Source organism: Sturnira hondurensis, unplaced genomic scaffold, assembly GCF_014824575.4.
Source record: "Sturnira hondurensis isolate 20B ecotype Veracruz unplaced genomic scaffold, ASM1482457v3 Scaffold0010600, whole genome shotgun sequence".
Taxonomy (NCBI): domain Eukaryota; kingdom Metazoa; phylum Chordata; class Mammalia; order Chiroptera; family Phyllostomidae; genus Sturnira; species Sturnira hondurensis.
In genome coordinates, this window is record NW_028083231.1 from 774889 (window position 1) to 914110 (window position 139222).

The window sequence follows — 139222 nt, forward strand, 5'->3', positions numbered from 1 at the left end:
TTTTCTTTCTTTGTTGTGTCTCTATCTGGCTTTGGAATTAGGGTGATGCTGGCTTCATAAAAAGAGTTGGGGAGTTTTCCCTCCTTTTGGATTTTTTGGAATAGTCTGTGAAGAATAGGGGTTAGCTCTTCCTTAAAAGCTTTGTAGAATTCTCCTGTGAAACCATCTGGTCCAGGGCTTTTGTGTGATGGGAGTTTTTTGATTACTGCTTCAATTTCATCTGCTGTTATTGGCCTGTTCAGGTTTTCTGCTTCTTTTTCATTGAGTTTTGGAAGATTATATTTTTCTAGAAATTTGTCCATTTCACCCAGGTTTTCAAATTTCTTGGCATACAGTTCTGCATAGTAATTTCTTACAATCCTTTCTATTTCTGTGGTATCAGTTGTAATCTCTCCTCTTTCATTTCTGATTGTGTTTATTTGGGTCCTCTCTCTTCTTTTCTTGATGAGCCTACTTAAAGGTTTGTCTATTTTGTTTATCTTTTCAAAAAACCAACTCCTGGATTCATTGATCTTTAGAATTGTGCTTTTAGTCTCTATGTCATTTAATTCTGCTCTGATCTTGGTTATTTCCTTCCTTCTACTTGCTCTGGGCTGTGAAGACTTCAGCTTTTAATCTCAAAGAAGCTCAATGTTTTGCCAGAGGAGTGAGTTATTAAACATCTGTTTGGTATTTTGCAATGCTGTGAAAACTACACAGGACAGGCTGAAGAGGGCAAGTAGCTCTCAAAGTGTTATCACTGGACCAGCAGCATCAGCATTACCTAGAAAGTTATTAAAATGCCAATTCTCAGGCCCCATCCCACACCTATAGTATCAGGTAATCTGGGGGATGGGACTCAGCACTCTGGTTTTATGAGCACTCTAGGGGATTGTGGTGTCCATTCAAGTTTAAGAACCACATTTTTAGAGCATAGGTTGATACAGTAGACATGTGAAGGAATGGCCTCTGTTGTATATGAACCTGTTAATCTATCACAAGCACCAGATTTATGGCATTATGGCCACACTGCATAATAGCTAGTGAACTTGCCCTTTATCCCAAACCAGTCAGTGTCCTCATATAACTGTATCCTCCCACTCACTGGGTTTGGATGATTGATGCAAAGTCATGATTTAATTCATTTAATTTTCAAAATTGCTTTGGTGCAATTTAGCCAAATGGTGCCATTCACTTGGCAAATACATAAATAAAATTTTTTTGAGACCAGACCAACAGGAACTCTGAACCTCCACAATTCTATATCATGATCACTGTTGAGGGGCAGAAGCAGCAGAAGCTCCACTGACCCTCAAGCCAGTTATTGTTGGTATAGTGGCCAGGCCTAGTTCCAGGCTATCACTTATAGTTTTCATCCAGTCTCATTCCTAAGTTTTGGTATTGCATCTTAAGGTAAATATATATTTTGCTTGCAAATTAAGAATGTCAGGTCTCTAGATGGAATATTTATTTATTTATTGTTTGTTTGTTTGTGTGATTGTTGATTTTAGTAAGCAAAGTAGTAAATTGCATTAAAGCTCAATCACTCTACTTTAAGACTCCTCATGGTCAAAGGACTCCATGAGGTGATAAATTTCTGAACTAGATTCTCCTTTAACACAAGGTTGGCCATAGTCAGCCACAGGCTATGAGTCCATCATGCAGGGTGGAGCAGAAGGCATTACCCCCACTGACTGCAACTGGGAAGCTGCCAATGTCCATTTGGACAATCCAGAGAATAATCAGGTGATTGTGCTATTGTTGTATCTTATCTCCCTGGAATCAAACCAAACCTAAGCTCTCTGCTGAGCCCCAAAGCAGGAGTGAGAGGACCATGGCATGCCTAGCTGAGGGAGGTTAAGCCTTTGACAGCAACAACCTTGATATTTAATAACATGCCTGTCATATCTTATTACTGATTTAATCATGCAAGATCTATAAATTATACAAAATAAGGATTACCTTAAAGTATTCCATCAGTGATCTGGAGTACTTCATAGCATGGTCCTTTTTCAGTTTAAACATCCTCAAGTAGAGAAGAGATAAACATCGGTAGCTGTGGTGATGAAGAAAGAGTTATGTTAATTCCAGTGCTTAAGGAAACCAGTATACTGTAAAATAAATGTTGACTCATATTTTGCAGTTACTTCCCTATAGTTATTGAGAAACAAAAGCAGTAAGAACATTAAAAGAGAAGGGGTAAGCATTACAATCCCATCTTGATAAGGATATACATTAGGAGAGTAAATGTTTAGTCAGCGACTGGAGAAATCCATTAGTTATCCTTCAATAGTTTAATGGAACACAAGAACAATAATCTGAGTCAAGCAGTTTAAGTTGATCCGGAGTTTTCTAATTGTTCTGCAACATTTCAACCACTTCCTCTTGGCCTCCATGAGACTTACCATAATACTGCCAGCTTTTTGTCCCCATCCGAAGCCAAGGGGCTTGCAAAGTTCTCGAGTCTCATTGCATACCTTTGAAGAGAAAGAACAAGATCAAGTGGAATCTATATTACCCTTCAAAAAGTTCCAAAGTTATTGGTATCCTCATAATCTGAATGTCTTAGCCCCACATTTGTTCTGGGTGGGAAGCCTGACTAGGGCAAATGGGCAAAAGCATGCTTCCTTGAAAACATAAACAAATGATAATTGTGTGTGCCACTTGGCTTACATAAGTTGGCTCTGGAGAAATCCAGTGAAATCTGGAGCTCATGTTCTAGGACAGTGCTGTGGAATTGCTATTGGTTATCAGTGTGTATAAATGCTGTTTCTAGGAACACCCTAGCTAAACATTATTGGTTTTTCAATGGGAGGTTTACCCAAATGTCAATCTCACTTGTGTTTATGACAGATGAGTTAAATACACAACTATGTCTGATATGAGCATAGGGAGACCATAATCACACAGTTGATAAGGTCTTTTCTAGTGACTCAGGTTTGGAATATATTCCTATGGAAAGTGATTTTGTTTTTTCAAAGGAATATGATTTCACAACATTTGATGGTCTAAGCACCCTTAATTTATGGGCCTATATTTTGTTCATTCTCTCTTTTTTTAAATAATTTTTTTATTTAATTCAAGTTCAAGTACAGCTTTCTTTCTTATATTCCCAACCCTGCCCACCCCCCACCCCATGCTCCCCACCTCCCTCCCATTTCCGCCCCCCACCCTTAGTTAATGTCCATGTGTCCTTTATACTTGTTCATGTGAGTCCATCCCCTTTTCCCCTATGATTCTCTCCCCTCTCCCCTCTGGACCCTGTCAGTCTGTTCTGTATTTGAGAGTCATTGGTCATATTTTGCTTGCTTGTTTGTTTTGTTGTTTAGATTCCTGTTAAAGGTGAGATCATATGGTATTTATCTTTCACCGCCTGGCTTGTTTTGCTCAGCATAATGCTTTCCAGTTCCATCCATGATGTTGCAAAGGGTAGTAGTTCCTTCTTGCTTTCTGCAGCATAGAATTCCATTGTGTAAATGTACCATAGTTTTTTGATCCAGTCATTTACCAATGGGCATCTAGGTTGCTTCCAACTCTTGGCTATCGTAAATTGTGCTGCTATGAACATCAGGGTGCATAGATTCTTTTGGATTGGTGATTCAGGGTTCTTAGGATATACTCCTAAGAGTGGAATTGCTGGGTCAAAAGGCACGTTCATTTTTAGTTTTCTTAGAAAATTCCATACTATTTTCCATAGTGGTTGCACCAGTCTGCAATCCCACCAACAGTGAACTAGAGTCCCCTTTTCCCCACAACCTCTCCAGCACTTGTTGTTTGTTTCTTTGTTTATGATAGCCATTCTGACTGGTGTTAAGTGGTATCTCATTGTTTTAATTTGCATCTCTCTGATAGCTAGTGATATCAAGCATCTTTTCATGTGTCTCTGGATCCTTTGTATGTCCTCCTTGGAGAAATGTCTGTTCAAGTCCTCCGCCCATTTTTTAATCGGGTTGCTTGTCTTCTTTGAGTGGAGTCAAGTGAGTTCTTCGTATATTTTGGAGATTAAACCTTTGTCTGAGGTATCATTGGCAAATATGTTTTCCCAAGCTGTTGCTTCTGTTTTTATCTTGATACTGTTTTCCTTAGCCATGCAGAAGCTTTTAATTTTGATGAGATCCCATTTGTTTATTCTTTCCTTTATATCCCTTACTCTAGGGGACGTATCAGCAAAAATATTGCTGCGTGGAATATCCGAGATTTTCTTCCATTCTCTTTAATTGTTACTTTCCACACTGGGGTGATCAAAAGCTGAGTAATTGTTATTTTTTCCTTTTAGTTGAACACATTTCATTCGAGGCATTTAGATTCTTGAAAATCAATTCATTGCATAAAATCATTGTCTGAGCTTCAATGAAAATTCAAAGGTACTTGTCGTGGAAAAAGTAAGAGAGTTCAGTGTTGCAGAAGAAAGTTGAAAGTCCTCAGGCAGCCTGTACTAGTTCTCATTTATGATAAGCCAATGGAGAACCAGCAGGGACTCTGTGCTTATACCGTTAACTCCCCATTTTCATCAGCCTCCCCAGAATAGCAGCACCCCTGAGCTTGCCCCTCAAGACTCTGCACACCCCCAGCATACTCTATGCCCCTGTTCTCCCACTTACTGTCCCAATTTTGTTCAGTGAACATTTTTCAATAAGAGGACCCATGCACTTGAGGTGAGCCCCTCCTGTTGCTGTGATACTAACCAAAATGATTTTTATTATGTAGTAAATCTGGTGAAATGTCAAGTTATTGTGATGCTCCATTTGTTTTTACAAATACATTTCCACTGCAGATTTCCCAAGGTTCAGGGCAACTATAATTAATTGAATGAAGAAAATGGGGCTCTCTCTGTTGTCAGCATACTGTTTGGGATAGAGTAATAAACATATCTTCAATATAATATTACACTAGTGACCCTAGCTAGCACAGCTCAGTGGATTGAGCGTGGGCCTGTGAACCACACAATTGCGGTTCGATTCCCAGTCAGGGCACATGCCTGGGTTGCAGGACAGTTCCCAGCAGGAGACTCACAAGAGGCAACCATATATTGATATTTCTCTCCCTCTCTCCTTCCCTTCCCCTCTAAAGATAAATAAATAACATCTTTAATATATATATATATATATATATATATATATATAATATTACACTAGTAAAACTATGTTCATATTACAGTCACCCTCTAATAGCAACCACTTTTGAAGTGAATTGATGGTGGAGCCTTAATTGCTTAAGTGAATCAGACCACCTAGTCACTTTAGCCCATTTTATTCCCAACTGGAATATAAAACAGAAAACTGTACTTGAATGAGAATTAAATAAAAAAATAAATAAAAATAAAAAAGGGAAAAAATAATTATACACACACTATAGTAAATGCAAAAAATGTACATATACACAGAGAGGACACAAAAGGAGTGCATGTATAAATGGTGTAATCTGGAAAAAGGTGGTCAAATCTTAAAAAGTCCATGGATTATCAAAGTCTATGTTCTAGTTAGGATTCTGTACTATAGTTTTGCAAGCTATTACTCTGAGGGTGGATCTGGGTGAGGGTGCACAGGAGCTTTCTGTATCATTTTTTACAACTGTATGTGAATCTATTATTAACTCAACACTAAAAATAAAGTTAAAATATTGACTTTAAAGTGAATGTTCATAAATACTTCACTGACTTTGATCAGGTTCCACTGAAATATATTTCTGTTGGCAGTAAACTATTATATAATAAAAACTGTGATTAGAAAAAAGATAGCATTTTGGAAAAAAATTGAGGGAAGGAAAATAAATTGAAAAGATTCAAATTTCATTTTTACAAAAAACCTGATGTTTTGTTTTTATGTATTTTAAGAGAGCATAAAGTTCCTAAAATAAAATTAATAAGAAATAAAATATATATAGAAAGGGAAAACACCCATAATTTCACCTTATTACAGATATGAACTCATTTATCTTCCAGGTTGATACACATTCAGAAAAACATTTTTCATGGATAGAAATGTAATGTATATAGCTTGCTTTTACTTTAACATCATGGTGTAAACATTTTTATGCAGGTACATAGTTTCCATCATTGTTGCACTTTAGTGGCTGCAAAGTATTTTGTTGAGTGTACTGTGATGTAATTAATTACTCTTCTATTATCGATTTTTTGTTTGCTCCAAATTGTGTGCTATAATTTATGACAAATAGAACACTTTACAGAATTTTCAAATTTCTAGAATTTGACTTACTGGCTCAAAAAATATAAATGCTGCCTTGGCTGGTGTAGCTCAGTGGATTGGGCAAGGGCCTGTGAACCACACGCAGGGCACATGCCTGGGTTGCAGGCCAGTTCCCAGTTCCTGGAAGGGGAACCTTGCCCTTTATCTAAAGATAAATAAATAAAATCTTTAAAAAATATATAAATGCTAATTTTTTGTAGGTTTTCCTAGAGAATGCCAAATTATCCTCAATTTACAATGATCATTTTCTACTGCCATCATCAGCATAGGACAGGCCTAGTTCACCAATATTTTTTGTGTGTGCTAATACCAGGTATTAGCATTTTTACAATTTATTTTATTTTATTATTTTTTAATATAGTCTCTTGATTATACCATTACAGTTGTTCTATTCCCCCCTTCATTCCCCTCCACCCGCACACTCCCTCCCCCACCCTTCTCCCCCCTTAGTTTATAACCATGTGTCTCAAATTCTTTAGATTCTATATTTCCCCCACTATTCTCACCCTCCCCCTATCTATTTCCTACCTACCATCTATGCTATTTTCTGTGCCTTCTCCCCCCTTCTCTTCCTCCCACCCCCCTGTTTCTAACCCTCCATGTGTTCTTCATTTCTATGGTTCCACTCCTGATCTAGCTGTCCTCTTGGTTTGCTTTTGTTTTAGGTGTGGTTGTTAATAACTGTGTGTTTGCTGTCCTTTCACTGTTGATATTTTTCATCATCTCTTTCTTATATAAGTCCCTTTAGCATTTCATATAATAAGGGCTTGGTGATGATGAACTCCTTGAACTTGACCTTGTCTGAGAAGCACTTTATCTGTCCTTCCATTCTAAATGAAAGTTTTGCTGGATAAAGCAATCTTGGCTGTAGGTCTTTGGATTTCATGACTTGGAATACTTCTTTCCAGCCCCTTCTTGCCTGGAAGGTCTCTTTTGAGAAATCCGCTGACAGTCTGATGGGTACTCCTTTGTAGGTGACTGTCCCCTTATCCCTTGCTGCTTCTAGGATTCTCTCCTTCATTTTAGTCTTGGCTAATGTAATTATGATGTGCCTTGGTGTGTTCCTTCTTGGGTCCAACTTCTTTGGCACTCTCTGAGCTTCCTGGATTTCCTGGAAGTCTATTTCCTTTGCCAGACTGGGGAAGTTCTCCTTTATTATTTGTTCAAATACATTTTCCACTCGTGGCTGTTTCTTTCCCCCTTCTGGTACCCCTATAATCCGGATGTTGGAACGTTTAAAGATGTCCTGGAGGTTCCTAAGCCTCTCCTCATTTTTTTGAATTCTTGTTTCTTTACTATTTTCTGGTTGGATGTTTCGTTCTTCCTTCTGGTCCACTCCCTTGATTTGAGTCCCATTTTCCTTTCCATCGCTATTGGTTTCCTGGACATCTCCCTTCATTTCAATTAGTTTAGCCTTCATATGTTCCTCTAATTTGTGACTAAGTTCCTCTAATTTGTGACTGTACTCTACCAATTCTGTGAGCATCCTGATAAATAGTGTTTTAAATTGGGCTTCTGAGAGGCTGGCAATCTGTTGGTCGCTTAGAGTTATTGGCTCTGGGACTTTGAGTTCTTGCACCATCTTTTGGGCTGTTTCCGGGCTGCCTGTGCTCCTAGGTCTGTCCTTCCCGACCCTGCTCTGCTGCTGGCTCTGCCTCTCTTACCGTCCCCGTTGAATGGTTCGTAGCTGTCGGACTTCCGTATAATTCGGTTTTCTGGTCTCTGGGTGTGTCTTAGTTCTCCAAAACTTTTGTTGTATCCAAACTTGGTTGTGGGAGAAGGCACAGTGTTTCCACCTATGCCTCCATCTTGGTGGAAGTCTACAATTTATTATTAATTTAAAAAGTGCCATTTGTAAAATTCTTGGATAAATAGAAGACATGAATTCTCTCCATGTTTGTTCACTGTTTTCCTTCAATTTTTATTGTTTGCAATTTTTTGCCAGAATTTCATTTTGCTCAATTTTGAAAATCACAGGCGGCCTTGAATAGATATTGAAAAAAACACACAATTTTGTCTTAAAAGCTACAGAATGGCAATGGCAGCCTTCACTGTGTATGATATTGGAGAGGTATTTTACATGTTTCTCAACAGAGAAAAACCAAAGATGGCTGGCTACCTATGATTTTCCTTATGATCTCTTTACTTTTGTTGCTTTAACTAAATCTTCTTATTCTATGTAAGCATATTTTTCTTTATAATAGTTCACATTCTTTAGATATTTTAGAATGCTTTCTTATAAAATATGCATGCTAAATTTGTCTAATGTTTCTAAAAGTTTAGGTACCAGTGTTCTTAGATTTGTAAACATTTTGTTTACAAGTAACATAGTAAAAAATCTAAAAACCAGGCCTGGAATTATTGATTAATCAAGCCAGAGGTGACCACGATATAAGGGCTTATCAAGTGAAGTACAGTTCACTCAATCAAAAGCAAATATTTAATCAATCCAGGAAATGATAGTGCTTACCCATTATTCAGAGGTGGGTTAAATTATTTTACAAATATCTGCAGGGTACTGGAGGACCCTGGAATGGATATCATTTCTTCTCTTTCCCCATCTCTCAGGAATATTTTGATTCCCCACAAATTTTACTCTGCCAAAACCAACAGGCCAAAAAGTTTCATTTAAAATACAAATGAAACCAATAATCTGTGCAGTTAATATACCCTCTCCTATTTTCATTCTTTCATCTCTACCCTGCCCCTGCTACCACCTTGTCTGTTTCCCTTAAATTCCAGATGCATACAAAGTCTAATTCACACTTGTGGCCTTAATGCTGACTTAATGTTAGAACAGTGCTCCCTCCCTTTTTAATAACTAAGGCAGAAAAATTCTTAGAAAACATGGTTTATAACAAAAATCCCAACAATACCACTTTTTTGAATTATAAAATTGCACTTTGAATAGATAAGTGTCAATGCCAAACAGTGAAACTATTACATTTCTACCCGCTATATTTCCACTTTACTTTTATGAATACTGCAAATTATAAATCATTGTAACCTCTTAAGGAATAATATATAAAAGCAGTGTCCATAAATTATAAATGTCCATACTATTAATAAAATGGCAAGACCTAATTGTCATGATTTCTAAGAAAAAGATGCTTTGGACAAATCATCACTATGCGGGAATGATATTTTAAAAAGTAGCAGCTTCCAGTTATGACTGAAATGGGTTTAGGAAGATGGTTGCAGAATGGCCATTTACCTCAGGAGCTCCACAGTCTCAGAGTACATGGTATAGGGAGACTTTGCTTCTAGAGGTTTGCGCTCCATAGCATTGCCACATTCAGTGAAAGACAGGGCTGCGTCAGCATAATTCACAGCTTTGCCAAATTTCTCAAACTGAAACAGGAATAAAAGTCATCAATATAACATTCCCCTTTCTCATTTATATTAAGGAGGAGTTCGCAAAATGGGGCAAATTTGCAACCCTACCTCAGGGAACATTTCACAATATCTGGAGACATTTTTGTTTGTTGCCACTAGGGACAGAGGGCATCTAGTGGGCAGAGGCCAGAGATATGACTAACCATTTAGCAATGCACAGGGCAGCCTTCACAATAAAGAATTATCCGGCCTAACAATGTCAAGAGTGAGAAACCCTGATGTAGAGGTGGGACAATGTATGAATGTATGTTGACAATAATGCAACTGATTTAAGGTTCTATTCCAATTACACTGAGGCTGGTTAAGAAAACTTCAGCTTAGGTATCATGTGTGGTGGTATTATCATGTATTTGTGGTATTATTATTATATTGTTGTTGTTGTTATCTTTTTGGTACACCAGAATCCAAATCACTGCCTTGACTAGATTCTATTCACTAAATTTATTAGACTGATCATTGTAGTGTCCTATAGACAAGCTTGCAATGGAACTCTTCTTTTTTAAGACTTGTGGACAACTAACGCATACAGGCTTTACTTAGAACTCTGTAAGCATGTCAACCTTACTTCCAGGAGAGGAGTAAAAAAGTAGATGTGATTGTCATGAAAAATGTAAAGCTATAGTGTGACTGTTGACAATAATCACATTGATTTCACTGTAAATAATTGTCTGAAATAGTGTGTCAAAAGCCAAAAAATATAGCAATACTAAATATTTTAGTTTAGTAAAATTTTATTGCAAAAGATTTTAGCATCAATAATGGTCACAATTAAGGTGACTTAGACAAATTGATTTCTTTTTTATGTGTAACAAATATTATATATATGATACTTTATACTGAGTATTTTATAACAGTATTTAACATTTTCAATGTCTGATAGCTAGATATCAGAATTCCACTAATGCACAATTCTATGTAAAAGAACAATACAATGAAGATTTAGCTATTTAATTTCCTTATATACCTTTCAACAAAATATTTTCTATACAACTGTGCAGGCTTCAATTCTCAAAATGGCAGAGTAGCTGTCTCTAGTAAAGAATTAAGTACAAGTATAAAATGACTTACTGGTCCTACAAAATCTCTTGTTGTAAATGACTTTTTGCAATAAATGTTTTTCAGCTTTTATGTACTGCAAGAATTCTGTGATTTCATTTCTGTGAGATGCTGTGGAAAATATTTTCAACCAAATTCAAAGGGTTTTTTGAAAATCTATGTATATATGCAAACCACCATCCTCTCTCACTTTAGAAGATAATCTCCTTAGGTTATCTGGCTCCAAATAGCTCTCCCATTTGAAAATTAATCTTTATATTCTGATTTTTAAAAATGTGATTTCATTCACAAATCCATAGCTGTGAGAATCTTTAAAGATCTCCTAGCCCCAACACCCACTTTTCAAAAAGAAGAACCTGTAGTCCAGAGAAATTTCACGATCATAGTGCTAATTAGTGTTCAGGTCACATCCCCTTCCTGGGCTTCAATGTCTCCATCTATAATATAAGGAACTTGAACTACAAGGGGGCTGGCTTCCAACTCTAGAATAGACATAAGCCTAGCAAAGATATCTTACCCTGAAATAAAGAAATGTTCTTCAACAATATTTAAATTGTTACTAGCTCCTGATGGAGCTTTTTAAGATTTTTCACATACTCCCTTTGAAATTATAATGCCAACGATATCCTGATGATCTCTCTCTCCCCCTCCTCTCTCTCAAGTAGCATCCAACTGACAGTTTTATGTGAACAGCATAGTATTTTTTAAGCCCAACCCAAGGACATGTTTCCATTATTAAGGGAGAGAAAAGAAAGGGAGAGAGAGAAAAATAAAACATACATATGGAACTGGCAAACTTTAGTGCACAGAGAGATGCTCCAACCAACTGAGCCACATGGCTAGGACTCCTCATGATCTCTTATGTACTGTGGCTCTTTGAAGGGTCACACACCATTGAAATATCTAAGGCTGTTTCACCCCACTTTCAAGAACCATTTTTTCCCTCATGAGGGCAGAATTTCCTCAATTGAAAAGAACTCACATGACTTCACTCTAAGAAGACAACTAACCCAATTAAAAAATGGGGAAAGGACTTGAACAGACACTTCTCCAAGGAGGACATACAGAGGATCAAGAGACACATGAAGAGATGCTCTATATCGCTTGCTATCAGAGAGATGCAAATTAAAACCACAATGAGATACCACTTTACACTGGTGAGAATGGCTATCATAAACAAAGCAATAAACAACAAATGTTGAAGAGGGTGTGGGGAAAAGGGGACTCTGGTCCACTGTTGGTGGGATTGCAGACTGGTACAACCATTATGGAAAACAGTATGGAATTTTCTCAGAAAACTAAAATTGGACTTGCCTTTTTACCCAGCAATTCCGCTGCTAGGATTGTATCCTAAGAACCCTAAAACACCAATCCCAAAGAACCTATGTACCCCAATATTCATAGCAGCACAATTTACAATAGACAAGAGTTGGAAGCAACCTAGGTGCCCGTCAGGAAATGAATGGATCAAAAAAGTATGGTACATATACACAATGGAATTTTATGCTGCAGAAAGAAAGAAAGAGCTCCTACCTTTTGCAACAACATGGATGAAACTGGAAAGCATTATGCTGAGTGAAATAAGCCAGGTGTTGAAGGACAAATACCATATGATCTCACCTTTAACAGGAAGCTAAACAACAAAACAAACAAGCAAGCAAAATATAACCAAAGACACTGAAATAGAGAACAGGCTGACAGCAACCAGAGGGAAGAGGGGAGGGAATTTCAGGGGAAATAGGGGAGGGATTTAGAGGAACATATATAAAGGATACATGGACAACAACTGAGAAGGATGGAAATGGGAGGGAGGGGGGGAGCAAGGGGGTGGGATGGAATGGGAGTAATAGACAGAAAACTGTACTTGAATAATAATTAAATACATTTTTAAAAAATTAAAAAAAAAGAAAATGCATTGTCTGAATGGATTAGACCAACAGTGGTTTGGGGAGGCTGGAGCATTTAAACAGACCCTGGACAGCAGAGAGTGTTGCTTATTCTTAATTACATGTACATGTTTTTCTGTATCATTAATTTTGTCAGTTCTTTCATAATTTTTAAAATGTGTTTTATTAATTATTACAGTTGTCCCCTTTCCCTGCTTCATTCCCGAACACCCTACACATCCCATCCCACCCACATACCCCCCTTTAGTTCATGTCCATGTGTCAGAAGTTCTTTAGAGTCTATATTTCCCATACTATGCTTTCCCTCCCCGCTGTCTATTTTCTCCCTACCAACTATGCTACTTATTCTTTGTACCTTCTCCCCTCTTCTCCTCCTCCCACTCCAGTGTTGCTAACCCTCCATGTGATCTCCACTTCTGTGGTTCTGATCCTGATCTAGCTGTCCTTTTAGTTTGCTTTTGTTTTAGGTGTGGTTGTTAGTAACTGTGAGTTTGCTGTCCTTACACTGTTCATATTTTTATCTTCTTTTCCTCAGATAAGAACCTTTAACATTTCACATAGTAAGGGCTTGGTGATGATGAACTTCTTGAATTTGACCTTATCTGAGAAGCACTTTATCTGCCCTTCCATTCTAAATGAAAGCTTTGCTGGATAGAGCAATCTTGGATGTAGGTTTTTGGAGTTCATGACTTGGAATACTTCTTTCCAGCCCCTTCTTGCCTGTAAGGTCTCTTTTGAGAAATCAGCTGACAGTCTGATGGGAACTTCTTTGTAGGTGACTGTCCCCTTATCTCTTGCTGCTTCTAGGATTCTCTCCTTCATTTTAATCTCGGCTAATGTAATCATGATGTGCCTTGGTGTGTTCCTTCTTGGGTCCAACTTCTTTGGCACTCTCTGAGCTTCCTGGATTTCCTGGAAGTCTATTTCCTTGGCCAGGCTGGGGAAGTTCTCCTTTATTATTTGTTCAAATAAGTTTTCAACTTGTTGCTGTTCCTTTTCCCCTTCTGGCACCCCTATAATCCGGATGTTGGAACGTTTAAAGATGTCCTGGAGGTTCCTAAGCCTCTCCTCATTTTCTTGAATTCTTGTTTCTTCATTCTTTTCTGTTTGGTCATTTTTTTCTTCCTTCTGGTTCACTCTCTTGTTTTGAGTCCCAGTTTCCTTTCCATCACTATTGGTTTCCTGTGCATTTCCCTTCATTTCAATTAGTTTAGCCTTCATTTACTCCTCTAACTTGTGACTAAAATCAACCAGTTCTGTGAGCATCCTGATCACCAGTGTTTTGAACTGTGCATCTGATAGGTTGGCTATTTCTTGGTCGCTTAGAGTTATTGGCTCTGGGGCTTTCAGTTCTTCTTGAGCCATAATGTTTTGGTCTGTTTGCACCTGTTATGTATGAGGGGCAGAGCACTATGTGTTCACCAGGGTGGGGCAACCCATGTTGGTGGGTTGTGACACTGTATGTGGGGGCGGGGTCAAAGAGGGGCAATGGTGGTCCTCTCTGCTGCTTCCTGCCACTAGGGCCTGTGCAGTCTGTCTCACTGCTCGCTCCTTCACCTGGTTTATCTGCCCATGAATGTGTGACCGTGGTCAGCCTGCCGCCTTGCATAGATGTGTCAACTATCTATTCACATTCTCTGATTCTTCCTGATTTAATTTTGGAAGTTTATATGTTTCTAGGAATGTATTCATTTTGTGCAGGTTGTTCAGTTTGTTAGAATATAATTGTTCTTAATATTTTCTTTAAATTCTTTGTATTTCTTTGGTATCAGTTATTTCTCCTCTTTCAATTCTGCTTTTATTTTTGGTTCCTTTCTCTTTCTTTCTTGATGAGTCTGGTGAAAGGTTTATTAATCTTGTTTATCTTTTTAAAGAACCAGCTCTTGGATTTGTTGATGTTCTGTAACCTTTTTCAGGTTCTATTTAGTTTATTTCTGCTCTGATTTTGGTTATTTCCTTCCTTCTACTCACTTTAGGCTTTGTTTATTGTTCTATTTAAGTTCCTTTAGGTGTGAAGTTAGATCATTTATTTGAGATTTTTCTTTTTCATTTTTATATGGGCCTGTAATGCTATGAATTTCACTCTTAAGAATGGTTTCCCAGTGTCCCATATACTTTGGATTATTGTGTCCTCATTTTCATTTGTTTCAAGGTATCTTTTGATTTCTTCCTTGATCTCATTGTTGACCCATTTATTGTTCAATAATTTATTACTCAGTTTCCATGTCTGCATGTTTTTTCAGTGTTCTTGTGCTTGATTTCTAGTTTTATAGCATTTTGTTCAGAGAACATGCTTGATATGATTTTAATCTTCTTAAATGTTGAGATTATTTTTGTATTCTGACATTTTTTTTGTACTCTAGAAAATGTTACATGTGCATTTGAAAAGTGTGTATATTCTTCTGCTTTGGTGTGAAATGCTCTGAACATATCAATTAAATCCATTTGATCTAGTTTGTCATTTAAGACTTGTCTCTGTTGATTTTCTGCCTGGAACATCTATCCATTGAAGTCAATGGGGTGTTACGATCCCCAAATACACCTGCATGTCTGTCAGTTTCACCCTTTATGTCCATCAAGATTTGCTTCATATATTTAGCCGCTTCTATGTTGGATGTGTAAAGGTTTACTAGGGTTATATCCTCTTGTTGGGTTGTTCCCTTCATTATTATGTAGTGTCCTTTTTTGTCTATTACGATAACCTCAGTTTTAAAATCTATATTGTTGGATATAAGTAGTGCTACTCCAGCTTTTTTTCTTTCCATTTGCATAAAATATCTTTTTCCATCCCTTACTTTTAGTCTGTGTGTATCCTTTGATCTGAGATGGGCTTCTTGGAGGCAGCATATGCATGGGACTTGTTTTCTTATCCATTCATCTACCTTATATCTCTTGGTTGGAGCACTTAGGCCATTTACATTTAAGGTGATTATAGATAGATATGCGTGCAGTCCATTTTATTCTTCTGTTTTTCCATTTTTAGTTTTTTAAATTTGTATTTTTTTATTTTTAATGGCATATTTTATTGTTGTTCAAGTACATTTGTCTCCATTTACCCTCCAACACCCCCCCCCCCACCATCCTCACCTCTCACCCTTGAACCTACTCCCCATTTGGCTTTGTCCATGTGTTTTTTATACATGTTCATTGATGACCTTTCATTTTGTTTTTTGAATATAATTTATTGATTATGATATCACAGTTATCTTATTATTTTTCTCCACTTTATTCACTTCTACCCCACATCCCCTTCCCACCAGCATTTCCCCTTGCCCTTAGTTCATGTCCTTGGGTTGTACATATAAATTCTTTGGCTTCTCCATTTCATGTACTATTCTTAACCTCCCCTGTCTATTTTGTACCTACAATGTATGCTTCTTATTCCCTGTAATTTTTACACCATTCTCCCCCTCCGCCTCACCAGTGATAACTCTCCACGTGATCTCCATTTCTGTGGTTCTATTCATGTTCTAGTTGTTTGCTTTGTTTTCATTTTACATTCAGTTGTTGATAGTTGTGAGTTTGTTGTCATTTTACTGTTCATATTTTTTATTATCCTCTTTTTCTTAGATAAATCCCTTTAACAGTTCATATAATGAGGTCTTGGTGAAGATGAACTCCTTTAACTTTACCTTATCTGGGGAGCATTTTATCTGCCCTTCCATTATAAATGTTGGCTTTGCAGGATAGAGTAATCTTGGCTATAGGTATTTGCCTTTCATGAATTCCAATACTTCAGTCCAGTCCCTTCATGCTTGCAAGATTTCTCTTGTGAAACCAGCAGATAGTCTTATGGGAACACCTTTGTAGGTAACTGCCTCCTTTTCTCTTGCTGCTTTTAAGATTCTCTTCTTATCTTTAATCTTGCAGAATGTAATTATGATGTGCCTTAATGTGTGCTTCCTTGGGTTGAACTTCTTTAGGACTGTCTGAGCTTCCTGAAATTCATGGAAGTCTATTTTCTTTGTCAGATGGGGAAATTCTTCTTCATTATGTTTACAAATAAATTTTCAATTTCTTACACTTCCTCTTCTCCTTCTGGCACCCCTATGATTCAGATGTGGGAATGTTTAAAGTTGTCCCGGAGGTTCCTAAGCCTCACCTCATTTTTTCTGAATTCTTGTTTCTTCATTCTGTTCTGGCTGAATATTTATTTATTCCTTCTGCTCCAAATCATTGATATTGATTTGGAGTCTCATTGAGTCTCATTTTCCCTCCTGTCACAGTTGGTTTACTGCACATTTTTCTTTATTTCACTTTTAATAGCCTTAACTTTCCCCTGTATTTTGTGACTATATGCAACCATTTCTGTTAGCAGTCTGATTACCAGTGTTTTGAACTCTGCATGTGATAGGTTGGCTATCTCTTCAGCCCTTAGTTATATTTTTGGAGTTTTATCTGTTCTTTCACTTGGTGTATATATATATATATATATATATATATATATATATATATATATATACACACCAGTTGAGACTATATATATATATATAGTCTCAACATGCCTGTTATATTCTAAGGAGCAAGACTTTAGGTATTTTCCAGGATGTGGCAATGCACTTGCTATGTTGTGGCACTGTCAGTATGAATAAATGTTTCTTCCTTAACTCCTTGGTTGTCAGACTTCTATACAGTTTAATTTTCTTGAAGTTCTGGGTATGTTTTGTTTTTAAATTTGTCGTCCTTCTTTTGGTTGTGTAATGAGGCAAAGTGTATCTACTTATGTCTCTATCTTGGCCAGAAGTCCATTTTTCTTTCTTTCTCGACATCTTCTTAAATCAAGCCCTTAACATTTGTTTCAGTACTGGTTTGGTGGTAACAAGCTCTTTTAGCTTTACCTTGTCTAGGAAGCTCTTTATTTATCCTTCTATTTTAAATGATAGCCTTGCTGGGTAAAGTAGCCTTGGTTGTAGGTCTTTGATTTTTCATCACCTTGAATATTTCACATCACTCCCTTCTGGCCTGGTATGTTTCCATTGAGGAATAAGTTAACAGTGTAATTGGTGCTCCCTTGTATGAAGCTACCTGCTTTTGTCTTGTGGCTTTTATGATTCTCTCCTTGTCTTTAAGCCTTTTCATTTTAGTTATGATGTGTTTCATGTAGTCCTATTTGAGTCCAAATTTTTTGAGATTCTCTGAGCTTCCTGACTGCATATCTTTTTCCTTCACCAGATTAAGGAAGTTTTCAGTTGATACTTCTTCAAATGGTTCTCAATTCCTTGCTTACTTCTGTTCTCCTTCTGGAATTCCTAGGGTGCAGAAATGTTATTATGCTTCATGTTGTCCAAACTGTTTTTTAACCTTCCCTCATTAAAAAAACAAAACAAAACATCTTTTTGCTGCTCTTCCTGGGTGGTTTTTTTCTAATTTGTCTTCCAAATCATCGATTCTATCTTCTGCATCACCGAACCTGTTTATTCCTTCCAGTGTGTTATTTTATATATTGCATTCTTTATTTCTGACTGATCCTTTTTATTATTTTTATGTATTTTTCAATGCTGTCGAGTATCCTTATAATCATTACTCTAAACTATCTATCTGATAAATTGCTTGCTTCCATTTCATGTAGTTCATCTTCTGGAGAATTCTCTTGTTCTTTCATTTGGGGTCTGTATCTTTGTCTTCCCATTTTGGCTGCTTCTTTGTATTTTCTGCCTTAATTGTTAAATTAATCTGCTGTTTTATTTATGTGTATATATATTTATTTAATTATTTTTTATTGTTGTTCTGTCAAAGATGTCCCTACTTCCCCCCACCCCCATAGCTCTCTCTTACACCGAAACCCACTGCTTCCACAGTCAATCCTCACCCTGTTATCTATGTCCATGGATACCTTATACATATTTCTTGACTAGAAACCCCCTTCTTTTCCCCATTAACTTATTTCCCCTTCACATCTGGACACTGTCAGTCTTTTTCTTATTTCCACATCTCTGGTTCTATTTTGTTCCTTTGTTTGTTGTGTTCATTAGGTTCCACTTATAGGTGACATGATATGGTATTTGTTTTCCTCTCCTGGCTTATTTCACTTAGCATAATCCTCTCTAGTTCCGTCCATGGTGTCACAACAGGTAGGAGTTCCTTTTTCCTTTCTGCTACACAGTATTCCACTGTGTACATGTATCACTTTTTTTAGTGCAGTTTTTTGATCCCCTTGTTACTGATGGGCACTTTGGCTGCTTCTAGTACTTGCCTACTATAAATAATGCTGCTATTAACATTGTGGCACATGGGTTGTTTTGAATTGGTGTTTTAGGATTCTTAGGGTATAATCCTAGCAGTGGAGTCACTGGATCAATAGGCAGTTCCATCTTTAAGGGTTTTTTTTATTTAGAAAACTTTATACTGTTTTCCACAGTTGCTGTAGCAGACTGTTAGTCTGCACTAGCAGTGTAGTAGGGTTCCCTTTTCTCCAGAACCTTGCCAGAACTTGTTTTTGTTGATTTGTTAATGATGGCCATTCTGACTGGTGTGAGGTGGTATCTCATTGTGGTTTTAATTTGCATCTCTGTCATGGCTAATGATATTGAGCATTCTTTCATATATCTTTGGGCCCTCTTTATGTCTACCTTGGAGAAGTGTCTGATCAGGTCCTTTTCCCATTTTTTAATTTGGTTGTTTATCTTCCTGATATTGAGTCAAATTATTTCCTTATATATTTTGGAGGTTAAACCCTTGTCCAAGTTATCATTGATAAATATGTTTTCCTATATGGTTGGTTCCCTTTTCATTTTGCTAATACTTGCTTTAGCCATGCAGAAGCTTTTTAGTTTCATAATACTTAAGGGAAAATTATTGAAGAAGTTATAACCACTGTAAACATACATATCCCCAACATAGGAACCCCAAATATAGAAGGGAAACCTTGGAGAACTTCAAGAAAGTAGTAAACCATAACACACTCATAGTAGAGGATTTTAAAAGGCCACTGTCAACAATGGATCAACAAGGATATTGTGGCACTGACCAACAGTCTAGACAAATGGATTTAATTGATATATACAGAACCTTTCACCCCAAAGAAGCAAAATATACATTTTTCAAATGCATATGGAACATTTTCAAAGATAGCCCACATAGTAGGAGACAAAACAAACCTCAAAAAATTCCAGAAAATTGAAATCCTATCAAGCATCTTCTCAGATTACTATGTCCTGAGACTAGAAACCAACCTCAAGAAACTCAAAAACACACAAATTCATGGAGACTTAATAACAGGCTATTAAAAAATAAATGGGTTAACACAAAACTAATCAGTTATGAGATCGATCAGTTATTAAATTAATGAAGTTGTGATCAGCCACCTAGCTTAAGCTCCACAGGTTAGGGCAGAAGCACTCTTGTGGGTGGAGCTGTTGCTTCTCTCAGGCAGAAGGCACTTGGAGAGGAGTGCTCTGGCTGAGAAAGATGGCTTCAGCTGTGTGGGGAATGACTTAGCACTGGAATCCTGGAGACTGTTCCTTCAGTTCTCTCCCCAGTGCCGCCAATCCCAGATTCTAGTCCACTCTGCCTTCTGTCTGCCAGAGCCCTGGGTAATCGGCTGCAAAAGACATTTTGTGCATTGGCCTTTTAAGAGGTTCTCTGCATCTGCAGCTGTCTCTCCCTGGCAGATAGAAACCCTGCTGCTCTTTATAGCCGAATGTTACATAGGTTCCTTTCTGGCTCTGGTGCTGTAGGCTGGGGAGCCCAACTTGGAGTTTAGACCCCACACTTCTCAGGAGGAACCCCCTGGCCACTGAAATATCCCTCCACTACTTTAGCTTCCACCCATGGGAGCCCAGCCAGCCCTCTTGCATTTCCTCCACACTCTCTTATCAATCTTGTTGTGGGTTAAGTGGTTTCTTCTGTGTGTCCCTAATTGTAAGGCTTCCACTAGTGTTCAGTTGGTTACTCAGGATGATTTCTCTATAATTTAGCTATAATTCCAGATTGGTCCTGGGAAGTGGTTAGTGTAGCTTCCAATTACTCCTCTGACATCTTAGATCTCTGTATCAGGGTTATTTTAAAGTTCCTCAAATGATTGTAACAACACATGTTTGAGACCCCCTGTTAGGAGGATCAATCAAGTCAAACAATTCAACATGCTGAGCTCATCACTGTTCCAGGTGGCCAAAACCTTTAGAGTCAGCAAGGCCAAATGTCCTGGGATATCCAGATGACCAAACTTCCTCTCTGTCTGCAAGGCGCTAGACTAGCTATGGGTCTCACTCTGGAAACATAGTCAAATGCAGCAAGGAGCTGAATTTTTCTACATATCCAAATTTTGCAGAACCAACTTTTGAGGCCACTTTATCAGCTCTCAATAAACTTCTTCTTTCCCACACCATTTTCTGGTTTACCAGACCCAAAAAATGCCCCCACCTTCTCCAGACTAGTATCAACAGTCATTTCAAATCCATTTGAAAGATAGTGATAATAGTACATGCCAGTTAGCTTCTGAAATTGGGGCAAGAAGAAAAGGAATGGAAAAGCCAATACACGAATGGCAGGGTAACACAGTGCAAAAAAATTGGGAATTAGTGTTAAGCAATTAAGCAGTCCCAATCTTCCCATATCACAGCAGCAATGAGAAAGTTTGAATTGTTTGTAAAGTTCCTTCTTTGTTTACCTTCACAGCATAATACCTTAATGGGAACAAAGGAATGAGTGAAGAAAACCTACCAGTGCATCAGCTTTGTGTTTCAGCTTCTTAGCCTCTTGCATGTAATAATCAGCATTGCAAACCCTAAGCATACAAAATGACCTCTATTAGAAACAAATGGTTCATCTTTTCATTAAAACCTGAATAGTCAAAAAATGTTTTTTTATAAATCCATTCCCATGTAATAAGAAGGGCAAAAGAATGCTATTATTCATATAACAACTAACCTCAAAATAATTCTGTAAATAAAATCTGAAGTGCCTAGTGGCCCATTAGAATAAACACCTGCATTTTCCAAACCCAATCATCCCAGTTATCCAAATAATCCAACAGAATCAAGCTGTAAAACCTCTTTATTGGCCCAGAGTTTTATCTGAGGACATTGATAAAAAATGCAGACTAATAACTAGAATTAAACACCTGCTATTGAAAATGGTAACAGAGATTGACAATTAAAATGGGTCAAAGATATTTCTTGATAGAGATAGGAGAGTATGGGGAGGACGGACATGCTTTTAGTGCTACAGGAACTGCTGCCCAGGTCTTATTTTGGATAACACATTGCATGGTACTAGAAAAATTATACTGACTCCCCCTCCATTCACCACTCCCAAACTGAGTCAGTGATAATCTGGGGACAACATACGAGTCATCAAAAGTGAGCTTGGGTCTTCGGACACAGGTGATGCTGGTAGACAGAAGTGGCAGGGCTGCCCAGGATGTCATCTCCAGATGACTGCTACTCATTAGGCCAGTAGTGATGGTAGAGGTGGTGGTGGAAATGGTAGTGGTAGTGCTTCTGGTAGTGGCTGTAACAGTGGCAGTAGCCATGACAGGGGCAGTGACAATGGCAGTTGCAGTGGCAGTGGCAATAGCAGTATTGGTGACAGTAACAGTGGCAGAGGCTGCCTTTTTTGGAGTGTCTCCATCCTGGGAGAAAGGAGGACAAATAACTTCCATTAGGTCTAGCTTTTTAGAACACCTTTTTCATAAATGCTATGAATGGCAAGCACACTAACAAACAAGGCAAGAGAAAATAAAACAATGGACACAGATTGAGGATAAATATTTACCCTGGTATATTTTATTAAGTCTATGGATTAACAGATTTTATTCTATGATGACACCAAATACTAAGTTAGTCAGGTGCTTGGGATACATAGCCCAATCACTCCATGAATACAGGCACTGACAGATGTCTAAATCTGGTAAGGGGTGTGAGGGGAGAGGGAAAAAAAGGAAAGGGAGGAAGAAAGAGGGAGTGGGTGAGGTAGAAGTGTATAATTTTGATAAGTGAACCAGCACAGAAACTTTCACTAGAATAAATACTCAGGTTACTCTGCAAGATACAAGATACAGTGCTGTCAAATATCATCAAACCAGACACTGTACTTCAATAATCATTATGCTAGGACCAAGGCCAATTGGGTCCTTTCATTCATGTGAAGAGCTTGACTCATTTCCGACTAAGTGAGTGCCACATGAATGTCTCCTCATTTTGCTGTCTTCAGATGGTGAAAGCTCATTTTGACAAGGTCAAAAATCAAATGGGTAACAGACTTCTGAGATTCACTCTGAGTTGTCATTGCTTTAAACATAATGGGATCCAAATGAAGAAAGTAAGTGGTAAGATTTTAATTATGTGAGAGCATATGCCCCAACACCACCTGATTGTTTCTTCACATAGCAGACTCTTTTCTCCCAACCTGGAAACTGTGGGACTTTCCTGGCTATTCTACACCTGAATATAGTTGCCATGATGCCTCTTCCTTTTCCTGCATGCATTGCCACAGATTTGATAACAAGTAGTATATCCTAAATCGAAACCTCAATCTCATCATCTACTCAAGGTTCCAGACCTGCAGTGACCGCCTCTGGATAGTTCCATCACAATGGCCCATTAGTGAAAATATTGCCGCATGGGATATCTGAGATTTCACTGCCTATGTTTTCCTGTAGGACTTTTATGGTGTCATGACTTATTTACCTTTAATTTGTTTTTGTGTATGGTGTAAGTTGCTGATTAAGTTTATTTTTTTCACATATAGTTGTCCAAGTCTCCGAACACTATTTTTCGAAGAGGGTATTTTTAATCCATTTTATGCTTCTGCCCCCTTTGTCAAATATTAATTGACCATAGAGACCTGAGTTTATTTCTGGACCCTCTATTCTATTCTATTGGTCTATGTGTCTGTTCTTATGCCATGCAACAATATTTTGAATGATATGTTCCCTAGGGCAAGAGACATAAAGGAAAGAATAAACAAATGGGATCTCATCAAAATAAAAAGCTTCTGCATGGCTAAATAAAACAGCATTAAAATGAAAAGAGAACCAACCATATGGGAAAACATATTTCAATGATACTTCAGACAAGGGTTTGACCTCTTTTCTAGATAAAGACCACATATGACTCTACTCCGGGAAGAAAGATAACCCAATTAAAAAATAGGTAAAATACCTGAATAAACACTTCTCCAAGGAGGACATATAGAGTGCCCAGAGACATATGAGAAGATGCTCAGCATCACTAGCCAACAGAGATATGCAAATTAAAACCACAAGGAGATACCACTTCACACCAGTAAGAATGGCCATCACAAACAAAGCAACAAACAACAAGTGTTGGAGAGGATGTAGACAAAAGAGAACCCTAGTGCACTGTTGGTGGAAATGCAGACTGGTGCAGCCACTGTGGAAAACAGCATGGAATTTCCTCAGAAAACTAAAAATGTAAGTGCCTTTTGACCTAACAATTCTGCTGCTGAGATTCCTAAGAATCCTGTAACACCTAACCATAAGAACCTATGCACCCCAAAGTTTATAGCAGTACCACTTACAATAGCCAGGAGCTGGAAGCAACCTACATGCCCATCAGTAAATGAATGGATCAAAAAGCCACGGGACATTTACCTGATGAAATACTATGCAGCAGAAAGAAATTAGGAGCTCCTACACTTTGTGACAGGATGGATGGAATTGGAGAGCATTGTGCTAAGTGAAATAAGCCAGGCAGTGAAAGACAAATACCATATGATCTCACCTTTAAGTGGAACCCAATCAACAAAACAAACAAGCAAGCAAAATATAACCAGAGACATTAAGAACAATCTGACAGTAACCAGAAGGGAGGTGGGAGGGGATAATGGGAGGAAAGGGGGGAAGGGTTTTCAGGAACAGCTATAAAGGACACACGGACAAAACCAAAGGGGTTGGAATCAGGCGGTGGAAATGGAGATGGCTGGGGTGGGTAGTAAATACAGACAACTGCACTTGAACAACAATAAAATAATTTTAAAAAAGGAAAAAATATAGCCCATCAGGACCTCAAATGTCTCTGAAATCAAACTGATTAACCAAAACAGCTCCCTCTTTATGTTGATTATAGGGTGGTTTTCCGTGTCACCAAGGCTGGATTTGTCCATGTCAGTAAGGGTATTGTGGTCATCCCTGGGCCAGGAGCATTGGATCTAGTACACTCCCCACCTTGCTTTCCATTTGAGCTGCTCTGCTTTAATTGGCTTTATATAATCAAATTCTGTAAATTATTTTATTTCAAAAATTATAATGCTCTTAAAACTTTTTGAAAACCACTGTTCTATTGCACTAACATTTTTCTCTTCATTACATTATCCAATCAATTATAAATTATTATTCTGTGTACCTACCCAATGTTTTCAAAATCTGTTTTTTCTATTCTGAAGCCTCAAAGTGCAGGCCCTTGTGCCTCTTGACCAAGACTATCAAAAAGCCTCTTGGCCAACACTCAAAATCCAAGCTAGCTTTTAAAATCCACCCCCAATCAGCTGCCTGCCAGTGTGACCTCCTTAAGCAAAGCTCCACATATTTCACTACCTTGTGCACAAATGGGAACTAAATCTCAGCTCCTTTGCTGGTATGTCTGATGATCCCTCCCTGATTATCTCCCACAAATCCCTCTCATGAACCTTCCACCAAACCGAACATGTCCTGCTTTCTTCACTTTCCTGCTTTGCTTCACATAGGCTCAGGGTTGAGAAAAACCTTCCTTTCATATATTTTTTCTTTCACCTCCTGATAATGAACTGCATTTTAATTTTTTAAATTATGGTAAAATACATATAACATCACATTTACCATCTTAACCACTTTTAGGTGTACAATTCAGTAGTGTTAGGTCCATTCACATTGTTGTCTCACCAATCTCCAGAACTTTTTCATCAGCAAAAACAAAACTTTCTCCATTAAAAAAATGTCCAATTCCACCCTCTCCTAGCTCCTGGCAACTACCTTGTACTTTCTGGCTTTGCAAATTTGACTACTGTAGTTACCACATATAAGTGGAATTATACAATATTTGTCTTTTGGGGGCTGGCTTATTTCACTTAGTAAAGTGTCCTCAAGGTTTACCCGTGTTGTAGCATGTGTCATATTTTCCTTCTTTGTTTAGGCTGAATAATACTCCATTGTATTGATATACCACATTTTGCTTAACTCCTTCCTCCATTTCTAAACTTTACTTGTCTATTAAGACCCAGCTTAAGAAAAAACTCCTCCAGGTAACTGCCTATGTCTATGGCCAGAAGTGCCTCAGTCCTGTTTGGTCCTTTTAGAGATCTGACATGGCTGTCTCAATCCCTTCTGTGTGATACCAATCACCAGATATTTTATGTTCTGGTTCTTTGAGTGCATGCCTCATGGCTCATTTTAGGTTGAAAGCTTTGTGAGCACTGGAACCACCTCTGATTTATGACACTGCTGCCCCCACCCCCTCTACCTTACCCCACAACCTAGTGCTGCTAATTATTTGTCAAATGCATGCATGTGTGCCTAGTCAAAATGGTCACTTTAAATATAAAAACCAAATGTGAACATTTCTTATATCCTTGAAAGTCTATCTTTTCCACTTAATTATGGAACTTCTCTGATTGTAAAAAATTCTTATCACCAAGAGTTATTGACATAAATGTGCTGAGAGCCTACGCATCTAAAAATTGTAATGATGGATATAGAGAAAATAGTTTAAAGAAGATCATGGATTTTGTCCAAACACATAAAAAATCATTTTTCTAAAACCCCTAAGCTAGCTCCATGTTTCTAGTGCCAGAGTCAGATGGCCAAGACCAAACAGTGGAGTGAGCCAAAGGCAGTGCCACAGTCTTTATGGTCAAAATATGGGATAAGAACCCTAAATGTTCACCATGCACATGACATCAATGTCAGTCCTGACACATCTGATTGGAAATGGCAGAATTCAGCCATGGTCATGTAAGTTATATAACCATGTCCTCTGACCATACTCACCCATCCTTTCAGTTAATGAAAAGACTTTATGCATAAATGGAAGAGAGAAGTTTCTGAGAGTACAAAATTGAAGACATTTTTAGAGTTGGAAGAAGTCTTATAGATAATCTAGTCAAACCCACTCATCTTATGGAGATTTCATAAATTTTCTAAGATCTCAGACCAAAGTTGTTGAATTGCTAGCCCTATGCATCAAGTCTCTTAGTTCTAAGGCTTGGGAAAAATATATTACAAACTCTCCCAAGATTTCAAGCCATTAATAGAAAGAAGGAATAGACAAATAAGAGGCAATGGGTGCTTCTTTATGTCATAGGGTACACAAGTGAGTTCCTTAAAAAGAATGACCAATTTATAAGTGCAAATGTAATAATAATATTTATCAGGTTTATCAGTAGTTTCTTAGTTCTTCTGGAAATGATTTTGTAGATGCTTACAAGCATTATCACGGTCATAAAAACATTTGTATAAGCACTTATTTGTGACAATATACTAGGCACTATACAAAGAGAATTGCCTGGATATGGTATATACCCTCCACAAATTTGCAATAGAAAAGAGCATGAGTTGGAGTTTAAAATATCAATTATGTTCAGTATGAAAAATAGAATTAATAGTGTAATTACTGTTTACAATTTATGGTACAATTCCTAACACTATAGTCAACATCTTTAAATGTGAATGCAGATATTATGTGTGCATACATACAGATGCACATACATTTCATATGGAACATTACAATTATATTATACAGTAATTTTCTTATATCAGTGATAAAATTCATATATGTGTGTGAATATGTATATATGTATATGTATATATATATATATATATATATATATATATATATATATAATTATTTCAGTCATCTCAGATGATGGAGGGCCTATAAATTGTCTTTCTTACAGCTCAGAGGACTTATTGATTTATATGGAAGGTTAAATGGATACTTTTGGTTCAGGGTTCACCCAGTTAGTACCAGATACTTAAAAACTCATTGAGTTCACTCATTTGCTTTTTTTAAAAACAACATTTAAAGGAGAATAAATACATACAGATACTACATCTGCATATACATATATTTACAAGGCAGATTAATTTATCAATAATATTTACTAGTAATACCATGGCTCATGATTCCCACAGTTTATTTACTTATAAAAATAAGTAAATAAGTAATTTTATTTACTTATGAAAATATATTCTGTGTGGATGTGAAAATTGATACAAATTTGCAATTATCTATGCTAATCGAGCAGCAGTGCAGAAAATCTGAAGGACTAGTCAATCATTTATTTGAGCTAAATGATTTAGAATAATTGTATTGCTTTAGCAACAAATTTACATTTAAAATTCCAGCATTATAGCCACTCTTTTTATTTATTTATTCTTATTTTAAAATTTTACTGGGCCCAGTTTACTGGGCTCTGGCTGGTATAGCTCAGTGGATTGAGTGCCAGCCTATGAACCAAAAGGTCACCAGCTCGATTCTCTGTCAGGGCACATGCCTGGGTTGTGGGCCAGGATCCTATTGGGAGGTGCCTGACAAGTGATCGATGTTTCACTTGCACATCAATGTTTCTTTCCCTCTCTTTTTCCATCCCGTCCCCTGTCTCTAAAATTAAATAAATAACACCTACTAAAATTAAATTTAATGGGGTGATATTTGTTAATAAGATTATATAAGTTTCAAGTGTTCGTTCTAATCTTACTGCTCCAAATAGATAATTATGAAGAGACTTGGAGATTTGGATACCCTTTGGTCCAAATCTTTATATTTGGGGGTGAGAGGCACTTCCAAAATACTGACCATAGTATCTGGTACATTCATACCTGTTAATCTGGGTGGTGGAAAGATGTAACTTGGAGTTCCAGCACCAGTTCAGTGACCTTGGGCAATCCCATATCATCCATTTGTTCTTTCATTCAGTAAGTAATCAGTGTCTATCATGTGCCAGATGTTGTGGTCAGTATTTTGGAAGTGTACTCACCCCCAGGATATGAAGGCTGGGACCAAAGAATGTCCAAAGCCCCAGGTCTCTGCATAATATTTTGTTTGGAGCAATAAGGCTGGAATGGAAAATTTATTCTAAATTAGAAAAATTTAGGTCTGGCTGGTGTGGATCAGGGGATTGAATGCTTGCCTGTGAACCAAATACTCACTGGTTCGATTCCCAGTTTTGGCACATGCCTAGGTTGTGGGCCAGACCCCCAGTAGTGGATGCGCAAGAGGCAACCACACATTGTTTCTCTCCTTCTTTCTCCCTCCCTACCCCTCTTTCTAAAAATAAAATTTAAAAACCTTGAAAAAAAGAATAATCGAGCCCTGGCTGGTGTGGCTCAGTGGATTGAGTGCCAACCTGCAAAACCAAGGGTCATAGGTCCAATTCCCAGTTAGGGCACATGCCTGGGTTTTGGGTCAGGTCGCCAGTAGGGGGTGCATGAGAGGCAACCACAGGTTGGTGTTTCTCTCCCTCTCTTTTTCCCTCCCTTCCTCTCTCTAAAAATAAATAAATAAAATCTTTAAAAAAAAGAATAACCCAAACTTGAAATAATGGACAGTTTCTATATTTGAATGTACACATATATATTTTCTTTCTGCCTCCCATTACCCTGCTGCACCACCATGTGGCCAAGTCTAGTTAGATAAGCTGTTTCAACTTGTTTCTACCTAACAGTAATTTCTCTTAGGATGCTTACATTTACAGATATCCCTTTGAAAGTAGCATAATATTTGCTTTCACTTCGCTTAGGTTTGGCAGAAGTGATCTGTCCAATAACAAGGATGTTTTTGTCTTGACTAAAGGGACCATTGTTGCCACTGATGTTTCTGCGATGTAGAGGATCTGGCAGTGGGGAAAGTGAAATAGGGAACAGCTTTTCTTCTTTTCTTCTATTTGCTCTCCTGGATGAATTATTTCTGTGTAAACAAAGGATTTAGAGTATCATTAATTTTTGTCAGTATTCCAAATTTTCCCATTATGCCAGCATATTCAGCTGAAGTAGCATTTTAGTTAGTGTTCCTTTACCTGTGATGAAGAGCATATATAAAAACACATATAGAGATGTCCCTCTCTATAGATATAGCTGTAGACAAGTGCAAACATATGTATCCAAGAGCAAACATGTCTTTGAAGTACAACTCTAGGATAAATATGTCTCTAATGCAGTGTGCTCCAATATGATATTTGTAACCTTTCAAGATGACTATTAATTGGATTTTTATGGCAAATACAATGTACAGTTGAATCTTCATTTTTTAGGATGTTTCTACTTATTTGGCTTTAGGACTTAACAGTATAATCACACAATAAATGGTACAGTAAAAATTATTAGTGGGAGGATATTTTCTTAAGAAATACTATACTTATATATAACTTAGAAATAAATAATGTGCTAAATACATTAGTGGTACATTACAAATTGCATGTTCAAAATGTTCTGCCAAAATGCCACGGCATAATAAGCTCTTGAACTTAAGTTGTTATATTGAGGTATATTGGAGTATGTACTCCACTTTACCAAAATCCATGTAAAATTATTTTTTTTCAGAGCACCACAAGACATCAGCTGCTCTGTGCTTTCAAATTGATCTAGCTACTAGTTAAATGGGCACCATCAAATAGAAAGGCTGCAAATGAAACAGAACAACTAAAACCTTATGCTACCTGCTTCACATGGTAATTGAATCATGGATTTTTGTTTCAGATACTGTCTTAGAGTAATTAATGCAGATCATTTAAATTTTAATATTTTCTTAGACAAATCATATTATACTGTACAGCCATTCATTTTTCATGATTATTGACTACAATTTTTAATAGCATATTAAGTCAACAAGAATTTATGTTTCCCTCTTGGTCAACTTTAGTTAGTGTTTAGAAATACAGATTTATAATAACTCAAAGCAACAAATCAAAAGTGGACAAGCATTCAAGTGGTTTGATTTACTGAAATGGCAGAAGTCAATGGAATGTCTCCTTATTCCACTTCCTCTGTTTTGCCCAAATATTCCCATTGTAACAATATTTGTTGATCCACCTCTTGTTTCATAATATGGCTCTATCTGAATTCATATCTGGTAATTAAAAAAATTAACTGTGTTTACTATTGCCTTAATTGGTTAAAATCAATTAAAATATTTTCCAGTGGATTTTTAACATTTATTTGATGTATAGAACCATTTCAAGAAAGTTATAATGCCTTATTAAAATAATAGTGACTATAAGGATTAAGATTCATGTCCAAAAGGAAGCTACACAAACATCGGCCTCCACTAAGTATAATAATTACAGAGACATCAGACTTTTGGGAATTTATGTATAAAGATGTTAAGCATTGGCATCTGTTAAGATGTTAAGCTAGGTAACTATCAGAGGTGAATTGTTCATTACCTATAACCATTCCATTACTTGATCTGCCTGAGCATTGGGGGCTACAAGGTGATAAGCTGATTATTAAAGGCAGTTGATTTGTTGTTGGCTACTCCAGTCATGTTAGGCCTTCTAATCTGCCATTGCACGCAGTACATTGCACACAGTACCGTATAATCTATGCAGTAGGAACAGGTCACCTGGCTCCCTTTTCATCTGTTTGGTCATGGGGTCTTTAACTTTACTGGTAAAAAATACCCAGGGAGCATTTTGTGGAGACAACTCTGTCACCATTATAGCTTCTTACTACAAGAACATTTTTTGTTACTTTCTGAACCTCTTATAGGAGGCCAGAGGAAGACAGCAGACAAGAGAAGTATATCACCACTACTTCTCAATACCTCAGAGGCCTTATTGATGGTTCCTGATAGTTCAAGCTTCTAAGAAATGGGGAGGAACTCAGCAGGGCCTTTCTGCTGGTGTGACATTCTTTGCTAGGTTTAGAATGCTCATTTAGAAAAGTGAATGTTGACTCATAGAAATTTCCAAGGATTTAGTTTGCAGGATCAACAAATCACAAAGTTTGAGGAGAGGTTCCCAGGAGAAGACCTCTGAGAGGCCAGTCCATGCTTCATTCTCCCTTATCTGCAGAGATTTTTTTTCACAGACTTGAATTTTTTAGGTGACCATGAAATCCCGACTCAGGTCTTTCTGAATAAAAAAAAAAATGCTACTAGGCAACCACTGTTTTCCTACCTACAATGAAAGCATAAAGACCATAATTACCCTGAGTTAAAAACAGCATTTTGTGAGAACATATTCAAATTAGTAGACATTTTCTTTTTGTTGTTGTTTTCTTTTTTAATCTTGAAATACTATTATTTAATTATTTTTCAAGTAGTTTTCTGTCTATTACTCCCACTCCATAAATTAGTAGACATTTTCTTAATATTTGATCATCTCTCTTCCATGAAATGGAAATAGTGACAGGTCACTGAGTTGCTTGATGAGAGGTACCTTAGTGACAGGTCACTGGGTAGCAAGGAGGACTGGCTGGTGGCGTGGTGATTCTCCACTGTCCTCTTCCTTTTTCCTTTTGCCTTTAGGTGGCCTGAAATGGTCATAGCCTGGAAACTGTCACTGCAGTTGTTTCTCCTTGGAAGATGACCATGTTTAGCCACTGGGGAAGAAGCATGTTTCCCCACATGACTGGCTCACTCTGGGGTGAAGAGCATTAGCTTGCTCTGTTGTAAGGGTTTCTAGTTCTAAGAACTACAAGTATGTGAAGAGATGCTTCAGATCAAAGTTATACTAGGGAATACAGACACAGTTCACAAAGAACTGTGGATCTTTCAGGAGAGAGGAAGCTCAGGGCCCACATTACTTTGTTATATTGAATGGATCTAATTGTAGCTGTGCTTTTTCTACCTTTCATCTCAAAACAACAAGGATCCAAACAAATGTAAGCCACGAATTTCTTTCTGACATCTTCTCTGTGGCAGACTTATGCTATATCACTGACTTTAAACAATAATCTGTAAAATCAATTGTTAGCAGCAATTGATTTGCTAATGATTAGCTAGATTGTCTCCTCTGCCCTGGGCTGCTAATAAGCTCCAAAACTGGTATTTGATGGAACTAATCTCTAATGTTGAATAAATTTATGGCAATAATTATCCAGGCAGAATGGTTCTAGTAACTGACATGATCGTTAAGTGATATTTGTAAGACACAAGAATGCAGTCACAATCCTTGGTAGAAAAAGAGAGGGAAGAAATTCTCTAGGGAAGGCTGAGGCTTAACAGTGAGGAGGAAACAAAGAGACCTCCTACCTGACTCTGAAACCTTCCACAAAGAGGGAGACAGTTGAAGAAGTGACAACTGGTTAGAATCAACCTATTGATTCCTAGCTAGCTTTCCCCAACACAGAACTGCCAAGGGAGGGGCACTTCCAGATAGCTCATCTCCCTGATCCTCCTGGACTTGTCATTCCCCTGGCCTCTGAGGAGTTCAGGATGTAGCAACTGATCTTCAAGCTTTATATTAAAGTTAAACAATGACACCACACAGGAAGCAGCAGCTGGGTCATCCTGTCAAGGCCAAGGGGTTGCTTTCCAGGGAAATTGTTTAACCACCATCATAACTGGAAATTGTCCTGAATCAAGTGATCTGGTTCAAGTCATAGGTGTCTCTTGATGCTGCCCACTTACTTCCTTTTAACTTTCATTTAATGATAGAAGTTCATGTTGACCAAACAGAATGGTTGTCACTCTGAGTTAGGGCAAGGAAATGTTGCTAAACAGCTCATGGTGCCACCCCAAATCTGGTAACTTCTATTTCACCCCTTAGCCTCCTCTTGTTAGACCAGGAGGAGCAACCAGGACTGGACTGAACAACTTTGGTTTTCTACCTAATATTCCTCTGAGACAAGAACTCCTAAAAGGTGATTGTTTAAATGCCCAAACAATAGAAGTATCACACAAAGACAGGGAAAGCTCACTCTTTAGTGCAGGGGGACGTGTGGGATGGAGCTGGAGAGATGCAATGGGGAAGCAGGCAGATAGTGGTGGCCTCCTCCAGGTGTTGCTTCTTCTCAGGGATTTTCTCTGCAACTTCTGTTGGCTTTAATGGGGGGGAAATACAAAGTTTAAAATACATAGCACATGCAGATTTTTAAAACAGTAAGCACCTTTGATTAAGTGGAAAAAACAATTAGCCCTGCCTAATCTATTCCTGCCAAAAAGTTGGAATTTGAGATAATTGAGCTGTGATGTAAACCTCTAATTAAAGATTAGGTGTGTAAGGTAGCCCTGGCTGGCATAGCTCAGTAGATTGAGCGTGGGCCTGTGAGCCACACGATCATGGTTTGATTCCCAGTCAGGGCACATGCCTGGGTTGCAGGCCAGTTCCTAGCAGGGGACTCACGAGAGGCAACCATACATTGATACTTCTCTCCTTCTCTCCGTCCCTTCCCCTCTAAAGATAAATAAATAAAATCTTTAAAGATTAGGTGTGTAAGCTAAGTGGAGGCAGTCTGGCTTCCTCATCCAGGTGTCTGGGTAGTTAAAGGAAGCAGTGTTCCCATAGCCTAAGAGGGGCCTGATAACTAGTGTTCTCCAGTTGTAGCCTTGAGAATGGGTCTGATAAACTGTTCCTATAACACAAAGTGGACTTGCATGTGCAGAACTATGTTATGTTATATAATGTCCTGGCAGTTTTCTGGCTTTGTTACCCTCTAGTATTTAGACAAATAGGGACTCCCTGCTAGGGGGATGATGAGAGACATCAGGGGACACATAAGGGGACAGATGCCATGATGGGTGCTATGATAGGGAGCAAGGACCATGGACGTAGAAACATGCAGGAAGCTATGAAGCTTGCGGCGTGCATGGATCACCCACTAGTGAATAAAGGCATGGCAAATATCCCAATGGTTGCATGAATATTATTACATCTGCGTGAATACCATGGATCTGCTTGGCCTTGAAGGATCACAACATAGGGTGGCACAAGAATCTCATAGCAAAAGTAAAGATAATATATACTTTTCAGATACTTCTCCCATCAACAAATGAGTAATTTAGAAACTAACATTTCAACTCTAACACGGCATAAATCATGTCCAAGTAGCATGGGGATTTGGGGTAATGTATAAACATCACTTATACAATCAACCACATGCAAGGGAATTAATCATCTGCAAGGCACACATTTGGACATTTGCGTATGCTTGTTATGAAAGTACACTCTTTACCCCTAGTTGTACTGTTGTCTTCACTAAGAATGAAGAAAAAGTGAAAATACATGAATCCCAGACTTTGGTCCCTACTTTGGCATACTCTCATTGCATAAGCTGGTGCACAGCACAGAGCCTCTGCTTTGAATTGCTAGTGCTGAGTGAAGACTTAAATTATCCATGTAGTATACAATTCAGCAGTAAGGCTTGACCACAAGTAAGGGTATCCCTTAGTAAAGAATCTAAGCCATTTCTGATACTTTAAAAGTCTCTTTTGGGAAGGGACAGAAAAAATGGGAAAGTGTTAGAAACCTCCTTTCCAGACACTGTGGCAGCCATAAAAAATACTCTTCAAATCACCACAAGATGATGTTACTCTAAAAAAGTATCACAATGCCTGGAGTTACAACAGAATGAGTCTATTAGATACAAACTCACTTCCCTGTGTTTGGAATTGAAGAGGCCATTCTGCATTTCAACTTCTAATTATAATTTGTAGCCCTGGAATTCATCCCTAATCTCATGCAGGGAAGATTTTCACAAGTCAAGCTGGGCCACACAGGTCAGGGGACCCAACAAGCTGGGCAGAACATGTGTCTAGCAGGAGGAGGATAATCAAAGTGTAACTGGATTGTGGGGATGCTGATGTTTGTTCAGATAATCTAACAAGGCCCAGAGGATACATTTTAACTTTAGGAACACTTGGGTTCCTTGCTGCTATTGGGGCAGGGACTGTGGAGTAGTGGCCTATGAGTCCATGAAAGCAGGAGCTGCTTAAGGAGCTGACCCCAGGGACTGGCAGCCTGAGGAAGGAGACCTCTTTCATATTCTTCTTTCCTACACATCATAATCCCTCCTGGAACATATTGGATATTCTTGGTATTAGATACCAAGCCCTGATCATTACTAACATTTCCTCCTTAATCATGTAAAATACAGCATTTATCATGGAAAGCACCATTGCCTTCACCAAAAACTGCAATTCACTACATTTGAGTCGTTAAAAAGGAGACTCAAGATCAAATTAGCCACTACTATGATCAATTCGCAGCCAACATTAAAAAGCTTACCTTCTGCTTACGCTTGCCTTTAGGGGTAGCTTTTTCAACATTTGCCCCAGCAATCTGGCACTTGGGTTTTGAGGCAGTCTCCTTGTTTTCTGGCTTGGCTGGAGCTTCTTGGAGTGAGTTGTGGCCAGGCACTTGAGATAGTAAGTTGAGATCAATCTTCACCCAGAGATTTTTCAGATTCCCTTGCTCTTGTAGAGGGGATAGAAGCTCAGTTTGCCTGACAGGGATGGATGAAAAAGCTGGCTCCTCATTATTGATGAATAAATTGTTATTGCTGCTGTTACTGATTAAGGTGCTGAGAGTCAGGCTAGCACCACAGGCTTTCTTGGATTTGGCTAAACTGCCCCCAGGAGCAGTACAAAGAGGCAGAGCTTTGGTCTTCAGGGTTTCTTCCTGATCTGTGTTAGAATCAGATGTAGATGAATCTGTTTCAATGAATTCCCAGGACTTTGGGACAATTTTTCCAAACCCTGTATATTTCTTCTTCTCAGTGGCCAATGGTATATTAGACCTTGGTTCACTCCTAGGAACTGGTTTGTGGGCAGTAGCTCTGTTGTGGCTTCTTGGTACATCAGGAAGCTCCATACTTCCTTTTTCTTTGGGAGTGTTACTGCTAATATTTGGTTTGGGCCAAGTAAACCCATCAATTCTGGTATTCTTCTGGAACTTTTGGGGCCGTTTTTTCCCAATTGTCCTTTGAGAAGCTGTCTCAATAATTTCTGACAACTTATGCTTCAGAACTTTTGCTTCTGGAGTTTTCTGGGTGTGCTGTGGATGGGGTTTATCCCTGATGAGACTGAGGAGAGGCCTCTCTTTGGGTTCAGCCAGCACCTGGCTGGGGGTTGTCTTCACTTTGACCTGGACTTCCATTGGTTGGATGATTGCAGGAGGCACAGAAATTGTCTCCATGGTTGTCTCATTTTGGCCACAAATAAATGATTTGTTCTGGGGTGTCACTTTGTTAAGCCACTTATCCAACTGCCACTTATTGGTTGTGGGTGGCTCAGGCTACAGATTGAAAAACAGCAGCAAGAATGAATTTCACATCTGGGAAAGATTCAGGAGGACCCTCAGTATACTGGCTATTTGCTGGTAAAAACTTTGGATGTTAAGTGATTATTCACACATTTACAAATGCGCACACAAAATCCACATTAATCAAATTACCTAGAAAGCCAAATATGTGACAAACAAACCCCAATATACTTATTTAAACCAGTTTCCACTCTTCTTATACACTCTGGCAAGGAAGACAAAATTTATTCACAAAGAGGGTTTTTTTTTTTTTTTTGAGAGTGGATAGGGAGGTTTGGGAGGAAAACATGTTCCCGAAATCCTTTGGTGAGACTCATACTAAACCTTTCACCAGGAAACAGGTTTAATGACCTCTGGTCCTGAAATGAATGCAAGCAAGCCTCAAGTGCAATTCAAAAGAAAAGGCGTTCTTACTTTCCAGAGTGCCAGTGCCTCCTATATGATGCTATAATTCGCTGCAAAAAATAGGTCTTTTCTATTTTTACTGAAGGATGAGAAGATTTAACTTCTGAAAAACCACTGGACTTCCCTTGGTGTATGGGGACATATATGCTGGCATTAGCATCTGCTGTTAAGCCATGGAAATGATGCATACAATTCAGATGCTTGATTCCTAACTCTGAATTCTGCTGTTGAACTATATGAGCCATTATTTTTATTAGAATTGCTATGCATTTGAAAGTCATCATCTGAGGCTTATGGCACAAGCTAATAGAAGGTGACAGAATTAAAAATACTAATTAAATAAATTTTAAAAATACTTGAGTAGCTGTGATTCCAACCTGTACAAGGTAATGGGTTCAGGAAATTGTATTGGCTGCCATGTTGGCAGGATAGCTCTGCCTTTAAGGGCACCAGCTCTGGTAACAGAGCCTGGTTTTAGTCTTGGCTCTGTCATCACCTATCTATGAGATCTTGTGAAAGTTCTTTCTTAATTGCCCAGAATCTTATTCTCTCATCTGTAAAATGGGGATAGTAATAGCAAGGATCTCAAAAGTTATTTTTATGAGGATGAAATGAGTGAATGCAAGTCAAGAGCTTCTCAAACTACTGACACATCATACAAGTTCAAAAAGCACTAGCTATTATTAATAGTAGTAATATTGCTGCTGCATCTTCTATTAATTTTTTCTGATTTTTGAAAAAACATGTGTAAAGAGCTTGCTCCACAGGGTTTAGGATTGGGGGAACTGAGGATCTCTCCTGGACTCAAAGAGGATGGGAAGGAAAAGGCATATTCTTTCACTTCAAAATTATCATTTTAGCATTTTATGGACCTGTGTTGAGTGTTTTTATGAATTATTATCAAACACACTCATAGGATGCAACTGATTTTTTTAAATTGACCTTTCAACCATCACACTTCTTGTGTCTTAATTTCCAAGTGGCAATTCATTGCTTCATCCTAGAGTAAGGAGGCATGGTGTTCCCAGGGTTAGAAGTGGGTCTTCACCAGTTCTCTAGAAAGACAAGTTGCTAGACCAGTTATTACCATTTCAGTTTACACGTGAGGATGCTTGAAGCCTCAAACTAGGTGAATCATACAGCAAGTCAGTCACATAGCAAGAAGTTTGCCTGTTAGAGACTGTGTGAATATGTTTTTGTTTTTAAAAATATTTTGTTTTTGTTCTATTACAGTTGTCCTAATTTTTCTGCCTTTGCTCTCCTCCACCTAGCCCACCGCCTTCTCCCACAGTCAATCCCCACATTGTTTTAGAGGGAAAAATACTATCAAATACAGTGGCAACAGAATAAGTACAGTGGTACTTCTGTACTTATCGTTAATTCAGTCCGGAAATCATGACAAGTGCTAAAACCAACAAGTACTGAAAGATGAAGCATCTTCTATTCTGGGGTGCTGTCATTACTCATACAAGTTCTAGCAAGTGTGATGAGTTCTGAGCAACTGCTAAGCGCTGAAACATTTTTTTCATCAAAATACAACGAATAAAACGTTTGGCAAGTTCTGAAGCTGATAAGTACCCAGGTATGCCTGTTCCTGAACACTACTGTGAAGCATTTATTGTGCTAAAATAATTATTGTGTTGAAAGCGTGTGCATGTCTGTGTCTTTGGGGTGCTGCCTTGATGACAGGCAGATCATGCTTGCAGCACTAGCTACTTCGCCTACCTCTGGAGTGGTCGCACAAGGCAATGCATTGGATTCACTGTCCGTGGTGCTGTCTTCAGTGTCTGAGTCTGACTCTGAGCTGCTCTCTGAATCACTGGAGCTGACAAATCCCCCATTAGCTTGCACTTCAGGTGGGAGTTGAGGTGTCGCCAAGAGTGGGCTGAAAGAAAAATAACATTCATTTTCTTTTTTAGTCTCAAGCCATATGGAAGAGCCCAGTTCAGCATAAGGACCTATGATTTGGGGGACACAGGTAGAGTGGAGCATTCCATCTCAATTTACAAGTGGGAAAATGAGGCTTAGTGAGGGGCCCATGGTCAAAAGTTTCATTAAAGCTATGTCTATTTGTGTCCAAGTTCCTTGGGTTTGATTACACTGCCTTCTCATTCCACATAAAAACTGTAAGCCAAGGTTGCATGCACATACAGATGAACAGTACTGAATTCTTAATAGTCCTTTTTTTCCAGTTAATCTAATTTTTATTTTCTGTTGCCATGTATTTTATTTTTATTTTAAGTGTTATTCAAGTACAGTTTTCTGCATTTTACCCCCATCCCAGGCCACCCCCAGCCCTCCCCACCTCCCTTCCATTTTCACCCCATCATCTTATTGTCCATATGACCTTTATACTAGTTCCTGCAAACAGTTTGCTCTTTTCCTCAGAAATTCCCTCCCCTCTCCCCTCTGCTCACTGTCAGCCTGTTCTCAATTTCAGTGTCTTTGGTCATATTTTGCTTGTATGTTTGTTTTGTTGATTAGGTTTGTGTTAAAGGTGAGATTATATGGCATTTGTCTTTCACTGCCTGGCTTATTTCACTTAACATAATGATTTCCAGTTACATCCATGTTGTTGCAAAGGGTAGAAGCTCCTTCTTTCTTTCTGCTGCATAGAATTCCACTGTGTAAATGTACCACAGTTTTTGATCAATTCATTTACTGATGGGCACCTAGGTTGCTTTCAGCACTTGGCTATTGTGAATTGTGCTTCTATGAACATTGGGGTGCATAGTTTCTTTTGCGTTGGTGTTTCAGGGTTCTTAGGGTATAATCCTAGCAGTGGAATTGGTGGGTCAAAAGGTAGTTCCATTTTTAGTTTTCTGAGGAAATTCCATACTGTTTTCCATAGTGGTTGTACCAGTCTGCAATCCCACCAAGAGTGCACTAGGGTTCCCTTTTCTCCACAATATCTCCCACATTTGCTTATTGCTTTGTTTATGATGGCCATTATGACCAGTGTGAAGGGGTATCTCATTGTAGTTTTAATTTACATTTCTCTGATAGCTAGCAATATTGAGCATCTTTTCGTGTGTCTCTGGACACTCTGTATGTCCTCCTTAGAGAAGTGTCTGTTCCACTCCTTTGCCTATTTTTTTTAACTTGGTTGCTTGTCTTCTTAGAGTGGAGTTGTGTGAGTTCTTTATATATTTTGGAGATCAAACCATTGTCTGAGGTATCATTGGAAAATATGTTATCCCATGTGGTTGGTTCTCTTTTTGTTTTAAAACTATTTTCTTTAGTTGTGCAGATGCTTTTTTAACTTGATGAGATCCCATTTGTTTATTCTTACCTTTATGTTCCTTGCTCTAGGGGACATATCAGTGAAAATATTGCTATGTGAAATATCTGAGATTTCCCTGCCTATGTTCTCCTCTAGGACTTTAATGGTGTCACAGCTTATATGTAAGTCTTTTATCCACCTTGAATTTATTTTTGTGTATGGTGTAAGTTGGTGCTCTAGTTTCATTTTTTTGCATGTAGCTGTCCAGGTCTCCCAATACCATTTGTCGAAGAGGCTATTTTTAGTTCATTTCATGTTGCTGTCCCCTTTGCCAAAAATTAATTGGCCACAGAGACTTGGGATAGTTCAGGGCTTTCTGTTGTGTTTCTTTCATCTATTTGTCTATTTTTATTCCAGTAGCAGGCCGTTTGATTACAGTGGTCTTGTAGTAGAGTTTGGTATCAGATATTGTGATCTCTGCTACTTTGCTTTTCTTTCTCAAAATTGCAGCAGCTACTTGGGGTAATTTATGATTCCATATAAATTTTTGTAGTGTTTGTTCTGTATCTGTGGAGTATGCCATTGGTACATTAATAGGTATTCCATTGAATCTGTGAATTGCTTTGAGTAGTATGGACATTTTAATGATGTTAATTCTTCTGATCTATGAACATGGTATATGTTTCCATTTGTTTGTGTCTTCCTTGATTTCTTTCTTCAGTGTTGTTCAGTTTTCTGAGTATAGGTCTTTTACACCCTTGGTAAGGTTTATTCCTTGGTACTTTATTTTTCTGTTGCTATAGCACATGAGATTTTTTTCTTGATTTCTGCTTCTGCTGTTTCATTGTTGGTATACAAAAATGCCTTATATTTCTGGATATTGGCTTTGTATCCTGCTGTGCTGCAGCCCGCTGCAGCAGGCGTCGTCACGAGGTGAGGCGAGGGACTAAAAAAAAATGGAGAGGACCATAGCTCTGCTGGCATATGGCGAATTTATTCAAGGAACAGCTGTCTTAAATACAAACTGTTAATGCCTAAAGCAAGACTGCAGGGAACTAGAAACAATGTTGTTTTTCAAAGTTCGAGCACTCCCTTAAGCTATCAAAAGGGCAAGAAGTTCTCATAACCATCTGGGAACATGACACCTGCGCCAGGGTCTTGTTGTGTCTTTCAAGGCTGGGAACTAGAAGGTTAGGAAAGTGTCAAGGTACCCGCCGGCTCCAGGGACCAGAAACCAAGTTCATCCACCATTCTCACAGTGGAGAACTCTGTCCTTGGTCCCATTATGGCCTGGCGGGCCCCCACACTGCTGTGTTGCCAAATTCATTTATTAGGTTGAGCAGGTTTTTGGCAGAGTCTACAGGATTTTCTAAGTACACTATCATGTCATCTGAAAACATTGACAGTTTTGTTTCCTCCTTTCCAATTTGGGTGCATTTTATTTCCTTTTCTTGTCTGATTGCTGTGGCTACAACTTCCAATACTATGTTGAATACAAGTGGTGAAAGTGGACAAGCTTGTCTTCTTCCTGACCTTAGTGGAAAAATTTTAGGTTTTGCCCACTGAGTATGATATTGGCTGTAGGTTTCTAATATATGGCCTTTATTATATTGAGGAATGCTCCTTCTATCCCCACTTTGCTGAGTGTTTTTATCAGAAATGGTTGATGTACCTTATCAAATGCTTTTACCACATCTATTCATATAATCGAGTGATTTTTGTCTTTGCTTTTGTTTATGTGATGTATTACATTTACTGAGTGGCAAATAATGTACCATCCTTGTATCCCTGAGATGAATCCCATTTGGTCATGGTGTATGATCTTTTTAATGTAATGTTGGATGCGGTTTGTCAATACTTTGTTGAGGATTTTAGGATCTATATTCATCAGTGATATTGGCCTGAAGCTTTTTTTTCTTTGTTGAGTCTTCATCTGGCTTAGGGATTAGGGAGATGCTTACTTCATAGAAAGAGTTTGGGACTCTTCTATCATTTTGGATTTTTTGGACTAGTCTGTGAAGGATAGCGGTTAGCTCTTCCTTAAATGCTTTGTAGAATCTTCTATGAAACTGTCTTGTCCAGGGCTTTTGTGTATTGGGAGTTCATTTATTACTGTTTTAATTTTGTCTGTGGTTATTGGTCTGTTCAGGCTTTCTGCCTCTTCTTCAATGAGTTTTGAAAGATTATATTTTCCTAGAATTTGTCCATTTCACCTAGGTTTTCAATTTTTTTGGCATACAGTTCTTCATAATAATTTCTTACAATCCTTTGTATTTCTGTGGTGTCAGTTGTAATCTCTCCTCTTTCATTTCTGATTGTGTTTATTTCTGTCCTCTCTCTTTTCTTGATGAGCCTGCTTAGAGGTGTGTTGATTTTGTTTATTTTTTTCAAAGAACCAGTTTCTGAATTCATTGATCCTTAGAATTGTGCTTTTAGTCTCTATGTAATTTAATACTTCTCTGATCTTGGTTATTTCCTTCCCTCTACTTGCTCTGGGTTGTCTTTGTTGCTATTCCTCGAGGTCTTGTATGTGTAGGGTTAGGTTGTTTGTTTGAAATGTTTCTATTTTTTGAGGTAGGCCTGCATCACTATAAAATTCCCTCTCAGGACTGCTTTTGCTGTGTCCCATAAATTTTGTGTTTTCAGTTCATTTTTGTTTGTTTTCAGGAACTTTTAAATTTCTTTTCCAATGTCATTCTTTACCTATTCATTGTTTAATAGCATGCTACTCAATCTCCATGATTCTGAGTGTTTTGATTTTTTTTCACTTGGGATTGGTTTCTAGTTTCAGTCCCTTGTGGTTGAGAAAATGCTTGATATGCTTTCAAAATTTTTTTGAGCTTTGTTTTGTGTCCTATTATGTGATCTATCTTTGAAGATGTTCCATGTCTATTTGAAGAGAATGTGCATTTAGCTTCTTTGGGATGAAAGGCTCTCTCTCTATATATATGTGTCAGTTAAGTCCATTTCCTCTAGAGTGTTGTTCAATGCCAGAATATCTTTATTGATATTTTATTTGCAAGATCTGTCCATTTTTGACAACGGGGTGTTAAAATCCCCTACTATAATTTTGTTGCTGTCAATATCTTTCTTAAAGTCCTTCAAGATTTTCTTTATGTATTTGGGTCTTCCTATGTTGGGTGCATATATATTTATAATTTTCAGGTGTTCTTGGTGGATTATTTCCTTGTATATTATGAAGTGACCTTCTGGGTCTCTTTTTATGGCTCTTTCTTTGAAGTCTATTTTTGTCTAATATGAATATTGGTAACTCAGCTTTTTTTCCCTATCTGTTTGCTTGGAAAATTTGTTTCCAGCCCTTCACTTTCAAACTCTGTAGGTCTTTTGTCCTGAGGTAGGTCTCTTGTGGGCAGCATATGTGTGGGCCATGCTTTCTTATCCATTCAGCTATTCTATGTCTTTTGATTGGAGCACTTAATCCATTTATGTTTAAGGTTATTATTGATAAGTACTGATTCATTGCTATTTTTTGTACCTGTGTTTCTCTCTTTCTCTTCCTTTCTTTCCTTAAAGCAGTCCCTTTAGCATCTCTTGTAGAGCTGGTTTGGTGGAGGTGTATTTTTCAGACTTCTTTTTTCTCTGGGAAGCTCCTTGTTTTGGTCCTCTATCTTGATTGGGAGGCTTGCTGAGTAATGTAGCCATGGTTGCAGGTCTCTGGTTTTTATTATTTGGAATATTTTTTCCATTCTCTCCTGTCTTGGAGTATTTCCACCGAGAAATCAGCTGCTAACCTTACTGGGTCTCTCCTGTATGTTACGTCTTGTTTCTACCTTGCTGCTTTTAACATTTTCTTTTTGTCTTGGAATTTCGCTATTTTAATTATGATGTGTCTTGGAGTGGACCTCTTTGTGTTCTTCTTGATTGGGACTCTATGTTTCCTGAATTTGTGTGACATTTTTTCTCATCACATTAGGGAAATTTTCCATCATTACTTTTTCAAACAAGTTTTCTATCCCTTGCTCTTCTCTTTCTGGTATCCCTATTATGTAGATATTGTTAGGTTTCATGTTGCCTTGCATTTCCCTTAATCCCTCTTCATTCTTCCTGAGCCTCTTTTCCCTTTCTTGCTCTTTCTGGGTGTTTTTTTTTCCTACCTTGTCCTCTGGCTCACTCATCCTATCCTCTGCTTCATGGAGCCTGCTTTTGATTCCCTCTACTGTGTTCTTCAGTTCAGAAATTGTATTCTTCATTTCCTCTTGGCCCTTGTTGATAGATTCTATTTCTTTTTCATGTTGATATAGTGTGTAGTTAGTTCATTGTTGTTTGCCTGTAGTTTCTGGTAGCTTGTTGTGAGCTCATTGAGCTTCCTGATAACCATTCTTTGAACTCAATATCTGATAGTTGAGTTGCCTCTATTTTATTTAGCATTCTTTCTGAGGCTTCCACCTTTCCTTTAATTTGGGGATTTTTTCTTTGTCTTCCCATTGTTTGTGAGACTTCTTTTTAGCCTCTGCTTCTTAAAATGATCTAGTCTGACTCCCTGGGTTTATGGTGTAAACTGCTATGGTAGAAGACCTGTGAGATTCAGCAGCACAGTCTCCTTAATCTCCTGAGCTTGCTGGTCTTGGGTTGTCATTTATATTGGGTCTCCATATGTCTTTGGGTTTTTATTGTTGGGTCATTCTTGGCTTGTTCCTTCCCTACAGCTGGTTAACTGAGGATCACTGCACCCACCATGTCTTGTATTCTGCTGTGCAGGTGTTTACAGGTTTTGTTGAAACTGATTCTTCTTCTGTGTCTACAGGGTTTTGAGGCTTCTCTCTTGTTCTTATTTAGTTGTGGGTAATTTCTCCACCTTTTTGTTGTATTTCCAGATCTGTCCTGGATTTAGGTTAGTGTGGCTTTCCCTCCCTCCTTCGCCTTCTTTCATTGTTATCTGTTGGTAGTTCCTTTGTTGGTGGGTTTCCTCTTACAGCAGGTGTGTAGCACTTACTGGTGTTTAGCACTCCCATCTTGCAAGTTCTCTGGAGTAGCAAATTGACATTTGTTTCACTGTCTCTATTGTTGGGATGACCCCTGCTGGGTCTAACTCTTGTCTTTTCTCTGCTCCAAGTATTATTGTCTTACTGTCTGATTTTTTAATGTACTCTATAATTTTTGGCCTCCAATTTTTATATATTCTGGAACACTGTTGGCTGTTCACTCTGTTCCTCAGAAGATCAGCTCGGTGTTTCGCCCATGCACTGGGGGAAGTGGATGTTGCTTCCACCTATCCCACCGCTATCTTCTATCTTTTGTTGCCATGTTTTTCAGAAGCCCATAAGTTTGTCGAGGAATTTTGATCTTAGTATATACACAATACAGTCCAGGAACTAAGAAGGGGTGAGTTCAGTCCTCATTTAATCAGAGGAAACTAAGATCCAGAGAGGGGTGCTGCTTACCTCTGTCTCATAGCTAGTTAGAAAAGTGACTACAACTATACCCTCCCAGTTCCCTCAACAGCAGAGGCTGTGTAAGGCATATACACTTCAGGTTCCCAGTTCCAAGCACCCAGAATCTAGCATCAGGGTTACCAGAGTCGACTGTATGGATAAGCAAATGAGAAGATGTACTTCTCTGCCTCCGCCACCATAATGTTTTGTAAACTATTTTTAAACACTTTCCAGGAGGTATGATCATATAGGACTAAACACCATTAACTACTGATTTTAAATTTGTAAAGCTGACCAAGCACAACTTTTGAAAGTTGATACAATTTGCCACTCTGCCTTTATTGACAATCAATACTCTTGCTGCCCTGTATTCCTATGTATTACAACCCAATAAAAGCCCCTGGAGGAAGGGGTTCAAGGCCTTTTCCCCCTGAGAAACTGGCTACTGCTAATGGCCTTTTTCCTCTGGGAAACTGGCCACTTCTCCCCAAGCCGATCATATCATGTCTCAGTCATGTTTAGTCTTATCTGTGGTACATGGGGGGACTTGCAATGAAAGTCGCTCCTACATATATGGAACCATGAACAACCCTGAATAGCTGCTGCAATTGTGGCAAAGAAGAACAAAGTAAGAGGGATCACAATACCTGATACCAAACTGTATTACAAGGCCACTGTAATCAAAACAGCCTGGTACTGGCATAAAAACAGGCACATAGACCAATGGAACAGAACAGAGAGCCCAGAAATAAACCCAGGTCTCTATGGTCAATTAATATTCGACAATGGGGGCAGCAACATAAAATGAAGTAAAATTAGCCTCTTCAACAAATGGTGTTGGGAGAACTGGACAGCTACATACAAAAAAATGAAACTCGAGCACCAACTTATACCATACACCAAAGTAAATTCAAGGTGGATAAAAGAGTTAAATATAAGCTGTGACACCATTAAAGTCCCAGAGGAGAACATAGGCAGAAAAATCTCAGATATTCTACATAGCAACATTTTTACTGATATGTCCCCTAGAGCAAGGGACATAAAGGAAATAATAAACAAATGGGATCTCATCAAAATTAAAAAAACAAAACAAACTTCTGTGTGGCAAAAGAAAACAGTATTAAACAAAAAAAGAGAACCAACTGTATGGGAAAACATATTTGCCAATGATACCTTAGATAAGGGTTTAATCTTCAAAATATACAAAAACTAAAACTTTTTCATTAAGATCAGGAACAAGAGGAAGGCGTCTGCTTTCACCACTCTTATTCAATATAGTACTGGGAGTTTTAACCACAGTGATTAGTCAAAAAAAGAAAAGAAAAGAAAGAGAAAGAAAGAAAGAAGAAACAAAAGACATTCAAATTGGAAATGGAGATGTAAAAATGTCATTACTTCCAGATGACATTGACAGACCTAGGTGGGCCTAGGAGGAATGGAAAAATACCAGGTAAGAAAATGGTACCATGGGAAACTGTACTGTGGGAAACTGCCTGCTGACCCTACTCAGGACAAACAGATGCCTTGCTAAGATTAGGGTCTGGAGTCAGCTTATCTGGCATAACAGGATGCAGCTTTAATTTGAGTCTGACAAGATGTATCAGGAATGGTCAGCAGAAATGATACCCAGCAACCAGCTCTAGCCAATCAGACTCTGACCCCCAACCAGTTACCATTTACGGGTTTTTGTGCTTAAAAACCCTGACCTAAGAACAACAGAGGGAGTCTCAACCTCCCTTGGTTGGCTGCACTTTCCCTCTTATTCCCCGCTAGTAAACCCTGCTCCTTAGCTCACTGTGTCCATTGGTTTCTTTTTTTCCTTTTTTTAAAAAAAATATTTATTTATTTATCTTTAGAGGGAAGGGAAGGAGAGAGGAAGAGAAACATCAATGTATGGTTGCTTCTCGTGCATCCCTTGCTGGGAACTGGGCCCTGCTGGGAACTGGCCTGCAATCCAGGCATGTGCCCTGACTGGGAATCGAACCATGATCTGGTTCGCAGGCCGGTGCTCAATCCACTGAGCTACACCAGCCAGGGCTCCATCCAGTTTCTTGAGTGAATTTGACCTAACAAACAAGATAATGTACATAGAAATTCCATAGTCTCCACCAAAAAAAAATAAGTCATTTTGGCAAAGTACCTGTATACAAAGTCAATATTCAGAAATCTATGGCATTCTTGTACAACAATGAATTAGCAGAAAGAGAAACTAAGAAAAATATCCCATTTACTAGCAAAGAGAAAAGCAAAGTACTTAGTAATAAATTTAACCAAGTATGTAAAATACCTGTATTTGGAAAACTATAAAACACTGAAGAAAAAAATGAGGAAGATATAAATGGAAGCATATACTGTGTTCATAGATTGAAAGAATTAACACTATTAAAATGTCCATACTACCCAAAGCAATCTATAGCTTCAATGCAATTCTTATTAAAATATCAATGACATATTTCACAGATAGAGAACAAATATTCCAAAAATTTATATGGAACTATAAAGGACCTTGAATAGCCTGTGCAATCTTGGGAAAAAGAATAAAGTTGCAGGGATCACAATACATGATATTAAACTTCAGTTGTCCCTTGCTATATCATGGTTCACTTATTGCAGCTTCACTGTATTGCGGGTTTAAACAATATATATGTCTAATTCTGTATCATGGAGTTTTCACTACATCATGGGATTTTGCAGTATTTAGGTATTTATATAATATTTATGACTAATTATTTTTGCCCAAAATTTAAAACAATATAAAAATATAAAAATGTTAATCCGAACATATTAAAAGAATATTAAATCAAAATAAAAATACAGTATGTATTTCATCAGCAGATGAATACCGTACTGTACACAGTGGAAATGCAGTATGCCACTATTGCAAGTGTAAGTTGGCCAACATGAGATTGTACATGGTACACTATTGGCTGATGGAATGGAAGGCGACCAACCACAGCACTGTGTTCTGTATCCTGGGTGCTGATTTTTTCAGTGACTGTAGCATCAGCCTGTTTACTCTCCTGCACTGTGCCCATATGTTCAGCATCTCTCCTTGTCCACTTCACATCAACGTCTGATCGCTGCATGTAGTGTTGCTCTGAGGCGTTGTATTTTTGTGAAATTTTCATAAAAGTTTGAATTTATTTCAAGCCCTATGATGCCACCCAAATGTTCTGCACCTTCTAAGGCTTCTGACAGTGAACCCAAGTGCCAGAGGAATATGCTTACCATAAAAGAAAAGGTGGAACTTCTCAACATGTTAAAGGAAGGCAAAAGCTACATGGCTGTAGGCTGCCATTACGGGATCAACAAATCTACTGTTCAATACATAAAGAAAGATGAGAAGAATATTAGGTCTACAGCAATAATAACTTTTAACAAGACTGCAAAGAGGGTTGTCACTTCCTGCAATAAGGTAATTGTGAGGATAGAGTCTGCATTGGCCCTGTGAATAAATAACTGTAGGAAGAAGAATATCTTGCTGGATACTAACACCATCCAGTTGAAGGCCAAGAAACTTTATGATAGTTTTGTGGAAAGCATGGACGTTCATGATAGTGACCAGTGTGAAGACGAGGAGGACGACACAGAAGCAGGACCATAGAGTCTTTCCCCCACAAGACCAACTCCATTCAATGACAGCAAGGTCTGGTTTGACAAATTTCAGAGATTCTTTGGAATCAAGAGTATTTCTCTGCATGGAGAAGCTGCCTCTGTGAATAAAAAGCAGCACCAGCAACTCCCCACAACTGTGTTCATCACTGGGATAAAGAGATCAGTTACACCTATGCCTTTAATGAAAATAGAAGTTAAGGCCCAGGGCAAAAATACTGCACAACCCGATGAAGCCCCTGATGAAGTGGTGCCTTCAGAAGAGCTGTAATGCTCTTCTTGGCTGTGCACTACATTCCTCTCATTGTCATCACCTTAATCGCCATCAGTACTGCACAGCTACATAATTCATGATATTCATCATTGAAGTTGTAGCATAATTCACTGGTGAGTACCTATATAGAATTTTATATATTGTTAAAATTACATAGGTTTAAGAGTGTAGAAAGTTTTTAAGAGCATATGAAGTGTCTATAAGAGCATAGGGAAGGTTAATAAGTGAGTGGAAAAGGTTTATAGGAGTGTGGGAAGGGCTTATAAAGCCTTAAAATATATATAAATAATAAAATAAATATGATGCTGCTACTCGACAGATTTTCACCTATTGTGGGGGTCTATGGAACATAACTCCCATAATAGGTGAAGGATCACTGTATACTACTGGAGGAGGAGGATGGTGATGATGTAGGTGGCAGCTGAGCCCCCTTGCTTGTGTACCCAACTGGGACACCTAGGTGATCTCCTGAAGAACAGAGTGAACAGCCCCCCCAAATCTCAGGTGATATGAAGTTAGGAAGCCTAAGTGTGCAGAGGACACTTAAAAATGGATAGTTAGGGAGTTTTGTAGGCCAATGGGAAGGTCCCTGGGCTTTGCCCTGGAGATGATGGCTGTGGCAGGAGCATTAAAGGAAAGCCCAGTCAGTGATAGCAGCCTAGCAGCTCCCTTCCCTCAAAGAATGAAGTCTCAGACCTATGCCAGGAGACACCTGGTCATGTAAAGTAGCTGAGGGGATAAAATGGCAGCAAGTGACATATAGCCAGCAATATACCCCAGCTGGGGTGGTGGTCAACAGCTGGGTCAGCACCAGAGAATTTGGGGAGCCAGTGACTCCTGGCTCTGGGAGAAGAGATGGGTAGTGACTGGCTGTGACACAGATAGACTCTGGACTGGTCAGAGTTGGACTGTGTGGAAAACCAGGTGATGGCTAGGTGCAGCAGCAGCACCCAAGGGGACTTTTTTCAAAACAGGAACTAAGCTGTCACGCAGGGATCTTGAGTGCACAGTGGCTGAGCCTGTAAAGAGTTTGGAGTGTGGGCATGATTTGCTCCCATTCAGGATTCCTCACAAGAGCTGTGATTCCTGCAGGGACCTCACAAGAGCTGTGGCCAGGCCAACAATGCAGGAGGACTATGGGCATGATTTGCTCCCACTCGGTGCAAATCACAGACTAGTCAAAGGGGTGAAAAAGAAGGTGGATTATCTGTGCCAGCCTAGCACAAATGCTGAGAGTACACAGTGCAGGCTGTACAGTGCCCTGAGGGTACTGTGGGCACCGCCTATGGTTAGTGTAGCTCAGACTGAGTCCCCATCCTTGGGGAACCACAGGAAAAGAAGAAAAAAACAACTCAGCCTCCTCTGCCTGCAGGATCCTGAAAGAACTGCAAAAGTGGCTTGACAGCTTTAAAATCAGCAGGAGCCTTTTTTTTCAAGGGCAAGACAACAAGACCTGGAACTGTGAGAAAACCAGAGAAGAATCCAAAAATGAGTCAGAAGCCTAACATCAACATCTAAGACAAATCATAGTTTGCTCTCCTTCAGAACTAGCATATTTTTGTCTTCTTTTCATCTAGTTTTTTGTTATGTTTGTTCATTTTTACTGTTTTTATTACTCTGCCTTTCATATTGAATTTTAATTTTTCTTCTTTCATAGTCCAAATAACTTGCTAATCTTGGTCTTCTACTTTTTAAAATTCAGATTATATATTTATTATCATACTATTGTTATTCCAATCCCACACAGAACTTTTCCCTGGTCTTAATTCATTTTGCCATCTTCCTAAAGTTTATTACTGTTGTAAACTTTATTTTCTTTCACACTACACCAAGTTTCTATCCCTTACTCTCATTATTTCTCCTCCATCTAACCTCTCATAAGCACTCTTCTTTCTTGAGTCAGCTCACATTCTTTTTCCCCTCTGATAAGAGTGTTATTTATTTTCTGTCTATTTAACAGTGGCTACTTTGGTGAAATACCATGATTACTGCTGTACTTCTCTGAAGAAGCACCTATTTGTCACTACTTGTTTGTACTTTAAATCCCACAGAATACTTTCCCTCTGGGTTACTCCATTTCACTTTCACTCTGCTCCTGGTTAATTGAGTGAAAAATTTTATTTCATTGTTTTCACTCTCCTTTTTTTTCTCCCTACCTCAACCTGGGCTCTACTCTTTTCCCTTATTAGTTTCTTTCTCCCATGCTCTCACAATCATTTCTCTTTACTATAAACATCCCATATTCATTTTTCAGTTTGCTACAATATTCTTATTGCTGTTCAACCTTTACGAAACTTCATCCAGCTGTTGTTTCTGTCAACTCTGCTGTATTTTTTAAATATTTTATTTATTTATTTTTAGATAGAGGGGAAGGGAGGGAGGGAAAGGGAGGTCTCCTACTGGGGACCTGGCCCACAACTCAGGCATGTGCCCTGACTAGGAATCAAACTGGCGACTCCTTGGTTCACGGCTTGTGCTCAATCCACTGAGCTACACCAGCCAGGGTTCATTGTGCTTTTAATTTGCACTTCTTTGATGGCTTGTGATGCTGAGCATTCTTTGATACATCTCTGGGCCCTCTGTATGTGCTCCCTGGAGAAGTGTCTGTTCAAGTTGTTTGTTCATTTTTTAATCTTTTTTTTTGTCTTCCTGGAGTGGAGTCATGTGAGTTCTTTATATATTTTGGAGATCAAACACTTGTCCAAGGTATCATTGGCAAATATGTTTCCCATACAGTTGGTTCTCTTTTCATTTTAATGCTGTTTTCTTTAGCCATGCAGGAGCTTTTTATTTTGACCAGATCCTATTTGTTTATTCTTTCCTTTATGTTCCTTGCTCTAGGGGACATATAAGTGAAAACATTTCTTCATGGAATATCTGAGATTTTCCTGCCTAAGTTCTGCTCTAGGACTTTTATGGTGTCATGACTTATTTTTAAGTCTTTCATCCACCTGGACTTTATTTTTGTATGGTGTAAGTTGGTGGCCATTTCATTTTCTTTCCTGTTGCTGTAAAGATCTCCCAATGTCATTTTTTGAAGAGGCTATTTTTATTCCATTTTATTCTCTTGCCCCCTTTGTCAAATATTAATTGACCATAAAGTTTTGGATTTATTTCCAGGCTCTTTAGTATGTTCCACTCTTCTGTGTGCCTGTTCTTACACCAGTACTTGGCTGTTTTGATTACAGTGGCCTTGTAATACAGTTTGATACCAGGTGTTATGATCCCTCCTTCTTTGTTCTTTTTTCTCAAACTGGCCGAGGCTATTTGGTGTCATTTATGATTCCATATACATTTTTGAAATGTTTGTTATATATCTGTGAAATATGTCATTGGTATTTTAATAGGGATTGCACTGAATCTATAAATTGCTTTGAGTAGTAAGTACATTTTGAAAATGTTAATTCTTCCAATCCAAGAACACAGTATGTGTTTCCACTTGCTTGTGTCTTCCTTAATTTCCTTTGTTAGCATTGGGTAGTTTTCTGAGTATAGGTCTTTTATATCTTCAGTAGGTTTATTCTTAGGTACTTTGTTTTTCTTGTTGTTATAGCAAATGGAATTTTTTTCCTGATTTCTATTTCTTATACTTCATTGTTGGCACACACACAAAAATGCCTTTGATTTCTGAATATTGAGTTTGTATTCTGCTGGTTTGCCAAGTTTGGTTATTAGGTCAAGCAGTTTTATGGTGGAGTCTATAGTATACTATCATGTGAAAAAGTATACTTTGGAAATGTACTTAGTAATACATAGAAAGTATACTTTCTATGTCATGTCATCTTCATACAGTGACAGTTTTACTTCCTACTTTCAAATTTTGTTTTATTTTATTATTTATTCATTTTTAGACAGAGGAAAAGGGAAGGAGAAAGAGAGGAAGAGAAATATCAATGTGTGGTTGCCTCTCTTGCACCTTCTACTGGGGGCCTGGCCTGAAACCCAGGTATGTGCCCTAATTGGGCATCCAACTGGTAACCCTTTGGTTCACAGACCACACTCAATCCACTGAACTACACCAGGCAGGACCTAATTTCCAATTTGATACCCTTTAATTTTTATTCTATTAATTTTCTTTCTAAAAGATTGTATTTATCTATTTTTAGAGAGCAGAAGGGAGCTAAAAGGAGAGGGAGAGAAATATCAATGTGGGGTTGTCTTTTGCATGCACCCTACTGCAACCTGGGCATTAATTCTAATCTAGGAACCAAACAGGTGACCCTTTAGTTTGCAGGCTGGCATTGAATCCACCCAGCCACACTCACCAGAGCTGCATGCCTTTTATTTCTTTTTATTGCCTAATTGCTGTGGGTAAAACTCCCAATACTATGCTGAATAGAAGTGGTGAAAGTGGACATCCTTTTCTTGTTCCTGATGATAGCAAAAAATATTTTAGTTTTTTCTGTGGAATATGATGTTGGATATATGTTTCTCAAAAATGGCCTTTATTGTACTGAGGTATACTCCCTCTACACCCACTTTGCTGAGGGTGCTGTACCTTCACAAATGCTTTTTCTTCGTGTATGGATATGATCATATGATTTTCATCTGTCCCTTATGTCATGTGTTACCTTTATAGATTTGTGAATATTGTACCATCCTTGCATCCCTTGGATTAATTCCACTTGATCATGGTGTGTGAACTTTTGAATGTATTGCTGGATGTGGTTTCCCAATATTTTATTGAGGATTTTAGCATCTATGTTCATCAGCGATGTTGGTCTGTAGTTTTTTTCTTAGTTGTGTCTTTATCTGGTTTTGGGATTACAATGATGCTGGCTTCTTAAGAACAGGTTAGGCATATTCCTTCTCTTGTATTTTTGGAATAGTTTTAGGAGAATAGGGGTTAACCATTTCTTAAATGTTTTGTAAACGTCCCCTGGGAAACTGTTTGGTCCAGGGATATTTTGTGATGGGAGTTTTTGATTACTGCTTCACTTCACTAGCTGTTATTTGTCTATTCAGACTTTCTGCTTCTTCTTAATTCAGTTTTGGAAGATTCCATGTTTCTAGAAGTTTCTCCATTTCAGCCAGGTTTTCAAATTTCTTGGCATATAGTTGTTTGTAGTAATTTCTTCTAATCTTGTATTTCTGTGGTATCAGTTATAATTTCTCCTTTTTCACTTTTTAAATTTATTGGGGTACTCTCTCTCTTTTATTCAAGAGTCTAGTTAAAGGCTTGTCAATTTTATTTGTCTTTTCAGAGAACTAGCTCTGGGATTCATTGATCCTCAGAATTGTTCTTTTAGTCTACATGTCATTTAATTCTGATCTGATCTTGGTTATCTCCTTCCTTGTACTCCCTCTGGGCTTTCTTTGTTATTGATCCTCCAGTTCTTGTAGGTGTAGGGTTAGGTTGTTTATTTGAAATTTTTCTATCTCTTTTAGGTAGGCCTGTATCACTATGAACTTCCCTCTCAGGACTGTCTTCGCTCTGTCCCATAAGTTTTGGGCTGTTATGAGTTCATTTTTATTTGTTTTCAGAAGCTCTTTGATTTACTCTTTCATCTGATTCTTAACCCGTTCAGTGTTTAATAGCTCGCTATTCAGTCTCCATCAATTTGAATGTTTCTGCATTTTTTCCTTGGGCTTGGTTTCTACTTTCAGGCACTTGTGGTCCAATAAAATTCTTGATATGGTTTCAATTTTCTTAAATTTTTGGAGGCTTGTTTTGTGTGTTATAATGTGGTCTACCTTTGAAAATATTCCATGTGCATTTGAAAAGAATTGGTATTTTGCTTTTTGGGGGATGAAAGGTTCTATATATATACCTGTTAAGTCATTTGATCTAGGGCATTGTTTGATGCTTTAATATCTTTGTTGATATCTTGTTTGGAAGTCTATCTATTTTTGACAGTGGGATGTTAAAATCCCCTACTATAATTGTGTTGCTGTCAACATCTTTCTTGAAGTCTTCCAAAATTTTCCTTTATATGTTGGTGCTCCTATGTTGGGTGCATATATGTTTATAATATTTATGTCTTGTTGATGGATTCTTCCCTTAAGTATTATAAAATGTCCTTCTGAGTCTCTTTTTATGACCTTTGTTTTGAAGTTTATTTGGTCTGATATAAGTATTGTTACTATGGCTTTTTTCCTGTGCGTTTGCTTTGAATATTTTCTTCCAGCACTTTACTTTCAGTGTATGTAGGTATTTTGCTCTGATGTGTGTCTCCTGTACACCGCAGATGTGTAGGTCATATTTTCTTATCCATTCAGCTACTCTATTTTTTTTATATAGGAGCCTTTAATCCATTTACATTTAAGGTTATTATTGACAGGTACATATTCATTGCCATTTTTCCCTTTGTACCAATGTTCCTCTCTCTCACACCATTTTTTCCTTTATTTAAAGCAGTCCCCTTAGCATATCTTGCAGTGCCTGTTTGGCAGAGGTGTATTCTTCAACCTTCTTTTGTCTGGGGAACTGCTTATTTTTCCTTCCATTTTAATTGAGATCCTTGCTGGATAGAGTAGTTTTGGTTCCAGGCCTTAGCTTTTTGTTATTTAGAATATTTCTTTTTAATATATTTTATTGATTATGCTATTACAGTTGTCCCATTCTGTCTCCCTTCGTTCCTCTCCACCCTGCACACAGGGTGGAATATTTCTTTCCATTCCTTTCTGGCTTGGAGTGTTTCCACTGAGTAGTCAGCTGCTAGCTCCCATGCATGTTATGTCTTGTTTCTGCCTTGCTGCCTTTAAGATTCTCTCTTTGTCTTGTAATTTTGCCATTTTAATTATGATGTGTCTTAAAGTGGGCCCCTTTGGGTTCCTCTTGATTGGGACTGTCTGTGCATCCGAACTTGTATGACTTTTTCTCTCATCAAACTATGGAAATTTTCCATCATTACCTTTTCAAAAAAGTTTTCTATCCCATGCTCTTTTCATCTTCTGGTACCCCTATTATACAGATATTATTACATTTCCTGTTTTTTTGAAGTTCCCTTAATTCCTCTTCATTCTTCTTGAGTATTTTTTTCTTTTCTTTTTCTTTGTGGGAGTTTTTTCTACCTTGTCCTCTAGCTCACCAATTAGGCCCTCTGCTTCATTGAGCCTGCTCTTGGTTCCTTCTCTTGTGTTCTTCAATTCAGAAATTTTATTCTTCATTTCCTCTTGGCTCCTACTGGTAATTTCTATTTCCTTTTCACTTTGATATAGTTTGCAGTAAGTTCCTCATAGTTTCTCTGTAGTTTATGATAATTCTCAGTGAGTTCATTGAGCTTCCTTATAATCATTGCTTTGAACTCAGTATCTTATTGTTGGCTTGCCTATATTTCATTTAACATTCTTTCTGAGGATTCCTCCTTTTCTCATTTGGGGCTTGTTTCTGTGTCTTCCCATTGTTTATGGGACTCTTCTTGTTTGCCTCTGCTTCTTAAATTGATCTGTTTTGACCTCCTGAGTTTGTGGTTTGAACTTCTATTGCAGGGACCTGTGAGATTCAGTGGTGTAGTCTCCTCAATTTTCTGAACCTGCCGCTCTTGGGATGTTGTTTATGTTGGCTCTGGATATAACTGTGTTTTCATTGTTGTTGGTTTGTTCTTTGGTGGGTCCTTCCCTCCAGCTGGTTGACTGAGCACACCACATCGTGTATGCTGTTGCATGGGTGCAGTCAATTAGTTCTAAAGCTGATTCTTCTCTTTGTCTGAGGTTATAAGGCTTCTCTCTTACTATTGTTCAGTTGTTTGTTCTAGGTGGTTTTTCTACAACTTGGGCGTCAAACTCATTTTCACCAGGGGCCACATCAGCCTTGCAGTTGCCTTCAAGAGGCTGAATGTAATTTCAACTCCTTAACAGTTTAGGAATAGTTACATTTACACACTCCTAAAATTACATTTGGCCCTTTGAAGGCAACTGCAAGGCTGATGTGGGCTCTGGTGAAAATGAATTTGACACCCCTGCTCTATAATTTAGTTGTAATTCCAGAATTGTCCTGAGAGAAGGTTAGTATGGCTTTCATTCACTCCCTCACCATCTTGCCCTCCAAATTAATAATTCTGCTCTGGCTGTTGTGGCTCAGTGTATTGAGCATTAGTATGTGAACTAAAGGGTTGCTGGTTCAATTCCCAGTCAGGGAACATGCCAGGCTTGTGGGTCAGGTGCCCAGCAGGGTGTGTGAGAGGCAACCAGACACTGATGTTTCTCTTCCTTTCTTTCCCTCTCTTCCCCTTGCTCTAAAAACATATAAAATATTCAAAGAAACAAATTAATAATTCTACCATTGTCTTTCTTAGTTACATTAATACATTCGTATGAACATCATTCATTATAGATTATGAAAGTGATGGAAGTCATGCAAATTAGAAGACAATATCTTTATGTGTTTTATGTTTCTATAATGACTAAGGTTACCAATTAATTGTATAAGTACAATTTATAACTGTGCCACTCTGATGAATGCATTATAATGGTTATTACAATCTTCACATTTTTTCTTTTACTCTAAGCAGAGATACTATTTAAAAATCAATGTACTGCAATAAGCAGATATAGTGAAATAGCTCAGTGTTGTGCATGCAAACCATAAATAAGGCTTGTGTATTAATTCTTAAATGCTCATATTGGCACAACCAACTTAAAAATGTGTGCAATCTTTGGTTAAGTGAAGTTGCAAAACTATTGCTCTTCCCAAATCCCTTTCTGAAGTCTGCAGGTGATGAAATAACACTCCCTTAGTAACCAGGGAGCAGGATGACTGTGTTGCTTAAAACCACAACAGCTGTAGTTTAGTAATTAACAAGATGATAGCCATTTCTTCAGTTCCACTATCAAGGGGCTTCAGAGAGTCCTTGCTCTATTTGTGATGTATGTACATCGTTGGGACCAATGCAAATGAAATTCAAAGGTTAGAATGTAGGTGGTGCATGGGGATGGAGAGCAGAGCACTTGGAGACTTGGAGATTTGGTGACTTGTGGGAAAGGCACTACTGCTAATTGGCCCTAGCTACATGATGGAGGTCAGTTTCCAGGCTGGAGAAAGAATTGCTGTAATAGTAGAGTCCACACAGGCCACAGTGGTCCAGGGTGGCTCAAAGACACAGAGTTCTCTTGCTAGCCCCTGTGTAGTTTTTTTTTTTCCAGCATAGAAATCACAAGGTTCTCATGTGACTCCAACTTCCACTAAGGTCTCCACCTTTACTTTTGTTCCCCTTTTGCTTAGAGTTGCTGATGTGGCTCAAGGTGAAAACTTTCCCAGACAATTCACAGAACACTCTGTGTAATGTAGGCCAAGACATGGAGATGTCTGATAATTTTAATCAGCCCTTTGGCCAATGTATGGTGAGAATAATCTCAGTTTATAGCTTCTTATAATTTACACATCATTTGGACAAATAACATTCTCTTTTCTCCTTGAAGTAACTTTATGAGGGAGCTAGTGAAGAGATTATTATCTCCACAAACCAATGAAGAAACTGATGACCCTGATGGAAGCTATACTAGTTCAAGTCCAGAGAATTAGTATATGGCACTGTCAGGATGGCCCAAGTCTGTCTGACACCTGGCTTATCATGTAATAGCTCTGTCTGAGGCTATGATCCTGCATCACATAATCAGGCAAGGTGTGCATACTTTGTACCTTTACATGTTCCAGCTAGTAGATGCACACTTTCTTCATGCAGTTGAGCTGAACTCATTTTATAGGGTCTGTCAGAAGCTAACTGTGATCCATAGATGGGGAAATCTAGAACTCTTCTGAACTACCTATGAGTCTCAGTTGCTTTCCATCTTTAGTTTTATGGGTGAGGAAAAGGGAGAACACTCACTGGGCCCCAGGTATGGGGCTGGCCTATATCTAAGTGAAAGCTAGTAAGCCATATACAGAGAGTACCCTTCGGGAATGAACGTTTACAATGACTAGGAATTCTGCAAGAACAAGAAACAATTTCTGTGTGGTTTAATGAAGGCTACTCAGACAGAGACAGATGACAATGGTGCAAGGTAGAATCTGTTTTGCCATTTGAAGAATGCACTTCAGTAAATCACAAAGTGGCACAAAATTACTAGGGCTCTTGCCTTAGTTATACTGAAATCTAAAGATAATTATGAGATGCCACACATTCCAAAGATATTAAAAAGGCAACAGTATTGCTTTTAATTTGTTTGAAGAAATCAGATTGATTATAGCAGAGGTGAAATTTTATTTCATATATTTTCATTAATATAGTACTGTTAGAAATGTTAACTGAAGGGAAGCCAGAAACTACTTTATTGCTCAGATGGAGATACAGACCTGGGCAGACTGGCAGTGCATTAGCCTGTAATCAACAGTGAATCATGAAAATTCATGCTAAAAGACTTGTAATCATAATCTAATTAGCTTTCTTAATGTTTGGAGGGATTAATTTAGAGCTAGGATAAGAAATGCAGAAAGGAAGAAGGAACTACTACCCTTTGCAACATCATGGATGGAACTGGAAAGCATTATGCTGAGCGAAATAAGCCAGGTGGTGAAAGACAAATATCATATGATCTCACCGTTAACAGGAATCTAAACAAACCAAACAAGCAAGCAAAATATGACCAATGACACTCAAATATGGAACAGGCTGACAGGGCCCAGAGGGGAGAGGGGAGAGAATCATAGGGGAAAAGGGAATGGACTCACATGAACGAGTATAAAGGACACATGGACAATAACTAAGGGTGGGGGGTGGAAAGGGGAGGGAGGCGGGGAGCATGGGGCGGGGGGCGGGCAGGGTTGGGAATATAAGACAGAAACCTGTACTTGAACAAGAATTAAATAAAAATTATATTTAAAAAAAATAAAAAAAAAGAAATGCAGAAAAGTACATATCCAAGAGATATGTCAGTTCCTGTCTTCGGTGTGAGAAATCTTGGAGATTAAACCTCAATTTGTAATTCCAAGAATGACTGAAGTATAAAAATGCATAAGGTGTGTGGTTCTGACCATAATCTTACTCATAAAATGGAGGAGGAGCCTGGTGTCCTGGCAAGATCCCAGATAGGAGACCCAAGTAATTCCAGGTTGGATTCTCAACTACTGCTAAATAATCTTTGTAAGCCTCAGTTTCTTCATTTGTAGAAAAAGAACAAGGCCTTGCAGAGTTGTTGAACTTATTAGGTAAGATGACACATATAGAATTTGTCGGGGCCAGTGGGCACTAAGTACAGACAGTAACTTTTGCTGTGATTGTTTTCAGAAGACAGGTTGGTTTTGCAGAGCCTGAAACAATGGACAAGATAGATCACTTGATATAGCAAAATATTAAGCACAGCCTGCCTCTGCACAATATCTTGCTATCTTGGAATATATATGGGCTCTCAAAAGCAGGCCCACTCTTTAATCTGCTTTATTTCACAATTGTTCATCTATCATTTGCAAAACTATTTTTGAAAGATGTAAATGACACATCCTGGGATGACTCCTAAATATGTTACAAATGATGTTGGGTGACAACTTGCCATTCTGAGGCTAAATAAACCAAAGAAGCACTAATTGCTTTGAAGATAATAAAGACTTTATTGGCTTCAAATAATTGGTGTTTGTTTGGCTATGATTATAGTCATCGTTTTCTCTCTATATAGTGCAAGCTTGCAGAAGTTTCTACCTTTTGCAAGTTTTAAATCCAATTGAATTGACAGAAAAAGCTATAACCACAAATAGGTTAGAAATTTTCCTCCTTTTGCCCAGTGAGTCCTGTAAGATTATATTATGAACCTTCCTTCACACAAACTGCTTGTGACTTTTATGGTCCTTCTATGATCTATATTTCTGTTTCATAAGATACTCCATGGCAGCTTTTAAAAAATGCTCTTATGGAGAGCTCTGGGAAATATTTCACACTCTTTTTTAAACATTTTTATTTATTTATTTATTTATTTATTTATTTATTTATTTATTATTTAACTTTTGTTCAAGTACAGTTTTCTTTCTTGTATTCCCAGCCCTGCCACACTCTTAAGGTATTGATTTGCTAATCCTGATGATAGGTTTACATTTAAAATATAGTACTTTATATGAACAGAGTGAAAATTTTGTAAAAACAGAGTCAAATCTTCCACTGAAGAGATGTTAGATACCATTTGTACATTCTAGAATATAAGGAGAAATGCTAATTATCTTTGCATTAATCTCAGATGAAGCACATGGAAATGCCACTTGAAAAATGACAATTTGGCATACTTAGTAATTTTTTCCCTAACATTGTTTCATTAAAATGAAGTAAGATTTAATAGTATATACATAAAAGCATTACAATATTTTTTTTCAATCTACTAAAGTAAGATGTTTGGCAGTGCTTTTTTAAAAGAAGTTTTTAAAGGTTTTATTTATTTATCTTTAGAGGGGAAGGAAAGGAGACAGGGAGAGAAATATCAACATACAGTTTCCTCTTGTGCGTCCCCCACTGGGAACTGGCCTGCAACCCAGGCATGTGCCCTGACTGGGAATCGAACCACGGTTGTTTGGTTCACAGGCCTGCACTCAACCCACTGAGCTATACCAGCCAGGGCCTCGAGGTACTTTTGTTATAAACACTGTTCATGACCTTCCACAAAAGAAGCCAACATATGGCTAGAATGTGGAATGCAAAGTATCTCTTTCCCTGTGACTAAATTTCTGTTTAGTGTTCAAATTAATAACCAAATATGAAAGACTAATTGTAGGCTCCTTTTTTAAGAGATTTTATTTATTTATCTTTAGAGGGGAAGGGAAGGAGAGAGGGAGAGAACTACCAATGTATGGTTGCCTCTTGTGTATCCCCTGCTGGGAAGTGGCCTGCATCCCAGGCATGTGCCCTGACTGGGAATTGAACCGCAGTTGTTTGGTTCGCAGGCCCATGCTGAATCCACTGAGCTACACCAGCCAGGGCAGGCTCCTTTACTCTAGATCAGTTTTCAGTTATTATTCTTTTGTTGTCATTGTTGTTGTTTTATTTTCCATTATCATCTATCCTCCTTATACCCTCTTCTACATCCACTCACCCTTTCATTTTATAGATTACTGTGTAATAAGAACAAGATTAAATCTGAGTTATGGTAAAAAAAAGTGAAAGAATGTAAGACAGAGAAAAGGGAAAAAGAGAAGATGGGACTATGAGGAACTAGATTAGAGAGAGGGAGGAAGGCATAGAGTAAAAATGAAAGATAAAATATAATAAAAAAGAAATGGGGGAGAGAAGAATAGAAAGGAAAGAAAGACTTTTTTTTTGTAATATGGTTATTTATTTAAATAGAAAGATTGGAAAGCATAACAGTCTGGTTGCTGTAAGGTCTCTGCCAAGACATATTTCCTGCCTTGAGCCATGCCTCAGACATATTCCCTTTCTCCCTACTAGTCAGAATAGCTATCATAAACAAATCAACAAACAGCAAGTGCTGGTTAGGCTATGGAGAATAGGGGACCCTAGTACACTATTGGTGGGAGTGCAGACTGGTGCAGTCACTGTGGAAAACAGCATGGAATTTCCTCAAAAACTAAAGATGTAATTGCCTTTTGATCCAGCAATCCCACTGCTAGGATTATACCCTAACAATCCTGAAACATCAATCTAAAAGAACTTATGCACCTCAATGTTCATAGCAGTGTTATTACAATAGGCAAGTGCTGGAAACAGCCTAAATGCCCATTTATAAATGAGTGGATCAAAAAACTGTAGTACGCCCTGACTGGTATAGCTCAGTGGATTGAGCTATAGTTTGAGAACCAAAGGGTCAACAGTTCAATGTCCAGTCAGGGCACATGCCTGGGTTGTAGGCCAGGTCCCCAAAGAGGGGTGCATGTGAGGCAATCATACATTGATGTTTCTCTCCCTCTCTTTCTCCCTCCCTTCCCTTCTCTAAAACAAATAAATAAAATCTTGTCATACATTTACACAATTGAATACTAAGCAGCAAAAAGAAAGAAGGAACTCCTACCCTTCCCCACAGCATAGATGGAACTAGAGAGTATTATGTTAAGTGAAATAAGCCAGACAATGAAAGACAAACACCATATGATCTCATTTATAAGTGGAACTGATCAAGAAAAAATGAGCAAAATAGAGCCAGAGACTTGGAAATGAAGAACAAACTGAAAGTGACCACAGGGCAGCAGGATGGAGGATAACAAGGGAAAGAAGAGGAAGGTGCAATCCAAGGAACACAAATAGAAGATTCATGGACACAGACAATGGTAGAGGATTGATTGTGGGAGTGGAGGTTACAGGGCAGTGGAGAGCAATGGGGAAAAAGGTGGTGATACAGGGTGCAGCCAAGATGGGGGCACCAAACAGAGGTTTGGAATGGGGTTCAGAATTCAGGGTGTCCAGGAAATATTAGGAAGATATAAAGGATGTCCTTACCACTTTCTCCCACAGGTGTGAGTTGAGGGAAGGAAAATATGGAGCAGGAACATGCAGGGCTATTTTGTACAGCAACAACTTTGCAGCTAACCTCTGCCATAGTCATTTAACATATCTATAACCTTTAACTAGTTGCATAAATATATTACATAGCTGTGCCCATGCTCTGATGAAGGGGCATGGAAGTGACTTCCATCCAAGATGAAACTTGGGGCGGGGCAGGCCCCCCTGGTTACAGTGCCTGTGTGAGAGCTTGGAGAAGATTGGGTCCATGACATGGGGACACACCTGCCCAGACTCATGATGGCAGCCCAGTAAACTTGGAATAATACAGCAATGCTGGCAGGTGTAACTGATCGTAGGAGGAGTCGGGAATGGGGCTACAGAGGAAAATTGGTGTGGGGATTTAAACCCAGACACAGCAGCCATTGTGGGGAGAACCACGCAGCTTTGCCAGAGTGGTGATCTCTGCAGCTTTGGTGGAGAGAAAAAACACAGTTTTGGTAAGAGCGGGGACCCCCACAGCTTTGGTAGAAAAGAACCACGTGGCTTTGGGGTGCTCCCTTTGGCCACGTGGCTTAGGAAGCAGGAGAGACTTTGCCTGGAAGAAGGGTATGAAGACTCTTGTTGATGGGCCATGAGAAGGTGCCACATGGCTTTGGATCCTGAACAGCAACACAGCTGATGGTGCCAGCAGCCTGAATCATGGATGTCTACTTTTTTTCCCTGAGATACATTACCCCAGTTTAGGGCAGAGGGAGAAGGAACCACTGTGTGCATATGTGGGTATCCTAAAGGACTTTGATATTTTGATGAAGACATTAGGTCACTACTTTAGGTCTGTATAGCTTTAAATAAACATTTCCTTTCTTTTTCACAAATCTCTGGCATTGAGAGACATCTTTCCTCTGGTGGCGGACAAGTGAACTTAGTGGGGGGTCCTGTTGGTAATAGTACATTGCACCCCTCCTTAGCACTGTTCTGTAACAGTTTTTTTTTTTATTTAAAGCTATACAGACCTAAAGTAGTGACCTAATGTCTTCATCAAAATATCAAAGTCCTTTAGGATACCCACATATGCACACAGTGGTTCCTTCTCCCTCTGCCCTAAACTGGGGTAATGTATCTCAGGAAAAAAACTAGACATCCGTGATTCAGGCTGCTGGCACCATCAGCTGTGTCGCTGTTCAGGATCCAAAGCCATGTGGCACTTTCTCATGGCCCATCAACAAGAGTCTCTGTACCCTTTCTTTCAGGCAAAGTCTCTCCTGCTTCCTAAGCCACATGGTCAAAGGGAGCACTCCAAAGCCACATGGTCTTCTACCAAAGCTGCAGGGATCCCCACTCTTGCAAAGCTGTGTGGTTCTTCCCACAATGGCTGCAATGTCTGGGTTTAAATACCCACACCAATCTTCCTCTGTACTCCCATTTCCAACTTCTCCTGCAATCAGTTACACCTGCCAGCATTGCTGTATTATTCCAAGTTTACTGGGCTGCCATCGTGAGTCTGAGCAGGTGTGTCCCCATGTCATGGACCCAATCTTCTCCAAGCTCTCACCCAGGTACTGTAACCAGGGGGGCCTGCCCTGCCCCAAGTTTCATTTTGGGTGGAAGTCACTTCCATGCCCCTTCATCAGAATATGGGCACAGCTATTTAACATACTTATGCAACCAGTTAAAAGTTATAGATGTGTTAAATCACCATTCCAGAGGTTAGCTGCAAAGCTGATGCTGTACAAAATAGCCCTGCATGTTCTTGCTCCATGTGTCTTTTCCCTGAACTCATACCTGTGGGAGGAAGCAGTGGGGACATCCTTTATATCTTTCTAATATTTTCTGGACACCCTCAGTTCTGGACTCCATTCCAAACCCCTCTTTGGGGCTCCACTCTTGGCTGTACCCTGTATCAGTGGGACAACTGTAACTGGACAGCAATAAAAATAAAAACTAAAGAAAAGTTAAAATGAGAAGATTTCTGTATCCATAGCATTCATAGTTATTAATAAATATCTATGTACAAGACCCCAATTCATCTTCCTTCCAGAATTTATTATTTCTCTGAATAAACTAAAGAGTGTTAAGTCTCAAGCATCCATAAATAAATCCTAACATTACTCAAAATGGCACAGAAAGGTAAACCAGTGATTGGAATTTATTTATTTTTAAACCTTAAATGCAATCACTAAAGAAAACATGCAGCCTTTGGTTTCAGGGTTGAGGAATCTTAAATTAACTAGGAAGAAACAGAGATCTGAGGAGAGCACCAAATGAATGCTCTGCATATGTTTCAATTAGAGCTTGAGGGAAGAATTTATAAGCTACATATGCCTTGTGACATCAAGGCTTTTATTCTAAGAGGACAACAAAATAAGACCAACAATAATCTTTAATTTGAGCAACAAAAATCAATGAATATGGATTGATGTCATGTGCAAGGTTCAGTTGCTGGTATAATGGCAAGGAGATCATTGCAATTTGACAGTACTTTGCAGTGGGAAGGAGTGGGTTGCTGAGAATAGCAGCAAAATGAACTTTACCACATATCTCTAAATTTATGAACTATGATTTTCCTCTGTATTTTCCATATGCTACATATTCATTTAGAAACCATGGCATTCATGGATACTTCCATCTCAGCTTTTCAATCAACTTGGTTTTCCCATAGATCCCCAACAAGTGTGACTTGTTAATATGAACCTTAATGAGCTCCCTTTCTGCTTTGCATAAGAAAGGTGATGTGAGTTAGTGGGGGAGGGTGTCTCCCTCCTGCGTTATACCATCAGTGTAAATGTCAGTAGTGGAGAGCTCATGCAGCCTCTATGATGCAGATTGGGAGAATTTCTTCTCACCTTTTTCATCTCAGAAGAGACTAAATAAACATAATTGTCAGGCTGTGATATGGCTAGGCTGATTTTAGCAAAGGGTACCAATATATAGTTTGTTATTTTTTTATGACATAGCAAACAGAACTAAAATGAAACTTCTACTATAGGCTTGATGCTTCCCTGCTCCTGGACTTAATCTTTACATAATACATAGTACATAGGAAACAGTAGAATTTCGAGATAAGGCAAAAATACCAGGAATACCTAATCAGCTGAATTGTGGCTTGCTTTTGTGGAAATTTCTCTAAGCACCTGCATCCAGTAGACTCAGCAGATGTTTACCCAGTACTTAACATGTGTCAGGGATTTTTATATACATTATAGGAGGCATTATCCCATTTTAGAAGTAAGAAACTAAGGCTGAGAAGATTTAAGAAAAGTGCTCCAGGCCAAAAATCTAGGCAGATTGCAAAACCTGGTCTTCTCAAGTCAGGTCTAGAGCTTTTGTCACTGAACTCAGCTGGCAGAATTTCCAATACAGGCATGAACATCATAGAAAACACTTATACCTCTACTATTCTGTGCCTTACCCATACTAATTCATTTAGACTCCATCACACCCTATGGAGCAGATTCTATCATGTATCCTCATTTTCCCAATGAGGGAAAGGAGGGAAAAAGAGGTGAAGCAATTTGCCTAAAGCTACCCAGTATGTAAGAGGGGTGCCAGGATTTGAATCCAGACACTAGAGTGTCTGTTTCTTATGTCTCCAGGCTGCCTGTTGTAATCCAGGTTCTTTGAAAGCCTTGTAGGTAGAAGTCCTGGACCTCTGAGGCCAGGGCCAGCAGCAGGCACTTTTTTCTGGAGGGGAACTATTAGCATCCCTTGGGAGAAGCGTGTGCATTACACACTGGGAATGCTGTCCTAAAGGTTCAGTTTACCTTTACTATTTGTTGCATCCATTCATACAAATAATTGCAAGTGCCTTCTGTGTGCTAGGCACTGACTTTTTATAAATTGAATAAAAAGTATGAATTATTTGCTCATTTTTCTATAATAATTTTGTATAAATATAAGGATGATAACCTCATGTTCTTCTGATGGCATTTTTAAAATTGGTGATAAAACTACTAGATAGGCTCAAAATTATTCCTATGGCTGTTCATTGACAAGAAGCTACACTTGAGCAGAAAGCATTCAGAGAATAGACAGGATTAAAGTTGCCTGAACCCTTAGAGTTTATGCAGTTTCTTGTTACATTTGATTAAAGAATAAATGGAGGCAAACCATACAGCTGCTATTAAAGGCAAATTGTTAAAATAATTCAATCTACTATCATGCAAATCTGCTTTGTATCACTGTCTGTGGAATGGTTATGTTTGGATGTGTGCACAAGTGTCTTGTTACATGCATTTACTTATTGAGTAGGTTTAGCTGGATTGTTTCCTGACATTCAGTCTGTGAAGAACTCCTGGTAAAATCTGAGCTGGCTCAAGATCACAAACAGAACTTGACAGAAGCAGTGTAGAACCTCATTATCCAAAGGCTGTGGGAAGCAGGACTTTTGCATGTGTGAGAGGGGCAGTTGGGTTGATTCTCTAACATTTAAACAATTATTTTGTATCACACTTGGGTTGGCATCTGTCTGAAAGTGGAAGCATCTGTGTATCTGAACTCCCCCACCTCCTGCATCTAAACTCTAATGCCCATGTGGATGGGTATTGTCATCCTTATTTTGGAACCCCTTACAGTATCTAGTAGAGAAGGGGCTTAATCCATTTTCATTCAAGGGCATCAAACCATGCAAGATACTTTCCTGGAAGAGATATTAATTGCCCAAATTATATCTATTTTCATACCCCACCCAAAATCAAACATTATTCATCTAGGTGGAAGAAATGAGATGCAGATAAGAACCCTGAAACTAAACAACTTTGCCTCCAGTGACAGAAAATTGACATTTGCTAAAAGTAGACATACACGCAAACAAAACGGACTTTTTATGTCTCACTATTCCATTTTCATGAGTTAGTAGGCTTAATTACTATAATTGGCTACTATGTCCCTGAAACAAATCAAGGTGCATAAAGTAAGAGTTTTATATTTTAAATTCCCATAGTCTTTCTTCCACTCTAAGACAATTTGAGGTTCATTTTATTTGTAGAATATTGAAATTCAATTAAAATCTGATGGTCATTTCTATAGGTGACCATTCTGCATGTCATGGGCCCAGCTCCCACTTGGATAGGCCAGTGGAAAGTGAGGTCTGATGCACAGGACCCACACCCACGGATAGGTTCTCCCACGGGGAATCAGGCCTGCATTGTACCTGGGCCACTTTGAGACTTGCTTTTTGCTAAAACTCCCTCACCCTGACCTGAAGCAGCAAACGTTTACTGCATATTCCTAAAGTGACTTCCTAAATTCTATATTAGGCCTTTCAAAGATGAGTGTAACCAGTTTAACCACTTTTCCCTTTGCATTTGCAAGTATCTTTCTTCTGTGATGTGATTCCTGGCACCCTCTCCTTTTTTTTTCTGTAAAATGTAACCACCTAAAGTGGACCTGTGCATAGCAAATGAGGACCATCCTCAATGTAATGTGCCCAGAAGAGCAATAAAAGCTTGTCAAGGCAAGAGTCAGTGCACTCTCCTCTTTGGAGAGTGGCTGTGCCATCCCTCTTCCTCCATAGGACTCGGTAGTCCATGTGATTTTGTCTCACGTCTCATTCACAGTGCTGTGGACAATGCTTGCTGGTGTCGACATCACATTTCTAATGTTATTATCTATGTCAGCAGAGCTGAATTCTTAAATATATTTGTACCCAATTTATATTCTAGCAACTGCCAAAGTCTAAGCTGTAGCTCCATTTTGACATATTCTACTTAAAAAAGATAAACAGCCCCTGAAAACCTTCCCTAATTTCTTTTCTATGTACCAGACACATACAAACAGTCCTTCTTCTAAGGTATAGATACTCATCAGCCTCAAAAAACATGTGCTATCAGCTTTTGGTTGGATTTAGAAAGTGACTTGGGATCCTGTGAGAGAAAGTATTTGGTACACCATGGATTCCCTGGTAAAGAATAAAAACCTTGTAGACAAAGACTATATTCATACTACAAAGCAAACAATCATATTTTCCTAGGAATTGAAATATTCTGATTCCCTATAATCTACCTATAGGACCTTATTCAACTCTGCTAATGTACACTATGATTTTTAATACATACCAATATCTTATCTATCATATATACTTTATTTTGCTATTTTATTTAGTTAATCAGAAATGGTTTGCCATATTTCACTTTCCAAATTTCAGTAAAGAGTAGTAGAGTTTAATATTTATGTACTTAGATCTCACATCATAAAGTTGACCTTAAAGGTAATATTGAGGAATAGGTTTATTAGAGAAGCCACCTTTCGATGATGTGCTTTTGGTAATTCAGGGACAAAATCCCTTTGCCAGGTATATGAGCTACAAAAGTAAAGCATTTTAATTCTTAAATCTATGAAGTATGATAAAAGCACTTTATAATTGCACCCAAATGTAGCTCAGTGGGTTGAGCACTGGCCTGGGAAACAAAAGGTTGCTAGTTTGATTCCCAGTCAGGGTACGTGCCTGGGTTACAGGCCAGATTCCCAGTTGGGGTGATAGGCAACCACACATTGATGTTTCTCTCATACACTGATGTTTCTCTCCCTCTTTTTCTCACTCCCTACCCCTCTCTAAACACTAAATAAAAATATTTTTAAAAATGTATATTTAAGTTTATTACATATAGGCCATTGTGGTATAGATTTGGTTTTGAGGCTTATGAGAATGTCATTATTTGTTTTACTATCTAAAAAAGGTCTATGTATAAGGGGTACCTGTGTGACAGTGAACACAGCAAGAGTCAAAGGATATTAATGCATGAAAAGTGCCATCCAATTCCTTGCTCTGGCTTCAAAATATGTCAGTGAGCCCTGACTGGTGTAGCTCAGTGGATTAAGAGTGGGCCTACGAACCAGACAATTGCGTTTCAATTCCAAGTCAGGGCACATGCCTGGGTTGCAGGCCAGTTCCCGGCAGGGGACCCACGAGAGGCAACCGTACATTGATATTTCTCTCCCTCTCTCCTTCCCTACCCCTTAAAGATAAATAAATAAAATCTCAAAAAATAAATTTTAAAAAATGTCAGTGAAATGTGTCAGAGTCATGTGCTTCCCATAATAAACTTTTTTCCTCTGCTTGTGACTTTTGGATCCTTGCAAATCAATGAGCTGTTTTGAGTCTGAAGGAAGAGAATACAGTTGGCAAAGAGAAACTATTGCAATAAATAATAAATGCCCTCTTTCCTTTGCTGGTGGAAAGGGAGACAGAAGGGAGGGCTTCTTCATAGATGAACAATTTTGAGTGACGTGGAAAAGGTTGGAAAACAGAGAGAGTAAGTGGGAATGATATAGAAGGAAGTGCAGGTGTTTTTCTGAGAACACCCTAATTATTGGGAAGAGAACAGGGATATCTGTGTGCCTGTTAATAAATACACCAATGTATCTAACCCCCTTTGGCAGAGTCAATCCAGCATTTGAAAACATAGAGGGCAGAAAAAGAAAGTCCCTAAATATGAACTACTCTCCACTTTTTCTTTTTTCCCAGAGAATATGACAGTAAGATGAAACAGATTCATCAAATATCCCCAAACCAAAACTATACTCCATGAGGATCAAATGGTGCAGCATTTAGATAATTATTTCATTACAAATTAGCATTTCTTCAGAGCTTCATGTTTTTATGCCATTGATTTCTGATAAATCCTGATTGCCAAATATGAGAACAGATGTAATTATGCCAGATTTTTTAAGACTTATTCAGGTCTAACTCACAGATCTTTGGAGAAACTAAAGTTGAGAAAATTAAAGAAATAATTGATTCTTTCTTCTGACCCTTGGGGACAGGTCATACACTGTGTGCAATGCAATCCATTTGGAAGAGAATCACTTATTTCACTTCCAGGACACTAATTATGATATGATGGAAAACAAGAAAATGTCACTTATCAGTTATCCAAGATTTTGTGAGAAAACACTTGATTCCTTTGAGCCAAACAGCATTTACAGTTGCAGCAAATGTAACTTCTAATTTTGTTCTCCAATGAACACAAACTATCCATACTCAACCTTGGCACAACTAATAATGACTGTGTAATTGAAGTGACTTTGTTATATTAAAATATTTTACGAAATTATAGAAAACTGCCAAGAAGTACAAACATGGATTTGGAAGCCTTGGGTATGTGATACAATCGCCACACTATTCCACTATTTTGCAAGTAGAATGAACAGTTTGCAGAACTGAAGAATACCATTTATACTCAATACCAGTTTACCAATCCATAAGACACTACACCCTTTTGAGAAGGATCCACATAATAGAGTCTTTTTATTCTAAGCATTATACATATCAAATTATAAATTACTTTTCTTGCAATATCACTCAATATACTTAAAATTCTATTAAATTCTTCCTCAGTATATTTTGGAATGTAGAAAAGGAAAGGCAAATTTTCTGGTGGCATTCCTTAGAATCAGCAAGTGCTTCTCATCCACAATGAATGCTAGGGGAAATCACAGTCTTCAACCCTACTGTAAAAGAAATTAAAGTCTCGGTAATTCATGAGTGTAAATGCATATTTGGAGAGAAACTTGACTACATGCTATTTCAGAGATTATTGTATAGATTTAAGGTCAGATTCCCAAGGCCATTCTCATGGGGTACTTGGATTCAGAATTAAAAATACCGGCTTCTGTATTGAACTAAGGGTCTTTTCTTGTGTTGCATATGCAAAGTCCAAATATGTACTCAAGAGCTGCTTTCTTTACAAAAAGGCAGGGTCTATAAAAGTAAAGTGAAGTTAAAAAATATGTACTTGGAACCCACAATAGCTAAGATAATCATGAAAAAAGAAGAGCAGGTAGGTTGATAAGCTTTGCTTACTTGCAAAACCAAAAGGATAACAACCAACTCAAAAACCAAAAACAACCAGAACTGTCAGAAAATTAAACCATATGGAAGTCTCACAATCAAAGAGTTAAATAACAGAATTCATGCAGACTAGTAGGAGAGGCAGAGACGGGCAGCTTGCGCAAGGAGGACAAGTGGCAAGGAGGCAGTTGGCAGACCAGATGGGCAAGGTGGCAGCTGGCAGACTGGACAGTCCCATATTCATGATAAACCAGGAGCAACAACTAGGGAGCAAGACAGACTGCATAATCCAGTGTTTCAACACAGGCAAAATAAAGCCTCAAAACTTCTGGCTGTAAAAACTGGGGGTTGCGGCAGCAGAAGAAACTGCCAGTTTCATAGGAGAGTCCATGGGAGGAGTCTGCAGGGTCCTAGAAGGACCACAAAAGCCCACTCAACCAGGTATCAGCACCAGAAGGGCACAATTCACTTCTGGGTAGTGGAGGAAGCAACTGAAAGGGGGTTGAGAGCCAAGTAAGTAGCATTGTTCTTTCTCTGACCCAACCCCTCATACAGTGTCACAACGCAGTGAAGTGGAATGCCCTGCCCTGGTGGATACACAAGACTCCACCACTTACAACCTAACAGGTGCACTGAAACAAAGAAATATGGCCCAAATAAAAAAACAGGTCAAAATTTGACAAAGTACTAAGCAACAAGGAGATAGCCAACTTATCAGATGCAGACTTCAAAACACTGGTAGTCAAGATGCTCATGGAAATGATTGAGTATGGACACAAAATAAAGGAAGAAGCAAAGGCTATACAAAGTGAAATTAAAAATATACATACAGAGAACCAAAAATGAAGGGAAGGAAACCAGGACTTGAATAAATGTCTTGGAACACAAGAGAGAAAAAAACTGTTGACCAGAACAGAATGAAGAAACAAGAATTCAAAAAAAAAATGATAAGAGGCTTAGGAACCTTGGGGACAACTTTAAATGTTTCAACATCTGAATCATAGGGGTGCCAGAAGGAGAAGAGGAAGAGCAAGAAATCAAAAACTTATTTGAAAAAATAATGAAAGAAAACTTCCCCAGTCTGGTGAAGGAAAAAGGCATACAAGTCCAAGTAGCTCCTAGTCCCAAACAAGTTGGACCCAGAGAAGAACACAGGAAGACATGCCATAATTACATTAGACAAGATTAAAGATAAGGGGATAATCTTAAAAGCAGCAAGACAAAGAGAAATAGTTACCTACAAAGGAGTTCCCATAAAACTATCAGCTGATTTCTCAGAAGAAACCTTAGAGACAAGAGTGGGCTGTAAATAAGTATTCAAAGTCGTGAAAGGCAAAGATCCACATCCAACATTACTCTACATAGCAAATCTATTATTTAGAATGGAAGGGCACAAAGAAGGAAAAGCATTGTCAAAGAACATGTGTAAAGGACCCATGGACAAAGACAATGGCAGGGAAGATTGAATGTAGGAGGAGGGGGAAGCCAGAAACATCAGAAAACGTGTTATATTCCATTTATATGAAATCTCCAGAATGGACAAATTAATAAATAGAGAAATTAGATTGGGAATAAGGGATTCATGGAGGAAAGAGTGGAGACCAACTGCTTAATGGGCACAGGGTTTCCTTTTGAGATGATGAAAATGTTCTAAAATTGATTGTGATTGATGCACAAGTCTTTGAATCTACTAAAAAACATTGAATTATATACTTTAATCAGTTAATTGCATGTCATGTGAATTATATCTCAAAATAGTTATTTTTTAAAAACTATCATGTAAAAAACTCCACTTTATTTGTCTAAAATGAAGAGAGTTTTAAGAAAGGAACAGATGTTATGGGAGATGCTTCTCTAGACAAAATGGGTATTCATATTTATCTAATGCATTACTCCCATTTTCCAGTTCACTTTTCCTGCTTGCAATGAGGTTGTATCTTCAAGATTCTGCTAAGGACCACTGTCTAGTTAATTCAAACTAGTGGTTCCTTTGGTAGGCTGGTGAGCCTTCCAGGTTGTGTTCCAGTGGTTCTGTATACCAATAGCAGGTTAGCTAAAGAAACATTTTCTTTTTTGGTTCAGTGGGGTACCCTCGAATAAGAATTACTTGGGTTAATCCACTGATGAGTTGCATCATTAATGCAACTCAGCTTTACTTATAGGCAAAAGGGTTCTAGGTCAAGAAAGTCTGGGAAACTGCAGTAAACTGTATTCTGCCTATTAGATATGCAGGATTTATATTAGAATATTAAGAAATCAAAATTCAGCTTAGAAGAAAATATTTCTATCACCATGTATATTTGACCAATCATCAAACACTCATACCCACACATGCATAACAGCTATTAACATATTTGCAAATAATCTCTAATGAGCCACACTGTGGGAAATGCTAACTTAGTCCATAAAATTGGCAAAAGAAAGAAAAAAACATGACCTTGAATATTTCATTGTCTATGTTACCTTGCTTTGAGGACTTGTAACAAAAAAAAATGAACATGGACACATAACTCCCAAGTCCTTGGAATAGTATTTCCTAACCTTTCCATCTCCTGGTCTACATAGGAAAAGATGGAGTAGTATGGTTTGCTGTTAAGAGACTCCAGGGCTCCTGGACCCTGTTACCCTGAGGGTTAAATTCAGTATATCTTCATTTCTCTAACCTATGCCACTGAAAAGCTGTGGGGAAGTTCTGCTCTGGATAATCTATCACAAAACCACCCTAATTAAACTATTTTCACGTTGGATAATTAGTAGACAAATTGTCTATGTGATACTTCACTTATTTGGACATTGGATAATTTGTGCAGACACAACCATAATATATTTCACATTCTTGTCAGATTGATGTAGTTTTGTTGACACAGTAGGAAGCAATTGAGCAAAGGTGATTTAATACCATACTGAAACATTCAGGAACACAACTGGATACTCTGAGGAATGAGACTGAGAATGAAAGAATCTAAGCACATAGAACATTTCATCTTTATTGAGATGTAATTGACATATAACATTATGTAAATTTAAGGTGTAAAGCATGAGGTTTTGATATACTATATTGCAAAATGATTACCACAAAATAAGATCAGTTAAAACATCCTTCACCTCATATAGTTACTATTCTTGTATATATGGGGAGAACTTTTAAGATCTCTCTTAGCAACTTTCAAGGATACAATACAGCATTGTTATTTACAGTCAACATGCTGTACATTAGATACCCCAAACTGGAAATTTATACCCTTTGACTACATTCATCCATTTCCTACATACCCCTTTTCTGGCAACTACCAGAAACTCTGTTTCTATGAGTTCATTGTTTTTAGATTCCACATATAAGTGAGATCATACAATACTTGACTTTCTATGTATGTCTCATCTCACTTAGAGATTACCTCAAGGTTCATCCATGTTCTTGCAAATGGCAGGATTTCCTTCTTTTTATGAAATATATGCATATATATGTATAAATATATAAACATTATGACAGTTTTATTTTTAATTTTTGAGGAAACTTCATACTGTTTTTTTTTTTCATAGTGGCTATACCAGTTCACATTCTAACCAAGAGTAAGCACCTAGAATTTTTGAGTAACCATATTTCCTGTGCAAATGGCACAAAAGGGAACCACAGTGTTAATCTTGAATGGTCTTCTAGAATCATTGAAGAAAGGTTAGATTATGCCTGCCTTTCCTGTAAAAGGTATTCAGTCTCTTCTAATTTCTTCAAATTAATTCATTCTACATGTGGTAGTTCCAGTAATCAAATTATGTGGATTAACCAGATAAGTTGTTTCCCCAGGCCTGTCAAATATCAAAAGCAGAAATATAACATTTTTCAAGTGCATAGATATTGTTTTTATTATTTGTTTATTTCATTATTTTTGTTTGGAGGAATTAATAAAACTGAATAAAATTTAATTTTCTGTAGGGTTTAATCCTCATAAGAAGCAGAGAAGAAATTGTTTCCACTTCCTGGCCATTAGAGTACAATCTAATGCAGCCCCCCACTGCCAATCTTAGGTACCCAAAAGTGGAGTTTGGGATTCACTTCCTATTGAGAGGACTTGAACTTGCAGATGTTTGTCTCATCAAGGGCCTAGATTTACATTCCTCCAGCCCTTGCTTCATCCATTGTGAGCTAGAGAACACATATATTTGCATGTGGATGGACCAAAGGGAGGGGTACAGTCAAATAAGGGTAATGATCACTAATGTCCCATCCAGGGACTACAATATTGGCCTTGGCCTCATTAGCACCATACACTAATCCACAAAGCTCACCAGCCACAGGCTAACAGTTGAGAAGAAATGGACACAGAAGAAATCAGGCTGCAGAGAAAATTTCATCTACAACCAAACAACCATAGACAAATGCAGCTCCTAAAAATACTCCCACAGTTCCTCTAATTTGTGGCTAAAATTGACCAATTCTGTGAGCGTCCTAATCACCAGTATTTTGAACTGTGCATCTGAAAAGTTGGCTATTTCTTGATCACTTTGAATTATAGGCTCTGGGGCTTTGAGCTGTTCTTGAAGGTTAAACTGATTGAAATGAATGGAAATGAACAGGAAACCAACAGTGTTGGAAAGAAACAGGGACTCAAATCAAGGGAGTGGACCATAAGGAAGAAAGAAAAAAACAAACAGAAAAGAAGGAAGAAACAAGAATTCAAGAAAATGAGGAGAAGCTTAGGAACCTTCAGGACATCTTTAAACGTTCCAACATCCAAATTATAGGGGTACCAGAAGGTGAAGAGGAAGAGCAACAAGTGGAAAACTTATTTGAACAAATAATAAAGGAGAACTTCCCCAATCTGGCAAAGAAAATAGATTTCCAGGAAATACAGGAAGCTCAGAGATTCCCAAAGAAGTTGGACCCAAGGAGGAACACACCAAGGCACATCATAATTACATTACACAAGATTAAAATGAAGGAGAGAATCCTAGAAGCAGCAAGAGATAAGGGGACAGTCACCTACAAAGGAGTTCCCAACAGACTGTCAGGAGAGATCTCAAAAGAGACCTTACAGGCAAGAAGGGGCTGGAAAGAAGTATTCCAAGTCATGAAATCCAAAGACTTACATCCAAGATTGCTCTATCCAGCAAGGTTTTCATTTAGAATAGAAGGGCAGATAAAGTACTTCTCAGATAAGGTCAAATTCAAGGAGTTCATCATTACCAAGCCCTTACTATATGAAATGTTAAAGGGACTTATCTAAGAAAAAGGAGATAAAAATCATGACCAGTGAAAGGACAGCAAACTCACAGTTATTAACAATCACATGTAAAACAAAAGCAAACCAAGAGGACAGCTAGATCAGGAGCGGAACCATAGAAATGGAGATCACATGGAGGGTTAGCAACAGGGGAGTGGGAGGAGGAGAAGGGGGAGAAGGTACAGAGAATAAGTAGCATAGATGGTAGGTAGAAAATAGGGGGGAGGGCAGGAATACTATGGGAAATAAAGAATCTAAAGAACTTGTGACACATGGACATGAATGAAAGGAGGGGAATGGTGGGGAAGGGTTAGGGGGAGTGAAGGGGGGAATGGGACAACTGTAATGACATAATCAATAAAATATATTTTAAAAAATACTCCCATAGGACAACTACAGCATAATACATTTTCAGACTACAGCTATCCCTCCAGAGGCTACAGAAGCTTGACAGAGAATACTGTGGCCTAGGAGAAAATAAACATGAAAAAAAATACACCAAACTTTTGGGGAAACAAAATAGAATTTACATTTAATGCTGTGCTGAACAATAACCTGGTGACTTGGAAAAAGTTAATTCTTTTATAAAACATGAGCAGCCTTCTTGTCATTGGCATTAGCTGATCCATTCTCCCAAAAACTATTGAAAATAAATGCACTCCTCATTTCTGCATTTGGTACCCATTATAATGAAAGTCAGCTGACATAAATTAACACATTGTTCCTAGATATGTGATATTACAAGCCCTATATTAACCCACCAAATACAGGAGATCTTTTCTAGGTCATATGATTATCAGGATTGGTATGAAACATAACACTGCAATCATATGTCACAAACCTAGATGACAAGAGAGACATCCTTCTTAATTTGAAAGTTTCTGTTCTAGAAGACACAGCCTGTCTAAGATTTACTGTATTTAAAAGAGTGCTGTGTAGGTTGTTCATAATTTAAGACTGTACCTTAAAATGACTTGGAAATAGCTCCCTGTTAGCTATAAAAACCTCAGTTAAATATATTTCACAAAGTTTTCATTAACAGAGTTGCAAGACTTCTAGACTAGCGTGCAAAATCTGCCTACATGGTACATTTAGGCAGAAATCACTTGGTACATTTGTAGCCATTTATGTCTCTGTCATAGGTCCAAGGTTTGCAATTAAAAGTGTAATGTTTTTAGCATGTGAAAAACCCACAGGATTGAAGTATTATGCATTGTGAATGATTATAATAGTATTTGGCAGCTATTCATGGATGGCATAAACTAATTTATGTAAACTAGGTACAACTTAGGGCACTTCAGCATCAGGACAACTGGAAAACAATAAAAGCTGGTCCTGACTTACTGGAAGTAATTTTTTCTTATTTCATTTTTGTTTTCAAATTGTCATGAATAGAGACTAGGTCAAAATTCAAGGTCCATTTAATGACCTTAATCTTTCACATGCATAGAGTCCATTCAAATTAAAGTTTTCAACTAATAAAAAATAACTTACTTCACAGGATTATTCTTAGGTTTTGCCTTTTCAACAGCCTGTAAACAGAAGGAAAAATGCAATGAGACAACATTAGTAGGCATAACCTTTGCAACTAGTTACCAAAACAACAAACACCGTATAATGCTCTTTGGAAAGATAAGGAGTTAACCGAAGCAAGCTGCTGGAGATAAGCAGACTGTAGGCACAGAAAGCAATTTTCCTCTCCCAGGGAACATGGTTACCTGTCTAAGTACAGCTTTCAGACACAGGTGGGAATTGTCAGGGCTGTCTGGAAAATTCATCACTTCTCATACAAGTAGACACTTAAATCCACAAGTGGATTTCCCTCTCCACACATTCTACTTTAGTTTTCCTTTCTGTGTGGGGGCCCGCTTGTGTGGTTGTGATGGGAGGTGGAGGTAGGTGCAGAGAGAATGGTCATGAATATATCTTTGATTTTGAAACCTGTGGTAAAGAGCCATTCATCATGTACTACAACTGATACCTGGCCACACTTGCATAGTGATAGAAGAATTAAAGTATTTATTTTGAAAATAATTTTTATTGGCAGACATCACAAAAGGGCAAAGGATGACTGAATACTTAGATAAATGTCCTCCTGTGGAACCTTTAAGCAAACATACACCAAATCATCATAGACATGAAGTCTGGTTCCAGTTTTTTTTAAAAAATTATTTAATGATTTTTCAAGTACAGTTTTCTGTCTATTACTCCCATCCCACCCTACCCCCCTGTGCTCCCCCCTCCATCCCATTTCCACCCTTCTCAGTTGTTGTCCATGTATCCTTTATATATGTTCCTCTAAATCCCTCCCCTATTTCCCCTGAAATTCCCTCCCCTCATCTCTGGTCACTGTCAGCCTGTTCTCCATTTCAATGTCTTTGGTTATATTTTGCTTGCTTGTTTGTCTTGTTGTTTAGCTTCCTGTTAAAGGTGAGATCATATGGTATTTGTCCTTCAACACCTGGCTTATTTCACTCAGCATAATGCTTTCCAGTTCCATCCATGTTGTTGCAAAAGGTAGGAGCTCCTTTTTTTCTTTCTGCTGCATAAAATTCCATTGTGTATATGTACCATAGTTTCTTGATCCATTCATTTCCTGATGGGCACCTAGGTTGCTTCCAACTCCTGGCTATTGTAAATTGTGCTGCTATGAACATTGGGGTGCATATGTTCTTTGGGATTGGCGTTTCAGGGTTCTTAGGATACAATCCCAGCAGTGGAATTGCTGGGTCAAAAGGCAGGTCCAATTTTAGTTTTATGAGAAAATTTCATACTGTTTTCTGTGTACAGTTCGTTTATCATTCATGAAAAGAGCTAGCAATCTTCAAAGTACATTAGAAGAAACAGAATGAAAGTTCCAGCCAAGATGGACACATAGTTAGAAACCTTTTGCTTCCTCACACAACCAAAAGGAGGATAATAACAATCTAAAAATAAACAACTAGAAGTGTCAGAAAGTCAATCTGCATGGAACTCTGACAACCAAGGGCTTAAAGAAACAATCATTCAGACCTGTGGGAGGGAGACAGGCAGATGGGTAGACACAGAGAACCTAGGGCATAGCAGTCGACTGTGTGGCAGGGCTGCTGAATGGGAAACTGAGACACAGAGCTGACTATGGGCTATGGTAGGAGTTGCCATGTTGAAAGAAACTCCCACTCTCACATGACAGTTTGTTGGAAAGTGGGGCTAGAACCCGGAAAGCAAGCTGCACTGTTCCCTCTATGACCCCTCCCTTACAGAGAACACCACAGCACAGTCAGGAGGGTTGCCCTGCCCTGGTGAATACCTAAGGCCCCAGCCCTTACAACTTAACAGGTGTACTGAGACAAAGAAACAAAGTCCAAATGAAAGAACAGAACAAAACATCAGAGAAAAAGCTAAGTGATGAGGAGATAGCCAACCTATCTGATGTGGAAATCAAAGCATTAGTAATCAGGATATTCACAGAAGTGATTGAGCTTGGTTGCAAAATGAAAGAAAAAATGAAGACTACACAAAGTGAAATAAAGCAAAATATTCAGGGAGCCAAAAGTGACAGGAAGGAAACCAGGATTCAAAGGAACAATTTGGGAAAAAAGGAAGAAATAAACATCCAACTGGAACAGATTGAAGAAACAAGAATTCAAAAAAATGAAGAGAGGTTTAGGAACGTCTGGGACAACTTTAAAGGTTGTAATATCCAAATTATAGGGGTGCCAAAAGGAAAACAATATCAAGAAACTGAAAGCTTATTTTAACCAATAATGAAGGAAAACTTCCCCAATCTGGTAAAGGAAATAGACTTCCAGGAAGTCCAGAAAGCCCAAAGAGTGCCAAAGAAGTTGGACTCAAAGAGGAACACACCAAAGGACACAATCATTAAGTTACCCAAGATTAAAGATAAGGAGAGAAGCTTAAAATGAGCAAGAGGAAAAGAGAGAGTTATCTATAAAGATGTGCCCATAAGGCTATCAGCTGATTTCTTCAAAAGAACCTTGTAGGCAAGAAGGGGCTGGAAAGAAGGGTTTGAAATAATGAAAAGCAAGGACCTACATCCAAAATTGCTCTATCCGGCAAAGCTTTCATTTGGAATGGATGGGCAGATAAAGTGCGTCCCAGATAAGGTCAAGTTAAAAGAGTTCAGCGGAAAATGGTGGTGGACTAGGACGGAGTGACTCCAGGTCTCCTATCCCTGGGAGAAAATCCTGGCAGATTTACTGAAGAACAGCGCAATCAATTCCACAACCAACAATTCCCCAGCATTTATGAAAATAAGAGACCAGAGAGTGACGAAACAGACAGCTACAGGTCGTTGGCGTCTCAGGGAGGCGAGTAAGGACAGAGGTGGACAGGCAGGAGGCAGCCATTGGCCTGCGCTTAAAGACCTTGGAGCTGTGGCTGCCATAGAGGTCGGAGCCCAGTGGCTTCCTTCTGTCTGTGCCCAGCAATAAAGGCATCTGCCTCGGAGAACTGATCCGGAGCACAGCAACCCTGAGTAAAGTCAAGGGCATCGGCAGCGGTGGCAGCAGCTTCGGGGGCGGTGGGACAGCAGCCATTGGCCTGCGCATAAAGACTACAGAGCCACCGCTGCCATGGTGGTCCGAGCCCAGAGGCTTCGGCTTGTGCACAGCAACAGGGGCCTCTGCCACAGAGGACGCACTGGGACCCCGGACACTGTGAGTAAAGACAAAAGCGGCAGCAGGGCCCGCTGCCCTCAGCCAGCCCAAAACGTCTTGGAGCCGCTGCTGCCCCTGCATTAGGGGTGTAGAGGCTTCTGTCTGTGGCCAGTGCCACGGAGGACTCATAGGGAGCCCAGCACCCAGTGGAGCATTGGGCCGGCTGCAGGGTCCTTGGAAGAGCTGGCTCCCTCCCTCCCCATCTAGGCAGGGCTGGATGGCAGAGACCTGTCTGCCTAGGTGTGCAGGGAGGGTGGCAAGGACAGGGGGCCATGTTCAGTTGCGATCTCTGTGGTCACCAGCCCACCAGCCTGCCAGCCCAGGAAATTTGAGAGGAGCATTGTCCTAACTAGTCAGGTTGGGGATTGGGCTGGGCTGAGAGTCACGCTTTCTGGAGAAGCTTTTACTGGAAAGTGGACTGAGGTGTTGTCCTGTGAAGGCAGCTTGACTTGCTTCTCACCCAGCCACAGGACTGGGAAGGACCAGTACCAGATCCCATGGGACCCAGGCAGCCCGTTGGGTGGGCGGGTGCCTGCACCCCAGTCTGTTGCCTGACTGGCGGGCGGGTGTGCGCCTGGGCCTACAACCCAGCCCACAGAGGGGTCCTGCTGAAACCAGAAAAACCAGATTGGACAGTTTGAAACCAACAAGGAAGGATTTTTAAAAACTTTTAAAAAAAACTTTTTTCAGTAATCGTATATATTTTTTAATTTTATTGTTGCTGTGTCTTTCAGTACTCTGTTCCTCTCCTATCTTTTTTCCTGTTTTAGTCCTTCTTCCTTTCACCCCAAACTTATTGCTTTTTCCTCACTTCTCTTGCCCTTTTTTTATTGTGCTTGTTGTTTGTTTGTTGCTTTCTTATTAAAATATTTTATTTATTTATCTTTTTAGAGGGGAAGGGAAGGAGAGAGGAAAGAAACATCAATGTATGGTTGCTTCTTGTGCATCCCCTGCAGGGAACTGGCCCCTGCCGGAAACTGGCCTGCAACCCAAGCATGTGCCCTGACTGGGAATCGAACCGTGATCGTCTGGTTCTCAGGCCCACGCTCAATCTACTGAGCTACACCAGCCAGGGCTTGTTTGTTGCTTTCTATGCCACTGTAAATACTTCACAACACAGCTCTCGGGTCTTAGCCCACTTTACAGGTTCCTGAATTCTATTACTGTAGTGACTAACTCTACTTGCTCACATGCTATGTCTATTTACTATTCTTTACTCTCACCTTACCTCAAAATCTGACCACCCGCAACCTCACCGCTGTCTAGATACAACTCACAAGCCTTTCCTCCCCAACAAGAGACTTATCTTTGGTCTATACTTTCCTAGAGCTGGCAAATTGGGTTGAAGATTACAGTTAACACTGTATAGAGCCTAAAGATCTTCTATCTCTTCTCTACCGGATGTGACTGTAAATATCATAAAGTACTCTCCTGCTGTTATAAACCATTTTGCCTCCACCTCCAGCTGATCACACACACACAAAGAAAGGAGTAGGTGGAAGCAGAGAACATCAAGATACCTGCAGGAGACTGCACCACTGAATTTCACAGGAATTCCACCACAGAAGTTCACACCATAAGCCCAGGGAACCAGAACAGATCAATTTAAGAAGCTGAGGCTAACAAGAAGAGTCTCATAAGCAATGGGAAGACAAAGAAACAATGCCCAAATGAAACAAAAGGTGGAGGTCTCAGAAATAATGTCAGATGAAAGAGAGGCAAGTCAAGTATCAGATATTGAATTCAAAGCACTAGTTATCAGGAAATTCAAAGAGCTCATAATGAGCTACCAGAAACTAGAGGGGAGCTACCAGAAACTAGAAGGGAGCTACAATGAGCTCTCCGCAAACTATATCAACATGAAAAAGGAAATAGAAACTATCACCAAAGGACAAGAGGAAATGAAGAAGACAATTTCAGAACTGAAGAACACAGTAGAAGGAATGAAAAGCAGGATCGATGAGGCAGAAGTTCGGATAAGCGAGTTGAGGACACAGTAGAAAAAACCTCCCAGAAAGAGGAAGAAAGGGAAAAGAGGCTCAAAAAGAATGAAGAGGAACTAAGAGAAAAGAAATATAATATGAAATGTAATAATATCCGAATAATAGGAATACCAGAAGGAGAAGAAGAACAAGGGATAGAAAACCTATTTGAAAGAGTAATGATGGAAAATTCTCCTAATTTGATGAGAGAAAAAGTTACAGGAGTCCAGGAATCACGGAAAGTCCCATTCAAGAGGAACCCAAAGAGGCCCACTTCAAGACACATCATCATTAAAATGGCAAAATTCCAAGGCAAAGAGAGAATCTTAAAGGCAGCAAGGGAGAAAAAGGAAGTAACATACAAGGGAGCCCCAATAAGGTTAGCTACTGACTTCTCAATGGAAACACTCCAAGCAAGAAGAGAATGGCAAGAAATATTTCAAGTAATGAGAACCAGAGGCCTACAACCAAGGCTACTTTACCCAGCAAGGCTCTCAATCAAGATAGAAGGCCAAATAAAGAGCTTCCAAGACAAAAGAAGTCTAAAAGAATATGCCTCCACCAAACCAGCTCTACAAGAAATACTAAAAGGGCTGCTTTAAGGAAAGGAAGGAAAAGAGAGAGACAGAGATGAACTGTGGTACCAAATGGCAATGAATAAGTACCTTTCAATAATAACCTTAAATGTAAATGGATTAAATGCTCCAATCAAAAGACATAGAATAGCTTAATGGATAAGAAAGCATGACCTACACATATGCTGCCTACAAGAGACCCACCTCAGGTCAAAAGACCATCACAGAATAAAAGTGAAGGGCTGGAAACAAATTTTCCAAGCAAATGGTCAAGAAAAAAAAGCCAGGGTAGCAATTCTAATATCAGACAAAATAGACTTCAAAAACAGCCATAAAGAGAGACCCAGCAGGTCACTTAATAATACTCAAGGGAAGAATCCACCAAGAAGACATTAATATCGAAATATATATGCAGCCAACATAGGAGCACCCAAATGTATAAGAAACATCCTAGAAGACTTCAAGAAAGATATTGACAGCAAGACAATTATAGTAGGGGATTTTAACACCCCACTGTCAAAAATGGACAGATCTTCCAAACAAAATATCAACAAAGATATAGTTGCACTAAACAATACACTAGATGAAATGAACTTGACTGATATATATAGAGCCATTCATCCCAAAGAAGCTAAATACACATTCTTTTCAAATGCACATGGAACATTTTCAAAGATAGACCAAAGATACAAATGTTCCACATGGAACATTTTCAAAGACAGGATACAAAACGAGCCACAACAAATTCAAGAAAATTGAAATTATACCAAGCATTTTCACTGACAACAAGAGACTGAAATTAGAAACCAACCCCAAAGGAAAAAACCCAAAACACTCAAAATCATGGAGACTGAACGGTATGCTATTAAACAATGAATGGGTCAAGATTGAAATTAGGGAAGAAATCAAAAAGTTTCTGGAAACAAATGAAAATGAACTCAAAACAACCCAAAACTTATGGGACATGGCCAAGGCAGTCCTCAGAGGGATATTCATAGCAATACAGGCTTACCTAAAGAAAATAGAAAGATTTCAAACAAACAACCTAACCCGACACCTGCAAGAACTTGAAGAACAACAACAAAGACAGCCCAGAGCAAGTACAAGGAAGGAAATAACCAAGATCAGAGCAGAATTAAATGACATAGAGACTAAAAGCACAATTCTAAGGATCAATGAATCCAAGAGTTGGTTTTTTGAAAAGATAAACAAAATAGACAAGCCTTTAAGTAGGCTCATTAAGAAAATAAGAGAGAGGACACAAATAAACACAATCAGAAATGAAAGAGGAGAGATTACAACTTTTATCACAGAAATAGAAGGAATTGTAAGAAATTACTAAGAAGAACTGTATGCCAAGAAATTTGAAAACCTGGGTGAAATGGACCAATTTCTAGAAAATATAATCTTCCAAAATTCAATGAAGAGGAAGAAGAAAGCCTGAACAGACCAATAACAGCAAATGAAATTGAAGCAGTAATGAAAATACTCCCATCACACAAATGCCCTGGACCAGATGGTTTCACAGGAGAATTATACAAGGCATTTAAGGAAGAGCTAACCCCCATTCTTTACAGACTATTCCAAAAAATCCAAAATGATGGGAAACTCCCAAACTCTTTTTATGAATCCAGCATCATCCTAATTGCAAAGCCAGAGAGAGACACAACAAAGAAAGAAAAATTCAGGCCAATATCTCTGATGAACATAGACACTAAAATCCTCAACAAAATATTGGCAAATCATATCCAACAATACATCAAAAAGATCATACATCACGATCAAGTGGGATTCATCCCAGGGATGCAAGGATGGTGCAATATTTGCAAATAAGTAAATGTAATACACCACATAAACAAAAGCAAGGACAAAAACCACATGGTCATATCAATAGATGGGGAAAAAGATTTTGATAAGTTACAACACCCATTTATGATAAAGGTACTCAGCAAAGTGGGAATAGAGGGAGCATTCCTCAATATAATAAAGGCCATATATGAAAGACCTACAGCCAACATCATACTCAATGGGCAAAAACTAAAATCTTTCCCACTATGATCAGGAACAAGAGAAGGTTTTCCAATTTCACCACTTCTATTTAATATAGTATTGGAAGTTTTAGCCTCAGCGATTAGGCAAGAAAAGGAAATAAAAGGCATTCAAATTGTAAAGGAGGAAACAAAATTGTCATTGTTTGCAGATGACATGATAGTGTACATGGAAAATCCTATAGACTCTACAAAAAAAACTGCTCAAAGTAGTAAATATATTTGACAAAACAGCGGGATACAAAGTCAATATCCAGAAATCAAAGGCATTTTTGTACACTAACAATGAATCAGCAGAAGCAGAAATCAAGAAAAATATCCCATTCGATACAGCAAAAACAAAAATAAAATACCTGGGAATAAATCTAACCAAGGAGGTAAAAGACCTAGACACAGAAAACTACACAACAGTGAAGAAATAAATCAAGGAAAACACAAACGAATGGAAACATATACCGTGTTCATGGTTTGGAAGAATTAATACCATCAAAATGTCCATACTACCCAAAGGAATTTACAGATTCAATGCAATTCCTATTAAAGTATCAATAGCATATTTCACAGACATAGAACAAACACTTCAAAAATTTATATGGAACCAGAAAAGACCCTGAATAGCTGATGCAATATGAAGAAAGAAGAACAAATTAGGAGGGATCACAATACCTGATATCAAACTGTATTACAAGGCCACTGTAATCAAAACAACCTGATACTGGCATAAAAACAGGCACATAGATCAATGGAACTGAATAGAGAACCCAGAAATAAACCCAACTCTCTACAGTGAATTAACATTCGACAAAGGGGGCGGTATCATAAAATGGGGTAAAGATAGCCTGTTCAATAATGGCGTTAGCAGAACTGGACAGGTACATGCAGAAATAAATGAAACTTGAGCACCAACTTACATCATACACCAAAATAAATTCAAGGTGGATAAAAGACTTAAAGGTAAGCCGTGACACCATTAAAGTCCTAGAGGAGAACATTGGCAGGAAAATCTCCGATATTTCACGCAGCAACATTTTTACTGATATGTCCCCTAGAGCAAGGAATATAAAGGGAAGAATAAACCAATCGGATCTCATCAAAATTAAAAGCCTCTCCATGACTAAGTAAGACAGTATCAAGATAAAAAGAGAAGCAACAGTTTGGGAAAACATATTTGCCAATGATACCTCAGACAAAGGTTTAATCTCCAAAATATATGAAGAACTCCCTGGACTCCACTCAAAGAAGACGAGCAACCCAATTGAAAAATGGAGAAAGGACTTGAACAGACACTTCTTCAAGGAGGACATACAGAGGATCCAGAGACACATGAAAAGATACTCGATATCGTTAGCTATGAGAGAGATGCAAATTAAAACCACAATGAGATACCACTTTACACCAGTCAGAATGGCTATCATAAACAAAGAAACAAACTACAAGTGCTGGAGAGGTTGTGGGGAAAAGGGGACTCTAGTTCACTGTTGGTGGAATTGCAGACTGGTACACCCACTACAGAAAACAGTATGGAATTTTCTAAGAAAACTAAAAATGAATGTGCATTTTGACCCAGTAATTTCACTATTAGGAGTATATTCTAAGAACCGTGAAACACCAATCCAAAAAAACCTATGCACTCTGATGTTCATAGCAGCATAATTTACAATAGCCAAGAGTTGGAAGCAATCTAGATGCCCATCGGTCAATGACTGGATCAAAAAGCTATAGTACATTTACACAATGGAATTCTATGCTGCAGAAAGGAAGAAGGAGCTCCTACCCTTTGCAACAACATGTATGGAACTGGAAAGCATTATGCTGAGCAAAGTAAGCCAGGCGGTGAAAGATAAATACCATATGATATCACTGTTAAGAGGAATTTAAACAACAAAACAAACAAGCAAGCAAAATATGACCAATGACACTCAAATACGGAACAGGGTGACAGGGTCCAGAGGGAGAGGGGAGAGAATAATAGGGGAAAAAAGGTATGGACTCAAATGAACGAGTATAAAGGACACATGGATAATAAGTAAGGAGGGAGCGGAAATGGGACGGAGGTGTGGAGCACTTGGGGGGCAAGGCCTGGAGTGTAAGAAAGAAAAGTGTACTTCAACAAGTGTTAAATAAAAAAAGACTTGGAGACTTTCAATAAATTTAAGTATATGTGGCACAATACTTAAAATTTAAGTATATGTGGCACAATTTGTTTCTGATTTTTGTTATCTACTAATCAAAAACCCCCAGGATGTACACAAAGATTTGGGATTTAACCTGGAGTGAAGAAGTGCCCTAAGAAAAAGGACATGCAGCTATTTTGGGAAATTAATTCATTAAGTCAAGCAGTTTTTTGTGTGTGTGTGTTTGTGTAGACTATAGGGTTTTCTATGTACACTATCATATCTTTCACAAACAGTGACAGCCGTTATTTCCTCCTTTCCAATTGGATGCCTTTCATTATTTTTCTTGCCTGATCCCTGTGACTAGAACTTCAAGAACCTTGTTGAATAAGAGTAGTGAAAGCAGGCACCATTGTTTTGTTTCTGATCTTAAGGGAAAAGCTTTCAGTTTTTCCCATTGAGTATGATGTTGGCAGTATGTTTCTCATATATGGCCTTTATTATGTTGAGGTATGCTCTCTCTACTTTCAGTTTGCTGTGTTCTTATTATAAATAGGTGCTGTACCTTATCAAATACTTTTTCAGCATGCATTAATATGTGATTTTCATCTTTCATTTTGTTTATGTAGCATATTATGCTTATTGATTTGCAAATATTGTACCGTCCTTGCATCCTTGAGATGAATTCCTCTTGATCATGTTATACGATATTTTTAATGTACTACTAGATCTGTATTGACAATATTTTGTTGAGGATTTTAGCATCTACATCTTTTGGAGATATTGTCTTGTAATTTTCTTTCTTTGTTGTGCCTGGTTTTGGAATTAAGATAATATTGGCCTCATAAAAAGAATTTAAGAGTCTTCCCTCCTCTTGAAATTTTTGGAATATTTTGAGGATAGACACTAATTTTTCTTTTATTGGCAAAATTTGCCCATGAAACCATTTAGTCCAGGCTTGTGTGTGCTGGGAGTTTTATGATTACTGCTTTTAATTTTGCTAGTTATTGATCTGTTCAGGCTTTCTGCTTCTTGATTCAGTTTTGGAAGATTGTAAGTTTCTAGAAATGTATCCATTTTGCCCAAGTTTTCAAAAAATTTGGCATATAGCTCTTTACAGTAATTTTTTTTACAATCCTTTGTATTTCTGTGCTACCAATGGTTACTTCTCTTCTTTCAAATATTCTTTCTGATTTTGTTTATTTGGCTCCTATCTCTTTTTTTACTGTTTGAGTCTGGTTAAATCTTTGTCAGTTTTGTTTATCTTTTCAATGAACCAGCTCCTGTATTCATTGGTCCTTTGAATTGTATGTTTTAGTCTCTATGTCATTTAATTTTGTTTTGATCTTGATTATTTTCTTCCTTCTACTGGCTCTGGGCCTTGTTTCTCATTGATCCTCCAGTTCTTTTTAGATGTCAGGTTAGGTTATTTATTTGAGATATTTATATATTCTTTAGGCAGGCCTGCATTGCTATGAACTTCCCTGTCAGGACTGCCTTTGCTGTGACCCACAGGTTTTGGGGTGATTTGTGCTCATTTAAAATTTTTCCACATACTTCTTAAATTCTTCCTTGATTTCATTGTTAAATAATTCATTATTTAATGACATGTGATTCAGACTCCATTTCATGTATTTGAACATATTTGAGCTTTTTACTTGAAGTTGGTTTTTAGTTTCAAGTCCTTGTTATGTTGAGAAGATGGTTGATGTGATTTCAACTTTCTTGATTTTGTAGAGGCTTGTTTGTGTTCCTGCTGTGTGTTCTATCTTTGAAAATGATCCACATGCATTGGAAAAGAATGTATAATTTGTTTCTTTGCAATGAAATGCTCTATAAATAACAAATCCATTGGATCTAGAGTGTTATTCAATGATACAATATCCTTGTTGATTTTTTGTTTGCATGACCTATGCATTGTTGACAGTGGAATGTTAAAATCTCCTACGAAGTGGTATTGCTGTCAATCTTATTCTTAAAGTCTTCCAAGATTGTTCTTATATATTTATGTGTTACTATGTTGGGTGGATATATTTTACAAGAGTTGTATCCTCTTGTTGGACTACTCCCTTATGTATTATGTAGTGACCTTCTTTGTCTCATGTTATGCCCTTTAGTTTGAAGTATACCTTGTCTGATATAAATATTGCTATGCCAGCTTTTTATGTCTATTTCCTTGGGATATTTTTCCAGCCATTTACTCTCAGTTTGTGTAGGTCTTTTGTTCTGTAGGTCTCTTATGGAAAGCATGTATGCAGGCCTCGTTTTCTTATCCATTTAGCTAACCTGTGTCTGTTGATTAGAGCATTTAATTCATTTATACTTCAGGTTATTACTGATAGGTGTTTATTCATTGATCTTTTTTTCCTTTGGTACCTGTGTCCCCATTTCTTCATCTTCTTAAAACTCCTTTAACACATCTTGCAATTCTTGTTTAGCAGAGGTGTACTCTCTTAGCTGTTTTGGTTTTTGTTTTGGTCTTGAAAGCTCCTTATTTCACCTTTTCTTTTAAAATAGAGCCTTCCTGGCTATGGTAGCCTTCGTTGCAGGTCTTTGCTTTTCATTTCTTAAAATATTTCATGCCATTCCCTTCTGGCTTGTAGAGTTTCTGTTAACAAATCAGCTGATAGCCTTATCTGAGAAGCCTTATATGTTACTAGTTGTTTTCCCCTTCCTGCCTTTAAGATTCTGTCTTTGTCTTAAAATTTTGCCATTTTAATTATTATGGCAAATATTTAATTATGTGTTTTGAGTCATCATTAATAAATAAACAAAAAACAAGTGCTGGTGAAGGTTCAGAGAAAAGGGAACCCTAGTGCACTGTTTGTGGGAATGCAGACTGGTACTGCCACTGTGGAAAAATATGGAATTTCCTCAAAATAAAATAAAATTACCTTTTGACCCAACAGTTCAATTTTTACTTGCAGTTGGTTTTTACTTGTGCTGGGAATATACTCCAAGAATCTCAAAACAGCAATTTAAAATAACTTATGTACCCCTGTGTTCATAGCAGTGCTATTTACAATAGCCTAGTGTTGGAAACAGCCTAAGTGACCATCACTAGATGAATGTATTAAAAAACTGTGGTACATTTACACAATGGAATACTACACAGAAGGAAAAAGGAGGAACTTCTACCTTTTGTGACAGCATAGTTGAAGCTGGAGACTATTATGCTAAGTGAAATAAGCCTGAAAAATAATATATTATCTCACTTACAAGAGATATGTAATGAACAAAATAAACTAACAAGCTAAAAGAACTAGAGACATAAAAAATGGAACTAATGGTGGAAAGAACGGAAGGGGACAGTTAAATAACACATATGAATGACCCATGGACATGGACAACGCTGTAGGAATTGACTGTGGGAGCAGAGGGTAGACTAGGCAGAGAAGAGCAATGGGGAAAATGATACAACCGTAATAGAATAAATGAGAATAATAAAAAATTAAAAAGAAAAAGAATGGACTGCTGCCAAATAAAAAGTGCAGTGAGAGTGGAGAGACGACCTATGATGTCTAGCAACTTTCTTGAACCAAGAGGTAGTGACAAGGGAAACATGGTGATACCTTTTTCCTTCTAATATTCCAATTAAGCTCAACTTAGTGATCCCCAGGTCCCCAGGAGTGGCTGTTAACCCCCTGACATCCTCTATACAGAGGAAGATATGTGCCACGTGCTCACTGTGGAATAAAGGCTATCATCACCCCTGTTCTCAATGAGAATTATCTGTTCTGAAGAACCAGGCTCTATCCATTCAGTTTCTGTTTATTTTTGTGAGAAAGCAGCAGACCCTCACCAATATCTGATTTAAGATACATTGTGAGAAAAGTATTAAGCAAAGCAAAATAGCAAAATGCTCATAGATAGATAATTCACAAATTGCAGTGAGTATTAGTTAGAATCTAGTCATCTGTTATTATAAGCACAACATGTACAAACATTGTGCTTCTTTACATCTCTGTGTGCCAAGACACTTTTTTGAGATTAAAATAAAAGGCAATCTATGGAGATTACAAATCAAAATATCTGGTACTAAAAGTAGAATACCTAATTTCAATTTTAAAAATAACATGCATGTTACTAAACAGTTACAGACTTTCCTGGAGCATTTTTTGAAAAAAATTAATAATTTTTAATTTTTGTTAAACAGTTAAAACGAACAGTTTTAGTTTTTGAAGGCTCCCAAAATATCTTTAATAAAAACAAAAATAAAAACAAAATTCAGGGTGGTATTATATCTATCTATCTATCTATCTATCTATCTATCTATATACACACACACACACACACACACACACACAAACATGAAATAATGTGTGTTTCTGAAATTATATAAGGATATAAACATGCACCTATAATAAGATATTTTGGGGAAGATAAACATGTATGTGATTTTGTTAACAAAACTTGTTAGTTTTTAATTGAATTTATTGGGTCACATTGGTTAATGCAATTATATAGGTTTCAGTAATACAATTCTATTACCATCCTAAGTTATGTCTCTTTCCATCTCCATTTATACCCCCTTTACCTACTTGACTGAGCACTTTTTAAAAATCACATCAGCCCTTGTTGGTGTGGCTCAGTGGATTGAGTTCTGGCCTGTGAATCAAAGAGTCATTGGTTTGATTCCCAGTCAGGGAACATGCTTGGGTTGTGGGTCAAGTACCAAGTAAGGGACATGTAAGAGGCATTCACACACTGATGTTTCTCTCCCTCTCTTTTTCTTTCCCTTCCCCTCTATCTAAAACTAAATTAAAATATTTTTATCTTTACAAGTGCTAAGCAATTTCTTATTAATCAAATCTCTCATAATACAGCCAAATGGGAAACAAACTCTTGTGAGTAGGAAGGCTAATGTTATTGCATTAACCTAATAAGTTATCCTATTTACTTTCTTATCTTTAATGGATTAATTAAAATGTCCTCCCATTCTATAATTGCTGGATGGTTATAGTATAACAATGCACAGATTTTATTTAGCTACATGCTACAGGCTTAACAGAGCAAACTTGATAATTTTGTGGGGGATTTCAGTGAAAGGCAATGACAAACAAATTGTTTAAATTAAAAAACTCTATCAACGTTATTTTGCACCAGGTTTCATCTTAATCCACCTGCTGTTTCTACAGTTCTGATGGACTGACTTCTTCTGCTGTGTATGCCATATTGATGTCATTACTGAAGAGTCATTCCCCAGAATGTCTGCTGATAACAAAGTAAATGGAAATGCAAGGAAACCTTTGGGAGGTAACAACTTGTTCAGCATGATGGAGAACTGTGGCTAAAAAATGGGAGCAATTACATCAAAGAGGAGTATCTGCTGTCACAACAAATGCATTAGCTATATCACATCAACTTCAAAAGAGTCAGCTGATGGCAGTATTAAAATTTATTATGTCTTTATCATTTTCAAACTTTAAACATAAAAGTGAGCTTTAATTCACCTTGGCTACTATATTTTGAAAATATGACAACAAGAAAAACAAAAACAGAATCATAGAGATGGAGATCATTTGGTGGGTTATCAGGAAGGAGAAAGGGAAGAAGAATGGGGCAAAAGGTTCAGGGATTAGGAAGTACAAATTGATAGGTACAGATTAGACCGTGAGATGTTAAGGACAGAGTAGGAAATGGAGAAGCCAAAGAATTTACATGTACAAACCATGGACATGAACTAAGGAAGGGGATTTGCCAAAGGGGTACCCCATTGGGGTACTGGTTGGAGGGGGAAAAGGTTAGGAATTTGAGACAACTGTAACAGCATAATCAATAAAATATATTTAAACAGAAGGAAAAGAAAATACGATATGCATCACAGGTACAAGGAACACATATCAAAGCTGCCAGAATGTTCAGATTTTCTGTTACCATGGAATTTATCTTGAATACAATTATCAAATAACAGCATATCCTGTGAGATGGTCTGTCAATAATAATAGAAACAAACAAGAAAACAAAATTAAGTGAAATGTAAAACCAAAATCAAGAACCTGGGTTAAAACCAAGCTTTTTTTTAGGTAATTAGTAATTTTCAGACAAATAAACTTATGAAGTAGAGGGGGTAGCTCAAAGAATACTATTTTTCTGTAAATGTTAACATCCTTGAAGTGGAACTCTGTTACTAGCATCTAATCTAAAAGTCCACATATCCCCATAACATGCTTTCAATTAAGTGCACATTTCTAAGGGTACCAGGATAATCTGAGGCAGAAAAGAGAGATAGGATTAAGTAAAACTGCAAAAATTGGAGCTATTTACAATGATGTAACCAGAAACAACTAATTAGAATGTTTTTGCCTCAAAGCAAATTGTTCATTTGTTTTTTAAAATATATATTTTTATTTTTTAGAGAGGGGAAAGGGGGGAGAAAGAGAGGGAGAGAAATATCAATGTGCAGTTGCTTCTCACATGCCCCCTACTGGGGTCCTGGCCTTCAGCACAGGCATGTGCTCTGAGCAGGAATCAAACTGGCAACCCTTTGCTTCCCAGGTCAGCACACAATCCCCTGAGCCACACAAGCCAGGGGAGATATATATGCATATATATCTGTGTATGTGTATATATGTGTACATATATGTAAATATATGTATATGTGTATATATGCATATATACATATACACACATTTTACTTATTTTTATTTTCTTAATATTTTATTGATTATGCTATTACAGTTGTCTCACTTGCCCCCTTCATTTCCCTCCACCCTGCACACCCCTTCCCACCCATATTCCCCCACTTCAGTTCATGTCCATAGGCTGTACATATAAGTCATTTGGCTTCTACATTTCCATACTATTCTTGCGCTCTCCCTGTCTATTTTCTATCTCCCATCTATGCTACTTTTTTTCTGTTCCTTTCCCCCCCTCTCCTCCTCCCACTCCCCTGTTGCTAACCCTCCATGTAATCTCCATTTCTGTGGTTCTGTTCCTGTTCTAGTTGTTTGCTAGGTTTGCTTTTGATTTAGGTGTGGTTGTTAATAACTATGAGTTTGCTGTCTTTTTGTTGGTCATATTTTTTATCTTCTTTTTCTCAGATAAATCCCTTTAACCTTTCATATAATAAGGGCTTAGTGATGACGAACTCCTTTAACTTGACCTTATCTGAGAAGCACTCTATCTACCCTTCCATTCTAAGTGAAAGCTTTGCTAGATAGAAAAATCTTGGATGTAGGTTCTTGCCTTTCATGACTTGGAATACTTCTTTCCAGCCCCTTATTGCCTGTAAAGTCTCTTTTGAGAAATCAGCTGACACTCTTATGGAAACTCCTTTGTAGGCAATTGTCTCCTTTTCTCTTGCTGCTTCTAGGATTCTCTCCTTCATTTTTATCTTGGCTAAGGTAATTATGATGTGCCTTGGTGTGTTCCTCCTTGGGTCCATCTTCTTTGGGAATCTCTGGGCTTCCTGGACTTCCTGGAAGTCTATTTCCTTTGCCAGATTGGGGAAGTTCTCCTTTATTATTTGTTCAAATAACTTTTCCACTAGTTTCTCTTCCTCTTCCACTTCTGTTACCCCTATAATTCAGATGTTGGAACGTTTAATGATGTTCTGGAGGGTCCTAAGCCTCTCATTATTTTTTAAAATTCTTCATTCTTCATTCTTTTCTGTTTGGTTGTTTTTCTTCTTTCTGGTCCACTCCATTGATTTGAGTCCCAGTTTTCTTTCCATCACTATTGACTTTCTGTTCATTTTCTTTCATTTCACTTAGTGTAGCCTTAAATTTTTTCATCTAATTTGTGACCAAAATCAAACAATTCTGTGAGTATCCTTATCACCAGTGCTTTGATCTGTGCATCTGATAGGTTGGCTATCTCTTGGTCATTTAGATGTATTGGCGCTGGGCTTTGATTTGTTCTTCCATCTGAGCCATTTTTTAAAAATCTTGTCATGCCTGTTACATAGTGAGGGGTGAAGCCTTTGGTGTTCACCTGGGCAGGGCAACCCAGTCACTGGGTTGTGATGCTTTATGTAGGGGCAGGGTCAGAGAGGAAACAATAGCACTTGCTCTGCCCTCTCTTGGATTTCAGTCCCTTTTACCACTTCCCACAAGCAAATTGGGTTCTTCTGGTGATGTCTCCAAGGTGGGTGGGCTTGTGTATGTTCAAGGACCCTGTGGGTCTCTCTAATGAACTTTCCTATGAGGCTGGGAGTCTCTCCCGGCACCTTTGCCCCCACAAGGGTTTTCAATCGGTTCTTTTAGGCTTCATTTTCTGGCACTGGGGCCCTAGGTTGCGCAGTCTGCCTCACTGCCCATTTTTTGCCTGGTTTATCTGTGTGTGAATGTGTGACCATGGTCAGCCAGTTGCCTTGCATGCCTCACAGGGTCTGCTCCTTGCCACCCTGTGCCCAAGGTCTGTGAACCCCAGCCTGCACTTCCAGGTCCACAAGCCACTGCCCTTTTCTGCCATGACCCCTCTCTGCCAGCCACAGATTTTGCCCCTCTTACAGGTCTGGATGAATGGTTGTCGGGCCTCTGTACAGTTCATTTTTCTATCAGTTCTGGGTCCTTTTTTGTTTTTAAATTTTTGTTGTCCTTATTTTTGGTTGTGAGAGGAGGCACAGTGTGTCTACCTATGCCTCCATCTTGGCCAGAAGTCCTAGATATGCTTTAATTCACTAATTTATTTTTTAATTCATTTTTATTTTTATTTTATGTCGTTTTGTTCAAATACAATGGTGCCATATTTTTCACCATTGTTCTCCCCTGTCTCACAGTCAGTCACCACCCCTTTATCTGTACCCACGAGTCAGAGGACAGTTGCAAAGGGTAGTAGTTCTTTCTTTTGGCCACACATAATATTCCATTGTCCAAATTAACTAGTTTTTTTTGATCCAGTCATTTATTTACAGGCATTTAGGCTCTTTCCAGCACTTTGGTATTGTAAGTAATGCTTGCAATGAACATATGGACATATGGGGTGTATAGATTCTTTGGAATTAGTGTTACAGAATTATTAGGGTTTAATTCCAGCAGTGAGATAATTGAAACAAAAGACAGTTCCATCTTTTGTTTTTTAAAGAAATTCTATGCTTTTTTCCACAATGACTGCACTGGTCTGCATTCCTTGGTATTGGCATAAGAGCAGACACATAGATCAATGGAACAGAATAGGGCACCCAGAAATAAACTCATGTAACTATAGTCAAATAATATTTGACAAAGGGGAAAGGAACATAAAATGGAGAAAAAACAGCCTCTTCAATAAATGGTGTTGGGAGATGTGGACAAGTAGATGTAAAAAAAAATGAAACTAGACCACCACTTTACACCATACGCAAAAATAAACCCAAGTTGGATAAAAGTCAATGACATGACAAAAGTTCTAAAGGAAAACATAGGTAGGAAAATTTCAGATATCCTATGCAGCAATATCTTCACCAGGTAAGGCAAGGGGTATAAAGGAAAGAATAAACAAATCAGACTACACTAAATTAAAAAGCTTCATGGCTAAAAAAAACATCAACAAAATGAAAATGAAAATGGAACCAACTATATGGGAAAACATATTTGCCAATGATAACTGAGACAAGGATTTGATCTCCAAAATATATAAAGTACTCACATGACTTCACACCAGGAAGACAAACAATCCAATTTAAAAAAAATGGGCAAAGGATCTCAACAAGCACTTCTCCAAAAAGGACATACAGAGGGCCCATAGTCTTATGAAAGGATGTTCAGCCTCACTAGCCATTAGGTAGATGCAAACTAAAACCACCATGAGCCCTGGTTGTTGTGGCTCAGTGGTTGAGTGCCAGCCTGTGAATCAAATGGTCTCTGGGTTGATTTCCAGTCTAAGGCACATGCTTGGGTTGTGGTCCAGGTTCCCAGAAGGGGGCACATGGAAGGTAACCACACATTGATGTTTATCTCCCTCTTCTCCCTCCCTTTCCCTCTCTAAAAATAAATATATACAATTTTTAAGAAAGAAAATTCGCAATGAGATACCACTTTGCACCAGTCAGAATGGCCATTATCAACAAATCCACAAACAACAAGCACTGGTGAGGTTGTGGAGAAAGCTAATAGCTTTTTTATTGGAATATGTCTATATGAATGTAGCACCTGGGTTCTGTGAAAGTTTCTAAATATAATGTCGGCTCAAACCACTGGTGTGGTCTGGTCCCTTGGATGCATCACTCAATGTACCAATGAATTTGTATGTTTTTCTCCTACTCATCCTGCCACGAGTAGAATTATTCTGCAATTCTGTAGCAAAGACCACAGATCCAAGTTTACCTTTAAGATTTTCTGCAAGGTTCAAATGAAACATAACACCTTGACATAAGGCTTGGCACAGAGAAAGGATAGATCCCAGCACTCCTCCTAAATTTGTGAAGGTATGAAGTTCCTATTATATAATGAGATAAATGAACTGTATTTTCCACACGGCACTATGTTAAGTCACTTAAAAAGAAAATGATTTTGGCAGTCCATCAATAAGTTAAACATAGAATTACTATATGACTCAACAATTCCACTTTGGGGTGGAAGAATTTAAAATAATTAAATAATTCATTTCAAAACAACTGAAATATGCTTTCCAAAAAAAAATTCTTTGAAACAAATGCTCAGAGCAGCACTATTTTCAAAATTCAAAATGTAGAAACAACCAAAATGTGAATCAAGCAACTTATGGATAAACAAAAGGTACTGTACTTTTGCAAAAGAATATTATTTAATCATAAAATGGAATGCAGTAATGATGCATGCTACAACATGGAAGAACTAACAAAACATTATGGTGAGTGAGAGTGTCAGACAAAATTTCACATGTTGTATCATTTCATTTATATAAACTAGGAAAACCCATAGAGACAGTAAGTAGATTAGTGGTTGTCACACGCTGAGGGAATAGAAAAATTGGGAGTAATACCTTAATATTTATGGGTTTTTCTTTTCTGTTGATGTACCTATTCTGGAACTAGTGATGGATACAGAGCCTTGTGAAAGTATTAAATGTCACTGAAATGTACACTTCAAAGTGGTTAATGTTGTGTTATGTGAATCTTCTCACAATAAAAAAGGAAAATTATTTCAACCCACACATCTTTGAAAAGAATGTTTGCCCTCAGAAAGCCAGAGTTCACCAAACATAGCTGTCACTGTTGTTTCCAGGACTACACACACATTCTTTCTTGGTCTTTAGCCTTTCAACATTTTCACTAGTCCTCAATCCCTATAAGGAGGTTTCATTTGCAAATGTTTATAACCTCATGCTCACTTCTTGGTTCTTGGGAGTTAAGGGGAATAAATCATCATCTTGCCTTACTTTATATATTCCAGTTAAACCTTTCCTTTGAATAATAAAACTTCATTGAGGAAGGCATGACTGGTCTAAGAATGGCATGCCATGAAAGTCTTCTGACTCACCAACTGGGACTATTCAAGAATGGCAGCACTTACACAAAGTCACCACATACAACCTAAAGTGGCAGATAATTTGGGCCAACAGACTGGATGCCATTTCTTCAGGTAAATATGAAAAGCAATAACTTAAGAAGCTAAAAAGCAGATTGAATTTATATAATCATAGAGAAGAAATCCATATGCAAAATATACTTTCACACTGTTGGTTAGTGCTTTAAACATTTCCATTAAAAAGTAATGTTACATTTGTCAGAATTAATGGCCTGCTTTTGTTTGTTTTATTCACCAACACAAAGCTCCTGTTATTGGAATATTAAATGCAGAAGGCAGAAATAGCAGACATTGAAATATAAATGTGCATTTTACATTTGCATTGAAGCCGGTGACTCAAGTATGAGAGGGACTGTTTGTATACTATATATTAAATGTACTACATGCCCTCGGGAGACAGTTGTGTTTGTTCTTTTTTCAAAAAAAAGGCAAAGAACATGTATGAATGACCCAGAGACATGGACAACAGTGTGGGGATTTACTGTGGGAGTGGAGGGTGGTATGGGCAGAGGAGGGCAAAGGGAAAAATTGGGACAATTCTAATAGAATAACAATAAAAATGATATGAATTAGTTTATTTTCATGGTTTTTGACATCTGCTGAAATGTGGGTTCATGGTAGCGCTGTGTGGTGCCTTATATCTGCCTCCCTCTTGAAGTCCTGTTTACCACTGGGGAAGCTAAAAGCGTTTAGAAAGGCATGTTCCCAGTAACAGTGAGAGATATTTGGATCCCAAGCTGATGGCTTCAAATACATTGATTTGTCTCTTGGTTCATCCTATTCTTGCTTCAGAGGAATAAGGCAGTTGCTAATGAAATTGTCATTGTGTGTAGTTTCTGTACCTTGAACACTCTTGTGTCAGAGATCTTAATCCTGGTCTTGTTTCTGTTCTAAAGGCTCATCAGGGGTTTTTTTTTTCCTCTGGACATGGAGTCTAGATTTTAGTTTTGAAACGAAATTTGGACTCTTGATCCTGGAACCCTAATTTCCTTAACAAGTTGTTCTCTGGATTCAATCCCAGGGTAAGGGTTGTTTGCAAATTTTGTGATGAGGGTGTGTGATTGGGAGGAACTATAGCTGGTTGTGATACCATCTACCTCACTACTTTAACTCTTCTCTACAGGGTGATCTTCCCTATCTTTATTTTGGCTTGCTTCTATGTTCTCCTCACATTATGATTTTTCTGGACTTGGTGACTAGCTCTTCAATTCTGAAACCAAATCTGGACTTTAGACTCTTCAATGTCCATTTCTAAAGCAAGTTTTTTCTTGGTAGCATAATATGGGCAAGGTTTTTGGTTGTATATTTTTTATAAGGATTTTTAATTGATCTTTTGTACATTTGGTACAGTTTCAGCTATGATTCGTTGTGATTGGAGAGCTGCCTTGAGCCATGTAGGAAGAGAGAAGTCTTACTCTTCAATTGGGAGACAGAAGCTTGGTGGTGAGGCTGGTTTTATAAGAATTGTGTTTGTTCTTGATAATGCACCAAAGTTGTAATCACTCAATTTTTATGTATTATCGAAAATGTAGTGAGTCCTCCCTCTCAGGAGGATGTTCATGCCTTTATTCCCCCACAGGTGTGCATCTCCTAAACTCTAAGTGTCCCCATAAGACTTGCAACCAGTGGAGCAATGAGTAGCAGCAGGTTGTCTCAGGCTTACCCCTTGAACCTACCTGCCTCTTTCCTCTGACTTTCCAGTGAGCCAAAGCAGCCCACCTAGGCTCTTTCCTGTTGCTTCCTCTGTCCTAAGCCCTTCCTTGTTTCACTGTATCCAGCTTTAATAAATGTACTATCAAACAGTAGGCATATCAAAGTGGAAAAAGTAAAGGACATGTAACATTGAATATGTGTTCAATTTTAGAATTATACAGAATTGTAGGAGTTCTAGTGTGGTAAACAACTGTAGATATGAATGGAACAGGTGAGCCTTGAGAATTTTTCCTAAGCTTTTCTTTGCAGGTTCCTCACAAAATATTTAGTAATATGGAATTTCATGTTTGTTAACTATCTTGAAATATCAGTGTATGAGCACTGTTTAAAACATTCTTGTTTCAGTCTTATGACTTAGCAGATGTCACTGTAAAAAAGAACTTGCTCGGGGCTTTAAAAAAGGCAGTCCTTCTGTGTTCCTAATTTGAGGTTATAAGCACACCTAGAAGGACTTCATATGTATGATAGTTCTCTGCCACAGAGAAAACACAGAAACATTATTGACACCAAACACTATATTGCCATTTTCATGATTCATAAAAGATAAAAAAAGGATACTTGGCCTTTTCAAATCAAGAATCCAGTCTCATTGAACATTCTGCAAACACATCTTTTTTTCCCCCTAATCTTAATTTAGTGGTAAGTACTGTAAATGTTTGTGATGCAGAGTGGAAGAAAGGCATCAGCAAGCTTTTGCCAAATGTTTTTTGCCTGAAGTTTCATGTAAGCTTCAAGATTCTGGGTGCTGATTCTTAGCTGTGTTCTGAAGTGGTGTCCATGGTAAAGGTGAATGAAGGGGCATATATATTTTAATTAATCGATGATTGTGGGCTCTAAGACTCACACTGTAGTTACTAAAGGAAAGTTAGACCTCACTCGAGACAGTACTTAGCCCAAAAGAGGGAAAGACAATTTTAATTGCTTACTGATGACCAGATGGAAAAGGTGAAAGCTGTTTTCAAGTGCTCAGCATCTCCTTACTGTAGTTTTGAGGAATGTGTAAGCTGATGCAACCTGTTCCAGAACATTATGCCTATCTTTGTTTCTTTCTCTCTCACCAAAGACCAGGCATGAAGTAGAGAGTAGGCTTGTAGGTGGCAAAACCATTCCAATTACTTTTGCTCCCTCCCTTAGGTTCCAAATTAAGCCCTAAGCTGTTCCTACCTGGTAGAATTCAGTGGCAGTGCACTGAGTGGTCAAGGTCTTCACAGGCTCAAAGTCATCTTCATCACTACTCAGCTTCAGGTTGTCCTCAACCATCCTACAAAATATGCAGAGTGTTGCTCACATTAGAAAGTGTATTTTATAAATCATCCTTAGATACATCTTGAAATAAGGATAGAATATTGTAGCTACAGTCCAAAAGCTGCAATTGTGTTAAAGGTGCAGAAGGAACCAAAGTTCTTTCAGTTAATTAGATATTTGAGCTCTTATATTTATGTCATACTCTGCACAAGTCTTCCCTATCTACCTTCCCCTAAATGAGGTGAAAAAAAAAGAGCTATTTCAGTATCTCCAGATATGACTGAAGTTATACAGTTTTACTACTGAAAGTGTAATAAATGTACTGATTAGTCACTGTGGAGGTGGGGCATGACATTGGATCTCTACAGAAAAAGATGTTCCAAGTCTCCAATGAAAGAATAAGGGTATGATAACAATCCCTAGCTGCAGAGATTGGTGTCAAAGCCTGCTGGGGCTCTCTAGATAACAGGCAAAAGGCCCAGTAAACTTTCACTACCTTTAAGTGACCTCTGCACTGTGGCAATTTAGTGGCTACAAAATAGCTGGGAGATAAATGGCTAGTCACTGACTTTTTGATATATGACTAATTTATTTCTGTAAACTCTGATCCAAGAGATGTAAATTCATGATATGGGTGAGAAATTTTTCTCCCTAAAGCAAAATACCTGAAAAACATGAGTGGACTAAATTTTGGTGATGAACTAGTACCTTCAAAATTGTTTATCAAGCACACAGAGCCCTTTGTTTCTACAGGAATATTAATTCCAATGTGACCTGCTCTTTGTATAAATTTGAGCTACAGAGGAAAGGATATTTATTATCTTAAAATTCTGTTTATACATCCTTCAAAAAGCAACTTGTGTTAATAGTTTTATTTCATAAATACAATTTTAGACCTTGTCCACAGGCTTCAAGTGGGGACTCTTTCTTTCTGGTCATAAAGTTCTTTATTTTCCTTGTGTGTCTGTATTTGTGTTAATATAGGTAGGCAATAACTGTGTGTTAATTTATACCAAGTTTTTATCAAAATAAATAATAAACAATTCCTATCATTTAGGGAATTCATTTCTGTGTCAGAGAAGGTGCTACTTATCTGACCATCACCTGTCATTCAGATAATATGAAGGAGATGCTGTTTTAGCCTCATTTTCTGAATGGAAACACGAAGGCTGAGAGAGGATAAAGAACTTGTTCATGATCACATAGCTAGAAAATCATGGAACCCACACCATCTTCAGCTGAAACTTGAGAGTATATAATGTTTTTCTAGAGGGTGTAAATTATAAAAGATGGTGTATAAATGAATAAAATCATCAACAACAAAAAACAAAAACAGAAAAATATTGATATATTGGGATTCGATTCAATATATTTGGATTAAACTGATGGCTAATCATAAGTTCTAATATCTCGGGTAAGTCATTTACAGTCTATGAGCCCCATCTGTGCCTCTCATCTGTTAAATAGGATAATTAAAATCTTGCTTGTGAAATGCTTTATGAAAACACAAAATTAAAGCCTGTTTTATTATTGAATATACATGTACTTGTTTGTTTTCCCATCCATAACTAATGCTGAACGTTATTGTAGGGAAAGTATAAATTACAAATGTTTTGGATTTAGCAGCACTATTCAAACCCATTGTAGTTAAGGTAAACCTCACCTGATATATATCCTTAGCTCTTTCTGTTGCATCAAAATGAGCCCCACCACCACACACACATTTTATTTTGGGTAGGAGGTGGAATGTCTTATAACCCATATTGACAGTGTTTCACTGCTCTAAAACCCTAGATCTGGAAAGACTATTTGGGGGATATGTAGCCCAGGACCCCTGTGAGTATTCCACAAGGTGAACGTGGGTATAACCTGTCATGCACACACATACCAGACAAGGCAAGGCCAAAACCAAAGCCTAAGTGATTTGACTGGTAAAGACTCAGCAATTTATTTTTAGATTCAGACAGTTCTGTACTTACATAATAGAATAAAGGAAGCTTTGACAAAGCTCCCCCTGGTCCTTGTCCCACACACCAAGAAAATACGACACCAAAACAAAAGGAATCTGATTACTACAGAGCAAGTTGTTTTATATTCTGTTATTGAGGATCCCATTCCAGATTTCATTTAAGGGGTTTTATTAATTGCAGGTATATTCCTCAGTGAACAGGACAGAACATTCTACACCTTACCAGAATCTGGAAGTGAAATGGTCTTGAAATTCATATCATGATCTTTTTGTCCTCTCTAATTCTGAGAGGATCATTTGGCATTCTGCCAAGATTCAAATAAGCTGTGGATCAAGCTTCAGTCTAACTTACCTGTTTGGATAAATACATGCAGGGCGTCCATGTTGCCATGGCAGAGCAGTTCCTCTAAACCACCAGGCATTCTAGTCAGTTGATAACTACTTTCTAGATTCTGGTGCCATGCTGAACATACACATTTACTAATGTTTCATGTCAAATGTGCTGATCACATGTAAGTTCTAACAAAGTCGAAGAGTATCATTATAAGTAAAACAATAGCTAATGGGCTTGTTTCTCTGCTAAGATTGATTGATGCGAGGTAAGCTAGCCATAGGTTGAGTCCAAGGACACACCTGTTCATAGTCCTGAGAGACCAGTAACTTTCTTCTTTGCAAAACCAACAGATTTTCATGTGGCTCCTGAGCATAGTGAAGGTCTCAGTGTAGGTACTGACATTGCTCTGAGGTTGGACAGGCCCAGGTTCAGACCTTTACTATCTGGCATCTTGGATCAAATCATTTGAACTTCTGGTATCTAAGTGTAAAAGGGACTACCGTATAGGATTGCTGTAATTATTCAATAAAATAATCAACTTCAAGTTCCTAACGCATGGGAATCACCCAATCTTTATCATCTATTGGGAATATTGGCTCAAGATATTTCAGTCTGAATTGTCCTCAAAACATCACATGCCAGTTTATTTGGAAACAAAGAAAACTAGAGAAACGAGTTTTCATGTTAAAGCAAAAATTGCAGAAAAGAAAATAATAATTGTACTTTTGCCACAAATACCTTTTGTATGCCACAAGCAGAAGAATTTTTTTTTTTAGTACAAAGAGATTTCATATTATTATTTCAACTTTTTAAAATCTGGAAAATTTAAATTTACATAAAATGCAACTGAGCTGCATATCATAAAATGTTAATTATGAGATTCCAGGGATGCATCAACAGTTTGATACTAAAAAATTTATTTTTATAAGACACCACCAACAAAATAAAATGACAAAAATCCTATGATTTTGTGGGTAAATCATAAATGTATAATATTTCTTTTTTTTTTTCATATATCATGACCAAGTGGGATTCATCCCGGGGATGCAAGGATGGTTCAATATACGCAAATCAGTAAATGTAATACACCAAATAAACAAAAGCAAAGACAAAAACCACATGGTCATATCAATAGATGCGGAAAAAGCTTTTGATAAGGTACAACACCCATTTATGATAAAGGTATTCAGCAAGGTGGGAATAGAGGGAACATTCCTCAATATAATAAAGGCCATATATGAAAGACCTACAGCCAACATCATACTCAATGGGCAAAAACTAAAAGCTTTTCCACTAAGATCAGGTACAAGACAAGGTTGCCCACTTTCACCACTTCTATTCAATATAGTATTAGAAGTTCTAGCTGCAGCGATCAGACAAGAAAAGGAAATAAAAGGCATCCAAATCGGAAAGGAGGAAACAAAACTGGCATTGTTTGCAGATGACATGATAGTGTACATGGAAAACCCTATAGCCTCTACCAAAAAACTGCTGGAACTAATAAATGAATTTGGCATAACAGCGGGATACAAAGTTAATATCCAGAAATCAAAGGCATTTTTGTATACCAACAATGAAGCAGCAGAAGCAGAAATCAGGAAAAAAATCCCATTCGATATAGCAAAAAGAAAAATAAAATATCTGGGAATAAACCTAACCAAGGAGGTAAAAGACCTGTATGCAGAAAACTACACAACACTGAAGAAAGAAATCAAGGAAGACACAAATAAATGGAAACATATACCGTGTTCATGGATTGGAAGAATTAACATCATCAAAATGTCCATACTACCCAAAGCAATTTACAGATTCAATGCAATACCTATTAAAGTACCAATGGCGTATTTCACAGACATAGAACAAACACTTCAAAAATTTATATGGAACCAGAAAAGACCCCGAATAGCTGCTGCAATTTTGAGAAAGAAGAACAAAGTAGGAGGGATCACAATACCTGATATCAAACTGTATTACAAGGCCACTGTAATCAAAACAGCCTGGTACTGGCACAAAAACAGGCACATAGACCAATGGAATAGAACAGAGAGCCCAGAAATAAACCCAACTCTCTACAGTCAATTAATATTCGACAAAGGGGGCAATAACATAAAATGGAGTAAAGACAGCCTTTTCAACAAATGGTGTTGGGAGAACTGGACAGCTACATGCAAAAAAATGAAACTTGAGCACCAACTTACACCATACACCAAAATAAATTCAAGGTGGATAAAAGACTTAAATATAAGCCGTGAAACCATTAAAACCCTAGAGGAGAGCCTTGGCAAGAAAATCTCAGATATTCCACGCAGCAATATTTTTACTGATACGTCCCCTAGAGCAAGGAACATAAAGGAAAGAATAAACAAATGGGATCTCATCAAAATTAAAAGCTTCTGCATGGCTAAGGAAAACAGTATCAAGATACAAAGAGAAGCAACAGCTTGGGAAAACATATTTGCCAATGATACCTCAGATAAGGGTTTAATCTCCAAAATATACAAAGAACTCATTCGGCTCCACTCAAAGAAGACAAGCAACCCAATCAAAAAATGGGCAGAGGACTTGAACAGACATTTCTCCAAGGAGGACATACAGAGAATCCAGAGACACATGAAAAGATGCTCGATATCACTAGCTATCAGAGAGATGCAAATTAAAACCGCAATGAGATACCACTTAACACCAGTCAGATTGGCTATCATAAACAAAGAAACAAACAACAAGTGCTGGAGAGGTTGTGGGGAAAAGGGGACTCTAGTTCACTGTTGGTGGGATTGCAGACTGGTACAACCACTATGGAAAACAGTATGGAATTTTCTAAGAAAACTAAAAATGAACGTACCTTTTGACCCAGCAATTCCACTCTTGGGAGTATATCCTAAGAACCCTGAAACACCAATCCAAAAGAACCTATGCACCCCGATGTTCATAGCAGCACAATTTACGATAGCCAAGAGTTGGAAGCAGCCTAGATGCCCATCGGTAAATGACTGGATCAAAAAACTATGGTACATTTACACAATGGAATTCTATGCTGCAGAAAGGAAGAAGGAACTACTACCCTTTGCAACATCATGGATGGAACTGGAAAGCATTATGCTGAGCGAAATAAGCCAGGCGGTGAAAGACAAATATCATATGATCTCACCATTAACAGGAATCTAAACAAACCAAACAAGCAAGCAAAATACAACCAATGACACTCAAATATGGAACAGGCTGTCAGGGCCCAGAGGGGAGAGGGGAGAGAATCATAGGGGAAAAGGGAATGGACTCACATGAACAAGTATAAAAGACACATGGACAATAACTAAGGGTGGGGGGTGGAAAGGGGAGGGAGGCGGGGAGCATGGGGTGGGGGGCGGGTAGGGTTGGGAATATAAGACAGAAACCTGTACTTGAACAAGAATTAAATAAAAATTATATTAAAAAATGTATAATATTTCTTACTCAATTTTGAACCATGCTTTTAAAAAACTAGGTAGAGAAGGATACATCCTTTCTGGGTGAGTCTAATAAACTGAGTTCTATGTCTAGGTATTGAAAAACCTATTGAAAATATCCCAGTCACTTAAAAATCTTGTTCATCATTAAAACGGTCCTCAAAAGGAAATACAAGTCATAAGTGAGTTTAAACATACACAGCTTATTTGTGAGTGTGCATTCTGCTTTAACTTCCTTGATTATAAACTTTGCTGTTCTATATGAAATAACTAGAAAACTTGGACTACAATATTTAAAAAATAAAATAAAAGATTGATTTTTGAGATAGGGGGATTGTCAGGATGAGGGAGGGCCCACTCTTGCTAACTGAGTGATACAAAGATTGAAATTGTTAAGTACTACATTTATCAAATAATTAGAAGAAATTGGCTTTCTTATTATTTTAAGTATATTTTATTGATTATGCTATTACAGTCATCCTATTTTCTCCCTTCTATTCCCCTCTGCCCTGCACCCCCTCTCCCACTAACATTTCTACCCCTTAGTTCATGTCAATGAATCATACATACAAGTTATTTGGCTTCTCCATTTCTTATAATATTGTTAACCTACCTCTGTCTATTTTGTTCCTACTATTTATGCTTCTTATTCCCTGTAACTTTACTCCTGTTCTCCCCACCTTTTTGCTGATAATCCTCCATGTGTTTTCCATTTCTGTGATTCTGCTCTTGTCCTAGATTTTTGGTTAGTTTGTTCTTTTTAGGTTCAGTTTTTTATAGTTATGAGTTTGTTGTCATTTTATTGTTTATAGTTTTTGATCTTCTTCTATTGCTTAGATAAGTGTCTTTATATTTCATATAATAAGAACTTGGTGGTGATGAACTCCTTTAACTTGACCTTATCTGGGAAGCATTTTATCTGTCCTTCCATTCTAAACAGTAGCTTAGCTGGATAGAGTCATCTTGGATGTAGATCTTTGCCTTTCATGACTCTGAATACTTCTTTCCAGCCCCTTCTTTCTGTAAGGTTTCTTTTGAGAAATCAGCTTATAGTTTCATGGGAACTCCTTTGTAGGTAACTCACTCCTTTTCTTTTGTTGCTTTTGAGATTCTCTCCTTATCTTTAATCTTGGGTAATGTAATTATGATGCGCCTTGGTGTGTGCTTCCTTGGGTCTAACTTCTTTGGGACTCGCTGAGCTTCCTGGACTTCCTGAAAGTGTATTTCCTTCACCAAACTAGAGAAGTTCTTCTGCGTTATTTTTTCAAATAATTTTTCAATTTCTTGCACTTCTTCTCCTACTTCTCCTCATTCTAATACCCTATGATTAGGGTATTAGAATGTTAAAATTTTTCCCAAAGATTACTAAGCCTCTCCTCATATTTTTGAATTCTTGTTTCTCCATTCTGTTCCAGCTGAATGTTCATTTCTTCCTTGTACTCCAGATTATTGATTTGGGTCCCTTCTCTTCACTGATTCATTATGTTCTGGTTGAATGTTTATTTCTTCCTTCTGCTCCAGAGTGTTGATTTGAGTTTCCTTCTCTTCACTATCGATTCCCTGTGTATTTTTCTTTATTTCATTTTGCATAGACTTTACTTTTTCCTTCATTTTGCATCCATACTTATTCATTTTTTTGACAATTATGATCATCGGTGTTTTTGAACTGTTCATCTGTTAGATTGGCTATCTTTTCACCAGTTAGTTCTTTTTCTGGAGCCTGCCTATTTATTTATTTATTTATTTATAGAGAGATGGGGAAGGGAGGGAGAAAAAAAGGAAATGAAACATCAATGTATGCTTGCCTCTAGCACACCCCATACTGTGAATATGGCCTGCAACCTAGGCATGCGCCCTGACTGGGAATCAAACTAGTGATGCTTTGGTTCACAGGTTTGCACTCAATCCACTGAGCAACACCAGGCAGGGCTGGAGTCTTTTTGTTAATAAAGATTTTAAATTTATTCTTAGAGAGAGGGAAAAGGAGGGAGAATGTGCAGGAGAGAAATATCAACTTGAGGTTGACTTTTATGCTCCCCCTACTGGGGACCTGGCCCGCAACCCAGGCATGTGCCCTGACTGGGAATCAAACTTGTGACCCTTTTGTTCACATGCTGGCACTCTATCATTTGAGGCACAACACTCAGGGCTTTTTCTGGAGTTTTGATCTGTTCCTTCATTTCAGTCATATTTCTTTGCCTTGGCACATCTGTTACATTGTAAGGGGTGTAGCCTTATATATTGGCCAGTTGAGGGCAACCCACTTTGCTGTGTTGTGGCATTGTCTGTTGGAGAGGAATCAGAGTGGGAACAATGCTGCTTGCTCAGCTCTTGCCCCACTTTCAGTTTCTCCCACTGCTACTCATAAACAAATTTGACCCTTTTGATGCTGATTTCCATGTCGGTAGGTTTGTGTACATTGTAGGACTCTGTGGGTCTCTCCAACAAACTCTCCTGTGAGGTTGGGAGTTTCTTCCACCACTGTACCCCACAGTTTTTACAGTCAGAGGTTTTGAGGCTTTCTTTTCCCATGCTGGAACCCTGGGCTGTACTCTCTGTCTAGTCTCCAGTTGTTCCTCCTGGTTTATATGCATGCAGATATTGGACCACCAGCTGCCAACTCACCTGACAGGTCCTCAAGCCACTGCCTTGGCACATGTCTTCCCCACACCATCTATGCATATTTTTCCCTCTTACCATTCTGGATGTTCCTTCTTTAACTCCTTGATTGTTGGACTTCCATGCAGTTCAATTTTCTGGCAGTTCTGGTTGTGTTTTTTGTTTGTTTGTGTTGTTGTACTTCTTTTTGGTTGTGCAAGGAGGCAAAATGTATCTACCTATGCCTCCATCTCGGTCAAAGTTTTTGGCTTTCCAATTGTTAAACATAAATAACCCAAGTGACAAATGATTATGGTCTCTGGAAAATCCAACATCTTAAGAGGTGACACTATACTAAGGAAAGAACAAAGACTGGGGAATTAGAAGGAAGAGGGGTTCAGTTTGTGTTCTCAAGTTTACTAGCTGTGAAAATCTGGGTAAGCTGATTAATCTCTCTGAGCTTTTGATTTTTTGGCTCTAAAACTAGGCTTCCTTTTAAAATTCTTTTATTTTAATTTTTATTTAATTCTTGTTCAAGTACAGTTTTCTGTCTTATATTCCCAGCCCTGCCCCCACTCGAGTGCCCCCCACCTTAGTTAATGTCCATGTGCCATTTATACTCGTTCATGTGAGTCCATCCCCTTTTCCCCTATGATTCTCACCCCTCTCCCCTCTGGACCCGGTCAGCCTGTTCCATAATTGAGTGTCATTGGTCATATTTTGCTTGCTTGTTTGTTTTGTTGTTTAGATTCTTGTTAGCGGTGATATCATATGGTATTTGTCTTTCACCGCCTGGCTTATTTCGCTCAGCATAATGCTTTCCAGTTCCATCCATGATGTTGCAAAGGGTAGGAGTTCCTTCTTCCTTTCTGCAGCATAGAATTCCATTGTGTAAATGTACCATAGTTTTTTGATCCAGTCATTTACTGATGGGCATCTAAGTTGCTTCCAACTCTTGGCTATTGTAAATTGTGCTGCTATGAACATCGGGGTGCATAGGTTCTTTTGGATTGGTGTTTCAGGGTTCTTAGGATATACTGCTAGTAGTGGAATTGCTGGGTCAAAAGGCATGTTCATTTTTAGTTTTCTTAGAAAATTCCATACTGTTTTCCATAGTGGTTTTACCAGTCTGCAATCCCACCAACAGTGAACTAGAGTCCCCTTTTCCCCACAACCTCTCCAGCACTTGTTGTTTGTTTCTTTGTTTATGATAGCCAATCTGACTGGTGTTAAGTGGTATCTCATTGTGGTTTTAATTTGCATCTCTCTGATAGCTAGTGATATCGAGCATCTTTTCATGTGTCTCTGGATTCTCTGTATGTCCTCCTTGGAGAAATGTCTGTTCAAGTCCTCTGCCCATTTTTTGATTGGGTTGCTTGTCTTCTTTGAGTGGAGCCGAATGAGTTCTTTGTATATTTTGGAGATTAAACCCTTATCTGAGGTATCATTGGCAAATATGTTTTCCCAAGCTGTTGCTTCTCTTTGTATCTTGATACTGTTTTCCTTAGCCATGCAGAAGCTTTTAATTTTGATGAGATCCCATTTGTTTATTCTTTCCTTTATGTTCCTTGCTCTAGGGGACGTATCAGTAAAAATATTGCTGCGTGGAATATCTGAGATTTTCTTGCCAAGGCTCTCCTCTAGGGTTTTAATGGTTTCACGGCTTATATTTAAGTCTTTTATCCACCTTGAATTTATTTTGGTGTATGGTGTAAGTTGGTGCTCGAGTTTCATTTTTTTTTTTTTGCATGTAGCTGTCCAGTTCTCCCAACACCATTTGTTGAAAAGTCTATCTTTACATATCCTAAGAACCCTGAAACATCAATCCAAAAGAACCTATGCACCCCGATGTTCATAGCAGCACAATTTACAATAGCCAAGAGTTGGAAGCAACCTAGATGCCCATCGGTAAATGACTGGATCAAAAAGCTATGGTACATTCACACAATGAAGTTCTATGCTGCAGAAAGGAAGAAGGAACTCCTACCCTTTGCCACATCATGGATGGAACTGGAAAGCATTATGCTGAGCAAAATAAGCCAGGCGGTGAAAGACAAATACCATATGATATCACCGTTAATAGGAATCTAAACAACAAAACAAACATGCAAGCAAAATATGACCAATGACACTCAAATATGGAAGAGGCTTACAGGGTCCAGAGGGGAGAAGGGATAGAATCATAGGGGAAAGGGGAAGGACTCACGTGAACAAGTATAAAGGACACATGGACAATAACTAAGGTGCGGGTCGGAAATGGGAGGGAGGTGGGGAGCACTGAGTGGGGCAGGGCTGGGAATATAAGACAGAAAACTGTACTTGAACAAGAATTAAATAAAAATAAAAATAAAAAAAAAAGAATGTGTATGGCCCTGGCTGGTGTAGGTCAGTGGATTGAGCGTGGGCCTGTGAACTACATGATTGCGGTTCGATTCCCAGTCAGGGCACATGCCTGGGTTGTGGGCCAGTTCCCAGCAGGGGACTCATGAGAGGCAACCATACATTGATATTTCTATCCTTATCTCCTTCCCTTCCTCTCTAAAGATAAATAAATAAAATTTTAAAAAACTAAGAAATAAAAAGAATGGGTATGATAAAGTTGCTCTCCTACAGAGGGGGCCTCTTAACCAGGATAGTTCATGTTTTCCAGAGAAAGATCACTTGTCAGAATATGAAAATTCATTTACTTGTACTGTTATATTTACTTTACCTAGGTTTCAGGATGTTATAATAATAAAGGCATCAGTAACAAATACAATGGATGTCAAGTTCTAACTTATATGACAGACTGGAAAGATTTCATTGAACTTCTTTGATTACATTTTTTAGTTAATTTATGTCATGTTCAGAATCAAATCGCTAAAAACATTTTTGCTAAAAATTGTTATCTTCTAAAACTCTTTTTAAACCTTTATTTAATATAGCACTTAACTAAATTCCCTACAGTGTATTTTTCCTAGCAAGAGAAGGAAAAGGATTAGTCTATTGGGCCTTAAAGAGATATTCTAAAAACATACACAAATAGTTTTAAACAGTACATATCTACTTTCTGACAATATTCTGTTAACTCAGAGCTTAGGAGTAAAGAGAAATAGAACTTTGGTGGATTGTTTTTCATACTTCACTCAGCAATGTGTTCACTAAGTCACTCTTACAACTACATGCTTATATATTTTGATATACAGCATGTTCTACAATAGTCTGTCTTCTGAGATTTTATTCTTGTTTTTAAAACCTATTTAAATGTTTTTTTATCTTCCCTCCAAGCAAAACAAGCTTATTTCTCAAGGGATTCATAGTCAAGACTGATTATAACTAAAGGCAGAATATGAAGTGTCTTTTTAGACCAAGGAAACAGAAGCAGATATGCAGCATCAGGAATGATTTGCCTAGGCAAGAGAGTCAAGTGTTTATTTCACAGAAGGACAGGAACTAGTCCATGAAATTTTAGTTACATGTTTTCTTATTCAGATTATTATTTTTATGCATGAAAACAATGAAAATTCAGAAAAGGAAATGCATGAGATTTCAGAAATGAAATTTGAAATTTTTTGAAATGAAAGAGATTTCAGACCATTGATGAGATTCAGAAAAATATGACAGGGCAGCTGATGGTGATTGGAAGATCTGTGTGGGGTCCCAAGGTGCCTACTTTGAAGAGGATTGAGGTGTCATTGTCCTGTGTACAATGTTTCTTGTGCCTTGTGTCTTCTTCAATAAATGCCTCTATTATCATATCACATGAATGGATACTTTCTGGAAAGACAGATATCTGTGTACACACTCACACGTGGTCTTAAATAAAAGAACTCAAACACATCCTAAGCTTGTGAAATCACATTGAAAGCCTCTTGAAATAATTTTTAAAGCATCTGCCTAAAGAAAGCATACTCCCTTTGGCAGACCATAAAGGTAATGAATAAAGAAACTCAAAACAATTGCCCAGGGGTTGCATGCTATTTATTGAGCACACACTTCAGGAGCATTTCTTTATGAGGGACTGAGGACACAGCTGAATTCAATGTGATTCCTGCACTCCAGAAGCACGCTGTACAGTGGAGTGAGATGAAATGTATGAACAAAGCTCTGTGGAAGCCCAAGAGAAAGAGAGCTCAGGCCTCTGTGGTAAAGGAGGACTTCTTATCGGCAAGCAAAGATATTATAGTCTGGCTTCCCCAATGAATGAGTACTGATGGCCCCATACAGGGCCTCTCACAGGACATTACAGAAGCAGCACCCCTGACCTTGAGGGCTATAGGGTAAGGAAGAACAAAAAAGCAATTGGAAGGAAAAGAAAAACCTACTTATTATAAAGCAAGGGACGACAAACATTCTGTAAAGCACCAACTTTTACATATCTTGGGATTTGCCAGTGGAAAGGCAAAACCGAGGCTATTATATGGAGAGAATATAAGAGAAAATATAAGTTTATGCAAATATTTACTGATAAAATTCAAAATATAGTAACAGTTAATCACAACCTTTATAATACAAGTCACCCAAGGATAAGAATAAGACTTAAAATTTTTACTTAATTGAGGTTCATAGTTAATGTTCCTTCTCATCACCATATCAATTGCAAATGTTCAGCAAGGCACCTTTTCAAACTATTTGTAGCTCACAGGTCATGCAGAAATAGGTAGTGGTCCATATTTTCCAACTCCTGATGCAGACTCATGGAGGCTATGTTGTGGACAGTTTAAAGAGCTGGACAACAATTTCAAATGTCACACAGACTAAAGGAAAAGAAAGAAGGTTATGAAGACTATGGAATTGTGAAAGAAATAGGCCTTTAAAGGTGCTGTTTCAGTATACAGGTGGATGTGGGTGATTCTAAGACCTTTAGGTAACATGGCAGAATGGAAAGAAAGTGGACTTTGGATAAAAACAAACTTGCTTTTTAAAAATATTTCAATTATAGTTTACATTCAATACTATTTTGTATTTGTTTTAGGTGTTCACATAGTGGCTAGACAATCATATGCTTTACAAAGTGTTCCCCCTGATATTTCCAGTACCTAGCTGGCACCTGATGTAGTTATTACAATATTATTGACTATACTCTTTATGCTGTACTTTACATCCCTGTGAGTATTTTGTAACTGCCAATTTGTACTTCTTAATCTCTTTACCTTTTTCATGCAGTTCTTCCATTTCCCTACCCGCTGGCCACCATAATACAAAAAAAACCCTGCTTTTGCATTTTGGTTCTTCAACTGATTTGCTGTATGGCCTTCAGAAAAGAGCTGAATTCTCTACTCCCTTCTGTTTGTGAAACAGTGGTGGCAGAAATTCACCCACACAGTTCCCTGAAACATAGATATATTATTAATGAAGCCCAGATCACCATTTTTAGGACACGGTAACTAATAATGGTGGCTGCTACCACTACCATGGTTTTTGTTGTCATAGTTATGTTTTTGAGTTGGAAAGTATAAATAATCCCACCACCAAAACTCCCACAGTTCTTGGGGTTTTACCATAGATTGTCAAAAATTAATGGAATCTGCTCCCCTATTAGACAATTAAGTCTTTTCAACGGGGGATCGTTTATTCTTCTACTGACCTAACAACATTGTGTGCCTACTTTGCATAAGATACTGGCCAGACCTTTAACATGATTTTTTTAAAAAAAATTATGTAACTCTTGTTCCAGTACAGTTTTATGTCTTGCATGCCCAGTCCTGCCCCACAAAGTGCTCCCCACCTCCCTCCCATCTCTATCCCCCACCTTAGTTATTGTCCATGTGTCCTTTATACTTGTTCATGTGAGTCCTTCCCCTTTTCCCCTGTGATTCTCTCACCTCTCCACTCTGGACCCTGTCAGCACGTTCTGTATTTCAGTGTCTTTGGTTACATTTTGCTTGCTTGTTTGTTTTGTTGTTTAGATTCCTGTTAATGGTGATATCATATGGTATTTGTCTTTCAGCACCTGGCTTATTTCGCTCCCCATAATGCTTTCCAGTTCCATCCATGATGTTGCAAAGGGTAGGAGCTCCTTCTTCCTCTTTGCAGCATAGAATTCCATTGTGTAAATGTACCATAGTTTTTTTAATCCAGTCATTGACCAATGGGCAACTAGGTTGCTTCTAACTCGTGGCTATCATAAACTCTCAGCAGCTATTGGGTTGCTATGAACATTGGGGTGCATAGATTCTTTTGGATTGGTGTCTCAGGGTTCTTAGGATATACTCCTAAGAGTGGAATTGCTGGGTCAAAAGGCAGGTCCATTTTTAGTTTTCTTAGAAAATTCCATACTGTTTTCCACAGTGGTTGTACCAATCTGCAATCCTACCAACAGTGAACTGGAGTCCCCTTTTCCCCACAACCTCTCTAACACTTGTTGTTTGTTTCTTTGTTTATGGTATCCATTTTGACTGGTGTTAAGTGGTATCTCATTGTGGTTTTGATTTGCATCTCTCTGATAACTAGTGATATCGAGCATCTTTTCATCTTTTCTGATAACTAGTGATATCTTTTCATCTTTTCATGTGTCTCTGGATCCTCTGTATGTCCTACTTGACGAAGTGTCTGTTCAAGTCCTTTGCCAATTTTTTAATTGGGTTGCTTGAGTGGAGTCGTGTGAGTTCTTTGTGTATTTTGGAGATTAAACCTTTGTCTGAGGTGCCATTGGCAAATATGTTTTCCCAAACTGTTGCTTCTCTTTGTATCTTGATACTGTTTTTCTTGGCCATGCAGAAGCTTTTAATTTTGATGAGATCCCATATGTTTATTCTTTCCTTTATAACCCTTGCTCTAGGGGACATATCAGTAAAAATATTGCTGCGTGGAATATCTGAGATTTTCCTACCAGGGCTATCTTCAAGGGCTTTAATGGTTTCCCAGCTTACATTTAAATCTTTTATCCACCTTAAATTAATTTTGGTGTATGGTGCAAGTTGGTGCTCGAATCTCATTTTTTTGCATGCAGCTGTCAAGTTCTCCCAACACCATTTGTTGAAGAGGCTATCTTTACTCCATTTTATGTTACTGCCCCTTTTTTCGAATACTAATTAACTGTAGAGAGTTGGGTTTATTTCTGGGCTCTCTGTTCTATTCCATTGGTCTATGTGCCTGTTTTTATGCCAGTACCAGGCTGTTTTGATTACAGTGACCTTATAATACAGTTTGATATCAGGTATTGTCATCTCTCCTACTTTGTTCTTCTTTCTCAAAATTGCAGCTGCTATTTGGGGGCTTTTATGGTTCCATACAAGTTTTTGAAGTGTTTGTCCTATGTCTGTGAAATATGCCATTGGCAGTTTAATAGGTATTGCATTGAATCTGTAAATTGCTTTGGGTAGTATGGACATTTTGATGATGTTAATTCTTCCAATCCATGAACACGGTATATGTTTCCATTTATTTGTGTCTTCCTTGATTTCTTTCTTCAGTGTTGTGTAGTTTTCTGCATACAGGTCTTTTACCTCCTTGGTTAGGTTTATTCCCAGGTATTTTATTTTTGTTTTTGCTATATCGAATGGGATTTTTTTCCTGATTTCTGCTTCTGCTGCTTCATTGTTAGTATACAAAAATGCCTTTGATTTTCTGGATATTGACTTTGTATCCCGCTGTTTTGCCAAATTCATTTATTAGTTTGAGGAGTTTTTTGGTAGAGGCTATAGGGTTTTCCATGTACACTATCATGTCATCTGCAAACAATGACAGTTTTGTCCCTCCTTTCTGATTTGGATGCCTTTTATTTCCTTTTCTTGTCTGATCACTGTTGCTAGATCTTCCAATACTATATTGAATAGAAGTGGTGAAACTGAACAATCTTATCTTGTTCCTGATCTTAGTGGAAAAGCTTTTAGTTTTTGCCCATTGAGTATGATGTTGGCTGTAGGCCTTTCATATATGGCCTTTATTATATTGAGGAATGCTCCTTCTATTCCCATTTTTCTGAGTACCTTTATCACAAATGGGTGTTATACTTTATCAAAGGCTTTTTCTGTGTCTATTGATATGATCATATGGTTTTTGTCTTTGCTTTTGTTTATGTGGTGTATTACATTTACTGATTTACGAATACTGAACCATCCTTGCATCCCTGGGATAAATCCCACTTGGTCGTAGTGTATGATCTTTTTGATGTATTGTTGGATGCGATTTGCCAATATTTTATTGAGGATTGTAGCATCCACGTTCATCAGCGATATTGGCCTGAATTTTTCTTTCTTTGTTGTGTCTCTATCTGGTTTTGCAATTAGGATGATGCTGGCTTCATAAAAAGAGTTAGGGAGTTTTCCCTCCTTTTGGATTTTTTGGAATAGTCTGTGAAGAATAGGGGTTAGTTCTTTCTTAAAAGCTTTGTAGAAGTCTCCTGTGAAACCATCTGGACCAGGGCTTTTGTGCGATGGGAATTTTTTATTACTTCTTCAATTTCATCTGCTATTATTGGCCTGTTCAGGTTTTCTGCTTCATTTTCCATTGAGTTTTGGAAGATTATATTTTTTCTAGAAATTTGTCCATTTCACCTAGGTTTTCAAATTTCTTGGCATACAGCTCTGCATAGTAATTCCGTACAATCCCTTCTATTTCTGTGGTATCAGTTGTAATCTCTCCTCTTTCATTTCTGATTCTGTTTATTTGTGTCCTCTCTCTTTTTTTCTTGATGAGCCTACTTAAAGGTTTATCTATTTTGTTTATCTTTTAAAAAAACCAACTCCTGGATTCATTGATCCTTAGAATTATGCTTTTAGTCTCTTTGTCATTTAATTCTGCTCTGATGTTGGTTATTTCCTTCCTTCTACTTGCTCTGGGCTGTCTTTGTTATTGTTCCTCAAGTTCTTGCAGGCATCCGGTTAGTTTGTTTTTTGAAATGTTTCTAATTTCTTTAGGTAAGCCTGTATTGCTATGAACTTCCCTCTCAGGACTGCCTTCACTTTGTCCCATAAGTTTTGGATTTTTGTGAATTTTGTCATTTGTTTCCATAAACTTTTTTATTTCTTCCCTAATTTCTATCTTGATCCATTCGTCATTTAATAGCATACCATTCAGTCTCCATGCTTTTGGGTGTTTTGGGTTTTTTCCTGTGGGGTTAGTTTCCAATTTCAGTCCCTTATGATCAGAGAAAATGCTTGGTATGATTTATATTTTCCTAAATTTGTTGAGTCTCGTTTTGTGTCCTATCATGTGGTCTATCTTGGAAAATGTTCCATGTGCATTTGAAAAGAAAGTGTATTTAGCTTCTTTGGGATGGAGGGCTCTATATATATCAATTAGGTCCATTTCATCTAGAGTGTCATTTAATGCTGCAATATCTTTGTTGATATTTTGTTTGGAAGATCTGTTCATTTTTGACAGTGGGGTGTTAAAATCCCCTCCTATAATTGTGTTGCTGTCAATATCTTTCTTGAGGTCCTCTAGGATTTTCTTTATATATTTGGGTGCTCCTGCGTTGGGTGCATATATATTTATGATGTTAATGTCTTCTTGGTGGATTCTTCCCTTGAGTATTATGAAGTGACCTTCTGGGTCTCTCTTTATGGCCTTGTTTTTGAAGTCTATTTTGTCTGATATGAGAATTGCTACCCCGGCTTTTTTTTTTGACCATTTGCTTGGAAAATTTGTTTCCATCCTTTCACTTGTAGTCTGTGGTGGTCTTATGACCTGAGGTGGGTCTCTTGGAGAGCATATGTATGGGTCATGCTTTCTTATCCATTCAGCTATTCTGTGTCTTTTAATTGGTTTATTTAATCCTTTTATGTTTAAGGTTATTATTGAAAGGTACTTATTCATTGCCATTTGTGTACCTGTGTTCCTCTCCGTCTCTCTCTTTTCCTTCCTTTCCTTAAAGCAGCCCTTTTAGTAATTCTTTTAGAGCTGGTTTGGTGGAGGTATATTCTTTTAGACTTCTCTTGTCTTGGAAGCTCTTTATTTGGCCTTCTATCTTGATTGAGAACCTTGCTGGATAAAGTAGCCTTGGTTGTAGGCCTCTGTTTCTCATTACTTGGAATATTTCCTTACCATTCTCTTATGCTTGGAATGTTTCCATTGAGAAGTCAGTAGCCAACCTTTTTGGGACCCCCTTGTATGTTACTTCCTTTTTCTCCCTTGCTGCCTTTAGGATTTTCTCTTTGTCTTGGAGGTTTGCCATTTTAATGATGATGTATCTTGCAGTAGGCCTCTTTGGGTTCCACCTGCTTGGGACTCTGCGATTCCTGGATCCGTGTGACTTTATCTCTCCTCAACTTAGAAAAAATTTTAGTTATTACTCTTTCAAGTAAGTTTTCTATCCCTTCTTCCTCTTCCTCTCCTTCTGGTATTCCTAGTATTCAGATATTATTATGTTTCACATTGTCTTGTATTTCTCTTAAATTCTCCTCATTTTTTTCTGATTCTCTTTTCCCTTACTTGGTCCGTTTGGGAGATTCTTTCTATCCTGTCTTCGATCTCACTTATGCGATCTTCCGCCATATCGATTCTATTCTTCATACCTTCTACTGTGTTCTTCGGTTCAGAAATTGTATTCTTCGTTTCTTCTTGGCCTTTACTGATATTTTCTATTTCCTTTTTCCTGTCGGTATAGTTTGCAGAGAGTTCATTGTAGCTCCCCTGTAATTTCTGGTAGCTTGTTATAAGCTCTTTGAATTTCCTGATAACCAATGCTTTGAATCCTACATCTGATAGTTGACTTGCCTCTATTTCATCTAACATTCTTTCTGAGGCTTCCTCCTTTTCTTTCATTTTGGGATTGTTTCTTTGTCTTCCCATTGTTTGTGATACTCTTCTTGTTGGCCTCAGCTTCTTAAATTGATGTGTTCTGGTTCCCTGGGTTTATGGTGTGAACTTCTGTGATAGGATACCTGTGAAATTCAGTGGTGCAGTCTTCTGCAGGTATCTTGGTGTTCTCTGCTTCCACTTACTCCTTTGGCTGGAGGTTGTCCACCTTGGGCATGCCGCAGGTGCAGCCGCAGCTTAGGAGGCCACAGGTGCAGCTGCTTTTGTCCTCACTCCCCTTCTGGAGTCCTCCCCGACCTTCAGCTGTCTGGTTCCTCTGTCACAATCTCTGTTCTCTTATTTTCATAAATGTTGAGGAATTGTTGGTTGATTATGCTGTTCTTCAGTAGTTCTGCCTGGATTTTCTACCAGATGCATGGGACCTTGGTTCCCTCCATGCTACTCTATCACCATCTTCCCTACTTCCCCAAATAAATAAAATCTTAAGCGGGATGGACTCTCCTCAGCCACACTTCCTTACAAAGGAGGCCTTCTGCTTCTGGCCACCTCTCCAGCACCAGCTCCAGGACTCGGAATTCCCATGGGCCCCTAGGCTGAACGCCAGCCGCGGGCCTGCACTGGTGACCTGGCTGCGAACTCCTGCTCGCCTCCCGCTTCCTCCGGATTGCATTCGACGAGGCTCCCTTTACGTGCTTTTTTATCTTTGTGTTATTATGCATTATTCTACCCTTCTCAGAGCACCTAATACATAGTGCATATTAGGTAAGGAATAGAGGGATAGCTGGAAAGCAAATTGTTCATTTACTTAACTGATATTTATTAAGTACATAGTATGTGCACCAGGCATTTTTCTACATAGCAATGGATAAACAGAAATAGAGAAAAATTCCTGCCCTTGTCAAAGTCACATCCTGTTGGAGGAGACAGTAAAAAATATGCAGTATGCTAGATGATGATAAATGTCAAAGAGAAAATAGAAACAAGAGAGAGGGTTAGAAAGGACTGTTTGGCATGGGACAGGGAGCAGCAGAACTATTTTGAATAAGGATAAATAAGAATGTCCCTTGATAACACTTTAATGTCTATGAACTAAAAAGGCCTTTTCATGATACGTGAGAATAAAGTTGATTTGTTCCCCCTTGTGACTTCTGGACATGATTGGTAATCCTTGAGTCCAACCTTTTCTTCCAGTGGACAAAAAAAAAGCTCTGCAAAAGGAAGAGACTTGCTCAGGAGCACACAGCAATTTAAGACAGAGCTGGGACTAGAATTCATGTCTCCTGAGATTCCGGTACTTATTTCTAAGGACACATGGTCTCCTTTCAACATTTGTGACACCTGACAGCTTTGCTGTTTTCTCTAGACATTACAAATGGGGACATATTCCTATCTTGCCATAACTTGACATGTAAGAGTTAATGATCAATATTAGGGGAAAAGGCTAAAAATAGCATTAGCAACATTCCATGATAAAGAAATTCAGCATCCTCTGCTTTGTGTGTGTGTGTGTCTATGTCATTAGCTAACTCTTTTGTGCCTAGGTCCCTGAGCTTGGACCTCTTCCAACCCCACTCCTGCCTTGAGAATAAATCTTTCTGTCAAGAAACTATCAAAACATCTCAGAAATTATAATTAGAACATGAAAACCTTCACATCCTTTTACACCAGACAAGTGTAAAACAAGTGAGGATCCACTTCCCCCCTTATACCAGAACATACCAGAAGATATGTTGTACTCTGTTTGCAGAAATGAACTAAAGTTCTCACGAAGCTGTAAACTCAGCCTGCATGAGTCTCGAGGCAAGTATACTAGAATTGCTTCTGTGTTGAGTCCAGTAGCACTTTGGAATTTTGGTACCTTGTGAGTTCTATTCCCCCAGATCCTCTGTGTATGCTGCCTCTCTGGGTACACATCTGCTCTGTGAACACGGTTAGTATTAAGGAACATAGTCACCCTGAAAATCTAGAGTTGCCAACAGCAGTGGCTGGCAAAGTGGAGGGAGAAGGAGATAGGGTTTCTTGATGGTGTGTGGGAGCTGTGTTCATAGAAATGAGGAGGAAGTTCCTTCAAACATGCAGACTTTGGGTGTTTCAAGCACAGCTTTCTCCCATTTGTTTTCCTTCCCCTTTCAAATGTTCAATCATAATGTGCTACATTTGTCTAGGCAGTTGTTCACAGTCTGAATAAAAGAGTATGGGCAGGCCAGAGTTATACACATTCCTTGTTCATGGGCAAGGAAGCCACCCATGCTTTTGGTACTATCCCCAGGCAGTCTTCAGCAGGTCAATCTAACGTCAGGCCCTCCATGTTTTGTGCAGCCAGCAGTTGACTCCTTGTTGCTGACATTAAATAATTAATCAAAAATCTATCTCCAAATATTGGTACTACCCAAAGTAGGAATCCCAAAGTCTTTTTCATTAACCAGTGTGCAGGTGAACAGTCAGCAATTAGCAGACATTCCTGTATAACATGTCTTGAAGAATCCTAATGAGATCTGTAGAATCTTACATTTTCCACCTTCCTTAATACTGCTCCCTGGGGACTTTTAAGAAATGCACTTTGTTTATTGTGGTGATTTTATTTGTAGCAAACTCTTATTGTGATTTCCATAAAACATTTTGATAATATACCAATACTGCACATCAAGTGTTTTCTAAATGCCAATAGCCATTCTGGCAACAGGCAGAGAACTCATTAAAGTTTTGAGCTGCTTCTCTCTCTGAAATGTCACAACACTTGAAAAATATTTTTTTTCAAAGAGCTAAATTTACCAGTAGAATTAATGCCAGATAAAGATTTATCAGTTCTTTCTGGTATTTTAAAAGAATGTAGCAATACATATGAAGTCATCAATGGTTATCAAAGGTAGTGCGACTTCACTGTTTAACATTACAAATAGAGAAGTGTGGCTGATTCTGGCACTGTAGCCCTGTGTGGTTGGTCAGATGAAACAAGAATGGGAAGATAATAAGCTCTTTCTACACTGGAGCCTTTAGAGAAACCTACTGTGTTGGGAAAAACTATAGGGTATCATTTGATAAGAGTCAGTGGGATGTGGAAACAAGCTCCACTCCAGTGGAGCTTCATATTTGTTCACCATGCTAAACCATACTGTGGGAATAGTGTTCTCATGAGGTCCCAGTATGATGAGGGAGGTCTAGAGCCCACTGTCATCCTTCCCAACCAGCCTAACAACACCTGTCTGTTCCTATTCCCCAGGAACACTCCATCCCCAGTGTCTCTCAACAATGTCTCTCCCCTCAATGCAATGGGGAACTATAACAATGGCCCAGTCACCATCCCCCAGCGCATTCACCATATGGCTGCCAGCCATGTCAACATCACTAGCAACGTATTACGGGGCTATGAACATTGGGACATGGCCGACAAACTGACAAGAGAGAACAAAGGTATGCTCATCTGCTGTATCCATTGTTCACAGACTATGTTGGAACCAAATGTGCCTTGAAGGTCTTGAATTTTTCTGGTGGCCTTAACTTTCTATCTCTAATTTCCAGGGTTTAGATGAGAGAAGAAGGTATTAGTTCTGGGCTGACACATTGACCTTTTTTATGAGAAAATGAAAAAAGCCTGGGATTTGTCTCTTTTGAAGCTTAAACCTAATCTAACTGTGAGGTCTTGGCAAATGACTGCTTTAGATTTTCACTCAATGGTAAGAATCAAAACAGAAAAATAGAGGCAGAGAGGTGGAGAATGAATTGCAAATTCATTATGATTCTGTTGGCTTCTGTTGTCAACTTTAATATTTTTTCAGGGGTGAGGTTGAACTAAGGCCTCTACCTTCATTATAACCAGTAGCTCGGGTGAGTGCATGATAATGTGGCTTGTATTCAAAAGCAAGGGCCAAAGCTCAACTAGTATTTTCAATACACTGACAACTGAGATAAAGGGTAAGGGTAACACATAAGGTTTTGCTACATAAGGAATGCAAGGAGGGTCATGCTTTACTGGGGAGTGGGTCAGCAGTCTTTGGTGTCTCATGCTGCCATCTATGACCCTAATTGTCACATAGGTTCACAAAGAAGCCTCACTATCCTAGTGAAGGTGGGAAGTAAGAATAAATAGCACTTTTGCCTTGGCCATTCATTTGACTCAGTGATTCTGGCCCAGGAACCACAGACAGCCCCGTGCCAGGCAAGGTAGGGACAGATGTGGACCTCTCAAAACCAGACAGCAAAGAGTTGATCAGAAATTTGAATTAGTAGAACTGTCTTGTCAGGAAGAGGGAGGCATCAGCATTCTACATGGTCCAGTGGCTGCTGTTGGGGTATGAGATGGTGAAAGTTGCATAGGGTGGGCTTGGTGCTACTAGGTCCCCAACAATGAGTGATGGGGATTTTCTGAATTCAGGCCGTGGCTTCAGGCCTCCTGGATACAAATGGAAATTCTCATGGGTTTGACTACAAAGGATTCACTAGGCTTCCTGGCCCAATTCTTCTCCCAAACCTGAGTCTTCACAGCCCAGGTAGCTCTCCTTTCCTTTCTACTCTGGCTCCAGGGTTCTGGCTTGCTTCTCTTCTCCCTGAAAAGCTGCTGCTCTAGTGTCTGTGGTGGTTCTCTCCACTGCCTGATTATGGAATGAGGCACAGCCTTCCCACCCATCCTCTGTGCTGCACTTTTACCACTGCATTGCTGAGCATGTGGGAAAAACAGTCCCAACGAAGTAGGAAGATTACAGAATTTGAACCCTGATCATTTATGTTTCAATCCTGCCTGGGTTGTGCACTGGCTGGGTAACTTCAGGCAAGTTACTTAAATATATAAGCTACTTCCTAGCTTCTATCTCTATACTGGGTATAATAATAATAAGATGATGATGAAGAAAATACCCAGAAGGATGATAGAGATGAGTTAAATGAAATAATATGTGTAAAGCAAATAGCATAAAATGTCAGATACAAGGTAGAAATACTATGAATATTGATTCTTTTTCCTTACTCCATATTATTAGACAGGGTGGGACAAAAGTTAGTTTACCTATGTTTATATGAAAAATAATACAATAATTTATGAATGATAATAAAAATATACTGTTTCATATTCTAAAAACTGTAAACCTACTTTTGCCCCAAACTATATACCTATATAACTCAGAGATTCTCTGGTATCAAAGTATATCCCATAATTTGAGAATTTGACCCTCAACTCAGCTATAAATTTACACTGACTTCAGGGAATATTTCCAAATATTGGTTACATGTGTTTGTGCCTCAATTTTTATATGCTAGCAAATGCACTATTTGCTTTATTATTTGTTGTCTCTTTTATCCTCATGTCATAGATGAAGAAATTGAATATCAGCGAGGTTAAGAAACTTACCCATAATGTCACAGCTCTTAATGTTGGGATCAGAAATTGAATCTTGAACTGTCCAATTCCAGAGTCTGAACTCTTAACCAATAGACTACACTGCCCATCTAGAGATCAGCATTAATATTGGGCTCCCAGAGACCTTCAGTGATCTCCTGCCCTCAGTTACCTGAATAGTGGTTAATCCTTAATTTGTCTACTTTTCTAGGCTTCTGGAAATCCAAAGACAACAGGTCCAGACAACCAGGACTATCCAAGTGTTCTAGAACTGCAAGTAAAGGCATAAAACATCTGAAAACTTCGCTAGCTTGTCTGCCTCCAACACTATCTTACTTTGTACTAGTAATTGGAGGGCAGTTGAATATGTATGGATTTCCTGCATAATTACATCCATTTTCAAAATCTGTTAAGGACATTTCTTTTAAATTAACTGCAGATCTTTTTAGGAGTAATGTGGTGATTATGCTGATGTTCCAGTGAAATGGTACCAATCTTGTCCTTAGCACAAATGCATCAAGGAGTTGTTAAATTTTCTGCCTAATATTGAATCAAAACAATTCTGTCACTGTACCAGCAGAAAAGAAAGTGTATCCTATTAATGTTGCCATTAGGCTTTTGCTTTTCAGTGGACTAGGGAGAGAACCTGGTTTGGAATCTTCTGTTTGCAGCCTTGAGTTTCACACAGTTGTCATTTCTTTTTTATTTATTTTATTTTATTTATTTAATTATTGTTCAAGTACAGTTTTCTGTCTTATACTTCCATCCCAGCCCACCACCCCCCAGTGCTCCCCACCTCCATCCCATTCCCCCTCCGGCTCAGTTTTTGTCCATGTGTTCGTTATACTTGTTCCTGTGAATCCTTCCCCTTTTCCTCTGAAATTCTCTCCCCTTTCCCCTCTGGTCCCTGTCAGCCTGTCCTTTATACTAGTTCCTGTGAATCCTTCCCCTTTTCCCCTGAACAGTTGTCACTTCTGAACTGCTTAGAGTTCAAAACTTTTCCCATATCTGTCGTGTCCACACAGAGATGAGGAAACTGAGGCACTTCTCTTTGCTTGGTACTCTGCATCCTACTAGAGACAACTATATGTATGTCCATCTTTTCTATCCAATCATGTAATAGAGATGGGTGAGGTTGGCTCTCTCAGTGGCAGGTTTCCATTTCTGCCCCATGCCTATCCACCCATGCACCTGCAGATGTCTTATGGGCCAACTGGGCTGATGTTGCTCTCTGGGCTTTGATCTAGAAACATTGCACCCTACCTCCCAGCTGCTTACATAAAGCAGTTATTGAAATAGTGACCTGGGTATCTAGTTAGTAATACCACAGCAGTCTTTCTGTAGAATACCCATTGGAAATTCTGGCTCACACTCAACTCATATCCATTCTAATAAGAAAATATTGCTATTTGAGATGTTAAAAATAATATATTGCTTTATAGACAGAAATTACTTTTATTGCACAGTACAGGTTTAAAAGTATCACATAATTAAAAGTCTTTTAAAAGATTTTTTTTTTTAGAGAGAAGGGAAGGAAGGGAGAAAGAGAGGGAGAAAAACATTAATGTGTGGTTGACTTTCAGTTGCCCCCTACTGGGGGCCTGGCCCACAACCCAGGCATGTGCCCTGACTGGATATCGAACCAGCGACACTTTGGTTTGCAGACCAGCACTCAATCCGCTGAGCAACACCAACCATGGCAAAAGTGCCATATAATTAAATGAAGTTCATACCTAGAAAAGGATCCCATATGTTATACATAACATGAGGAATAAAAGCATCATTTAGTGAACTACCATCTGCCACATAATCAAGTGCATGAAACTCATGCTTGGGAAGTACTTTCCAAAAAGGCAAGAGAGCATCTTGACCACTTTAAGGCAGTCTCCAGCCTTTCCCCTGATACCTCACCCCCAACCAACACAGGTGTAATTTCTTCATGGCTGAGGCTGACTCTGCTATGGGAAGCTAACAAAAGGGACATCAAAGAACCCTCTCATAATCAAGATAAATGCAGTGCTAAACAAGTAAATTTTGGACATGGAAAGGGGGCACCTAGCTAGTTTCCACACATTATATAGTCTTACCCACATCTCCCAACCCCAACACAAAGCAGAAAGTCTAATACTCCAGTTACATTGGTTAGTAGGTTGCTTCAGTGTTTTTCCCTTTCTTCAAGTCACCTGGAGGAGAATCAGCTGAGGATTCTTACAATCCATGTCCTGGGGATTAAGGGGAGTTGTCATGTAACATACTTGCAGGTCACTTTCCTTCCCTGAAGTAATTGGCAGTAAGACTGACCAAATAAGATGGCTCCTAGACATTTATTTAGCCTCAGATGCCGATGGCTATAATTGCTGTCTAGGTTTACTGGCTATGTCTACATCATGCCAAGGAAATTTGGTAAACTCAATTCATTTAGACAAAAGGAAATGAGAATATTTTTAATTCAATAACATCTAGAATGACAAACAGCTGGATATTATGCAGACCATGGCTCTACCATTTAGTGTATAAAGATACCTTTGTAAATATAAATTTATAACACATAAAAATATAAATGTAATAACTAATACAAATATATTTAAGCACATTTTATTTTATATGCATAATTTATGTATATGTTTAAATGTGTATATAAATATTATATAAACATAAACATACAGGCAAATATATATCTTATGTATAATATATATGTAGTAACATGTATATATATATTTGTGTATGTGTGAGTATGTGTGTGTATCTCACAAACCTCCATAGTGTTGTAATGTACTTTAGAATCACTGTTTGAGACAATATATAGTTATATAAAAATGTACTGTGAATTATCAGATTTAAATGAAATTGAGTTTATTAATCACAATAATACAAACATTATTTATGCTACAGAGATTTTTTATCTAAATAAAGGTTAAATGGTAGTGCTTGATAGCCCTGGCTAGAGTGGCTCAGTGGATTGAGAACTGGCCTGCGCATCAAAGGGTTGCCAGTTTTGTCCCCTGTCAGGGCACATGCCTGGGTTGTGGTCCAGATCCCCAGTTGGGGGCCCTCAAGAGGCAAACATACATTGATGTGTCTCTCCCTCTCTTTCTCCCTCCCTTCCGCTCTCTAATAATAAATAAATGAAACATGTTAAAAACATTTTTAAAATAGTGTTTGATATACATATGGTGTTATGATCCTCTAGTAGATACTCTATAAATTTTCATTGAATGAATGAATAATGAATAACTTTTCCAATGTTCACATGGTTGTGTTTTTCATGAAGTCAGCTTAAGCAATCTGGTGCATATTTTCATGATGTGATTTAAATTTCTAACCAAGATCTTGTTTGATTTTCAGAATTCTTTGGTGATCTGGACACACTGATGGGGCCTTTGACCCAGCACAGCAGCATGACCAATCTTGTCCGTTATGTTCGCCAGGGACTGTGTTGGCTGCGTATCGATGCCCATTTGTTGTAATGGGTGCTCCCTCATCTCCATCATTACTATCCATCATTCTACCTCTACCAGAGTACCAATCTAGTGAAACTCCACTCATTTGAGATAGTTCACTTTATGTTTGTTTTTATGCTTTTCTTGATATCTGTAAAAATTGAAATCATTGTAAGTGATACTACAACTTGAAAACAGTGTATGTTTTATTGCTTAGTCATTTTTTAGTATTTTGTATACATTTCTTAGATTCCACCATCCTTTTGTGCTGGATGGAATAGCACAGTCCCTATAGTATTATTTTAAGTCTACACAACCCAAAACAAAGGATGAAAAATACTTGTGATCATAACAGGTTGCTGAGAAATGAAATTATATACATGACTTAGACACAAAGGACCTGCAAATACTCAAATTTTCAGCAATGGTCATTTTCCAAATTGTATTCTTATATGCAGAAAAGAACATGCTTTGAATCTACTGTTTAACTTTTGTGGTTCCCACAGACTCAATCTTCAGATGAGCATTTTCACTGTCAAAATCCACCAGTTATGTGTTGTAGCAACCTTGAAAAATTAAGAGCATTAAGAAAATACCTAAGCATAGCAATGTCACTCTTAAAACAAAACTAGCAAACAAGCAGAGGGCATTTTTGTTAGCATCCCCTTACCTGATTCTCTATATTTAATATATTAATGATGGACAGTGGCAACATTTACTTTGACAACTTTAAGGCATCAGTTGGCATATATTTTTTTAAACTCCGTGAGTTGAAGTATAAATCCTCCTCTCTTCTTGAGGGGCAGTTTAGTGGATTACATGACCTAGTAATTGAAATGTTACACTCCAGTTTTAGAAATGAGAGATAGGAGGTCTAGAAAACAACCAAGGAATTCATACCTCTACCTCTTTTGCAATTAGTAGATGAGTCCATAACTGGCAGGATTTTTTTTTGTATTTTGCTCAAGTCTCTGAAAACAAAAGTCAAGTTATCACTACCTAGAAGTAATAATATACAGTTTGCTTCCTAATGGCTTTAAAATATGGACTTTCCCAATTATTATCCCTATGTTCTATTTTACAGGGTGACATTTTTCATTTTTTTCTATATTATTTCTTTTCTTCCCTTTTTGGGGGCTCTTTAGCTTTTGTCTGAAATACAGTCACTGATTTTATTCAAGTCTCTGTTGGTATGAATCATTTCCATTTAAATTCCAAAGAAAAATTCAAACTTTCTAAGTAATAGCTAAACTTTTACAAAAATGTGTCTTGGAACAATCCTTCAATCTAGGTTATTTTGAAAGAACCTTGAAGATTAGGAACAGTTCACCTAATTTGGACATTTTCAGATCAGCTGCAACTATCCCTACCCCTTATGACCCTGTACATTCATTTTATGTCCCTAAATATTACAATGTAAGTATCATCTTTGATATTCCAGCTCACCAGAAGAATTTGCCACATGTAGTAGACACTATCTACACATTAGTTCTTTATAATTACCTGCTAGCATATAATTTCATGTAGGCTTTAATCTGCGGAGTTATTGAATTCTGTTCACTGAGTTATAATAAACTAAATAACAGATGCATTCACATGAAAGACGCAAACACGTATGGTTTTTAAAGCAACTCATGCAAGTTTTTATTGGAACAGCAAGGGATCACTCTGTACTCTTACCGTCAAGGTTAAATATCCCCCTAGTTGCAAAAAGCAGACTTGAGCTCTGCTCTGGTCATTTTTGAATTTAAGGTCCTTTGTTATATAATAAAGTTGTGACAGTTTACTCCAATGGCTGAGACCACATTGTTAAAATGACTGCTGGGAATGTCCCAACAGCTGAACCCAGCACTTTTTATGATCTCACTGTTGTTAAGCTTTACATTCAGTCTCACCAACAACACTCACTCCAGTTTTAGAAATGAGAGATAGGAGGTCTAGAAAACAACCAAGGAATTCATACCTCAACCTCTTTTGCAATTAGTACCTCTTTTGCAATCAGACACACAGAGAGATGAATAAAATCTAGGAAAATCCTTTCTGAGTCTCTTATATGAGAAAAAAATAATATGAAAGACTCCAAACCTAAGGTGAGTGTCACATATAACTAAGCTGATGGCTTCACAGTGACTCAAATTCTCAGTTTCTTAATGGCTTATGAGGTAGAATGCCTGACTATTACTATAGAAAGTGGGGCAAAAGTAAGCTTACAATTGTTCATATGGAAAATAATGCAATAAGTAATAAATAATAATACAAGAATAAACCCTGTGTTTCACATACTCACAACTGTAACCCTACTTTTGCTCCACCCTGTATAATGAAGCCCACTGGATTGACTTACAAGTTCAACCTAGACCACATTCCTAGACCACCATGGATTTAAGAACAGATTATTCTTGAAATAAATCTCCAGAAACTAGATATTAGAATGCTAGATGCAGTTTCCCAGGCAAACAAGCATACTGTCTCATGGATGAAAGACTTGTAGCTATAGTTTCAGTGAGTTGCCATATCTACTTTACATACAACAGGGAGGTAGTAGAGAATCCTGCTGCCTATGTCACCTCTGGTGGCTGAGTATAGTGTGTGCCACATCAGCATCACGATTATTAAATCTGACAGTTGAACTCAGGATCACCACTAGGTTATTTAGTATACCCATTTTGTAAAACAACTTAGAAACCAATTAAACATGGAGAATGAACTGCCTTCCTGTTCCTGGAGATGAGATATCTTTCAGTTTCATAATTAAGGATTGTTACTGTTTTCTAGACACTCTATTCATTACATTGTGAATGGTGATATGTGTCATAAGTGTACAGTTATTTGGGGGATTTAGATAGTTTGTCAAGTAAGTCTTTTCACTGTACCAGTTTGTGAGAGGGAAACAAGACCTGGATTGCAATGAGAGATTTTGCCTTGAAACCTTGATGGAGGCTTGGTGAGACACATCTCAATAAGCACATGGAGGTAGGGTAATGGGGAGAACAAAGAACACCTCCAACAGAACAAGAACCTTGAAAAATAACCCAATAGGGCCACCACTATGCCTTCATTTGTCACCTAAGCTCTAACCGCAGAGATTTTGGCAAGTTTGTATTATGATGTTGTCTTGGCTTTATGTATTTAATTGACTTTGGATTTTTTTAGCGGTTTTGTCATATTACTGTCTGAGTTTGGTAGATAGCATTAATCTGAAAAGGGTATACTAGTATGGTCCTCAGGGTAGAATTTAGCCATGGGCATGTTGTTAGCCAACCTGCAGACTGTTATCTCATAATCTCATTGAGAAAATACTAGTAGCTTTATATTTAAATGACACATTTGAAAAGCAGATTAGCTGCTGCTAACTTTTTAAAGACTTGAAGTTGGGAGACTTTTTCCATATAATGACATAAAATATTCAAATATTCAGTCAATAACCAAGTTATTAAATTAGAACTCATGTGCTAAAATGTGTTTCGAGTTTTCAAATGGATGGATTGGGGGGAGGGGGCATTACATCATTAATTGCATTGTGCTTGGTCTGCATTGCAAAGATATTTGTTCTATTGTATCTTTCCCAAAAGTATATAATTCGGATTTTGTTTTATTTAAGTTTACATCCTGAAGGCTGAAGTTGGAGTATGAAGTTGGAAGGCAATTTTGAATGCAGAATCAATTTAGCTGTGAGGGTGAGGCCCTCATATAATTCTCAACAGACATGATAAAATTCCCCTGCATGAGTTGACAGGTGGGAGAACCAAACTGGATCACTGGGTAGGAGTACTCAGTAAGGCAATGAACTGCTTGCTTAGAGGAGCATCACTATACCCGTTGAAAAAATGTGTGGTGAGATAATATAGCTACACAATATCAAATGAATGGGTCGAATCACTATCCCCAAATTCAGTTCAGTGGGGAAAAAATATTGAGCCAGTTCTAACTGCTCTGTAATGCTCCTGGCAGACTAAACTACTCCTTCTTCTTCTTCTTCACCTCCTTCTTCACCTTCTCCTCCTCCCTCTCCTCCTCCTTCTTATTATTTTTCTCCTTTTTCTCCTTCTTCTTCTTTCCTTCTCCTTCTCCTCCTTCCTTCTCCTCCTTCTTTCTCCTCCTTCCTTCTCCTCCTCCTCCTTCTCTTTTCTCCTCTCCTCCTCCTCCTTCTTTCCCCCCTTCTCCTCCTCCTTTTTTTCTCTAATTGTTCTCCATTGCTGTCATTGTTTCTCACTTCTACTCATACAATCTTATTTCATAGTTAAACTCTGATTCACTTTCTCTTTGGTGTTACCAAACTCCAACAACAGAATTAGCATCTGTGTATTTATAATCAGCATTTACCCTGCAGGAGGTAAATTGAATAGACTGATTCAGACATTAATTCTACCATCTGCTATATTCTGGTAAAGAAAAGGTATTAATTATTTTCCATTCCCCCCTCAAAAATTTAGAGGCCCTCTCTAATAGGAGCATCACATATGCCTTTATAATCAATTGACTCAAAGAAAATCGCATTGTGCGGAGGGTAAAGGGGGCTAGGGGTGGAGGTGGAGGGTGGGGAAGACCTTCCAGGCCAGGCTGAAGTTCTTGCCCCTTTCTGCTTCTGACATGAGATATTAATTGTTCATTAGGTTCACATTGGGTTAGGGGACACTGAACTGCTTTTCTGATTCATGATCAATCATCTTTCTCCTAAGAGATGGGTGCTTTGCTGTTTCATTAACTGTGCAGTATAAACTAATGGTGTTTAATAAAAAAAATATTCAAAATTTCAAATGGCTTTGCCAGTGACTTCAATTTTGTTGGCTGTTTGATTTGTATCAAACTTTTAGGAGAAAAGGGGGAAGTCTGCCTGATACCAGGCCTCTGCAGTGGCAAACACATTGCCTGACATCACTTGCAGCAGCAGCAGCATGCAAACCACCTGTAGGAAATCACCTGAAGAATGCCCCAGTGGATGCTTTCAGCTGGGGACAGCTTGTTCCTACTGAAGGACTCATTGTTTTTCAGCCTCTGCAGCAGTAAGCAACCTGTCATATCCAGAGCTTAATAAGAATTGCAAATGCTTTACCTATTTGGTATTGGCCTGCAACACTCATGTGGCTATCAAATGGGAGTGTCTTGGAGAGTAGAGAGCCCAGTGAGGTGACAATGGGTATCCAAATATATCCCAGATGCTCACACCCTTCTGTGGCTCTGAAGTACTTGTGAAATTAATGGAGGAGGAGCTCTTATGCAGGAGGGAGAATTGGAGAATCTCCCAAAGAGACTGAGCTGGTGCCATGTTTCCCAGATAAAGAGCTAGCTAGCTTCTCATTTGGTCAGCCTGGAATGCAACCAGTGGTGTATTGGCAAAATTTTAACAGGTCTCTGAGAAGGTAAAGCACTTGATCTGTAGCATTTGCCAATTTCTGTGGTGTAAGTACCCCCACCATGAATGATTTAAAGCTGCTAACCATGATGTTACTGAACACAGAGTTGGGAAAAAATGCATGCAAAGTTGGAAGATCGAGCCAGACAACTCCAACATACTGGTGAGTGAAGCCAGTCAAAAAGGTCTTGAATTTCACACTAATGTTAATGTGGATGCACACAAATACACATGCGCACACACACATGTGCATACTCTAAAATAACAAACTATTCACTTTAAAAAATGAAGCAGTCCTCCACAAATGCAGATAGTTTACAATGTGGTCATAGAGTTATGAGTTTTAAGCAGGAGATAACTAAAAAGAATGAAACCATCTTTAGCCTAAAACACAGGTGTACCAGTGGGGTAGTTTGATCATCTCAACATCCTGAAGGTGAAATGGAAGCAGAAAAGTACTTGGAAAACCCCCATGGGTAGTTTAAAGTAAGCATAGGTGAGTGTTATTTTTATAATTTTAAAACAAACATACAAGTGGTATTTCTAATGTGTAGATCTAAACTGGATAAATTATTTACTATTTCTCATTCTAGTTGGTGTCCTTTGTGTAATAAGGGATCGTGGGGGTTTCTATGGAGAATAACACAGTTCAAAATGTATCGGGTTGTTTTCTCATAATATGGAAACTCAGTAATTCTCATCTCACTGATACTGTTCAGAACACTTTTACATTATTTTTTGGTATAGACATTGTTTATTTAATATGTGTTTTTAGTTGAAAGTACCTACATACTCCCCTAGCTCTGAATTCATACCAGAATCTCCTGTTTCAAGTACATGATTAATATTCAGAAATATTCATCTACACAATGGAATTCTGTGCAGCAGAAAAAAAGAAGGAGCCCTTACCCTTTGCAACATCATGGATGGAATTGGAAAGCATTATGCTGAGTGAAATAAGCCAGGCAGTGAAAGACAAATACCATATGATCTCACCTTTAACAGGAACCTAAACAACAAAACAAACAAGCAAGCAAAATATAACCAAAGACACTGAAATAGAGAACAGACTGACAGGAACCAGAGGGGAGAGGGGAGGGAATTTCAGGGGAAAGGAGGAAGGATTCACAGGAACAAGTATAAAGGACACATGGACAAAAACTAACAGCGGTGGAAATGAGAGAGAGGTGATGAGCACTGGGGGGGGGGGGGCGGCGGTGAGCTGGGATGGGAGTAAAAGACAAAAAACTGTACTTGAACAATAACTAAATAAACAGAAAAAAAGAAATATTTATCCAAACCAAAATAATTTCTTTTCTACCCAATATAAAGAAAACCAAGATCACTAACAAAAAAACATAAAATTAAACATATTTTTCTAGGAGAATTAAGTTTTCATTAAAGATATTAAAGACACACAGACATTTTTTATATTAGATCTCCTCATCATAAATCATTCTGAGAGCAGAATAGAAAGTCTCAAAGGACCTGTTCTCCTAATCCTGTGCTTCTTTCTCAGCTAATAATTTTACATCTGGAAAAGTTGAAGAACTTTCTCTAAAATACTATTTTTCTTAACATTTCTGTGTTATATCCAAGCCTGTGTCTACAGTCAACTGTTAGCTCTGGAGGAAATCCATGTCTTACACTTTCTTTCTGGTCTTTCTTTTGCCGCTACAGTTCTTTTTGTGGCCAGTGCAATAACAAGGTTGGGGGAGGTATTTGAACCCCCATGGTATTCTGGCACTTCTTGTCCTGATTGGAAAATGGTAACATTTGTGACTTGTTTAATTGACATTACACTCATACAAGGACTTGGATTCCCCCTAGGCAATGGACCAGTTTGCATGCTTATAGAGAGTGAGAATTATGTTAATCATCATCCAGCAATTTCCTATTTCAAAACCATTCTCACTAATCATTCATATTCACCCACAAACATTACAAATGAAACTGATTCTGTCTCAAGATAATTTGACATTTAGTTTTCTTCCTGGATGATCCCTCTCTCTAGATATTTTATTTATTTTTTATTTTTTAAAGATTTTATTTATGTATTCTTAGAGAGAGGGGAAGGGAGGGAGAAAGAGGTAGAGAAACATCAGGAGAGGAAGATGGCGGCGGAGTAGGACAAAGGATTTCGCTTCTCTCCACGCGCCGGAGAAGGACCTGGCTGATCTGCGGAAGAACACAGCAGATGCTAATCTGGGACTCAGCATATAAGAAAGCAGGACTCCAGAGACTGTAGCGGACACTGAATGACCAGAAGTTGAGGAGAGGAGACGACCACAAATCAACAAGGTACGAGGGAGCAGCACAGAGGCGGTGGCGGGGGCCCCCTGCCAGGCCAAGCCAGGGCCCGGGCCGGCCGCCCCGGTCTCTGAGAGCCGAGGGTGGGCAACAC

The 139222-nt window shown here is 38.2% G+C and overlaps 1 protein-coding gene across 1 annotated transcript; it reads right to left on the reverse strand.

Moving 5' to 3' along the window:
* Nucleotides 1–1532: 1532 nt before the first annotated feature.
* On the reverse strand, nucleotides 1533–103684 carry AFF2 (ALF transcription elongation factor 2). Its single transcript, XM_037059276.1, has 12 exons — nucleotides 103589–103684; nucleotides 79400–79437; nucleotides 38810–38969; nucleotides 35645–36652; nucleotides 33339–33460; nucleotides 29166–29385; nucleotides 21832–22115; nucleotides 21206–21269; nucleotides 9400–9536; nucleotides 2385–2456; nucleotides 1942–2035; nucleotides 1533–1625 (listed from the first exon to the last, which is right to left on the reverse strand). The coding sequence occupies exons 1-12, from the start codon at nucleotides 103682–103684 to the stop codon at nucleotides 1533–1535; spliced, it is 2388 nt and encodes a 795-aa protein (XP_036915171.1).
* Between the last annotated feature and the right edge of the window lie 35538 nt (nucleotides 103685–139222).

Bases quoted from the DNA above. Each gene is read 5' to 3' on its own strand.
- AFF2 (XM_037059276.1), bottom strand. From the start codon at position 103,684: ATGGTTGAGGACAACCTGAAGCTGAGTAGTGATGAAGATGACTTTGAG. The intron at 9,537-21,205 runs GTAGGTTTTCTT...TTCCTGTTTCAG, and splicing joins AACACAAAGCTGATGCACTG to TTTGAGAAATTTGGCAAAGC. The intron at 2,036-2,384 runs GTAAGTCTCATG...TCATCACCACAG, and splicing joins AAAAAGCTGGCAGTATTATG to CTACCGATGTTTATCTCTTC.